This window comes from Eucalyptus grandis, chromosome 3 (genome assembly GCF_016545825.1).
Source record: "Eucalyptus grandis isolate ANBG69807.140 chromosome 3, ASM1654582v1, whole genome shotgun sequence".
In the NCBI taxonomy this organism is placed as follows: domain Eukaryota; kingdom Viridiplantae; phylum Streptophyta; class Magnoliopsida; order Myrtales; family Myrtaceae; genus Eucalyptus; species Eucalyptus grandis.
In genome coordinates this window covers 45,873,018-46,017,196 of record NC_052614.1, presented here as the reverse complement: position 1 = coordinate 46,017,196, position 144,179 = coordinate 45,873,018, and the positions used below count along the sequence as shown (strand labels likewise).

At 39.4% G+C, this 144,179-nt stretch overlaps 9 protein-coding genes and 1 pseudogene across 12 annotated transcripts; 8 read left to right on the top strand and 2 right to left on the bottom strand.

Moving 5' to 3' along the window:
• Positions 1-5,495: 5,495 nt before the first annotated feature.
• LOC108953917 (disease resistance protein RPV1-like) lies at positions 5,496-10,657 on the top strand. Its single transcript, XM_039308537.1, has 4 exons — positions 5,496-6,418; positions 7,050-8,175; positions 8,459-8,739; positions 8,816-10,657. The coding sequence occupies exons 1-4, from the start codon at positions 5,892-5,894 to the stop codon at positions 8,829-8,831; spliced, it is 1,950 nt and encodes a 649-aa protein (XP_039164471.1). The 5' UTR covers positions 5,496-5,891; the 3' UTR covers positions 8,832-10,657.
• On the top strand, positions 9,137-10,492 carry LOC120291878 (disease resistance protein RPV1-like). Its single transcript, XM_039309652.1, has one exon. The coding sequence runs from the start codon at positions 9,137-9,139 to the stop codon at positions 10,490-10,492; it is 1,356 nt and encodes a 451-aa protein (XP_039165586.1).
• A 12,834-nt stretch (positions 10,658-23,491) lies between the features above and the next one.
• LOC104439739 (TMV resistance protein N) lies at positions 23,492-23,872 on the top strand. The gene has a single exon (XM_010052756.1). It carries the CDS (start codon positions 23,492-23,494, stop codon positions 23,870-23,872), a length of 381 nt encoding a protein of 126 aa, XP_010051058.1.
• A 3,265-nt stretch (positions 23,873-27,137) lies between these two features.
• On the top strand, positions 27,138-27,719 carry LOC104439738 (cytosolic sulfotransferase 12). Its single transcript, XM_018870191.2, has one exon. It carries the CDS (start codon positions 27,138-27,140, stop codon positions 27,717-27,719), a length of 582 nt encoding a protein of 193 aa, XP_018725736.2.
• Positions 27,720-67,772: 40,053 nt separating this feature from the next.
• LOC104439737 (cytosolic sulfotransferase 12) lies at positions 67,773-75,141 on the top strand. Its single transcript, XM_010052754.2, has 2 exons — positions 67,773-68,147; positions 74,104-75,141. The coding sequence occupies exons 1-2, from the start codon at positions 67,773-67,775 to the stop codon at positions 75,139-75,141; spliced, it is 1,413 nt and encodes a 470-aa protein (XP_010051056.2).
• A 2,806-nt stretch (positions 75,142-77,947) lies between these two features.
• On the top strand, positions 77,948-78,945 carry LOC104437481 (psbQ-like protein 3, chloroplastic). The gene has a single exon (XM_039308796.1). It carries the CDS (start codon positions 77,992-77,994, stop codon positions 78,529-78,531), a length of 540 nt encoding a protein of 179 aa, XP_039164730.1. The 5' UTR covers positions 77,948-77,991; the 3' UTR covers positions 78,532-78,945.
• A 3,496-nt stretch (positions 78,946-82,441) lies between these two features.
• LOC104437527 (probable WRKY transcription factor 32) lies at positions 82,442-88,043 on the top strand. 2 transcript variants are annotated; one of them, XM_010050502.3, is made up of 5 exons: positions 82,442-82,908; positions 83,029-83,066; positions 85,432-86,126; positions 86,254-86,412; positions 87,392-88,043. In XM_010050502.3, exons 1-5 carry the CDS (start codon positions 82,734-82,736, stop codon positions 87,747-87,749), a joined length of 1,425 nt encoding a protein of 474 aa, XP_010048804.2. In that variant the 5' UTR covers positions 82,442-82,733; the 3' UTR covers positions 87,750-88,043. The 2 variants fall into 2 exon arrangements, with proteins under 2 accessions (XP_010048804.2, XP_010048803.2); XM_010050501.3 differs by having other exon boundaries at positions 82,443-82,908; positions 83,029-83,075.
• Positions 88,044-93,000: 4,957 nt separating this feature from the next.
• On the top strand, positions 93,001-112,825 carry LOC104439736 (annotated as a pseudogene).
• A 6,959-nt stretch (positions 112,826-119,784) lies between these two features.
• Positions 119,785-127,463, bottom strand: LOC104437483 (wall-associated receptor kinase 5). Its single transcript, XM_010050441.3, has 3 exons — positions 126,593-127,463; positions 123,825-123,974; positions 119,785-121,152 (listed from the first exon to the last, which is right to left on the bottom strand). Exons 1-3 carry the CDS (start codon positions 127,461-127,463, stop codon positions 120,083-120,085), a joined length of 2,091 nt encoding a protein of 696 aa, XP_010048743.3. The 3' UTR covers positions 119,785-120,082.
• Positions 127,464-140,265: 12,802 nt separating this feature from the next.
• On the bottom strand, positions 140,266-143,871 carry LOC104437484 (26S proteasome non-ATPase regulatory subunit 9). Of its 3 annotated transcripts, none has more exons than XM_010050442.3 (5): positions 143,587-143,871; positions 143,424-143,484; positions 142,961-143,065; positions 141,726-142,089; positions 140,266-140,588 (listed from the first exon to the last, which is right to left on the bottom strand). In XM_010050442.3, exons 1-5 carry the CDS (start codon positions 143,725-143,727, stop codon positions 140,567-140,569), a joined length of 693 nt encoding a protein of 230 aa, XP_010048744.2. In that variant the 5' UTR covers positions 143,728-143,871; the 3' UTR covers positions 140,266-140,566. The 3 variants fall into 3 exon arrangements, with proteins under 3 accessions (XP_010048744.2, XP_018726542.2, XP_010048745.2); XM_018870997.2 differs by having other exon boundaries at positions 141,726-142,077; positions 143,587-143,858; XM_010050443.3 differs by having other exon boundaries at positions 141,726-142,038; positions 143,587-143,858.
• Between the last annotated feature and the right edge of the window lie 308 nt (positions 143,872-144,179).

Genomic DNA, 144,179 nt, shown 5'->3' with positions numbered 1-144,179 from the left:
ATGTATTTAAAGGAACATAATGCAAAGGTTTCGATGTTACAATTTAAGGATGAGGGAGTATCTTTTATAAGTTTAACACTTCATTCTTATCTTAACAATTTACATCTCTGGCTATTGGATACAATACATAATTGTAACCCTTCAAGTATAATTGGCATAGACTTTGATCGACTCTCTTAATAAAAATAGAGTTAGAGCTTGAAACTACATATGAGATTACTTTTTATTTAACTGAATTAACATTGGGTTGGGGGCGATTTTCTTAAAATTGATCTTTTTTCCTTTTATTTTTGTGGAGTAATATGTTCAATTTTTTGAGAGGGGGATGATTGGCCCCGCTTGCCCCTTCTCCCTCCATGGCTAATTTGTGTTTTTAACAATATTCATGAACTTAATATTGTATCTTTGATCTTTCTGAAGAGACCCCTTTGTATTTAATATGATAGCCAAGGTGAACTCATTAAATCAGTCACAGCTGAAGTTTTGATCAGGCTGAATAAAAGAGAGAAAAATCTGCCTAATCAGTTAGTATCCATGATTGTGTTAAATATGTTATCAACGTTGTGTGCCTATTAGATGAAGGTTCTCTTGAGGTACGTTATATAGTAATCATGATATGAGTGGCATTGGTAAGAAGAATCTTAGCAAGGTTGTCTTTAACCAAGTTTATAGTCATTTTCATGGGTGCAGCTTTCTTTCCAATGTTCGAGAAGCTTCACAAGTTGGCCAAATCATTCAATTGCAAAAAGAGCTATTGTCAAATATTCTCAACTTCAAACCAATGGAGATCTCTAACCTTGATGCAGGGATTAACCAAATCAAAAGAAGATTCCGCAACAAAAAAATTCTCATCATGCTTGATGACTTGGATAGTGGGATCAACTCTCCAAACTTGTAGAGAAGTGTGATTGGTTTGGTTTAGGAAGTAGAATCATTATTACAAAACGAGACACTAACTTTTTCCCAATCAAAGAGGAGATCGGAGAAAAGAATGTCCAAACGTGTTTTGAAGAGTTTAGAATCTATGAGAGAATTATGCTATCATCATGCTCTTCAACTTTTTAGTAAGCATGCTTCTAGAATGGGTTCCCCTCCATATGACTACATAAATATTTCTTGTGATATTATTAGTAAAGTTGATGGACTTCCTTTTGCTCTTGAAGTTATCCATCATTGATTTTGAGGATCATAACTACTCACTCTTTCAAATCAATTGTGGATAAGGCCACTTGTGTAATTATTTATTTTACATTGATGATGTACATCATAATTAATCATTAATCTTATTTATATTTTAACATAATGTGAGATAGGATCTATGAACAAGCTAAGTTGTTGATCTTGAACTAAGCAAACAAGCTTAAAATATTTCAGAGTGATTATTTGTAAAATTTGATACTAAATTATGCGTCATTGGCACTTTCAATATCCTTATCTCATATCATTTGAAATGGAAAAAAATAAAAAAATACGAGATCAGGTAAAGATGCCAATGCATGGGTTTACTTACTCGCCTCTTTATACTCTTGACTAATTCATATTGGTTCTATTAAGTTTAGAGCTAAATGTAGATTATTACTACTTAGTTAAGAGTTTGTATATTCAAAAATCCGGCCTGCATCCCTAATTTCTTTCGTTTAGACGTTATTGTGACTAAAATAATTTTGAAAATTATAAGCTTCTCAAAGAATATGTAATCATTGATCTTTCACTTTATTATCTAATACCTTTCATGCTTATCTCAGAATTATTAAATAACCAATTTATAGATGAGGTTTGATTTATATATACAATTTGACAGGTATTAAGCTGAGAATTATATTTTAAGTAAGTTAAAAAAGTTTTACAGCGAATTATCCTTCCACATAAATGGACTAATATTGGCAAATGGACTCGAATAAGAGTTGTCAATGTCCTGTAAGAGTGAGCAAATTTCAAACGTTTGTATAAGGCTCCACAAGAAAATATTGTTATATTATATATAAATATCATTAGTAATGTCAATGAGAGCTTAGGGTTTTAGGGTTTAGGATTTAGGGATTGTGATTATGTTAAATTAATTGAGGTTTTAGGGTTTAGGTTGATTAAAATGTGATGAACTATAAAGTGTACCTAATTTAATTAATCTTGCGCTAAGCACATTTTGTCCCTACCACAACTATTTTCTACTATTTTCTAATGATCGCGTAAGAAGAAACATTTTATTGGATTATGATAAGCCTCCAAAGTTAACATATTTAAGATGATTTGCCTTTACTACTAGGGGCGCGCATGATAAAATTTATACTTCTCTATTTCTTTGTTTCTCTGTTCTCCGGAATAGGTTTGGAACATAAATCTGTTTAGTAACGTAATTTGATTTTTCTATTTTTGGAAGAGATTTCTATTCTAAAATAGATTTGAAAAAGAAATCAAAAGCTAAAATTTTTAACTTCTCAATTTTGAAATAGAAATTGAGAAATAAATTTCTGACCAGAAATCAATTTTTGTTCTAGAAATTTTGTCATGTGCACCCTAGGAGTGCAGCAAGGCTAGTCATTAAACAAGGCTTTCCGTAGTTTTATAAGTGCAAATCTCTCTCTCTCTCTCTCTTCTTTTACAAAATGCCCTTGTTATCTACATGAAAATCAAAGATGTTTTATCCTTTTAGCTGTGATGTGTATTTTGTTACTATCCCTTTTACTCTATAAATCGCAATCAAGCCTTGACGCTGTCATTAATCAGTGAAAAAGAAGAAGCTCTAAACATTTCCATCCATCTAAATTGACAGGTGCCAAACGCTGTTGCTTCTGATCTCTCCAGTCGAGAAGAGCTTCTTAAGGAACAAATTGCCCTGGAATGTCAACAAGCAGAAAAAGGAGAGGTAGCCATCTCATCATATTTTCTCGAGAAGGAGGGCGGTTGAGGCGTGCATGGAAACGTTTCTAAACGTTTCCGGCACACTTTTGTACGGAAAGTGTGCCCGGGAACAAAAAAGGAACAGAAACGCGTTTGGTTGCGTTTTGTTCCTTTTTTTTTTTTCGGAACGAAATAGGAACAGAAAAAAAAAACAAAAAAGTTGTTTCTCCGAAAGGAACACTTCTCGGAAGAACAAAAGAACAAAACGACTCTTCTCTCTCTTCTTCTTCTCTTCTTCTTTTCTTCTTTTTTTTTCTTATTTTTCTTTGGCCGGTCGCCGGCCCCTCGTATGGCCGGCGACGGCCGTCGAGGCTCGGCCTCGCGGATCCGGCGAGCCGAGCGTCGCGGCCCCGGCGAGGCTCGGCGTCGCCCGGCGCGGGGCAGGCCGAGCCTCGCCTTAGCTGGGCGACGCCCGGCGTCGCCGGCCCCAGCGAGGCTCGGGCTCGCCGGATCAAAGGCGAGCCCGAGCTCGCCCGGCCAAAGCGAGGCTCGGCGTTGCCCGCGCCGGCGAGGCCGAGCCTCGCCTTGGCCGGGCGAGCTCGGGCTCGCCATCCGGCGAGCCCGAGCCTCGCCATGCCGGGCGAGCTCGAGCTCGCCCAGATCCAGCGAGCCGAGCCTCGCCGGGGCCGCGCTTCGGCCTCGCCGGATCTGGGCGAGCCCGAGCTCGCCCGCCAAGCGGCGAGCCTCGCCCACCACGGCGAGGCTCGGCCTCGCCGTGGGCCGCGAGCCTCGCCAGGTGGCTGGGCGAGGGCCGGCCGTCGGCCCCGTCGCGGAGGCCGGTGACCGGCCGAAAAAAAGAAAAATAAAAAGAAAGGAAAAAAATAAAAAATAATAAAAAATGTTTAAAAATTAAAAGAAACAAAAAAATAATAAAATTTAACCAAACGTGTTTCTGTTCATTTTATTCCCGGACCAAACGTTACCAAACGCGTTCTTTTATTCAAAATTTTTAAGGAAACACTTTTTTGTTTCTGTTTCCAGGAACAAAAAAAAGCACAGAAATAAATCCATGCGCACCCTGACTCACCATTTGTGCAACTATCAAGGCTTCTGGTATGACAATCACTTCCTTGGAGGAGTCATTTGGCCGTCTGAATGAGATGGCCCTTGTCCTGTTGTGACATCAGGGGAACAACACGAGACAGTGGCAGAATTGCAATAGCTTCTAAACTTTTCATGAAACTATTATTTTATGAAGGGCTAATATCCTAAAAAAATCTCAAACTAATGCCCATGTGACAAATTTACTCAAAATTAATTTTTTGACTATGAAAAACTCCAAACTGATATAGCCGCGATAAATTTACCCCGACTAATCATAAAATACCATAAACTGGTATATTTGTGACAAATTTACCCAAAACTAATTTATTCGACTACTAAAAACCCCAAACTAGTAGATTTAACCCCAAACTAATATATTTGTTACAAATAAGATTAATACTACAAAAAATCACAAAAATTGTATAACTATAACAAACAAAGAATAAAATTTCAAATCGGTACATTAGTTAACTAGTCATGTGTCATTCAATTTAGTAATCTAATAGTAAAATTTAACGGAAACTAATAGAGGGTAAATTTGTCACAAGTATACTAGATTGGGGTAAATTTGTCAAAAATATACAAATTTAGGGTTTTTGGTAGTCAAAAAATTAATTTGAGATAAATTTGTCATAGGTGTACCAATTTGGGATTTTTTAAGGTATTGACTCTTTTATGAAATGAGAACACTTTTTTGATATACTTTTTTGTTAGTTAACCCACTCAAATACGTGTCTTTCTATACTCAACCCAACAAGTCGAATTGGATGCGCAAAAGTTTTTAGATTAATAAATTAATATGTAAAGTGGAATCAATTGAAGTTAGGTATTTTCTATTTTGAAGGGTAATCAAACTCATATGACCAATTAGAACATGGAGTAAAATCAATTGATATACTTTCTGATCAATGGAAAATATTATCAAGAAAATTTTTTAAGGAAAAATGAGTTGTTTTCTTGTGGTTGATTTTGCGGAAAATCACTTGAAAGAAATTCTGGTGTTTAATGAAAAATGAAATTCATTGGAGAATCCATTATTAGAGCCAAACCACAAACTTACAAGCTCAAATAAGTCTTCTAGTTTCACGGTGCGAATAAATGAGATGAGTTTGCCAAATCAGATTTAAAATTGAACTAATAGAACAAATCATAGATGGGAACAACGAAGGAACGTCTGACGATAGGGATCTATGAAAGTTCACGAGCGTCGGTGCATTGTTAGCCGTCTGAATTAAGTAGCCTCTGTCCTGTTGTGACCTGAGGAAAAGTTTTTACTTTAATAAATTAGAACGTCAAATCAATTGGAATTTTGTATTATCTGTTTTGAAGGCTAATCAAATTCATAAGATTTGTTCAAAGAAATTTTCTCTAATCGTTCCTTTGAATGGCGGGTTACGGATGCTTTTAATCAAATGCACATCTGAATGACAGTACTCTGGGACCCAGTAATTAGACATTTTATGCCAATGGGTGGACCGAAATTGCCCTCCGAAGTCTCCGGATACATTTATAGGAAAGTACTGGTGGAAGAGCATTGAGTCGGACAGATTACAGCCACCCAATAGACACCCATCAAACCACGGAAATTGTGGCGAAACTCGTGTCTCAGAAACACGTTATGCACTTCAGAAGCCAATTGAAATCGACCCGAGTTTCTCATTGAATTCGGTCTTGGAGAAAGTCGAGCCACACAAAAGATTCTCGCACTCAATCAGTGTGAACATTGGAAAGTTAAGGCATGCCTCATGAGTTCCATTCTTACTATCGATTAGAAAAGTTGGTAGAATAATTTCTGTTCATAGGAAATTTCTCCGGCTCTTCCCAGAAAAAAAAAAACGCAAAGCAACGGAGGGGTCTTCCGTGACTCTCTGGCTCGTCCGTAAATCCTTCAGAATCTCATAGGTTGGACACTTCTCTTGAACTCGATCAGTATACTTCAGCTCCTGAAGATGGACAGGAGGGACTCATTGGATGGAAGAACGGTGTCAACGACTGATAGAGGTGATGTCGAGTCGTTGCTAGGGACAGAATTCGAGGTGTTCTTGAATTTTAGAGGGCCTGATACTCGCCTGAATTTTGCCGATTGCCTCTATCACTTCATGGATGGAGCTGGGATTCGTGTTTTTAGAGACGATGAAGAGATCAGAAAAGGCGAAGCGATTGAAGGCAGCCTGGAGCATGCGATCAAGAGTTCCGCAATATGTATGCCTATCTTTTCTAGAAATTACACGTCCAGTGCATGGTGTCTTCGCGAGCTTGCATATATGGTGGATTGCTTGAAAAACAAAGACGGCAAAAAGATGATCCTACCAGTTTTCTTTGACGTGAATACTGACGATGTCAAACTCAAAACCGGTTTGTACCATGACGCTCTGCAGAAGCACGAGCAAAAGTTCGGCTGTGATGTAGTGCAGCGATGGAAAGAGGCTCTGAGGGAGGTTGGTCTTCTCAAAGGATGGGATCTGAAAAATCGAGGGTAAGCTTTCAGCTTTTCTTTTTTTCTTTTTCCTAATTAGATTTTTACTTGATATAAATATATAAAAACAAGAAAGATTTTCATCCTCGCATCAAAAGCTAGAACTACCCACCGCTCTCTCCTTCATCAACTTATCACTCAATTCACACATACTTAATAACTGCCCCAGCAGGGAGTTAATATTAGATTACTTTTTAGTAATAGAGATTAATATTATTGTTGATGAGGAAGTGGAGCGATTTATGGTGGGTTTGTTTTGCGGAAAATGAACTATTGGAAAAGATTTTTTTTTAAATAATTGCTTGAAACAATTAATTAATGAAAAACATTTTTATTATCAACAAAAATTTATGCCAAAACATTTTCATAAATGATGAATATATCTTCCACTCATTCATTTTTATAAGCAACACAAAAGACTATTTTTAAGAAACATTATTCAATTTTTTTTTCAAAAATAAACAGAGCCAAAATTATAATTGATTTTCTTCCTATAAATTTGCAACATGTGCATTCAAAATATTCTGGGAGGGGCGCGGCCGCCCACACTTGCCTACTCTCTCTCTTCTTGGCTGGCTTGTGATTCTATCTACAATCTTTCTAACTAGACTTCTTTTATCAAATATGACAGCCAAGGTGAACTCATTAGATTAATCGTTGCTGAAGTTTTGATCAAGTTAAATAGAAGAGACAAAAATCTGCCAGATCAATTGGTAGGAATGCATGATTATGTTGAAGACGTTGTGCGCCTACTAGATGAAGGTTCTCCTGAAGTACGTTATATTGTAATCCACGGTATGGGGGGAATCGGTAAGACAACTCTTGCTATGGTTGTCTTTAACCAAATTTCTAGTCAATTTCATGGCTGTAGCTTTCTTTCAAATGTTCAAGAAGCTTCAAAGGGTGGCAAAGTTGTTCAATTGCAAAAACAACTATTGTTAGAAATTCTAAACTTCAAACCAGTGGAGATTTCTGACTTTGACGCAGGGATCAGCCAAATTAAAAGGAGATTCCGGGACAAAAAGGTCCTCATTGTTCTTGATGACCTAAATAAGTGGGACCAGCTCACAAAATTTGCAGAAAAGCGTGATTGGTTTGGTCAAGGGAGCAGAATTATCATTACAACGAGGGACACCAACTTTTTGCCGATCAAAGATGAGAACCAACAAAGTAGTGTCCCAATGCATTTTGAAGAGTTTAAAATCTATCAAATGAGAGAATTGCACTATCGCCATGCTCATCAGCTTTTTAGTAAACATGCTTTCAGAATGGATTCCCCTCCATATGACTATGATGATATTTCTTGCGATATCATTCGCAAAGCTAGTGGACATCCTTTGTCTCTTGAAGTCATCGGTTCCTCTCTTTATTGCAAAAGCAAACAACTTTGGAAAGATACATTGAAGAAATTAAATTTAGTTCCCACGCAGGATGTCCTTGACAAATTAAAGATAAGTTTTGAAATGCTAGAGGATACACAGAAAGAAATTTTTCTTGATATTGCATGTTACTTCATTGGTGAAGAAAGAATCCATCCACATTATGTGTGGAAAGCATTGGATTTTTTTCCAAGAAGTGATATCATTGTTCTTACCCGTATGTCTTTGATAAAGATTGTTGATGATAGATTATTGATGCATGACCTTCTCAGAGATCTTGGAAGAGAAATTGTTCGACAAGAAAACCTCAATGTTCCTGAGAAACGTAGTAGGCTATGGTGTCCCAAAGTTGCATTGAACGTAATGCAGACTAGAAAGGTAAATTTTATTCATAGCGAATGTATTCTCAACCAAGGGAACATCAACTTGAAGTTTAGAATATTCCTCAATGTGTTCTTTTTAATGTGTTCCGTATCGCATTAAACTAAATTTATTTAATTTGAGTGAAATTAAGGTAATATCATCATTTATATATAGTAAAAGATGATAATAGGTTACATTTACAATCTGAAAATAGAATCAATCAGAATAATTTGGTGGAATGTGATCTTTTATTTTTTTCGCTGTAGAAAGTTAAATGTATGCCTTTTCATGTTACCAGGGAACAAAGAACATCGTAGCACTCAAACTAACTAGACTTTCCAAAGAGCGTGACTTTACAAGTGATGAGTTTGCAAGTTTTCCTAGCTTAAGGTTCTTGGAATTAGAGGGGGGAAACTTGGCTGGAGACTTTAAGAATCTTCTCTCAAGTCTAAGATGGCTCTCTTGGCATCGTTGCCCTTCAGAGTTGCAGGCGGTCAATCTATGTTTATGGAACTTAATCGTGCTTAAGCTTTCAGATAGTGACATTTCAGGGAATTGGAATGGCTGGGGCCATGCTTGGTATGGTTTCATAACACATATGTGACTTTGTTGGGATTTTCTTTGCTTACTTTTCTAATTCTACTTTGTTTTCTAGGCAAATCGTGACTTGAAAGTTATACATCTTATGAAATGCCAACTCTCGACAACTCCTGACTTCTCAACATGCTTGAATTTGAAGATACTGGTTCTTGATGGACATTGTCCAAATTCGCTACAAATTAGCAGCTCTATCCATAAGCTAGAACGCCTAAAGCGTTTGGAATTAATTGCAGCCCAACTTCAGCCATCAAGACTGTCAACAGGCCTCCATTTTGACTTGTTCGCTGTGCCTTCTGCAATGTGTGGTCTGAAATACCTATCAAGTCTAAAGCTAGAGGGGCAGTGCATGCGAGAGCTTCATCCATCTATTGGAGAGATGGCGGGCTTGACATGCTTGTCTTTAAGTGGTTGTCATCGGCTTAGAAAGCTTCCGGAATCTATTGGGAAATTGAGGTCATTGCTCCAGTTGAATTTACTCTACACAAGAATCAAAAAATTACCTAATACTATTGGAGATCTAAAAAGGTTGGAGGAAATAAATCTGAGATTTTCTCAGATAAGGGAGCTACCAAGCTCCATTGGCCAACTAAAAGCATTGCTCAACTTAAACTTGCAGCATACAAAGATTACAAAATTGCCCACTTCTATTGGATATCTTAAAAGGCTTGAATGCTTATTTATGGCTGGGAGTAAGATAAGAGAGTTATCGAAGGGCATAGGGATGCTGGAGAATCTTAAAGTATTGGATTTCCACAATTGTAAAAATCTCGACGGGGAGATCCCGAGCAAGATTGGGCGAGCATCCTCTTTGGAGGTGTTAGACGTTGCTGGTAGGAAGGTGAGCAAAGTGCCAACCACCATCAATCAGTTCTATAATCTTAAAGAACTTCATTTCGGAGATTGTCATAAGCTTGAAAGGTTGCCAGAACTTCCAGCAAGCCTAAAAGTTCTCTGTTTTGGAGCGGGGACTGTGCTCGGCACCCCAAGACAAACTCCATCCAAGTGGAGGGAGAAGTCAGCAAAAATGAAGGATTGGAGTATCACATGGCCTCCTCAGCTTTGGGCACTTGACATATATTGCGATGATCCCCGATCTCTCACTGGGCTTCCTTCTAGTCTCTCTCTTTTGGAATTGAGAGATGTCCAGTCACCGATAAAACAGCCACTCTTTTCCAATTTGAAATATTTGAAACATTTGTCCAAGTTAACGCTCTTCAGATGTTGGTCGAAAGAGATCGAGTTTGATCGGCTGGAGAATCTCCTTCGTTTGAATGTGACTGAATCTGAACCTCTAATGATGCTATCAGGTCTATCAAACTTAGGGAAGCTCAAAGAGTTGACAGTGAGGAGTTGCTCGCAGCTAATCGAGATTCGAGATTTGGGAGAAGTGCAATCGTTAAAAGAATTATTAATTAGGAAATGCAGCTCCATAAAATGGTTACCTGATCTGTCGAAACTACATAGGTTGCAGACATTGCTCCTCTTTAATTGTGAATCATTGCAAGGTTTACCTGATGTACCAACTACATGTCATCCCTATTTTCATGGATGCCCAATGTTAGGCGAGTCTGGTGACGCCGGACACGAATTACTTGCAAGGTTTGCTCAGTCGATCAAGCTCAAAGAATGGAAGGAATTTGAACAATTGGAAGGATCATCATCAGTTTCAGCAGCGCGGCTCCGTCGAGTAGGTCTATTGATCAATCAGAACCTTGATCAATCAGAACCGTAAGGGGTAGTCAAAGGTTGCGTGAGAGCGTGCACCTTCCTCTCTCTATGAATATATTACAGCTTAATCTAATGTAGCATTCTTCTCAGAAAGTTGGTTTTATTATTATTGTATATTGTATCTTTTTTATGGCGCAATATATACGGTCCAGCAAGTGAGTTTGATTAATGTCTGGCTTTTGAATTTCCATTTTAAGTTCGAATTGGGATCTTCATACATAGTAAAAAAGCACAAAAGCCCTTTTTCTACAATTCACTTGCATATTGACGGAGACATTTTTATTTTTATTTTTTGGACAGAAAAAGATGCCATTAAGAGGAAACAAATATACAACCCGCTGCTAAAGCGTCCGAAAGGAGAAGATCGAATAAAGGGAGGGGGGTGGGGGGACAAACGACCCAATTAGATAAAAGATACCCTTTTGCGTGGGCTTTTGCGGCCTAGTCCGCTACAAAATTTGCCATATGCTTGCAAAACCTAAACTATAGAAGAGAGAAGCGACACACAAGAACGGCTGCTTCAACAAACAAGGCATGGAGTTCTCATGGAGGGTCAAGCTAATTGTTGATGGAGTCAATCAAGAAGGCAGTCTGATTCTATCTAGAGAGGTGCTTCCGATTTGTTTTGTTGCAATAGGTGGTGAAGGGTGGAGAGCAAAGCTTGGGTTTCGGTATGCAAAGCCGACGAAGCAGGTACAGTCTTGGTAAAACCCTCTTGCATCTTCCCATGGTGGTCCCTACATATAAAGGCTATAGAACCTTCGATGTCGCCATTGTTATACGCCCCATCAATACTGATCTTCAATATTCTTGGATCAAGGGCTTTCCAAAAGTTGCTGTTGTCAGATGGGATGCTTGCTGGACGTTTCGAGTGATGATCAAGATTCTGAGCCGTTTTGACTTGAGCAAAAGCAGCTTCGACAACACAGTGAGATTCAGGCATTATCGACAAAAGATGGCTCTATTTCAAGCCTTCCAAATCTGCCAGAAAATGGCAGCTACAGTTTCCAGATCAGGCGAGTGATGTGTTTGAATGATATGATCTGCAATCCACTCTTCCACTCGATGTATGTGTGTTGCAACTATGGGAATGCAAAGGGTAGGGTGAGACCAGATATTAGAAGTCCATAGGCAGAGAAACAGGAGATGTTCAATCGTTTTGGGTAGTTGTTGATGGCATAATGTGCATACCAGATCAAAGGTAATTTGTCTTCTAAATAAGTTGTATCTAGTTGGCAATGCATTTTGACAAACAGACTAGAGAAAAGTTCTAACCTTAGGAGCAAGTCTTAATTGCCAAATTTTTTTCCAAAGGAGAGGAGGTGCTTGATAGGAAGATGAGGCCTAATGCTTAGTTATAGTTGGAGTTGATTTCCTAATTGAAAGATACTCGCTTTTAACTGTGTATGTTCCTTGGGTTTTGGATGTCCAAACCAGACGGTCAGAAGCGAGGTTTGCTCTAACTGGAATTGCTAGAATAACCTTCACTGTTGATGCATCAAAGAATTAGTTGAGCAAAGGTTCATTCCAGCTATTTAAGTTATTCGCCAGTAGGTCAAAAACAGGCACTAGTTCCTCTCTTGCTGCTGGACCATAGAGTTGTCCTCTTGGTAGCCACCTATCTTCTCGTATTTTGATCTGAGATCCATTGCCAACCGACCACTGAAGATTATGTAAGATCGCCTCCCTTCCTGATATTTGGCTTTGCCAACCCCAGGAAGGGCGGGTGCCTTTGTCAGCCTTAAGAAAATTTTTGGATGGGAAATACAAAGCCTTAAACAGTTTACTTTAAAGGGAGGAAGGCTGTTGTAATAAGCGTCGTGCTTGTTTTCCAAGCATAGCCTTGTTGAATGCTAGTAGATCTCGAAAACCCATTCCTCCTGTAGCCTTTGTATTTTTTAAAACCTCCCATTGCTTCCAATGTATTCTTGACTTCCTACAATCATTTTGCCACCAGAATTGAGCAACCTTCTTTCCAATAGATTTGCAAATTGATATAAGACAGACATAGAATACTGAGGTATAGCCTACACAACGGTCTTTATTAGGGTTTCCTTTCCACCCTTGGAAATGAGATTCTCCTTCCAACTTTCAAGCTTATTGTTCACTCTACCCAAGAGCCAGGCAAACATATCTTTTTGGATCTTCCCCAATCAGAAGGAATGCCTAAGTATTTACCTGTTCTATCCAGCATAGGGACTCTCAATTCACTTGCTAGGTTATCCTTAAGGCGCGTCGGGCAGTCTCTACTAAAGAAGATGCCTGATTTATTCCTATTTATTTCCTATCCCATAGCTAGGCAATATATATTCAAGATGTTAGCCATATTTTGACATTCCTTAATTGTGCCATCTAAAAAGAAAATGGCATCATTAGCGGAAAAACAAGTGGGAAAGAGTAAGGCACAACTTGTTTAGTTTGATACCCCTAGGTTTCCCATATGAATTGCTTGGTGGATGAGTGTTGATAGGAGGTTTGCCTAAAGTATAAATAGATAAGGGGATAAAAGGTCGCCTTGACAAAGATCACGTGTAGGTTGGAAATACTATAGTTGTTCTCCATTGAATTTGATGCCGATAGTCACTGTTAAAATGCATTGGGAAATCCACTAGACCCAGGTAGGATGGAAGCCTAGCTTGAGTAAATATGCTGTGATGAAATCCTATTCTACTTTATCATATGCCTTCTTCATGTCCGTCTTTAAGAATGCCCAGAAATTGCTTTGTCGTTTGCAAGTCTTGAGCTGGTGGAGAATCTCTTGGACCATAAGAATGTTGTCTTGGATTTGTCATCCAGAAACAAAAGCGGTTTGTTCCATGGATATAAGGTCAGGTAGTAAGGGTTTCGGGCAATTGGCTAGGACTTTTGGAGATGATTTTGTAGGCATAATTACATAGGCTAATATAACAGTAATGCTCTAGACTTTCTAGTAATGGTATCTTAGGAATCAAAGTTACAGAAGTCTTAGTAAGGTCTGAAGGCAACACGCCGAACGAAGAAAATTTTGAACTGAAGAAAAGATCTCATCCTAAATTATGGCCCAGTTGGATTGGTAGAATAAGCCATTCAAACCATCTAGGCCCGGGGCTTTAGTAGTGCCCAACTGGAAAGTTGCAAGGCGAACCTCCTCTCTAGATACCTCAGCTGTCAGAGTAGAATTCATTTCAGGGGTCACTATTCTCGAAACTTGGTCAAGAATGGGTTTAAAGTCTCGGTATCCCACTGTTTTGAAAAGGTTAGAGTAGAACTCCTGTGTCATCCCCTTCAAGTTTTTCTCATCTCTCACCCAATCGTTGTTGGCGTCTAGAAGCATCTGTATTTTATTTCTTTGTCTTCTCTGGATGGTAGTTGCATGGAAGAATCTTGTGTTTTTGTCACCATTGCAGCCAATTAATCCTTGACCTCATAGTCCAATACTGCTCCTCTTGTTGCCAAAGTTTCTGAATTTATGTTTTGATTTGGGTTGCTGTTGTTTTATCAAATTGGGTAATAGCTTGGTTTGTAATTTATTGAAGTTGAAGATGCAGTTCTGATATTTTGTTTTTAGCCTTAGAAAATTTTTCGTGACTCCATCAGGTAAGTGCCGAACTGACATACTTGAACTTCTGTGACAGATCAAAATTGGAGCTGGTTGCGATGTCCCATGCGTTGGCAATGCTTGTCTTGCAATCCGGATCTTGTAACCAAAATGCTTCAAAGATGAATGGCCTACGTCTCCTGATCAGAAGGGCTTCAATATTTAAAATAAAAGGACTGTGGTTCGACCCCACTGCTAGTAGGGTGAACACTTCGGATTCCGGGAAGGTAAGACACCAATCCATGTTACATAGAACCCTATCCAAACATTCATTAACAATTTCATCACCCGTGCGGTTGTTCGTCCAAGTGAACGCGCAACCCTTACTCTCCAAGTCTAATAAGGAGTAGTCATGAATTACCTCACGAAAAGAGTTCATTCGGTGAAAATCTACTAACATTTTACCTACCTTCTCCCAGTAATAAGTTATCTCATTGAAATCACCAGTATAGATCCAAGGTAGAGAGTTGGAGTTTGTAATTCGGCGAAGATCATCCCAAAGCTGTTGCCGGAGCCGAAACATTGCTGGTGCATGAACACAAGTCACACGTATAGGTATATTGTTTCCCGATTCTGTGTATATCAAGTCTATTACGTCCCGATGTGAATGGACCACGCTGATAGAGATGTTTATCTGCCAAAATAGAGCCAGTCCTCCTGTCGAGCCGATTGGATTAACCAAAAAAGAATTCATAAATTTGAGCTACCGCTATAGCTTTGTGAGCATCTCTAGTCTATTTTTGGTTTCCATCAAAAAAACCAAATCGGGTCTTTCTTTGGCCACTAAGGCCTTAAGGGCTTGAATTGTCAGAGTAGATCCCAGACCCTAACAGTTCCAACTTACGAACTTCATTTTTTTTGTTGGTGGCTTTTGCGGGCAAGCCACCTCAGCCCAGCTATTATTCTCTCTAACGATAAGGACCGGGGTGTCCATTAGTTGGCTTTCATCCACGTCCTATGTGATATGAACTCTAGACTCATAAGGATTATATCTCTTCAACTTCTTGGTAGTACCTGCTCTTGTTGGAAGTTTTGAGAGTTTCAGTTTTTTGGTAGTTGGGGCAACCAAGTGCTGATCTTGGATACCTTTTAACTTTGTAGGAACAGAAGTAAGATCCCCCTTGGGAGATGTTGGAAATATAGAACCCAAGTGAAGCTATTGCATATGCATGTTACCCTGCAGCTGTTGTTCCCCTTTTTGCTTTAGCTGAGGTATTATAGTTAAGAGCCTATTCTCTTGTCGTTGCTCTTTATCTGACATATGAAGGTCTTGTATATTCCTCTGTTCTGATATAGTAGGGGTTTTCGCACTTGTGGAGGATGGTCCAGCTTGCTGTCCATCGACACCAGCTGGTCTAAAAGGAGCTTTAGTTGGAGGTAGTGCAAGGGCCTTGGTTATCAAGGGAGGGGTCTCTGGTATCACATCCTCAACCTCTGTGGATCTCTCAGGAGCACCATAAAAGGTTAGCTAGTAAGGACTATGATCTCGAACTTCGGCACGCAACCATTGACCAAAAGCCTTTTTTTTTTACCTTCCATTTTTGCCTCGGTAAAAAGAATTTCCTAACAGTACATGGGAAAGTGGCCTAACCTACCACAAGAATAGCAAAAGTGTGGGAGGCGCTCATACCGAAAGTCTAGCCAAATATTTTTTCTGTTAATACGGATTAAGTGCCCTGTTTTTAAAGGCTGACTGAGGCTGATATCCACTCGAACTCTACCTGCTCTAAAATTAGAAACTTCCTTTGTGTCAACTCTGACTTCAATCACTCTCCCAACATGTCTATCTGCTTTACTCAACATCTATTCCATGCACCATTCAAGTGGTAAGCCGAAAATTTGGACCCAAAACGCACATGTAGAGAAATCATAACACTGTAACGGTGTATTAGGAATCCATGGTTTTAAGATAACTAGGTGACTAGAGAAACACCATGGACCTCCCTCTAATATCGTCGTTTCTCCTCTTCATATTTAAATTTTGCGACATATAGGCCAGTGTCGCATTGTGTTATTTCTACATGTTCTATACGTCATGAACGTTTAAGAGCATTTTGGAATGCCTAGAAGTTTATCATAGGGTTTGAAAAAATTTTACTGACTAAGATAAGCTTGCACTCTTCGATTTTCTCCAGCGGCGGCAAGCTATCCCATACTTCAATTTCATGGTCAACACAGAGTCTGCCCAACCTGGTGCAAAGTGTAGCCAGGCGTGAATCCTCCTCCAAGTCCTTCTCGTCCGTGGAATCAGGGTTTGGAAGCAGATTTGGATATGGCGCAAAAGCGAATGATATGGCATGCAAATGAATATGGTGTAGCCACGAGATAAGAGTCGAAGGCCGCGAGAACAGGGGTGAAAAGGTATTGCGAGGCTGATAGGTATGAGTCAAGGTGGGAAATCGAGTAAGAGGATAAACAAAAGTGCTATGGAAAGCCGCACCTTAATTTGGAATTCATTGAAGACAAAGCAACCGCGAGCAGATGCAATTTAAGGTCGAGGGCTTCAAACAAGTAGCTGCTGTATCCATTGAAGGAAGCGATGGCGGAAGAAACAAGGGGAGATGAGAAAATTGAGGAGAGTAAGAGGGAAAAGCTATGGATTATGGGGAAATCATCTTCGGAAGAGGGTTTGTTAGGGCAAACTACCTTGACAATAGATGGTGAAGCTCTACATGACGAGAGAGAATTTCCTTCGAGAGGCTTTGTCGTTTGAAGTTCAATATTGACGGAGACATTTACTAATCTAATATTGAATCAAATCTAATCCAATTGGATAATGTCATCTATCTCATCTAATAATCTAAAAAGTATTTTGGTGCTTTTAAGGGAGAGACCTATGTATTTGTTTACACTTAGTACTCCCCTCATTTTACTAGTAATTTACTTTGCCTTATTTTCTTCATTTTCCTTTTCCCTTTCTGTTTCTTTATTTCATTGTCTCCTTTCAAACAATCAGCCAACCTCCTATATTTTTCTTCCTGTTGACTTCTAAAGAAGCATATTCACATTTTCTTCTACTTTCTTTTCTTAATCTAACTTGATAGGATAAACAACTAAAGAAATGCCAGGAATATTTTTAAAAAAATTCACATCAAGCTTCATCATACTAGTATTAAATAAGTAGACAAAAACTCGTCTCCACGATGTGACAAAATTAGAGGAAAATCAATTTATTGAGAGTAAAATCATAACAGACTAAAGCTATACCAAAAAATATCACTAGAGTATGGGTCATTAACCAATCAATGGCGAAAGGAAATTAAACAAAAATAGAGGATTTTTACAACTAGCATAGCTTGGTCATGATAAACTCGGCTTTGAAGTTAAAGAGGTTAAACTTAAATTATCTTAACAATTAAAAGTGATCTTATAAGTGAATATTGTATTAAAATCGGAAGTTTATCAATAGTCCCTGAAATTTTACAAAATATTCAGTTGAGCGTCAATTTTTTTTTTTTTTTGGTCAATTGAATCCTTGAACTATATACTATTTTGTTCATAATGGTTCTTCCGCTAAATTAGAAGAAGGAAATAAGTATTTTCTGAAAGTTCCAAAAAGAAAGTTTGAATTGGAAAAAAAAAAAAGAAAAGGACAAATTAAACAGGACTAGGTGCAAATGAGATCCAATCTTCGGTATCATTCCGACGCACGTCATCAGCAGGCTCTTGGCCGAAGCGAAACTAGAGGTGTTGAAAGGGCTGGTCGAAGAATCGTGGCGAATATGCTCGAGGAGGTTCTAATCCCGACTTGTCGAATCCAGATCTGTTGTGGCCTTGGCATGCTTTGGGCATTTTTTTTATTACTGGCTGCGTTTAACTGAGACAAAGAACCTTTTTCAAGCATGTGGTGGGAGCGAGAGTCAGCAACCTCACTTCGGCAAGGCGGCGAGGTGGACCTTCACCGGCTTCCTGGCCCAGGCATGTTTTGAGATTTGAGGCGGTGGCACTTTCGCTAGAGTCCGATGAGTGATGCCGAACGCTCGCCGGTGCGTAGGTGGCGGTGCCCCGCCCATGCTCCCTCTTCTGCTGTCTCCCTCCCTTTTTAGTGTTTATGATTATACATTTTTAATTTCCTTCCTTATTTTTATTCTGCATAAGTAAATAAATCCAGTCATTATTCATGTGCTGTTGACGGGGTTTGCCACATCAGCATTTGTATATGCTTGACGAAAGGACCAACATAGAAAAGGAAAAAAAAACTATGCAAATTCAAGGATTCAATTATTAAAAATATATATATGTAGGAACTAATTGAACATTTTGCAAAATTTTAGAAACTAATGGTGCCTTTATCCCATAAAAAGCCGTAGGGCTCAATAAATCTTATCTTTATTAAACAATTCTCATTTTCTTTTGGACCTCCCCAAAAAAAGGCCGGAACCTTCTTTCATGGAATAAATTTGTCCCCAACTTTCAAGTGTCTTGTAAAAAGTCCTAAGTTTCTAGCAGAAGACAAATTTGGCTATTGTTAGGCTTTCCATGGGACTTTGCTTATGTGGCATCCAATTTGTCGAATGGAGGAAGACGTGGCCAACAATGACAGTCACGTCGCTTCTGCATAACCACATTGTACCCCTCATTTTAATAAAGAAAACGAGAAAGAGACTAGTTGCGATTTCAATTTGGGGGAATTAGGATTCTTGAGCTTGATTTGGGGCATGGGGTTTTAAGCAAAAACAGAGAAATAAGCTAGTTCAGTCGACTTTGTCCACTCATCTTGTTGCTTGAATAAACCTTGCATCTCGCCTTTTGCATTTTTAACCCAATTTTGACAAGTGAGTAAGTTCGGTTCATTTTCCCTTAACTCTGATTTTGCTTAAGAACCTTAGCCCAAATTGAAACCCAAATCTCTCTCTCTCTCTCTCTCAAATTGATAATTGATGAATTTGTGCCCCAAATCGAAGCCCTAACAATCTCAAGTGGGCAATTTTGACTATCGAGGACCCTTACCACGAAGCCCCAACTTGAAACCCAAATCCCCAAATGGAGCGTCTCTCTCACACACACAAAAGTTTCGATTTGATTCAAGTATCACAAAAGCCCGAACCAAATCCAACCGTTGAGAGCCCTAGTACCTACACCCTTTGGCGTGGGCATGGAAAGGAAATGTTGTTACTGGGGTGAGCTTCGTTTGCTGTGTTTCTCCTTTGGTCACAAATTTCCCTACTAATTCCTCATATAGGTTGTCTTTTCCATTTGAAGCAGATATTTGATTAACTTCCCAGACAGTTCTGTTTATCCCGTCTTGTTTAAGAAGAACAAATTAGCGGGAGATATAGTGGAAACCCTGGCATTTCTACTGTCGATATATCCGTACGAACCATGAAGGTTTGAGCACGACTAGCGTCATGCAAAATCTAACATATATAGGATACTTGTTTACACTTTGGAAATAGCAAGGAAAATCTATGAAGCACGGACACCTTGTCGAAGCTTCCGTGTTGTGTCCGACATGTGTCGACATGTCCGACACTCTCAGACACGTGGTCAACATGTATTCGATTTTCCGACATGTGACCAACTCTTCTCGACATATTCCGACACGCGTGTCCATGGAAAATAATCGTTGAAGAAGATGATGGAGGGTGGAGGCAAGGGCGAAGGAACGGAGGCAAGGTCACGAGCGACGGCGAGGGAGGGCCAAAGGAAGAGCATAGATTGAGGGTCGTGATTGCAATGTCGCAATGGAGGGTTGGCGACGAGGCTACGGCTACTAAGGAGGAAGCATTGAAGGCGAGGCGGCGCGCGATTGTGATGGCTGATGAGGCGATCGAGAGAGAGTAGAGATCGAGAGGAAGAGGGTCGTGCAATGGGTATATTGGAAGGAGGATAGGAGGAGGAGGAGGAGGAGGAGGCAGGAACCAAGGTTTTTGAGGGAAAAAACTCAAAAAATTAAAATTAAAATGGGACTTTGATGGGACTTTGGCATATATTTTTTTCTTTCTGCATGATGGGTGGATGAGAGGGTGACTTGAATTTTTAATAAAGGAAGTGAAGTCTAATAGGTGGTTTTTTGTTGGGGGGTGTTGAGTATGTACATTTTTTTATCAGAAAAATAAATAAAGGAAGTTACAAAGTGATTTTGAAATATAAAAATACTAAATATTGAATAATGATAAATTTTGATTATTGTAGAATATCATAGATTTATTAAAATAAGTTAATTTTAATTTCTCGTTAATCATTAGTTTCATCAATAACTTTTGTTAGAGTTAGAAATATATCCCCAAATATGAATATACATTAACTATGAATATTTTTTTCGAATTTCCCATTAATAGATTTATTAATATTATTAATAAATTCATTGTAGGCTCTTTTGTTATTATGTATTTAATTGTGAATTTGAATCAAATTAATTAAAAATAAAAATATTCATTTAATATCCAACGTGTTAAAATTCTCTATTTCTGAAAAATGACATATCGACGTATCGTGTCGTGTTCATATCACATGTCAGTGCTACTTAGAGGAAAATTAAATGAAGACACTTGTTTGCACTTTGCATGTATGCCGTACATTATTTCCTCGCTTTCTTTCATGTCTATGATGTCATGTTTCGGATACATGCTCCATATTTTTTTCTCATACCTTCAACTTTTGTGAGAAAAATCTCATTGGTTAGCATGCCCACCTTTGTTGTAGTTGTCTGGATAATCCCCTCTTGACTGCCCTCATGCAATCATCCTGATGTTTTTCTTCATTTTTTATTCATAAATTAATAGATTGTCTGGAGACACAGCTCGCATACTGTTTGGAAAGAGGAGTTTGACGCCTCTCCTCTTCTTCTCTTCTGCGCAAGGCAATCACATGGATATGGCCCAATCCATCCTCGAATGTCCATTGCTTATTGGTACTTATGGATCGTCACTTTACGGTGATGATCATTTTCATATGCAGGACCTTTAATGAGTGCTTCAATGCCCTCCTTTAGTGAAGACACAAGTAATTTATTGATGAGTATTCCCCACAGTAATTCATCTTTTCGTAGTTTGGATATTTGGCCAGAAGTTGCTCATAGTTGGTCATTATTGCCAAGTGCAGCTGGGTAGCTTGTTGCGACCTCCATGTGGGAGCCCTTACATATGAGCATGGAGGCTAATGACTCGCTAAGCCTTAGGCTTAGTGTAGGTTCTTCCAAACCCATTAATTCACGACTTATGATTTAAATTTCTAACTTGCAAATTAATTTCATTTAAGAGTTGTCACTAATCGATTTAAGATAGATCCATTAGAAATCCAAATAAAATACTTGAAGAAATATTCTATTCCTGCGCAACTAAAAAAACTAAGATTGAAAACTTGATTACACTAGTTACTCAACGAATACCATTTTCGTATCTCATCTTATTTAGACTTGAGATTTGATTTTTATTTTGTTTTATTTGGGGGGAGATTTTTAAGGTTTTTCCAAAAACTAATCAAACTTGTTTTTTAAAATTTTTCTGATTTTTCCGAAAATATAAAACATTTTTGGATTTCTCTGATTTTAATATTAAAATAATACTATATTTTATTATAATCAACCGGACCCGGGTCAGGCCTCCATATCCTACCCGGGTCGGACCAGCCTGGGGCAAGGCCCGGGCTCCTCGGCTAGGCTGAGTCCGGGTAATGGGCCCAGTTAGCCAGGCCTAAGGGGAAGTACGTGAAAATAAAAGGAAGAATTAGTCAAGCCCATATGCTATGCCTAAAGCCCAATAGGCCTAAAAACCAAATCAAAGCCTGGGAAAAGCAAAGAAACGGAATAAGCCCAACAGGCCTAATTCACCTTAGCCCAATAAAAAACCAAATCCTTTAAATGCCCGATCGAGATCCTTTCGGGTCCGACGTGAGGCCGGTCGACCTGACTCGCGCCTCTCGCCGCGCCTTAACCTCCGCCTCTCCGCGGCGCCGATGGGGGCGGCCATCTCGGTCGCGGTGAGGCGCGACCTCCACGGCCGAGTCACCGAGCCGCTGCGAGCAGCGTCGACCGTCGTGGGACCGGCAGACACGACGACGAGGCGGCGGGCAGCAGCGGAAGATGGAGGAGGACGACGACGGCCTCGACGCCAACCATTTATTTTTTCTTTTTAATTTTTTTTTTTATAAAAGCGTAAATTTTTCCAAACACCATTTTGCTTAAAGGCTTTACAAGGGCTGAGATCAGTGAGCGGCTGGGTCGTGGAGACGGTCGAAGCGGCGAGCTCGGTCGTCGTTGGCTCGAGCGGTGGGTCGCGAACAGCAGCGACTCGGGCTCGTGGCAGCACGAGCGGGCGGTGTTGTCGATGGCCGAACAGCGGCGGCGTCGGGCCAAGCAACCAACGTTGCACGCGGCGGCGTGGCTCGGTCCCGCATCTCTCTCTCTCTCCCTCTCTCTCTCCCGATCACCCTCCGATCTGGCCTCCCCTAGATCTCACTTTCCTCGACCTCCTCTCTCCCTCCTTTTATAGGCGCAGCCCCCTTGAGCCCCTTTTATTTGAATTTTTTATTTTTTATTTTTTAAAATTATTGATCCGAAAATAAGGTAAAAATGGAAATAAACTAGAAATAAAACTTGGTAAACACAGATTTATTTATGACTACATGATTCGAAAATCTTTTTTTGTCAGGTCTAAATTGGTCCATAATTTTCTCTATAAATATTTAATATTAAAATTTAGGTATCAATAATTAGGCACAGAGATTTCATCAATCTTAGAATTTGGATCACCTAAACAACACAATATTGTTAAGAGCTTCCACTTCAAGCTTCTTTGCTCTATAAATTAGTAGCCTGGTTGTTTAAGTTAAGCCATCCCCATTTGCTGAATGAGAAAGGCAATCCGTTTCTTGCTTCTAGATGAGTCCTTTTACAATTGTCCATCACGGGGCACCTCATATTTGCCAGACGACAAGTCCTCCCGCTATTACAGATTGACATTAACCACAAGTACACAATATGTATTCCCTGATGCCAAGTGTATATCATTTGTTTGTTTTTTTGGTTTTGAAATCAGGGAGGAGGTCATGCATGTCGTGTGTCGGTGCACTGTTGGCTTTCTTAATCGAATGGCCTGTCGAGTTGTGACCTAGGGGAAACTTTTCAGTTTCTTTTTTTGAAGGGAACTCAAACTCATATTATCAAGTACAATAGTTTCTAGAATGATTGACACTGAAATTTCTCCACCACTTCCCAGTTTTCAACGCATCGAAGGAGACTTCTCTGGCTCTTCCATAAATCCACAAGAATCACATGGATTAGTCAGTACTCCAACATCTCTCTTCTCATTATTAAGCTCCATCAGTATACTTTAGCTGGAGAGTAGGGACTCATTCAACGGAAAAACATCGTCGACGACCGATAGAGGAGATGTTGAGCCATCACCGGGGGCTGAATTCAAGGTGTTCTTGAATTTCAGAGGACCTAACACTTGTCTTGATTTTGCTGACTGTCTCTATCACTCCATGGATGGAGCTGGGATTCACATTTTCAAAGATGATGAAGACATCAAAATAGGAGAAATCATCGGAGGCAAATTGGAGGGTACAATCAAGAGATCCACAATCTGCATCCCCATCTTTTCTAGAAACTATGCATTAAGCGCATGGTGTCTTTGCAACCTTCCATACATGGTGGATTGCTCGAGAAATAGAGACAACAAAGCAATGATCTTGCCAATCTTCTTCAACGTGGATACCCAAGATGTCAAGCTCAAAACTGTGCTATACCACGATGCTTTGCAGAAGCACGAGCAGAAGTTTGGATGTGATGTTGTGCAACGATGGAAGGAGGCTTTGAGAGAGGTTGCTAGTATCAAAGGATGGAATCTCAAAGATAAAGGGTAAGGCTTGAGCTTTCTTTTTCCTAAAGGACTAATAATTCTAAATCATATTTAAGAAATGTTCCTTAATGTACTATTCTACTGTAATTATGAAAGGATATTAGCTTAATTTAAATACAATGATGCTATGAATAATACATATAAGTACCATGGAAATTGAATTTTTCGGAATTCATCAGCATACTCTCATTGGATACCATTCCTGCTGTATACTTTTTTTAACAACCAACTATAAAAATTTCCATTATTCCCAAGATTCACCAACCAAAAAGTATTGTAGTCATACTATGTTCCCTTGTATGATTCCATTTCATCCCGAAGTATCAAAGGCAATATATATATATATATTTTTAAATTGTTGTCATGATTTTAATTATATGAATTTTAAATTTTACTTTTAAGAAGAACTAATTTCTTACAAAATAAATAATACTAAGAAATAAAGAATATAAAAAAATTGTTAATACATAAAAAGGAAAGATGTGGAACAATATATGCAAGATGATTTCTCTACTATGCCATGATAAATCCAATTTGAATTCAATATTGATTTGCATCTTTTAGAGACGATATAAATACTTTTTTAAAATTTCTAAATTAATTTTATGAAGGTTTAATATAGAAAATAATTTACCTAATTATTATTAGTTTTATCCATGCGAAACTAGGGAAGAGAGCACACACTATATGTGAGCAATAAAAAAGGAATAAAAAAAAATCCATTGCATGTATTTAAAGGAACAAAATGCAAAGGTTTCGATGTTACAATTTAAGGATGAGAGAGTATCTTTTATAAGTTTAACACTTCATTCTTATCTTAACAATTTACATCTCTGGCTATTGGATACAATACATAATTATAATCTATTCAAGTATAATTGGCATAGACTTTGATCAACTCTCTTAATAAAAATAGAGTTAGAGCTTGAAACTATATATGAGATTGCTTTTTATTTAACTGAATTAACACTGGGTTGGGGGCGATTTTCTTAAAATTGATCTTTTTTCCCTTTATTTTTGTGGAGTAATATGTTCAATTTTTTTGTGAGGGGGACAGTGGGCCCCGCTTGCCCCTTCTCCCTCCATGGCTAATTTGTGTTTTTAACAAAATTCCTGAACTTAATATTGTATCTTCGATCTTTTTGAAGAGACCCCTTTGTATCCAATATGATAGCCAAAATGAACTCATTAAATTAGTCACAGCTGAAGTTTTGAAATCTGCCTGATCAATTAGTATCCAGGATCGTGTTGAAGATGTTGTCAACGTTGTGCGCCTACTAGATGAAGGTTCTCTTGAGGTACGATATATAGTAATCATGATATGAGCGGCATTGGTAAGAAGACTCTTGGCAAGGTTGTCTTTAACCAAGTTTATGGTCATTTTCATGGGTGCAGCTTTCTTTCCAATGTTCAAGAAACTTCACAAGTTGGCCAAATCATTCAATTGCAAAAACAGCTATTGTCAAATATTCTCAACTTCAAACCACTGGAGATCTCTAACCCCGATTCAAGGATTAACCAAATCAAAAGAAGATTCCACAACAAAAAAATTCTCATCGTGCTTGATGACCTAGATAGTGGGATCAACTCTCTAAACTTGCAGAGAAGTGTGATTGGTTTGGTTTAGGAAGCAGAATCATTATTACAAAACGAGACACTAACTTTTTCCCAATCAAAGAGGAGATCGAAGAAAAAAATGTCCAAACGTGTTTTGAAGAGTTTAGAATTTATGAGAGAATTATGCTATCATCATGCTCTTTAGCTTTTTAGTAAGCATGCTTCTAGAATGGGTGCCCCTCCATATGACTAGAAAATTTCTTGCGATATTATTAGCAAAGTTGATGGACTTCCTTTTGCTCTTGAAGTTATCCATCATTGATTTTGAGGATCATAACTACCCACTCTTTCAAATCAATAGTGGATAAGGCCACTTGTGTAATTATTTATTTTACATTGATGGTGTACATCATAATTAATCATTAATCTTATTTATATTTTAACATAACGTGAGATAGGATCTATCAACAAGCTAAGTTGTTGATCTTGAACTGAGCAAACGAGCTTAAAATATTTTGGAGTGATCATTTGTAAAATTTGATACTAAATTATGCGTCATTGGCACTTCCAATATCCTTATCTCATATCATTTGAAATGAAAAAAAAAAAAAAAATACGAGGTCAAGTAAAGATGCAAATGCATGGGTTTACTTACTCGCCTCTTTATACTCTTGACTAATTCACATTGGTTCTGTTAAGTTTAGAGCTAAATGTAAATTATTACTACTTAGTTAAGAGTTTGTATATTAAAAAATCCGGCCTGCATCCTAATTTCTTTCGTTTAGACATCATTGTGACTAAAATAATTTTGAAAATTATAATCTCTCAAAGAATATGTAATCATTGATCTTTCACTTTATTATCTTATACCTTTCATGCTTATCTCAGAATTATTAAATAACCAATTTATAGATGAGGTTTGATTTATATATACAATTTGACAGGTATTAAGCTGAGAATTATATTTTTAAGTAAGTTAGAAAAGTTTTACGGCGAATTATCCTTCCACATAAATGGACAAATATTGGCTAATGGACTCGAATAAGAGTTGGCAATGTCCTGTAAGAGTGAGCAAATTTCAAACGTTTGTATAAGGCTCCACAAGAAAATATTGTTATATTATATATAAATATCATTAGTAATGTCAATGAGAGTTTAGGGTTTTAGGGTTTAGGATTTAGGGATTGTGATTAGGTTAAATTAATTGAGGTTTTAGGGTTTAGGATGATTAAAATGTGATGAACTATAAAGAATTAGGTTCAGTACCTAATTTAATTAATCTCGCGCTAAGTACATTTTGTCCCTACCACAACTATTTTCTACTATTTTCTAATGATCGCGAAAGAAGAAACATTTTATTGGATTATGATAAGCCTCCAAAGTTAACATATTTAAGATGATTTGCCTTGTTATTAAACAAGGCTTTCCGTAGTTTTATAAGTGCAAATCTCTCTATCTCTCTCTCTTCTTTTACAAAATGCCCTTGTTATCTACATGAAAATCAAAGATGTTTTATCCTTTTAGTTGTGATGTGTATTTTGTTATTATCCCTTTTACTCTTTGAATCGCAATCAAGCTTTGACGCTGTCATTAATCAGTGAAAAGGAAGAAGCTCCAAACCATTCCATCCATCTAAATTGACAGGTGCAAAACGCTGTTGCTTCTGATCTCTCCAGTCGAGAAGAGCTTGTTAAGGAACAAATTACCCTGGAATGTCAAGAAGCAGAAAAAGGAGAGGTAGCCATCTCATCATATTTTCTCGAGAAGGAGGGTGGTTGACTCACCATTTGTACAACTATCAAGGCTTCTGGTATGACAATCACTTCCTTGGAGGAGTCATCTGGGCCCAGCAACATTTTGAGGCCCGGCCCACTGACACCCTCTTGGCCACCTTCCGTAAGACCGGCTTGACATGGATCAAGGCTCTGTCATTTGCTATTGCCAATAGGCACAACCAAGACCTACCCAGGCACACTTTACTCACCAAGAACCCTCACGAATGCGTGCCCTACATTGAATTCTACGCCTATGAGAAGGACCCCATCTCAGCCCTCAACGCTCTTCCCTCGCCCAGGCTTCGCTCCACTCACATCCCTTATGCCTCACTGCCAAGATCGGTTGCGTCCGCAGGGTGCCGGATCGTGAGCATCATCCGAGACCCAAAGGACGTGTTCGTGTCAATGTGGAGCTTCATCAGCAAAGTAAGAGTTACAGATATTGGAGTCAGAAGCATATTTGAGAAGATAATCCCCCCAATATGCCTGGATAAAAATTTGCTGATTGGCATTCAGTGATGCGGCTTGTTTCTTGAGCAGGAGACGAAGATGGGATTGCTGAAATCTCAAGAGACATTTCTTTTTCATTACTCTCCAGGTGACTGAACAAATATCGACAAAGAATACTAGACGGTAGAGACTCTTTGAGTGTCGAAACTGTATTTATCGGTATTTATAAGCTATAGAATCGTATGTTGGACTAGTAGATAGAACAAGGAGCAAACGTTTATTTTCTCAAAACAAGTCCTTTGATTAAATTTCGTGGTTAACATACCATATTATTCAAAGTGTACTATGCAGAAGTTGAATTTCTCCATGAATGCGGCCATCGAAATTGTGCGAACTGTCAGAGCTACATTCTTAGTGTGTGGTCCCCTTCACGGTACCGTCTCAGCTTAAATTCAGTCATGGTGCCGGGGGCGCCATTTTGGCCAACATAGCCATCTAAAATTCCAGAGTAGTAGCCTTGAGTGTCGCACGTCTCGAGTGTTCTTTCTGACTACAGGGGGTATAATCCATGATGGTGGCTTCTAGATTCCCTGACTTGTTCAAAGTTATAACTCAGTCAATTTGATCGTCTCTCATCAAATTTCGTCTTTTAGGACACCTTCTCTCCTTCCGTTGGTCACGTAAATAAACAAATATGATTGATATTTATAAGATCTTCTACACAACTTAATATTTTTCTGTAGGGAAGGCAAACAAGAACCTTCTATCTTAATATATGTTACTTCGTCTCATACTTAGTGAGGTCTTTTTATCTAGTACTAACCATGGAAATATATAACTAAGAGGCAAATAGACACCTCTTGAACCAATTGCTCTAAAGGTGTAAACTATTAAATGAAGGGGCACTTTAATGTTTAATTATTCCATTAAAGGGTAGCACCTGACTCTGATATCAAGTTAGAAAGTCAAATCCAAAAGCTTAAGCTAATAAGTAAAGGGAGACCACACATATATAAAGAGTATATAAACTCTATTGTCAAGCGATGGGTATATTTCAATAATGACAAAACTGGTGCAGAATTACTAGGGTATTGCATGCCTTTTGCTCTATATTAATGTACGTATTCTAATAAAGAGGCCAAGCCTAAGTTTGGAAAAGGGCATAAAAAATTTCTAAGTGCAGAATCATTTCGCACATACCTATTGTTTGTACTACTCGCAATTTTTTTTCTTGTTCTCAATGAGTAATAGTTGGCTAGTAAATTATATTAACTCGACTTAGCTCAGTTACTAGTTAGTTCGGCATCCATTACATACCACACCATTGCTCAACCCAAACAATGTCTTTAGGATAAATTTTTGCTTTTCCTTCTTTTTTGACTAGGGCTAGTATTTGCATTAACTCTCTGTGTGACGTGATTTAGTCTCGTGCCAATTATAACGGTTGCTTGCTTTCGCTAATGTATTTCACATTTCAAATCGTAAGAACAGAAATTAAAACAAAAGAATCACTCCCAATTCCAGAAAAATCATCAATTACCTAATCAACTAAAGTATATTACTCTACTTGTTACATGTACGCATGCTAAGTTTTAAATTTGGAGAGAAAGTTGACTTTGAAACATTGCATCTTCGAGACAAAGGGCTTACATAATGAAGGCACGAACCATTGGAGGCCACCCTGCCTGTCCAATGGATATTTTGTTGGCAGGCTGACAGGTCGGTGCCTGCACGCCCTAGCCCCTCAATTTTCTCTTATATCTTTATCTTCCCCAATATCCTTTAGGTATTTTACTTATGGGAGATGCTAAGGTCTGCATTAAGCCTTAGATGAAGCAATTTAATGTCACCTAATCAACTAAAGTATATTACTCTACTTGTTATGTACACGCGTGCTGGGTATTAAATTTGAAGAGGAAGTTGACTTTGGAACGTGGCATCAAGTTAACTTTGGAATATCGCATCTTCAAGAAAAAGGACTCATATAATGAAGCCATGAAACAGAAAGCCATGAATGCAAAAGTGATTTCATTATTGCATATTTGCCTAGGGACCAGTCATCTCGTTGTTGCCGAAAAATACCTACTTCCTATTTTCCTTGTGTTAATTTACATGTCATCAACAATATTTAAATGAAGCCCTATGGAATTGGCGACTCATGAAGACGATCATAACGATGTGCCTCATGTACGACAAAGAGCACAACTATGGCATTTGACCAACTCACGCATGAGGATTCCAAATCTATTACGTTCCTGAAAAGAAGTGATGCCTGATTATGCTTGAGATGATGCTTCTATCGGTCTCCGGTGATCTCCATTTCTCTCTCGCTGGTGGTCGTCACTTCTCTTGAATCAAACCAATAGTGGGTTACCGATCATTAAAATGATTTTGCACTTGTTGAGTTATCCATATTAGACAAGAAAATATTCCTGTGAAATATTTTAGGAAGTTCAATTTTTTGTATTGTCTCTAGTCGTGTTAGAGCAGCAATACCGAATTTGTGTCATTAGAGTGACAACTGATCCATGCCACTATGATGATTGCTCAAAAGATGCACTTAATATCTCTTAATTTGCGTCATGCTATGACGAGAGTGCAGCTTGTGAATTTGCGCACAGAGCGTGTTTCTAGAGAATCTCTTGCTCATGGGTTCCAATGGAAGATGGCAATACAAACTTTTAGTCAGGGTTGGATCCCACATATATCACAATAAGGATGGTATTCTACTTTGACGATCATTATATCATATAAAGATAGTATTCATAATTTCTCACATTTTTTATCGTTGAAGCTTTTGTACTAATGGTGTCTTCTAAGGTATACTAAGAGGCATGAGAGCATTGTTGCCTTTCCCTCTCTCTTCTTTTGCATACTAAAATCGATCAATTTAGTTTACCAGAGAAAAAAAAAATCAATTTATCCTTCTTTTGGACATTTCTATCAAACGATAATGAATCATAGACAAATGTGGGTACGCAATTAATTATTATGATAAGAATGACAAATTCAAATTCATTTCATATCAAGTTGGTTGTACAAGACCTACTCTTTTTTTTAGTCAAAATAAGATCGTATTCATTACTCAAAAGGATATATGAGAAGTACATAGACGATTGTACCTACTTCACTAATAATTAAAAGGAAGAGTTACGAGAATGGAGTCAGTGACATGACTCCCCTTCCTCCTTGGAGCAATAACGACATCGCCTAGAGCTGTTAGAGACAGCACAGCAATCTATATCATGGACGCTGCAATGAAAAAAGCTATAATAAATAACAGTCCCAAGGTTTTACAGCCATAAATAAAGTAAAGCAAAAATGGAGATGTGAAATTTTTGCATAAGACTCTAGGGCACAAGCGACATTGGAGAATTTTCGCATTCCCAGCCCAGGTGATTAGAGTTATTATATGATCATTTTCAGGTTGAACTCCTCTGAGAAGGCCCAAAAGATTGGTGTTAGCACATTCACAATTATGTTTCATAGAACTGCTTTTAAGAAACCTTAATGTTCTATTTGTTTCATGGAAAATAAGTAATTTGGAAAATATTTTCTTAAAAAACGATCTATTGTATTGTTTATAATATAAATGAATGAAAATTATCTTTATTGTCTATGAAAATTTTAAACATAAATTATTATTGATAATGACGGCATTTTTCATTGACTAATTATTTTAAATGGTACAAGCGATCGCATTTAGGAAAATATCTTTCGCAATAGGAGCCTAAGACCCGTCCTCACTCCTCAGAGTTTGACCAAAATCTCAGGGCTGGTTGCACGTAGCAAATGAAGCACAATTTGTGAGAAACACTGTGGGCATCCTCATCTTGTCAGATCTACGAAAACAAGCTTGAATCTTTACTTCACTGCTTGAGGAATTGTTCTTCAGTGAGAAACCTGTGTTAAGGTAGTTCATGAGAACTTCTTTGCTTCGAGCACTACACCTCTGAATGGGACTTTATGTTCAGATTGGTCTGCAAGCACTTACTTGATTGGAGAAATAAGCTGTTGTGTTTCAAAAAAATTCTATCTTTCTCAAAATGAGATGTCTCTAAGTTCAGCAGGATGCAAATGAGGTTACAGGCAAATGAGTTGCAGAGCGAGTCGTCAACTGGAGACTCTCCGTCTCTAATCCAATTTGGACAGTCAGAGTTTCGCCTTGGACCGGTGGATTAAACTTGTGGGGCAGTTTCCGTGCAATGATGCTGGTGATTGCCTGGGAGTTATGTTAGTTATGTAGTTACTTCTTCCTCTGTATGAGCAGAATCATGGGTTTCCTTTCCGAGCATTTACATGGAGTTGGAACAATGGACGGCACTATTTTTTTCCACAAAGTTGATTCAACAGGTCTACCAGACCTTCCTTCAAACAAGAAGCAAGTTAGAAGCAGGGCAAGTGTGAAAGCAATCTATCTGCAGATTGATTGGCTAACCTTACTTCGAATTAACAAGTCCATCTTTCAACATGTTCTAAGAAATATTTACCATATGAAAAGTTAAAAAAACCGAGACTTTATCATGAAAGTGTAATTGAGTCTTAAAACTTTCAAAAAGTACAATTAAGTCTTAAAACTTATCATTAAAATGCAATTGAATTCTAAAACTTTTAAACAGTGCAAACAAGTTCTAAAATTTGTCAAATTGGTCTAATTAAGCCTTTTGTTGAATGCATTCTTTTGAAAATTTTATGACTCAATTACACTTTCGTAATAAGTTTTAGAACTTGATTACATTTTTTGAAAGTTTTGGGACTTGATTACTCTTTCGTTACAAGTTTTAAGACTTAATTGCACTTTTTAAAAGTTATAGAATTTAATTGCACATTTGTAACAAGTTTTACAACTTCAAGAGCTCTTATCATTGGAATCCATCATCCGTTAGGGAGTATTCGAGTTGAAGTTTTTGTCTAAGAATAAAATTTTATCTTAGAAATTATTATCTTGAAATAGAAATGTGTGGTATTTTTCCTTTAAAAACTTATTTGAATTTTAACTATATATAACATATTTTACTTTATCAAATTTAGATGAATGAATTGCTTTCTTCATCTTAAATTTGAAGAGATGAGTAAAAACATATCGAACCTTCATGGAATCATGCATTCTCGTAAACCACAGGGCAATTTTATATGCACGGAGGGAGTCCTCACTCATCAAATGGAACAAAATGTGAAGGAAACTGGCCATTCGATAATGATGGTTTTATTAGTGATGGGCTTCAGGCCCGTCCGCCCATATTGGGCCTAAAAGCCCGGCCCACAGGAATAGGGCTCGTGGATGGAGGGACGTATAAAAGGGATGAGAGAGAGGGAGAACGCACCTTTTGGAAATCAGAACGTACGTACCTCTCCCTCTCCCCCTCTCGCTCTCTCTCCAACAAAAGTAGAAAAACAGTAACGTTTTTCTTCCCTTCAAGCCGGCGATTTGGCGTCATCGGATCGAACAGGGCCAAATTCTCTTCCTCTTATCGGCGTCGGTGTCTAATCTGTGGCTAACAAGGTACGCTCGAATCCGTGGTGTGCTTTAGGATCGGTGATACGTGATTTTCCCGAGCGTGTCTTCCGCATTCGTTTTAGGGGTTCGATTTAGTGTCGAATCCGGTTTTTGGGGATCCGTTAATCCCAACATTGGTATCAAAACCCTAGTTCATGTTTTCCTGACCCCTTTCATGTTTTTTGATTGAATTTTCGCGAAAATTTTCGGCCGACATGGATCGGGCGCAAAATCCTGACACCCGAGCACTGTTTGTCCATTTTTTCGAGTTTTTGTAACTCGAAATCAATTTTTGAAAACATAGGGTGAAAGGGTTCATCGAGACGAGTCCGGCGACATGTCGTACACCGCCGGGCGACGCCGCACGCGCCCACACGCGCAGCTAGAAGCCGCTGCGCGTGGGCGCCACGCACCGAAAGCGTTGGCTCGGCCAGCGCGTGCGCCACACGCGCCGGTCGGCGAACCGGCATGTGTGCGACGTCGGGCGGCGAACCGGCACGCACCAATCGGCGGGACCGCGTGCGCGCATGACGTCACCCAACGGTCGGTAACCGCTGGGATGACGTCATCGATGACGCCAACGCCGACGACGGTTGGCCGGGTGGTCACCCGACCGCGACCCGACCCGCGGACGCCTGGCACGCGCGCGGCACGTGCGGTCGGTTCATCCGACCCGGCCCGACCGGTCCGACGACCTGACCGTTGACCGTTGACCAAAAAAAAAAAGAGGAAAAGAATGTGTTTCTTTTTCAATTAAGTCTATGTGGATTATTTGTGATCCCTTATTTGTTCTGCATTTGTTGCAGGGACGGTTATGCATTTGTTGCAGGAAAAATGCCTCCCCTCAGGTTGCGCACACCTATTCACGCAATTACCGATGAACAAAAGGAAAGGCTTTCTAAGTTGATAGCTGAGCTGACTGATCATCAATGGGAGAGTGGTGACTTAATTGATCATGTCCTTGAGGTCAATAAGAAAGTTCAAAAGGTCATATGGAATGGTCGTCCTATGCCACAGTTAGAGATGGTGCGATTTTTCATGAACACCCTTCCACCTGAATGGCAAGGAGTGTTGAATCGCATATGGGATGTCAACAGAGCTGCTTCTTATAAGAAAATTGTGATGGATTTTGTAAATGAATATTACTGGATTATTACAAGGGAAAAGATCAAGAAATTGAACAAAAGAGGATCTTTCCCAGTTCGTGTGCTGACTTGGTGTTAGATGTATTGGCTGATGTTAGTTAAGTGTGCTTTATGGACATCTTATGTAATGTTTACTACCTGATTGTTGTTGATGTAGCAACCTATATTTTGATTGTATTAGATGAAAGCATTATTATTTTATTGGATGTCAATTATCTATTGCTTTCTGTTATTGCTGGTTGCTGTGGGTAGTTAGCTGTGGGTAGTTATATAAGTTTTTGTAACTTCATAGAATTTATTTTGCATAAGACAATTATATTAATGATAGTTTTAAGTTAGGATTTTTGGAGGATGATTGGAAATTTAGTGACCTTTTGATTCTGAAACCTTACTTGAAATTGTTTATTAATATGATGGGTCTGTGCAAAAAGGGATGCATAAATGATAGGCATTAACTAATTCGTGCATATATGTCTGATGTGTTCAGATCAATGGCTTCAGCCACAAAAAGCATAGTTGCCGAGCTGAACAAAGGTGAAAAGCTCAATGGTGACAACTATGAGATATGGCACATGAAAATCCAATATGTGCTGGAAGAGCAAGAGGCACTTGAAGCTCTTAACCTGACCATGGTAGAACCTGAAGAAGGAAACACTGCACATCACAAGAGAAATAAAGAAGCTTTTGCTGCATGGAAAAGAAAGAACTCTCTTGCTCGCATCACGTTGCTGAGTAGCATGGAAAATGACGTCATGCGAGAGTTTAGGCGTTTTGACAATGCCAAGGAAATGTGGGAGGCATTGGCAGCTAGATTTGGTCATACTTCGGTGACCAGACTGAGACAGCTCACTATTAGGTTTGACTCATATAAGAAGCCTCATGGTCGACCATGAAGCAACATCTTAGAAAGATGTCAAACATGATAAATGAGCTGAAAGATGCTGGCCATGTCCTCACGGATGAGCAGCAAGTGCAAGCAAAGTGATTCGTTCCTTGCCTCGTAGTTGGGAGCATATGAAGGTGCACCGACCCATAATGAAAATATCAAAACTTTTGAGGATGAAGTGCGCCATCTTGAGCTAGAAAAGGACCGCCTCTTGGCGGCTAAGCCAGATGCTGAACTCTATCATGCTAGTTCTAGCTCACATGGAGTTTCGAGCTCCAAGCGCAAACACCCTAATTGGTTTGATAAAGGGAAAGGCAAGGAAGTAGGTCCTTCAGGGAAGAAACCCAAGTTTAACCAACATGAAAGAGGAAAGCGTCCTCGCATGAAGAAGCTTGCAAGGGTGAAATGCTACAACTGTGACAAGAAGGGTCATTATGCTCGCGACTGTCGTGAGCCAAAGAAGGTATGCACCCCTTGTACTTTTCAGAACTTTGCTTTTGTGTCGAGTTCTGTGTTCTTAATTGAGTCTAATCCTTTGTGGACTGTGGATTCAAGAGCGACAGACCATGTAGCGAATGATAGAGGATCCTTCGTGGAATTCCGACGAGTACCAACTGGAACTAAGTGGATCTATGTGGGAAACAACTCCGAGCTGAAGTGAAAGGAATTGGCACATGCCAACTGAATATGTGTGGTGGACGCACTTTGTTCCTACATGATGTGTTGTATGCTCCGAGATTCGTCGGACTTTAGTGTCTGTTTTAGTGTTGGTTAAATTAGGTTTTAATATGAACTTCTATAATAGAGGTGTGGATTTGTTTTTGAATACAAATTACTATGGTTGTGGTTATTTTCTGGATGGTTTCATTGTATTAGATATTGATTATGTTAATGCAAATGTTTGTTATTCCCTTCTCACGTCTCCTAATACATATGATAATGATGTGAATGTGTGGCATGCTAGACTTGGTCACATTGGCCAACAGCGTATGAATAGACTAGCCAAAGAGGGCTTGTTGGGCAACATTAAAAAGGTCGATTTGCCCATATGTAAGCATTGCCTAGAAGGGAAAACGATAAGGAAACCATTTGGAAAAGGTAAAAGAGCTTAATTTCCTCTACATTTAATCCATTCCGATGTCTGTGGTCCAATGAATGTGAGAGGAAGGCATGGGGCTGTTTATTTCATCACTTTTATAGATGATTATACTCGATTCGGATATGTCTATTTGATTTCTCATAAATCTGAAGCAATAAGTTGTTTCAAAAGATTTATGAACCTGGTAGAGAATCAATTAGACAAGAAAATAAAAACATTGAGATCCGATCGAGGTCGAGAATATTTATCTGATGAGTTCAGAAAATTATGTGATGAAAAAGGAATAGAAAGACAGTTGTCTATTCCATATACTCCTCAACAAAATGGTGTTGCGGAGAGAAGAAACAGAACCCTACCGGAAATGGTTAGGTCCATGATGGCGCATGCTAACTTGCCTATCACTTTTTGGAGTGATGCGTTGTTAATCGCTGCCTATATACTTAACCGGGTGCCTTTCAAATCAATCACTTCTACTCCATATGAGTTATGGACAGGTAGAAAATCGGACTTAAGTTTTCTTAAGCCATAGGGTTGTGCTGCCTATACACTTGAGTCCTCTCACAAGTTTGGGAAATTGGGTCCTAGAGGAAAGAAGAGTATTTTCATAAGATACTCGGAACACTCGAAAGGGTATGTGTTCATAGGTGAGCAGGAAAGTGGGAATATAACTGAATTTGAATCATGGGATGTCACATTCTTAGAGGATGAATTTCCTAAGAAGGGCGAAATAGGGGAAGATCACTCCTTATTTGAAACCTTGGATCAAGATAATGATATTAGTGGAGTTCGTCCAAGTGGGAGTAATATGAGAAGTGATGAATTGAATTCAACTCATTCTCAATTACAACCACATAATGAGACGACATCATCATTATCTAATCCAAGTTGGAGCATGATGGGGAATGATGTGCAAAGTGTACAATCTCCCATACGGCGAACAAGTCGCCAAAGTATTCCCCGTCAACGTTTTGACATTGAAGGGGAAACTTTTATGGTTGCTCCGCAAGATGAGGATGAGCTAAGAAATATTAATGAGGCTCTGAATTGCCCTAGTAAGGAAAAATGGATTCATGCAATGGAAGAGGAAATGGAGTCAATGAAATCAAACCAAGTCCTGGGAACGGTTGATCTTCCAAAAGGACACAGAGCTATTGGGAACAAGTGGGTTCTCAAAATAAAGCGAAAGGCTGATGGCTCGATAGAAAGGCATAAGGCTCGCCTTGTGGCGAATGAGTATAATCAACAGGAATGAATTGATTATGAAGATATGTTTTCTCCTGTAATGAGATTTACCTCGATTCGCATTATTCTGGCAATAATGGCTGGTATGGATCTTGCGTTACATCAGATGGATGTAAAGACTGCTTTTCTCAATGGAGAATTAGAGGATGAAATATATATGGAACAACCTGCTAGTTTTCATAGTGAAAGGCCAAGAAGAAAATGTATGTCGATTTTTGAGATCGATATATGGCCTTAAGTAGTCATCGAGACAATGGTATATACGTTTTTATAATACCGTAATGGCATATGATTTTACAATGATTGATGAGGATCATTGTGTATATATCAAAAGATCCAAGGATCAATTTGTGATCATATCATTATATGTTAATAATATACTAATTGCTGGAAGCAATATGGAGTTTGTTAGTACTGTCAAAAGTTGGTTGTCTTCCAATTTTGAGATGGAAGATATGGGTGAGGCTGCATACATTCTTGGAGTTAAGATTTCAAGAGATCGTTCGAAGAGATCGTTATCTCTTTCGCAAGAAACATATATAAACAAGGTTCTTGAACGATTTCGTATGCAAGATTGTAAACCCATAGACACTCTTATTGCAAAAGGTGAAGGATTGAGCCATAGGCGTGTCTAAGGACTCCACAAGAGAAGGAACAAATGAAACATGTTCCTTATGCTAGTGCTGTTGGGAGCTTGATGTACGCTATAATGTGTACAAGACCCGACATATGTTTTGCAGTTGGAATGGTGAGTAGATACCAATCCAATCCAGTCCAAAGACATTGGAAAGCCGTTAAGAGAATACTGAGGTATCTGAAGGGAACTGCTGATTACAAGTTGAATTACCAAGGAAAGGATCTACGACTTGAAGGCTATTCAGATGCTGATTGGGGAGGAGATTTAGATGAAAGGAAATCTACTTCTGGATTTGCTTTCTTACTGAACAATGGCGCCATATCATGGAGTAGTAAGAAGCAAACATGTATAGCCTTGTCCACGATGGAAGCTGAGTTCGTGGCATTATTAGCAGCAATACAAGAAGAAGTTTGGCTTAAGAGATTTTTGGATCATTTAGGTGTTATTGAGAAAGCTGCAAATCCATTATTGGTTAACTGTGATAGCCAAGCAGCTATAGCGTACACCAAAGATCCAAAATATCATGGCAAGACCAAACATATAGATACCAAGTATAATTTTGTCAAAGATATGGTTGCACGAAAGAATGTGAACTTACAGTACATATCTACGCATAGAATGGTAGCAGATCCTATGACAAAGCCAATACCTAGAGATGTGTTTTGTGGTCATGTAAAATCTATAGGATTGCGTAGAGTCTGATGTACTGGATTGTAATTTCCCTGAGTTGTTCACATTTATGAACTTTTGTTTTTTCATTGTTAATGCCTATGAATCTTTGTTTGATCTTTATGCATCTTAATGCTCAATACATTACTTTAAGTGAGAAAGTATGTCGGACAGATAAAAGATTAGCCAACTCACACGGGTAATCGCCTCTATTTACTGTGTGATAAATAGAGATAAGATTGTTTTTAAGCTTATTATCTAGGTGATAATCGAGAGCTCAAGCTTAAAATACGTATGTCGCCTTAACTGAGTGTTAAGATAATGACATAATACTTACTATGTCCGAAAGTAAAATACCCCACATATTTTACTTTATCTGTCTAAGATGCCGATGTGAGTTCGATGAATTTTGTAAATGAGTAGATACGTGAACTCAAGTTAGACATTGGGTATGTCTAAACTATCATCTGTACGGTATTGAAAGTGTAGACATACGCTCCATGGGAAAGGAGTTAATACCGTAATACGTATTTCATACTACGTATGCATGAGACGACCAATAAGAGTGGCAAAAGTTTTGATCTCAACTTTTATGTTGTGTGAGACTCTTGAGGAAAAGAGTTCCTCAATTTTAGTGCCCTCATAACTTTTACTTATTCTCAAGGTTTCTATTTAGTATTTGCTATCTTAAGATGTTGCCAATGGTCATGAGTTGATTCGATCTAATGGGATATTTCTAGAAAAGCAAGCTGAACTGAAATTGAGAGTTTGAAGGAAAGAGGAAGATCGATTTTGGGGAATCACATTGTAGTTTTGTATTCACTGGTCGACCAATTATGACTGTCTTTGTGATAATTATAATTGTGAATACAATATATGTATCATTGTTAAAAAGAGATCAAGATAGATATAAATGTGATCGATCGATCTAGGGTATTGCATACTAAATCTACTCAGAGTGAGATGCCTATTATGAGCTGCTATATATTCCTAAAAGATGCATAGTAACGAGCTCTCAAAGTATGCTGGTCGCACGGATTATTCACCGGTATGAATGTTGAAGAGAGGTAAAGAGAATCCTGTTCAGCCCACCATGTGCGAGTGGGAGATGATGGTTTTATTAGTGATGGGCTTCAGGCCCGTCCACCCATGTTGGGCTTAAAAGCCCGGCCCACAGGAATAGGGCTCGTGGACGGAGGGACGTATAAAAGGGATGAGAGAGAGGGAGAACGCACCTTTTGGAAATCAGAACGTACGTACGTCTCCCTCTCCCCCTCTCGCTCTCTCTCCAACAAAAGTAGAAAAACAGTAACGTTTTTCTTCCCTTCAAGCCGGCGATTTGGCGTCATCGGATCGAACAGGGCCAAATTCTATTCCTCTTATCGGCGTCGGTGTCTAATATGTAGCTAACAAGGTACGCTCGAATCCGTGGTGTGCTTTAGGATCGGTGATAAGTGATTTTCCCGGGCTTGTCTTCTGCATTCGTTTTAGGGGTTCGATTTAGTGTCGAATCCGGTTTTTGGAGATCCGTTAATCCCAACAGATAATATAAGAAAAGAACACCATCATCTGTTCATATTGACATATGAACAAGTTTTGTATTACATCCTTCGTTTTTGTCAATTGACTCCGTCCTGTTGGTCGTGCCTTCCTACCACAAGTATGTATTATTTTGGAGTATATCTTCTATTTGTTTGTTTTCTTAGTTTGAAATTAGGGAAGGGGTTCATGCATTTGGTGCATTGCTAGCTGTCTAAATGAGATAGCCTTTGTCCTGTTGTGACATGGGGGAAGATAATGCGAGAAAGTGGCAGAATTGCAAAAGCTTTTAACCTTTTTTATGAAACTATTGTTTTATGAAATGGGGACACTTTGCTGATATAATTTTTTGTTAATTAACTCACTCAAATGGGGCATCTTTCTATACCCGACCCAACCCATCGGATTGGATTTATCTAGTGCGTGCAACAGTTTTTGGATTAATAAATTAATACGTGAAGTGGAATCAATTGAAGTTAAGTATTTTCTATTTTGAAGGGTAATCAAACTCATATGACCAATTAGAACGGGGAGTGAAATCAATTGATATACTTTCTGATCAATGAAAAATATTTTCAAGAAAATTGTTTCAGGAAAAATGAGTTGTTCTCTTATGGTTGATTTTGCCGAAAATTACTTTGAAAGAAATTCTGGTGTTCAACAAAAAATGAAATTGATTGGGGAATCCATTACAAATTGCATTTAAAACAACAGTTCAGTCGTATTTAGAAACAAATCACAAACTTTCAAGCTCAAATAAGTCTTCTAGCTATTATTCTTTTTTTTTTAAAATAAATTAGACGAGTTATTATTCACAGAACAGATTGATTGAAGGGACGTAAGATTTGAGGACAATAAGGCCCTGTTTGGTACCCATCCAAACAAGGTCAAATTCTGATTATTTGCTCCTGGGAGTATTTTGGGAACAGAATCGCGTTTGATAAAATTTTTGTTCTCGGGAACAAATTTCTATTTTTTGTTCTCGAAGTAGATTTGGAACATAATAAAAAAAAAAGTTAATTTTTGTTCTGGAAACAAATCTAAAAATCAAAACAATTCTTATTCTTCCATTTTCTCTTCTTCTTCTTCTTCTCTTTTCTTCTTCATCGACCGCCCCGTCTACCGCCGTCCGCCGTCCACCGCCGCCGCCGCCACCGCCGTTCGCCGGCGAGACTCCGGCGAGGTCACCGGACCTCGCCTTGGCCAAGCGAGCCTCGTCGGTGGCCAGGCGAGGCTGGGCGAGGAGGCTTGCTTGGGGCCTCGCCCAACCCCGGTAAGTCCCGCTTGGCTACCAGCAAGGCTTGGCCTCGCTAGATCTGGCAAGGCCGAGCCTCGCGGGGGCTGGGCAAGCCTCGCAATGCCTAGCCCTGCTGGTGGCCAGGCGGGCCTCGCCCAGCCTCAGCAAGGCTCGCCTAGCCACTGTGAGACTGGGCAAGCCTCGCCGCAGGCCTTGCCCAGCCTTGGCGAGGCTCGCATGCCCTGGCGAGGCCGGGCCGGCCACCGCCGAGGCTCGGTTGATGAGGGTCGGCGACGCTCGATGAGGTCACCGGCCCTCATCCGGCCGGTTGCCGGTTCGGCGACCAGCCTGAAGAAGAAGAAGAAGAATAGGAAAAAAAAAAGAAAAAAAGAAAAGAAAAGAAAAAATGAAGGAAAAAAGAAAAGAAAAAAAATGAAAAAAGTATAAAAATTATTTAAAAATTAAAAGAAATTGATTTGGAACAGAATCAATGAGTACGGTACCAAACGCAATTCTATTCCAGAATAAAAAAAATTGGACAATTATCGAGCGGTTTAAAATACTTAGAATCTATTCCCGAGAACAAAATAATAATAAAAAAATCATTTCGATCAGAATTTACTTCCGGGAATGTAATCGTTACCAAACACACCCTAAATCTGAAAGTTGATGAATCCGTCAATGAAAAGAGATTTGTGAAGATCCAAATGACAAGTGGCCGTGCATGCATGTGGTGCATGGAGAGTAGATCATCGGTGCATTGTTAACTTTCCAAATCAAATAACCTTTGTCCAGTTGTGACCTAGGCTAAAGTTTTAGTTTAATAATTTGAATGGAAAGTGCAATAAATTGAAATTATGTCTTTTCTATTTTGAAGGACAGTCAAGCTCATATTATAACTAGAATAGCATAAAATATAATTTTCTATTGTAAGAAATTTTCTTGGTCCTTCCAAGAAAATGCGCACAAGACTTCCCACGATACTTTGGCTCATTGGCAAAGAGGGAAAAAAAAGATAATGCTTTGAAAAGAGGGAAAAAATAATTTTCTCACCACCCCTTCCAGGCATCACCATAAGAGTCCCATGCCCGTTACAAAATGTTCGGCTTAAACTCTTCATCTAACAAAATGTTCGGCTTAAACTCTTCGTCTAACGAGAAATTTTCATCTAAGAAATTTTACTTTGAAAAGAAGTATTTGGTATTTTTCCCTTTTAATTTTTTTATTGGAAATCTAACCTCTATATAACATAATTTACTTAATTAAATAGAATGTAATACACGAATGAAATGCTTTCTTTATATTAAATTATTTATGGACGGATGATTTCCTCACTCATTGAATACAACAAAATGCGAATGGAAGTGCCATCTCTTCAATTTTATCGGTCCCTCATGTTTCATTTTTGTTTACCGTAGATTGACACCTTTTGTTCCCCACATGATTGGGTGCTTGTTGTAAGTTAATTTCAAAGAATCTCCATCACGCAGACTCCTTATTCCTTTCGAATTCGAATTATATCTATGCTTACGACGATGTTCCCACCCATTGCTAAACTTCTTTCTTAAGAAAAGAGGGAAATGGGACAAGGCAGCCAACTACCCTAATATCTACCGGAATCACAATTAGTAGACACTCCTCTTGCATCTCTCCTCATAATACCTTGTCTCTTGAAGATGAAGAGGAGGGGCTCATCGCATGGAAAAGAAACAGTCATTACTGATAGATTAGGAAAATTATCAAAAAAGTCCTAAACCTATTGCAATTGTGCCAATTTAATCATAAACTTATTTTTTTTTTATCAATTGAGTTATAAACTTTTTACAATTATTCCCAATAAGTCCATCCGGCCAAAATTAGCCAAGCCGGTGCCGACGTGGTAGTCGGTCGGTGCCTCGTGACCTTTTTTAATAATATTTTATTTTTTGAGATATTTTTTATTATTTTTTATCTTTTTTTTTCCTTTTTATCTTTTTTTTTTTTCCTCTGGCGAGTCGCTGGAGCCAAAGGAAGAAGGAGGGAGGAGAAGAGAAGAGGAGGAAGGAGGGAGAGGAGAAAAAAAAAAGATAAAAGGAAAAAAAGATAAAAATTTAATAAAATATTATTAAAAAAGGTCGTCAAAGACCGACGTTATCGTGAATAATTATAAAAGGTTTAGGACTCAATTGATAAAAAAATAATAATAAGTTTAAAACTAAATTGACACAATTGTAATCGGTTTATGACTTTTTTGGTAAGTTTCCCCAATAGAGGTGATGCCAAGTTGTCGCTGGGGGCTGAATTCGAAGTGTTCCTGAATTTTAGAGGGCCCGACACTCGCCTAAATTTTACCGATTGCCTCTATCACTCCATAGATGTAGCTGGGATTCATGTTTTTAGAGACTTCAAAGAGATTAGAAAAGGCGAAGTGATCAAAGGCGAACTAGAGTGCGCTTATGAACTATACAATCTTTATGCCCATCATCTAGCGGTCAGTTTATGTGTAGCAGAGCAAATGAAAAAAGCGCCTTAAATATTCTGTCATGAAATGTACAAAATGACTTGAGAGAGGATCATAACGCTTACGTCTTTCGAGCTATACTTGTCTTAAAGCCATCATTAATTAGTCTGTCATGAAGAGTATAAAATGACCTGAAAAGCATCTATTTGGATCAGTCATAACGATTTCGCGGTTCATCCACGTTCACGATCTGATCACCATCTCATTAGTGGCCTCTCTCTCTCTCCCTCTCTCTTCCTTCACCTCGTATTTGCATACATGGAGGCGTCCCACCAGTTGCCGACCATGACAATTCACGGAAACGCTTCATCGGTATACAACAATTCTCCTTTTATTGTCCAACGAGTTCATTTCATGCTCACTCATTTTTGTGCTTGTTCATAGTTCTGTCCGGTTGCATGATTTACTAGAAGTTTCAGCAATAGGCACGACACATCTCGGACAACAAATAATTTGGAAAAACAAACTTCACCAGAAAAAAGGGTTTCGCGTGAAGGAATGTACCATATGATAACAGGGACCCAAGAATTGTTAGATATATTGTAAGGTGTACGGTTTAGTTATAAAACCTCATGAATGATCATTTTGATCGCAAAACCTTGTTAGATATATTGTAAGGTGTACGGTTTAGTTATAAAACCTGATGAACGATCATTTTGATCACAAAACCAGTTAGAATCGCTCAAATCTAAATGATGTCGTCCACTTGGCTTGCATGAGAATCCTTTTTAGCATTAATTTGCAAATAAATGGTTCGTTGTGGCTCTTCAGATAAACTGCCCTTAGAATATGTGGAAAACATTGCTGAAGGCATTAGTTTGCCACAAATTGGAAAGATGGTAAGCGACGGAGGATGAGGAGAAGAGATGGAGGTAGTTGATGAGTAAGTAGTTGTGGCCGCCGGTGTCGAAAGGAGGAATAGAAGAGGCATGGCAAAGACGCGAGATGGAGGAGGAAGAGGAAGAGAGATGGCGACTACCAAAGGTTTAAGAGACAGAGAGACAGAATAGTGTATTGTCCTGCCAACCATTTCTTGAATTATGTGCCACATGGATCAATCATAAAGCCATTTAATGATAAATTTATAGGAAATACAGCGTATATATTGTCGGTCTAAACTAAATTTTACGCAAGCAATCTGATCCATCATTGATTTTGAGGATCATAACTATCCAATCTTTCAAATCAATAATGGATAGGCCACTTGTGTAATAGATTTTTACATTGATGGTGTACGTCATAATTAATCATTAATCTTATTTATATTTTAACATAACGTGAGATAGGATCTATCAACAAGCTAAGCTGTTGATCTTGAACTGAGCAAATGAGCTTAAAATATTTTGGAGTGATCATTTGTAAAATTCAATACTAAACTATGTGTCATTGACACTTCCAATATCCTTATTTTGTATCATCTGAAATGAAAAAAAAAAAAAAATACGAGGTTAAGTACAAATGCAAATGCATGGGTTTACCTTTTTTTTTTTTTTTTTTTGGTGGAGTGCATGGGTTTACTTACTCAGCTTCTTTATACTCTTGACTAATTGATATTGGTTCAGTTAAGTTTAGAGCTAAATGTAAATTATTACTACTTAGTTAAGATTTTGTGTATTCAAACATCTAGCCTGCATCCTAATTTCTTTCGTTTAGACGTTATTGTGACTTAAATAATTTTGAAAATTATAATCCTATCAAAGAATGTGTAATCATTGATCTTTCACTTTATTTTCTTATACGTGTCATGCTTATCTCAGAATTATTAAATAACCAATTTATAGATGAGGTTTGATTTATGTATACAATTTGACAAGTATTAAGCTGAGAATTATATTTTTAAGTAAGTTAAAAATGTTTTACGGCAAATTATCCTTCTGCATAAATGGACTACAATTGACAAATGGACTCAAATAAGAGTTGGCAAAGTCCTATAAGAGTGAGCAAATTTCAAACGTCTATATAAGGCTCCGCAAGAAAATATTGTTATATTATATATAAATATCATTAGCAATGTCAACGAGAGTTTAGTTTTTTAGCGTTTAGGATTTAGGGACTGTGATTAGTTTAAATTAATTGATGTTTTAGGGTTTAGGATGATTAGAATGTGATGAACTGTAATGAATTAGGTTCTGTAACTAATTTAATTAATCTTGCTCTAAGTACCTTTTGTCCCTATCACAACTATTTTCTACTATTTTCCAATGATTGCGTGGAAGGAACTACTTAGTTGGATTATGATAAGCCTCCGAAGTTAGTATATTTAAGATGATTTGCCTTAACTACCAGGCGTTCATCCTAGGCTAGTCATTAGACAAGGCAAAGCTTTTCCCATAGTTTTATAAGTGCAAATCAATCTCTCTCTCTCTCTCATTGCTCTTTCTCCACTTTTCTCTAGCTACTTTATGTTTCCACCAAAAGGATGCTCTCTCTCAATGGTGCAGCAAATGGATATTGGGATTTTTGAAGATAGCCATAGCCTCTCTCTCTCTCTCTCTCTCTCTCTCTCTCTCTCTCTCTCTCTCTCTCTCTCTAATCTACATGAGATCAAAGATAGATGTTTTATCCTTTTAGCTGTGATGTATATTTTGTTATTATCCTTTTTACTCTTTGAATCGCAATCAAGCTTTGACAGTCATTAATCAGTCAAAAAGAGGAAGCTCCAAACATTTCCGTCCATCTGAATTTGCAGGTGCCAAACGCTGTTGCTTCTGATCTCTCCAGTCAAGAAGAGCTTCTTAAGGAACAAATTGCCCGAGAATGTTAAGAAGCAGAAAAAGGAGAGATAGCCATCTCATCATCCAAATTGCCACTCCATATTGCAAATCGCTCTATCCAATCTCTTTTTTACTAATTCATCGCATTCCCTGTTGTTTGACTAGGTAAAGGCACAGCCCTTACTCTCAATGTCCATCAACAAGCAAGCATCTAAAAAATCCCGAAAAGCTGCAATTCTATAGCGGTCCACCTCTCGCCTCTCAAATTTCTCCCAATGGAAGAGCACTTCATTGAAATCTCCTATGCACAGCCATGGATCTGAAGCATTATTATAGTTACTGTCTTTCAAAGAGCTTCATAGCCTAGTTCTTTCTTGGAAGTTGGTTGATACATGTATAAAGGACATCCTCATAAAATTGCCCCTGTTTAAGTCTTGACACTGGATATTAATTACCTCGTTGGACCACCCCTCCACTTCTACCTTGACCTCCTCATTCCACATTAGTGTTAGACCTCCCACTATACCAACAAGATCGATAATTAGGGAATGTTGGAGCTTAATCCTTGCCTTCACTCTTTCTACAACTTCTGACTTATTCTTAGTTTCCATGAGGAAAACCATATTGGGCCTTTCTTGAGCCACTAAGGCTCTAAGGTGCTGAACTGTCAAGGATGTTCCCAACCCCTAACAGTTCCAGCTTAATAATTTCATCTATTCTTTGGTGGCTTATTAGGGCAAGCCACCAAAGCCCATGCATTAGCCCCTTCCCATGACTGAATAGGGGTATCCAGGAGTAGTTCTTCATCCATTAAGAGGTCTTGTGATGTCTTCTTTTCGTAAGGATTGACTCCCTTATATTTTTTAATTGCTGGAGCTTTATACATTGCCTTTCCTTTCTTTGCCTTCATGTGATGTTCATCATTCTCTACAGAGGAGATTAGCAAAATTTGGGTCTGCTGTGGCCTTTTGCTGTTGCATGTTGATGCTTGTTCTGTTTTTTGGGCCTCAATCCTACTCTCCTTTGCATTTGGGTGAGTAGGAACAATTGCTAATACATTTGTTTCATCTTGCTCTGTCTACAGGTGTTCATTAGCAGCCATTATGGGAGTTTCCAGCACTACCTCTTCCTCCATTTCAGTAAGTTCAACTTTCCTATAAAAGGTCTTCCAACAGGGGCTGACTTCTCAAACTTCTGCCTTCAGCCACAACCCATACCAGCCAGGTTGATCCTGAGCTAGACCGGTTTCCTCATAAGGTATTTTCAAGCAGAAATTTGCATAATGTCTAATGCGCCCACATGAAAAGTAGAAATGTGGGAGTCGTTCATACTTGAAGTCGATCCACCATTTTTTGTCCCCCACATTAATAATAGTTCTTGTTTTAAGTGGGTTTGACAGGTTCAACAGCACCCTTGCTTTTCCACTTTTCCGGGAGTTGTTGTTTCTCGCTTCTATTTTGATCTCCTCAACTTGCCCCAACTTAGACGCTATGTGACGTATAGATTCTTCGATTACTCGGGCATGAGGGAGGCCTATGATATGCACCCAGAATGCATAATGAGAAAACTCATAACAATGTTTAGGTATATTTGAATCTCCTTCTTTTAGAACAAGTAAATTACTTGCGAAAGACCACGGCCCCAATTCTAAAACCCGTTTTTTTTCTCTTCAATAGAGTTGAATAAGAAGGAGAAAAACCCTGGCGCAATTAGTTCACATTTTACTGATTATGTTTTCCATTCTCTTCTCATAATGGTGATGAAAGCCTGGAAGTTAACATTGGGTCTTGAGTAAAGTTTTCCATAAAGGGTTAACTCACTTTCTTTCCGTTCTTCTTCTGGAATCTTAGCCCCTAAGTCCGTTACATCCTCTTCTGACCATAAATCTCCCATTCTTCGACATAGGGCTACCATTCAGAGATGGTTATGCTCCCCCTGCCATTTCCTACCTACTATTCTGGGTTTAGTAATAGTTATAGGAGTATAGTTGTGGATTGAAGGGAGGTCTAGTTTTGATTGGCTTCTACATTGAGGGTATGTAGGTTTATGGATGTTGAGTGTTTAGCAACTGGGTTGTTCTGTAGGCCGATTTCCTATTTTCTGGATTCATTGATTCTAAATAGGGTATACTTTGGATGGTTTTTCAGGGATACCTCACAAGATTAAAATAAACCACTAGGCAACTGCAGTATTATGAAGAAGCGCACCTTGCCAATTGTGAGCAGCCCAACGACTTACGGATTCCCCTAACTGGAAGCTTCACTGGAGAGGGTTTCGCTGAGGTGCTGGAAAGAAGCCATGGGTCACAAAGGAGGTCGAATGGTGCGAGTTCGCTACTCCAATCCAGACGCTGTGGGTGGGCACATTGAAGGATCGGGTATGTGGTTTGGCTAATCGGGTGGGAAGCAAGCAGACACATACATGGAGATGGCTTTAGGGTTTGAGAGATTGGAATTTCTTGGGATAAAAGCTGGGTGTTGAGGGATCGAACTATGGGTTGGCTAATCTGGTAGAGTAAATCCAGACTCAGCCATAGAGATGGGATTTAGGGTTTGAGAGAATGGGGTTTCTGGGGAAAAAAACTAGCTATCACCATGAGGGATAGAGGGAGAGCTCAACATCAATTGAAAGAAGGTTGGCTACTTGATGTTCAACATAATAATTGGCATAGACTTTGATCGACTCTCTTAATAAAAAATAGAGTTAGAGCTTGAAACTATATATGAGAGTACTTTTTATTTAACTGAATTAACACTGGATTGGGGGCGATTTTCTTTAAAATGATCTTTTTTCCTTTTATTTTTGTGGAGTAATACGTTCAATTTTTTTTTAGAGGGGGACGGTTGGCCCTACTTGCCCCTTCTCCCTCCATGGCTAATTTGTGTTTTTAACAATATTCCTGAACTTAATATTGTATCTTCGATCTTTTGAAGAGACCCCTTTGTATCCAATATGATAGCCAAGGTGAACTCACTAAATTAGTCACAGCTGAAGTTTTGATTAGGCTAAATAAAAGAGAGAAAAATTTGCCTGATCATTTAGTATCCAGGATCGTGTTGAAGATGTTGTCAACGTTGTACGCCTATTAGATGAAGGTTCTCTTGAGGTACGTTATATAGTAATCCATGATATGAGTGGCATTGGTAAGAAGACTCTTGGCAAGGTTGTCTTTAACCAAGTTTAGAGTCATTTTCATGGGTACAGCTTTCTTTCCAATGTTTGAGAAGCTTCACAAGTTGGCCAAATCATTCAATTGCAAAAATAGCTATTGTCAAATATTCTCAACTTTGAACCAGTGGAGATCTCTAACCCTGATGCAGGGATTAACCAAATCAAAAGAAGATTCCTCAACAAGAAAATTCTCATCATGCTTGATGACCTCGATAGTGGGATCAACTCTCCAAACTTGCAGAGAAGTGTGATTGCTTTGGTTTAGGAAGCAAAATCATTATTACAAAACAAGACACTAACTTTTTCCCAATCAAAGAGGAGATCGGAGAAAATAATGTCTATCGCGACCTACCCTCGGGGGGAGGGAATAAGTTTAGGGGTATTGCTTAAAGGACGAGCCTAAGGCCCATGATTAGGTGCAGGCTCTCCCAAGCCCATACCCCGCATGACATTAGGATATTCTTAAGAAATTTTGCACAAAAGGAGTCGCCACTAGCCTATTGTGGTCGGCTAGAAACCAACTGAGGCATGGGAGCGTGCCTCACTTCCTACACAACCAAAGAATCTAGGGTCGGGGACTTGATTACACTAATTAGCCAATTAGTGCCCTTTCGATACCTAATCCTATTCATTTTAACAAAATAATTTTTGTAGGCAGTTTGATTGATTTTATGCTTATCCACTAACATGTGAGGTAATCATGCGGATACACAACCATTAAAGTAACAATCATAACTATCAAGATCCTAATTGTAATAAAATTAAACACGTGCAATTAAACATAATTAGATATGCAAATTAAACATGCAACATAATTAATATACAAGCAAATAAATGTCTAATTACACTAAAAATGCAAAACATAGCAATTCCTAACCAAACCCCATCATTTTTTAATTTTCAAATTTTTTTTTTAATTTTAATTTAATTATTTTATAAATAATTTTTTTAATTTTTTTAATTTTTATTATGTTTTTAAAAAATTTATTTTCTTATATTTTTTTTGGATTTTCGAAATCGTTTTTTAATGATTTTTTTATCGGACCGGTCGGGTCCGACCCGGCCCGGCTTAGCCCGATCAAGACGGGTCGGGTCCGCCCGACCAGGCCTGCTTGAGGGCGAACCGGACTTGGGCCCAAGTCTTTTTTTTTAAAAAAACAGATTCACTCGCAAGCCCATGGCCCAGGTTGATTCCGGGCAGTGGGCCTGCAGGCCAGGAGAGACCAAGCGGGCCAGGTCGTAGACGTGGCCCAGCTTGGCCCGCACTCCCCTGGTCAGCGACTGCTCAATCACAACCAAGGAGCTGCGACGGCGGGGAAGACAGGGGCGAGGGGCACTGACGATCCGATTGGGGTCGCGACGGTGCCACCTTGGTTCAGAAGGACACGGTCCGACTTTCAGGCAAACGGCGGCAGCATTCCGGTGACTAAGAGACTAGTTGGACTCTACACAAAGGAACCGAGGAGGGAGAGCCCGCTTGGGCATTACAGTGAACAGGTGATGAGCACAAACGAACTAAGCGGCTTCCGACCTAATGGGGATTCGAGGCGGCGGCGGTGTTGACTAACAAATAACCAACAACAAACAAGAACCTAAGGGGGACCTACGGAGGCCGGAGCTCGCCCGAAATGGACGAAACGAACTCCAGCCAACTCGAGCTCAAAATGCACACCAGGTATTCAATGAAATGCCAAACTGAGTTCCGACGGGAATGGTAGCTTGGAGACGCGTCTGCGGCGGCAGCGGCGGCGGCCCAGAGATGCATCGGCGGTGGCCTCGATGAGTTCCCCCTCCTTTTCGCTTTGTGTTTCTCTCGTTCAAACTCTCTCCCTGTTTTTTTCTCTTTCTTTTTCTCCCCATGTCCCTTTATTTTTCCCCATTTCCCTCGAGATCTCTCTATGCTTCTCTTTCGTTCAGTTTGCGCACACGTGCCCTCGGCTCTCCAACCAGCGAACTCTGCCAGGCGGCTCTGACCTCCCGATTCCAACGATCGACTACACCAGTGAGATGATGCGGTCCCTTGCTGCCGTGGTGGCCTTGTTTTCGGTTTCGCCACTTCCCCATGTGGACGGCTGCTTTCTGCTTTCGTCTTCACCGATTCATTGTGCAGAAAACGGTTGAGGGAGAAGACAACAAGGCAGGCCGGGCCGAAGGGAAGAAAAGGTTGGGCCGTGCAAGGAAAAAGAAAAAAGAAAAATGAGAGGAGAGGGATTGGGCCCAGGCCCATGCGGGGAGAAATAAGGGGAAAAAGGGCCGAGTCGGGCCAAGGCCGGATCCGACCGACTCGGACCGCACGACTTTTTTTTTAAAGGAAAATTAATAATTAAACTTTTTATTTTTTATTTTGATTTGATTTTGATTTTTTTTTTTTTTTTTTTTATATATACCATTTGAAAGATAAAAATTAGGTGTCAACAGTTGCCCCTCTTTAAATGTAGCCTCGAAGAGGTTGCAATAAAAAACATAAGATACCTAAATTATTTTGGCGATAGAAAAACCCTAGGTGAGTATGCACGTATCAAGTCGATGGAAATGACTCATAACTATGGAAGCGCGTCTTGTCAATAAGAAGAAAGAAAGCTCCCTGAGCTACGAAGCTTTCGGGTTCATAGGAAGAAGGAAGGACTCTGAGCTACAAAGCATACCATGTCATAAGAAGAAGGACTCCAGGCTACAAAGCACACCGTGTCATAAAAAGAATGGCTTTGGGCTACAAAACTCTCCGGGCTACAAGAAGAACGAGGGAGACGAAATCTCACCGTGTAACAACGGTTTCAACCGGGCTGAAAATACATGGTTTGAGGAAGACACACGAACCTTCGGCTTTTAGGGAAGCACCTGCTAACCCCTTGAATATTGCATGGCTGCACTGAGGAATCCTGTTCAACTCAACTTGAACAAATGTCATTAGAGAAGTTATCAAGAGATGTATTAGCAATATCGCAGCAATAATTGAACCAGCCAATCAAGCTAAGTTCGATTGCTTTAGAAAATCTTTCGATGTCAATTAGCGTCATGTGGCCCAAAACTGTCAACTTGCTCGTGGATATATCATTAATCATCAAATTCATTAGGAGACAAGTTCTTATCAAAACAATTTTTATTCGTGAAAAAAAAAAAGGTTCATTGAGCATGCCAAACTAGAGCTCCTTAATCAGAAATGGCTTTTTACACACTCTCAATAACATAGCTGCTTGATCCCATCTATTCGCGTGGGAAGTAACTGATTGCAGAGGGTATCTCACATAACCCATGTTAAAGACTTTCAAAAACATTCGCGATGAGCACAAGTTGATCGATAAAAAAGGTCTTTTGAAAGGGCTACAAATATAGGCTCGATTAGGGCTTACATAAAGGAATTGTTGCTTTGAGGCCAATAAAGAAACATTTGTCGCTATCTGCATCGGGTTTACGAGTCGAGAACTTAGAAGATAAGACAAGATATACTTCCACTCCTTCAAGCAATAGCTTCTTTGTGGCATTCTCATTTTCATTCAAATCATCCCAATCAGAAGAGACTTCGGGAGAGGGTTATGATGTTGGCTCGGAAGAGGCTTGAAAAGCTTAAAATTTTTAAGAGGGTTTTTAAGAGTCAATGATCATCATGGCATCGTGACCAAGTCACTCGATCTTTCCAAATTATTTGGCTTTTGAAATACAACGCATCTCGAAAGTCCCTTGACTAATCATTTCTGCATGGGAGCTTTGCCCCTTTTTCTAACTTTCTTTGCACTTGCAATAGTTTTTTTTTTTTTTTTTTTTGTAGGCACTTGGACTGTGATAATTTTTCACATAAGATGCAGCCTTTTGGCTCTTTTTCTTGATGGGCATTGGCCTTGCTTTCATCGGCACATTGCTTTTTCATGCCCCTAATTCGTCGAACTTCTTGCTCGTGACCTTTTGGAGCTCTTACGACTTTCAAGATGCTTTTCTCGTTTTCTCGTAAATGTCAATTGTATTTGGTCAATTCTTATGCCTTGCCCTAGTAAGGGAGATGATCACCGCTCAGGGGTTCAGAAATGAACAATCAGGCTCAAATTGATTAAAGCAACGGGTATCAATGTTTGGATAGAGAAAGAAATGCTCTTCTTCACATTGGGATGAGTCAAGCTCTGATGAGAATTCCTCTGAAGCTACCACCAGAAGATTCATGCAAGTGAAAGTAATAGAATCTTTCTCAATATTTCGCTCTACAACACGACAGTAACCTCCTATGCTTCCCCAATGTAAGGTTGGCCTCGACAGGGGTATTTTGAATTATCATCTTTGCTCTGCCCAAAGGGGTAGTAAGAGATTAGTGTAATACTTGGGGTTGGTGAAGAAAATGCCTTTATCATTTCGATATTTGTGCTCAATGCAAATGAATCATCCATCCTAAGAGAATGTCGCTTTACTCAATTCTTACTTAATTCTCAAAAATGTTTGAAGGATGCGTTTGGAAATGGCTTGCCTTTCTTCATCCTAAGCACTTCTTGTTTGGCATAGTTAACGTTACACCTTTTTACCCGAATAAAATCATTTTGACGAGCTCCCCTTTTCGAGGGTCACCGATATGAAGCACGCATAGTTGCACCGAAATAGGTCATATGAATGATGCCATGCTTTTTCTTTTTTTTTTTGATATCGCATCTTGCCTCTTATTTAGGAAAAAGAGATATTCAACCATTTGTGCGGAGACTTGATGGATCCTTGAATCAACTCTTCCCTCCGCCATTTCCTCCGAATGGCAAGGTGCCTGAAACACAAATAGATATGCATGTATGTGACATATGTCTAATATCTATGATGTATGTATAATGCCATGAGACTCGGATTGTGCATGAAGTGGCTCCTCGACCTTGATTTCAATCATGGAAAATATTTCTTGACCGCATCGGTGTTTACAGGTCTAGGCAATTCAATGCCATCCATTTCAACTAAAATCAAAGCACCACCAAGTAGAATTTTCTTAATGACATACGGCCCTTCGTAGTTCGGGGTGAATTTGCCACAAAGGTCTGGTATAATTGGAAGCACTTTCCTCAGCACCAAGTCGTTGACTTCAAAGTGTCTGGGATGCACCCTTCGATTGAAGGCTTTTACGACTCATCTCTGATAGCATTGTCCATGACATACAGCTTGCAATCTCTTCTCATCGATCATGTTTAACTACTCATGCCTCTGTTGCATCCACTCAGTCTCATTGAGCGTAAATCAGGAAAGGACCCTTAGAGAAGGGACTTCGACTTCAACAGGCAAGACTGCCTCCATCCCATACACGAGTGAAAAAGGAGTTGCCCCTGTAGAGGTGCGGATAGAAGTTCGATACGCCATTAGCGCGTAAGGGAGTCTATCGTGCCAATCACGATAATTTTCGGCAGTCTTTGATAGGATTTTCTTTATGTTCTTGTTCGCTGCCTCCACTGCTCAACTCATCTGAGGACGGTACGGTGACGAGTTCAAATGCTTAATTTGAAACTCACAAAACAAACCATCTACGACTTTGTTGTTCAAATTAGTGCTATTGTCAGTAATGATCACCTCCGGCACCCCGTAACGAGCAACAATGTCGCGACGAATGAACTTTGCCACATTCTTAGCAGTAACATTAACATACGAGTTGGCCTCGATCCACTTGGTAAAATAGTCTATCGCCACCAGGATAAATTGATGCCCATTTGAAGTTTTGAGTTAATGGACCCGATCACGTCAATTCCCCACATTGAAAAAGGCCAGGGTTGAGACATTTGGTGAAGTTCATTTGGAGGGGAATTTATTTTGTCTCCATAAATCTAACACTGGTGACACTGTCGTACGTGCTGAATGCAGTCGGACTCCATGGTCAACCAATAATAACCGAGTCGCATGATTTTTATCACCAAGAAGTGTCCATTCATATAGGGGCCACACTCCCCTTCATGTATCTCCTTCATTAAATGGTCGGCTTCTTTAACGTCAACACACCTTAGCAATGTCGAGTCGAAGGACCTTTTGTAGAGGACATCTCCACTGGCAAAGAATTTTGATGCTAGCTTTATAAAATGCTTTATGTCTACTGCTTCACTTCCTTCAGGGAATTCACCCTTCTGCATATTCTTCAAGATGTCGTAATACCAAGGCTGTTCGTGCAATAAGCCGGGCGTCTAAGGATTTCAATTCTCAATGGTTCAATATCCAAGCCTCCAGCTACTTGCAACATTGAAGACAAGGTAGTTAGGGCATTAGCAAACTGATTTTGGGACCTTGGTAAGTATTCGAATGATATTTCTTGAAATTCCTCCGTCAACTTCCCCAGGAACTCATGATACAAAATTAATTTAGAATCCCGGGTTCACCACTCGCCTTTGGTTTGTAAGATGATAAGGGCCGAATCACCATAAACTTGTAGCTTTTGGATCTTCATATCAATGGTAGCTTCGAGGCCGAGAATGCATGCCTTGTACTTAGTGATGTTATTCGTGCAAGGGAACATCAATTTAGCAGCGACGGGGTAGTGCTGTCTGTCTGGGGAGATAAAAACTGCCCTAGTACCCGACCCATCTAAGTTGACTGCACCATCGAAGTACATCGTCCATTTGTTGCTTGATACAAGTAAAATTTGCTCATCTATATCACTATCTTCGTCTGATGCTCTAGACCTCTCGGAACTCTCTACCAACATGTCTGCTATGGCGCGGCCTTTAACGGACTTCTGTCCCAGGTTCTGAACTTCAAACTCTAAAATTAGGATTTGCCACTTGGCAAGCTTGCCAACCAGCGTCGGCTTCTTCAGGAGGTACCTGATGGGATCATTTTCGATCACCAACAAAATTCGATGATGGAGTGTGTATTGTTGCAGCCTATGCAAGACCTAAATCAACGCCACACAAGTTCTCTCAACTTCTATATAGTTCATCTCAGAAATAGTGAACTTTTTGCTCAAGTAGTATATCGCACACTCTCTCCCATCATTTGGTCTTTTCTGTGCTAACATGGCTCCTAATGATTCGTCATATATGGTCAAGTACAGAATCAAGGGAATTTTAGGGAGATGAGATACTAGGACTGGTGCATGAGTGAAATAGTGTTTTATCTTCTCGAAGGCGCCCTAACACTCGATATCCCACTCAATCTTCACATTCTTTTTCAGGAGCTTGAAGAATGGCTTCGCTGTTTTAGACAACCGACAAATGAACCTCGCCACATAATTGAGTTGTCCCATTAGGCTGCGGAACTTCCCTGGTGGTGGTCGAGGGTCGTAAATCACAAATAGCCTTAACCTTTGACGGATCAATCTCTATGCCCTTGTTACTAACCATGAACCCTAACAGCTTCCCAGATCTCACCCCAAAAACGCATTTTGTGGGATTGAGACGGAGTTTGAATTTTTGAAGACGTTTGAACAGTTTTCACAAGATTCCAACATGGTCCTCACCTTGTCTTGACTTCGCGATCATATCATCCATGTATACCTCGATCTCCTTGTGCATCATGTCATGAAACAATGTGACCATGGCCCCTTGAAACATTGCCTTAGCATTCTTTAGACCGAAAGACATCACTTTGTAGCAGAAAGTTCCCCAAGGAGTTATGAATGCTATTTTGCTACTATTCTCCTTCTTCATACGGATTTGATTATATCCAGAAAAACCATCCATGAAGGAGAATAACTCAAATCCCACCGTACTGTCAATCAAGACATCGATATGCGGGAGTGGAAAATCGTTCTTAGGGCTTGCTCGATTTAGGTCACGGTAGTCAACACACGCCCTGATTCACTCATCTTTCTTCATTACAGGCACGATATTTGCTACCCAATCAGGATAACGTGTCACTTCGATAAAATCTACTTTCAGCAACTTCATTACTTCTTCTTCGATCTTCTTGGAACTCTAATTTAGTTCTCCTGAGTCTTTGCTTCTTGGGTGGCATATTAGGATTTGTTGGCAAAGCATGTTCCATAATTTCAGGGTCCAATCCCAACATGTCAGCATATGTTCAAGCGAACACATCTTGATATTTTTTCAGAAGATTAGTCATCTTTTCCACCTCTAACTCTAAGAGACACGCCCCGATCTTTACTTCCCTGACATTCTCCGCATCACCTAAATTTATGGTGATTGTTCGCTATTATGTCAATGGTTTCGATTCTTCATGTCGGTTTCATTCGTGTTTGATCCCCTTCTGATCGTCATCGTCGGTGTCATCGGAACCTGAGAGACTTTCTTCATGCACATATGGGTCATATGCGTCCTTATTATGATTATGCATAATGTAATGCTCTGGAGAGACAACCATGACTTCAAAGGACTCAGTTCCCTCGCACGCCAAGATGGTGCATATGACGCCTTCCTCGAATAGCTCGGTCACACCATAGATGTCCTCCTCTTCCTCAAATAACATCCTTAGAGGTCCTGGAAATGTCTCTTCCAGCAACAGGTGAAACAGGCCTTGATCACCCTCACCCTCCTCGGTTTGGGCAATACACTCACTCCAATCTCTATACCCACCTTGGCCTCCTCGGGCACTTCGGCCTCTCTGCCTTCCACGGCCCCCTCGGTTGCCACAGCCACCTTGCTCGCTACAACCTCCTTACCCCTCAACATATCCTAGGCCTCTCCTCTTTGAGCTTTTATGAGCTTTAATGGGCTTTCGCACACCCTGACCGTGTGATACAAGACCTTCTCCAAGATTATACCCGCTTGCCCGCATAATCTTTCCCATACCTATGGCCGGCTTAGACAATTCAGGAGCCCTTGTGAAGGACCCTACAGGCACATGGACCATGGATACCAGCTCGAGGGTTTGAAAGCTGGATTTTTTGGTACACTCAAGCTCCACATAAGGGATAGCTACCTTGTGGTAGATCTTGAAGTCGGATTCTCCATGGACTGTGATAAGCATGTTGTCCACCACAAATCATACCTTCTGATGGAGACTGGAGGCAATAGCACCTACTGTGTGGATCCATGGCCTCCCTAGTAGAAAATTAAAAGCGCTTGGTATATCTAATACTTGAAACAAGGCTTAGAAAAGTACAGGGCCAATCAGCAGCTCAAGTTCAATTTCCCCTATCACCTCCTTCTTCATCCCATCAAAAGCCTGCATAGTTGACTTGCTAGTATGAATTCTCCCGAGATCAATGCCAAAACGGTGGAGAGTAGCCAATGGGCATATATTGAGCACCGAACCGTTATCAATCAATACTATGCAAATAAGAGTACTCTCATGCTTCACTGAGATGTGTAGCGCTTTGGTATGATTAGGACCATCGGGGGGAAGATCTTTATCAGTAAAGGAAATCTGGTCTTTCAATAGAACGGCCCCAACAAACTCCTCCAATTGGACTTCATCGATTGACTCTGGCACGTGCATCTCATTAAGGACTTTCAGCAAGATGTCTCTATGCTTCTCGGAAGATTTGAATAATTCCAGGAGGGAGATTTGAGCCGGCAACTTCCGCAATTGATCCACCACGTTGAACTCACTGGACTTTACTACAGCCAAAAATTGCTTCACCTCCTCCTCGATCACGGCGTTCTTTTCTACTCCCTTATTAGTTGTGTAACAGCGGCCTAATCGCGTGACAGCATCTACCTCATTTGTTCCATAACCCCAAGGTACAACTTTGGGATCGAATTTGGGAGGATACTCCAGCATTATCATTCCATCTTCTTCTTGGGGAGGCAATTCAATCGTGACCGGCGTTGCGTTCCCTCCCGTGACTTTGATTGCCGACATCTCCTCAACCATAAGGTCGATTACCATGGGTTCAACGATTTCCATCTCGATATCGTCGGCAGGCTCTTCATCAAATAGTTCAATCACCATTGGGGTTATCATAGCTATAACCCCTTCCTCGTACAAAGCTGGGGTCTTCGAAATTCTAGGCATAACCTTCCTCGCTCGAGACATACCAATAAAGTTGCAGAAAGATGAGCGGAATGACGATGGCATTATCACGGTTACGACCCTCTCTTCCTCTTCTCCGCGTCAAATTACTCCCATGGCTACCATCCTGCGGACGCGGTTCAGTTTTTCTTCTAGGCTCACATCATTTTGACCTTCATAGTATCCCGCTAGCATTAGGGACTCATATAACTGGGAAGCATCCACCACTAGAGGCTGTTGACTCGCCCATGTGTCCTCAGAAATTGAGTTCACTCCCCCTGCATGATTTGGTAGGGCGTTCTGTTGCACGTTAGGCTAAGCCTCCCTGAAAGTCAAGATCTTCTTGTCTAGAAGATGTTGAATTTTGTATCTCAGCACGTTGCAATTATCTACATCATCCCCCACTTCTCCCATGTGGTATTCGCAGGTCTTGATCATATCGAAACCGGTGAACCTTAAGGGATTGTCTCTTGGCACCTCCTTCGCAACCATCCTCTTTTCAAGGAGCATGGGCAACAACTTTAACAGCGGGCATGGTAATGGGGAAAATTCCTTTCGAAAGGGCCTCTTGCTGTTATCATATGCTCGTGATGAGCTACCTTGAACCATTATAGGCTTGTGCGCGGGTGTTGCAGACGGTCGAGGGAAAGGCGGCCCTTGCACAAGCGCTACTTCAACTGCGGCCTCCTTATCTTTTCTTGCCAAGATTTTCTTCGTGCCTCCGGTTGGAATCTTTCCTTCAACCATTGCCCATTCGACTCCTTCACCCACCTCAACTAATTGTGAAAATGTTTGACAACCTGAGAACACTAACCCTTGAAAATATTCAAAGGGCAATGCCTTAAGGAACAGTTGCTTCATCTCCCTCTCATTCAAGACCGGCTTCACTTATGAGGCCATAGTCCTCCATCTTTGCGCGAAGACCTTAAATGACTCATTCCTCTTCTTCTCGATACGAGTCAACTCTTCCCTCATGGGAGCGAGCTCGGTGTTAAACTGGTATTGCTGCAAAAACTCATTGGTTAAATCGTCCCTAACTAGTGAATTCTTCAATGTCCAATGCAATGAACCACGTCAGGGCAATGCCTTACAAGCTATCTTGGAGTGTGTGTATGAGGAATGGCACGTTGTCAGTGAAGTGAGCCATTTTCCTCATGTAATACCTAAGGTGGGTCCTTAGGCATCCCATTCAGTCATACTTTCTTGTGAACTCAGACTCTTGGAAATTCTCAAGAAAGCTCGTCTTGGTGTATGGAGATAGCCTATCAGCTCCTTTCAGCCCGTAACCTTGCAAGACACATAATCGCTCCTCCATCTTTGCCAAACGTTTTTTACTCTCTTCACTTAGGCGGGGTGTTGGGTTTTCCTTCGAAGGAGGATCCAAATTGACGATGATTGGCGTGACAAAAAGAGCTTCTCCGGCAATTTCTTTCCCGAGGAGATCAGCAACGTGCGTGCCTCCTGTCGACAAGGAAGCGTGTCCTGATAACATAGGAGTGGATGTTCCAGTGACAGCTACAACGAGGGGCTCCTTAAGCTTCTAGCTTATTTCAAGCATCATTGCGGTGAATTGGGCCAGCTGGTCCTCCATCTTGGCCATGCGCACGTTGGTGCCATCGTTCTCCATTCTGACTTTTGCGCGCGTGCAAATCGGAGATCTCCGCTTGGCCGTGTCGACGATTAGTAGAAGACAATCGATCAATTAGTACCTAAAGCAAAGGTAGATAAGCATATATAAGTACAAGTAATAATTAGGCGATCGACCCATGACAAAGATCTAATCGCCCCAATTTGTTCACTTCATTCAAAGCCAAGTTGCCACATAATACAAGAAAAACATGATAGAAAACCCATAAACAACAAAGCTACTTCGAAGATGGAAAGACATTCGTTTAACTCTCAACATTGAGACTCGAGACAAATTCTTTAACATTGAAACGCATGTGAGTATGGTCCCGCTACAAATCGCACTTAACTCAATCTAACTAATGAGGATGGCTTCCGCTCATGGCAGCTCCACTAACTCGGGTTAACTTCAAAGCACGTTCCTCGGCTTCCTTGAGCTCCCTTTTGAGGCGCTTGATCTCGGCTCAATGGGTGATCTTTAATGGCACTTCAGGAATCTTCGGGCGAAGGCTCTCTGGGATCTTGTGCCTAAGGATGTACTCTTTTGAGGCATAATAAGTCTTCTCTTGCCCCTCCAACTCTTCTTCAGGCCAAATTAGCTTCCGGGGGTGACACATATCCCACATCGACCTAACCAACGTGACAGAATCCTCGTGATCTTGGCATTCATCAAGGAAGTCTATCTTGAGCAGGTCCTCTTGAATCATCGGCGGAAGCTGTTAAACCTCTTGAAACTGACGGGTGACTCGTTTTGGGTAATATTCGGTGACTCCAGTGATTTCTAACAAAGCAATAGGTCTAGTAAGCCCAAACACGAACCGCGCTTCTTGAACTCGGAGCCATTTGGCATGCCATTGGAAATCCTCTGGTCTGGGGTTGGTCATGAAAACTAACCACTCAGAATAATGATAATCAAAGGCAAACATTTTCCTATCTCTAAACTTTAGGATAGGGTGGCTAGAGTCAGAAATGTCACTCAGGTCATCAAGCTACCGAACCCCTTAATGTGAGAAAAGAACCAAATTTGCAAGAGTTTAGAGGAAGCATAAAAAGCTTTGTTTTTGTTTTCTTTAAAATGAGTAAGGGAAAGAAAGGTTTCGATTAGAACGACATTAACAAAGCCCTTTCCCATACATACCTCACAAACTACCTATGCCACAGAAGGGTTAATAGCGTTCCTACAATGTGGGAATAATACAAACCCGAAGAAAGCTAAGAGGAAAATCCTACTCTTTTGAAAAGATTGGGCATTTTGAAAAAGCTCATTTAAGAATGAAAACGAGCAAGTTTTACAATTAGTTTTTAAAACTTTCCTCACATGCTCTCCTTTAATTTTAAGGAAATCAGATAAAGTCGATGCATGCTCAGTCCCTACAGGTGGGCTAACTAACTCCGACACCAAGGGCTTTCCAATGGCAACACTGTATTCTTCCAAGGTTGGAGTGAGTTCGTGATCACCGAGTACAAACGTGCAAGTTACGGGGCACCAAAAATGCACTAACGCTTGCACAACACCAAAATGAGTTTCTATCTCCAATAGGGGAAGTAAACGTCCAACATATGATCGTACCTAATCACGACCAGTTGGATCTAATCTATCCCACCACACGTGAAGCTTAGCTTTCGGGATGGAGATGATGCGAAGGTCGGGTACCCTCATTGTATGATCAACCTAATTTGTCGTGGACCGACCAAAATGAAAGCAAATAAGTAAATTGCGAAGAAAAAAAATTCAAGAAAAACTTACCCTACTCATTGAGTAGCGATGTAAAGGTCATAAACATGCGCATGGACAGTGGTTCAATTTCTACTCTAGATGGCCCAAAATGAAGCCATGGGATCACAGGACTGAACCAACAAGCTCGTGGCTAGGTCGTGTTACCCATGAGTTCAACTTTGTCAAAGGACCGACCCGTGTCACATGCTCGTAGACCAGGGTGGGGACTTTTGACATCAAGAAAGAAATTTCGGGGTTGAGATGAGCGACTCGTACTACATGCTTGTAGTCGGAGTGGTATCCACCTCAACACCATTCTAAGTGATCCTATACGGCCCAGGTCTGGCGATAGGTAGTGTGTGCTATGGTGTAGTGCAATGCAGGGGACGCAGACATGATAATTTATAAGCAATCAGCACTTCATACATAAAAAAAAATAAACCATACATTCCTACATCTCCCTGCAAGACAAAGGTGAACAAACACTTCCCCTTATACCTCCCATTCTACAAAAACATTTAACACCTTTAATGTTAGGGACATACTCGGAATCCTCGCTACCAAACAAAAATATTTTTGAACAAGATTAATTTTGGCCTAAGTCCTCTAAAGTTTAAAAGTAAGTCCCCAGCGGAGTCGCCAAGCTGTCGCGACTTACCCTCGGAGGGAGAGAACAAGCTTAGGGATATTGCTTAAAGGACGAGCTAAAGGCCCATGATTAGGCGCGGGCTCTCCCAAGCCCATACCCCGCATGACGTTAGGATATTCTTAAGGAATTTTGCACAAAATGAGTCGCCACTAGCCTATTGGGGTCGTCTAGAAACCAAATGAGGCATGGGAGCATGCCTCACTTCCTATGCAATCAAAAAATCTAGGGTCGAGAACTTGATTACACTAATTAGCCAATTAGTGCCCTTTCGATACATAATCTTGTTCATTTTAACAAAATGATTTTTGTCAGGCAGTTTGATTGATTTTATGCTTATCCACTAACATGTGAGGTAATCATGCGGATGCGCAACCATTAAAGTAACAATCATAGCTATCAAAATCATAATTGCAATAAAATTCAACACATGCAATTAAACATAATTAGATATGCAAATTAAACATGCAACATAATTAATATACGAGCAAATAAAGGTCTAATTACACTAAAAATGCAAAACATAGCAATTCCTAACCAAACCCCATCATTTTTTAATTTTCAAATTTTTTTAATATTAATTTGATTTTTTTAATTAATTTTTTAAAAATTTTTTAATTTTTAAAAAAATTATAGTTTTTTGGATGGATTTTCGAAATCTTTTTTATAATGATTTTTTTTTTTTTTTGGATCGGATCGGGTCGAGTCGGACCCGACCGGGCTCGGCCCGAGCAAGACGGGTCGGGTTCCGCCCGACTAGGCCTGGCTGAGGGCGGATCGGACTTGGGCCCAATCCGGAGGGCCCAAGTCTTTTTTTTTTTTTTTTTTAAAGATTCACTCGCAGGCCCACGGCCTAGGTTGATTCTGGGTAGTGGGCCCGCAGGCCGGGAGAGATCGAGTGGGCCAGGTCGCAAACCTGGCCCAGCTTGGCCCGCGCTCCCCTGGTCAACGACTGCTCAATCACGACCAAGGAGCTGCGACGACGAGGAAGACAAGGGCGAGGGGCGCCAACGATCCGATTAGGATCGCGACGGTGCCGCCTTGGTTCGGAGGGACATGGTCCAGCTTTCAAGCAAACGGTGGCAGCATTATGGTGACTAAGAGACTAGCTGGACTCTACACAGAGGAACCGGGGAGGGAGAGCCCACTTGGGCATTACGGCGAACAAGTGATGGGCACTAACGAACTGAGCGGCTTCCGACCTAATGGGGATTCGAGGCGGCGGCGGCGGTGACCAGCAAATAACCAACAACAAACAGGAACCTAAGGGGGACCTAGGAGACTGGAGCTTGCCCGAAATGGACGGAACAAACTCCGGCCAACTCAAGCTCAAAATACACACCACGTATTCGATAGGAATGGCAGCTTGGAGACGCATCTGTGGCGGCGGCGACGGCGGCCCGGAGATGCATCGGCGGTGGCCTCGGTGAGTTCCCCCTCCTTTTTCGCTATGTGTTTCTCTCGTTCGAACTCTCTCCCTGTTTTTTTCTCTTCTCTTTTTCTCCCCGTGTCCCTTTGTTTTTTCCCCTTTTCCCTCGAGATCTCTCTCTGCTTCTCTTTCATTCAGCTAGCGCGAGTGTGCCCTCAGCTCTCCAACCAGCGAACTCTGCCAAGCGGCTCTGACCTCCCGATTCCAACGATCGCTTGCACTAGCGAGATGATGCGGTCCCCTGCTGCCATGGCAGCCCTACTTTCGGTTTCGCCACTTCCCCATGTGGATGGCTGCTTTCTGCTTTCGTCTTCACCGATTCCCCGTGCAAAAAACGGCTGAGGGAGAAGACAACGGGGCTGGCCGAGCGGAGGGAAGAAAAGGTTGGGCCGTGCAAGGAAAAAGAAAAAAGAAAAATGAGAGGAGAGGGATTGGGCCCAGGCCCATGCGGGGAGAAATAAGGGGAAAAAGGGCCGGGTCGGGCCAAGGCCGGATGCGACCCAACTCGGACCCACACGACTTTTTTTTTTAAAGGAAAATTAATAATTAAAATTTTTTATTTTGATTTTTGATTTGATTTTGATTTTCTCTTTTTTTTTATATATATATACCATTTGAAAGATAAAAATTATGTGTCAACAATGTCCAAATGTGTTTTGAAGAGTTTAGAATCTATGAGAGAATAATGCTATCATCATGCTCTTCAGCTTTTTAGTAAGCATGCTTCTAGAATGGGTTCCACTCCATATGACTACAGAAATATTTCTTACGATATTATTAGCAAAGTTGATGGACTTCCTTTTGCTCTTGAAGTTATATGTTCCTCTCTATATAGCAAAAGTAAACAACTTTGGAACGAAACACTGAAGAATTTGAATTTAGTTACAAATCAAGACATCCTGGATAAATTAAAGATTAGTGTCAAAATGTTAAAGGATGCAGAGAGAGGAATTTTTCTTGATATTGCATGCTTCTTTATTGGTAAGAAAAAATCCATCCATATTATATGTGGAAAGCATTGGATTTTCTCCCAAGAAGTGATGTCAATGTCCTCGCCCGTTTGTCTTTGATAATGGTTGATGAGAATGATAGACTATTGATGCGTGACCTACTTAGAGATCTTGGAAGAGAAATCATTTGATAAGAAGACCTCAAATTTCCTAGGAAGCATAGTAGGCTATGGTATCCCAAGATTGCATTGGATGTAGTGTGGACGAGAAAGGTATATATTAACATTAGCTCAAATTTCAGCTTATACGCTGAATGTGCTCTGTTATCTGTCTTGCGCAAGGACGAGAAAACAATTATTTAACTTGAGTGAAGATAATATAATTATATCTAGTGAAAGATATTATTAGCTTACACTTCCAATATGAGAGTAGAAGCAAGCATAATGATTTACATGTAGATCAAGTCTAAGACTCATGAAAATAGTTAGTTTTTTCACTATGGAAAGTTCACTTATTTCTTTTCATGTCGTTAGGGAACAAAGAAACTCACGGTGCTCAAATTAGTAGGACTTTTAAAAGAGCACGACTTACAATTGAAGACTTTTCAAGGCTACCTAGCCTAAGATTGTTGGAATTGGAATGAGGGAATTTGGTAGGAGACTTTAAGAATCTTCTCTTGAGTTTAAGATGGCTCTCTTGGCATTGTTGCCCTTCAAACTTGCAAGCAATCAATCTATGTTTATGGAACTTAGTTGTGCTTAAGCTTTCAGACAGCAATTGTCCACAAAACTGGAATGGATGGGGCCCATGCTTGGTATGGTTTCATATCATGTGGATATGTTTGTAGCCATTTCCCTTGCCATACTTCAATAAATTCTAACTATTTTGCAGGTGAATCGTGATTTAAAAGTTATACATCTTATGAGGTGCCATCTCTCAACCGCTTCCGACTTCTCAACGTGCTTGAATTGGAGGATTCTAGTTTTTGATGACCATTGTCCAAAGTCACCATGAATTCGTAGCTCTATCCATAAACTAGAGTGTTTAAAGTGCTTAGAAATAATTCCAGCTTGAGATCAGTTGTCAAAGTATTCGACAAGCCTCCAGTTTGACATGCTCACAGTGGCTTCTACAATATGTAGTCTAAAGTACCTATCAAGTCTAAGGCTAGAGGAGCAATGCATACAAGAGCTTCATTTAGCTATTGGAGAGATGGCTAGCTTGACACGCTTGTCTTTAAGGGGTTGCGCTTGGCTTAGAAAGCTTCCAAACTCCATTGGGAATTTGACATCATTACTCGAATTGGATTTGAGCACCACAAGAATGAGAGAGTTACCAGATTCAATTGGAGAACTCAAAAAGTTGGAGAAACTAAACTTGAGATTCACTTGAATAAGGGAGTTACCATACTCCATAGGAGAACTAGAATCATTGCTTGACTTAAACTTCCAAAAAACAAAGATTACAAAACTACTTGCTTCTATTGGAAGGCTGCAACGCTTAATTGTCTTTGGGAGTAAAATAAGAGACTTACCTAATTATATTGGAGACCTCAAAAGGTTAAGGGAAATGCACTTGGGATTCACTCAGATAAGGGAGCTACCAAGCTCTATTGGAGGACTTGAATCATTGGCTGCATTACATTTGTGGGGTTCAAAGATTGTAGAAGTGCCTACTCCTATTGGAAATCTTAAAAAGCTGGAGTGCTTGGTTCTGCTAGAGATCAATATAAGAGAGCAACCAAAGGACATGGGGATGTTGGAGAATTTCAAAGTGTTAGAATCCGATGGTTGTAGAAATATCACATGGATGGGGGAGTCACCAAAAGCCAACAAGTGGAATCTAAGTATAAATATCACATGGCCTCCTCAGCTTTGGTCCCTTAACATGCCTTGGGATGATCCTCGATCTCTTACATGGCTTCCTTCCAATCTGTGTCATTTGGTATTAAGAGATGTAAAGTCACCGATAGAACAATCATTCTTTTCCAACTTGAGATATTTGTCTGAGTTTACACTCTTTGAATGTTGGTTGAGAGAAATCGAGTTTCGACAGCTAGAGAGTCTCCAGTATTTGACTGTGGAAGAATGTAAATCGCTAGTGACACTATCGCTATCAAGCCTAGGGAAGTTCAAAGAATTGATAGTGAGGAGCTGCATTGGAAAAATTAAATTCGCTGAAGAAATTATCAATCATGAATTGCAATTGCATGGAAAGGTTACCTAATCTATCAAAATTACATAAGTTGGAGACATTGGGCATCTCTCATTGTGAATCACTGCAAGGTTTACCTAAAATACCAACCACATGTGATCCCTAATTCATCGATGCCCAATGATAGGTGAGTCTGGTGACAAATATAAAACTTGCAAAGATTGTAGGAAATTCAACAGTGGTGTGAATTTCCTGTGAGGATTCTGTCCATCAAACGTAGAAGACCGGAAGGAACTAGAACGATTGGAAGAATCATGAATATCGGCACTACGGTTCCACCAAAAAAGATAATTGATCTACCAAATCCCAGGGCGTAAGTCAAAGGCTGCATGAGAATGTGCACCTTCTCTCACAATGTCGATTTCAATATTATATCTCTTTATATGGTGACAATATATATGGTCTAGCAATTAATTCAGATTGATGTCTAGCTTTTTTTATGTTTCATTTCGAGTCTGATATGGGATCTTCATAGATTGCAGCAAGCACGAAAGCTCCTTTTCAACAATTCACTTGCCTATCGATGAAACATCTTATGTAATCATTCTGACCTAATCCAATTCAATATGATAACGTCAACTATCTCATCTAATAATCTAATAATCTAATAATCTGTTAAGCATTTTGGTGTTTTGAGGGGAAACCTATGTATGGTTGACATTTGGTACTCTCTCCCTATCAAACGCACCTTACTTTCCCTTTTCTTTTCTCTTCATTTTTCTTTTCCCATCCCATTTGTTTATTTCATTTTATCCCAGCCAATTTTTTTTTAGCTTTCTTCCTGTTCACCTCTAAAGATGCATATCTACATTTTTCACATTTACAAATAATCTACCAGCTTAATCAAATAAATGCACGGCGGTGCATATTGCTTTGTGCGAAGTTGGCATTGACACTTTCTCCACCTGACACCTGGCAATTTTTCTTCTAATATTTTCCTTAACGTAACTTAAATAGATTTAAAAATAAAGAAATATTTGATATGTTTTGAAAAAAAAATTAATTAGGCTTCTGAATTTTTTCTTTCCTTTTTGCCAATGGAGTCCTTGTATTACTATCTTGTTTGTGTTGGTCCTTGCTTTAAATAACCGCCGACACGAAGAGAAGAAGAGCAACTGCAAATGAGATCCATCCTTCACTGTCATCCAGACGCGCACGATCAGCAAGATCTCGACTGAAACGAAACTAAAGGAGACGAAAATGGTAGTAAAGATGTGAACTGTCCGCGAGATTTATTTAGCCGATCACAACTTAAAGGCCGTAAAGAATTGAAATAATTGGAAGCATCATCGATTTTGGCGCTAGAGTTCCATCATAAAGGTTTTCTGATCTACCAATTCCTTGGGGTGTTAGTCAAAGGTTACCTGAGAGTGTGCACTTTCTCTACATGATATTACAGCTAAATCTAAATATAATGTTCTCTCGCCTTCAATATTATTATGTCTCTTTTCATGGTGACAATATGTATGGCCTAGCAAGTAATTCGGATTAATGTCTAGGTTTTTTTAAGTTCCATTTCAATTCTGATCTGGGATCTTGATAGATAGTAAAAGCACAAAAACTATTTTTCTATGATTCACTTGACTATCGATGGTCTAATAATTTGATAATATTTCTATTCTAATTCAATATAATCTAATCCGATAATGTCATCTACAATTTGATAAGTATTTTGGTGCTCTATGAGAGAGACCTTTGTATGGTTGACGCTCGGTACTCTTCTCTTTTCACAAGTACCTTACTTTGCCTTATTCTTTTCATTTTTCTTTTCCCTTCCCATTTCATTATTTCAATGTCTCCTTTCATAGAATCAGCCAACTTTTTTAAGTTTAATTAAGTCTAATCTAATCTAGTTTAATTAAATAAAAGTGTGGCGTGGCATAGTACTCTATGAGAAGCTGACAATTCGACACCTGGCAATTTTTTTTTTCTAGTGTCTTCTTTTCTTAAGCTGACCTGCGATTAAAGAATAAAAACAATTCCATAATTTTTTTAAAAGTAAATTCACATCAAGCTTCATCGTACTAGTATTAAACGAATAGACAAAAACTCGTCTCCACAAAGTGACAAATTTAGATGAAAATCAATTTATTAAGGGGAAAATCATTATTAAAAAAAAAAAGTATCACTAGAGTATATGTCATTAACCAATCCGATTCTGAGAGGAAATTAAACAAAAATAGAGGCATTTTACGACTAACATAGCATGGTCAGAACGATTAAAAAGTTTTCTTATAGGTGAATATTGTATTAAAACTGGAAGTCTGCTATTAAATTATGGATAAATGTACCGATAGTCCCCAAACTTTTGAAAAATATTCAGTTGGGCGTCTAATTTTTGTTTTTTTTTTGGCTAATTGAATCCTTGAACTATATACTATTTTGTTCACGTTGGTTCTTCTGGTAAAAAAAAAAAAAATACAGACATGGCCATTAAACCACTGTTAAATGCTATAGTGGCAATCGGTTCGCTAGTTAGATTAGAAGAATGAAATCAAGTATTTTCTGAAAGTTCCAGAAAAGAAAGTTTGAAATGGAAAAGAAAAAGGACAAATTAAAGAGATCTGTTGTGGCCATGGCAATCTTTGGCCATTTTTGCTTCATGGCTGCGTTTAACTAAGGCAAAGGACCTTTTTCGATAACTAAGCATGGTGGCAAGGGAGAGTCGCAACCTCACTGCGGCATGGCGGTGCGGTGAGGTGCGATCTCCCCCGGCTTGTTGGCCCTGGCGTGTTTTGAGATTTGAGGCTGTGGCACTTTCACTAGAGTCCGATGAGTGATGCCCAACGCTCGCCGGTGCGTAGGTAGTGGTGCCCCACCCATGCTCCCCCTTCTGCTGTCTCCCTCCCTTTCTTATGTTTATAATTATATATTTTTAAATTTCCTTCCTTAATTTTATTCCTCATTAGTGAATAAATCCAGTCATTATTCATGTGTTAACCACGTCAAGATTTTTATCTTTATGCTTGACGTAAGGACCAACATGGACAAAATATATGTATAAGAAAAAGAATATATATACACAGATAAGAGAAGGACCCAACTACGGCGGGTTTTTGAATTTTAATGCTAACTTCCTTCATTGTTGGATTGCCATTCCTTTTTAGGGAGCTGTTAGTTGTGTGTAGCAGAGCAAATGAAAAAAAAAAAAAAAAGATATATATATAAAAAAAAATATATATATATATAGAGAGGGAGAGAGAAGGGGGGGTCACAACGCTTTCCCTCATTATCTCGAGCTACACTTGTGTCAAAGACGTCTTAAATATTCTGTCATGAAGGGCACAAAATGACCTGAGAGAGGATCATAACGCTTTCCTCTTTTGAGCTGTACTTGTCTTAAAGCCATCATTAATTAGTTTGTCCTGAAGAATATAAAATGACCTGAAAAGCATCTATCTAGATCATTCATAACGAATTCATCATTCATTCACGTTCACCGATCTGATCAACATTTAATCAGTGATCTCTCTCTCTCTCTCCCTCTCTCTTCCTTCACCTCATATTTGCATACATGGGGGCGTCCCACCAGTTGCCGACGATGACAATTCACAGAAACGCTTCATCGGTACACAATGATCCTCCTTTTATTCTCCAACGAGTTCATTTCATGTTCGCTCACTCTTGCTCGTTCATAGCTCTGTCCGGTTGCATGATTTACTAGAAGTTTTAGCAGTAGGCATGACACATCTCAGACAACAAATAATTTGGAGAAACAAATTTCATCAGGAAAAAGGGTTTCGCATGAAGGAACATACGATATGATGATGGGGACCCGAGAGTTGTTGGATATATTGGAAGGTGTATGATTTAGTTATAAAACTTCGTGAACGATCATTTGATCGCTGCCAATTAGAACCACTCAAATCTAAATGATGTCGTCCACTTGGCTTGCTTGAGAATCCCTTTTAGCATTAATTTGTGAATAAATGGTTCATCGTGGCCCTTCAGATAAAATGCCCTTAGAATATGTGGAAAACATTGCTGAAGGCATTAGTTTGCCACAAATTGGAAAGATGGCAAGCGACGGAGGATGAGGAGAAGAGATAGACATAGCTGATGAGGAAGTATTTGTGGCCGCCGGTGTCGAAAGGAGGAAGAGGAGAGGCATGGCAAAGAGGCGAGATGGACAAGGAAGAGTAGGAGAGAGCGACGACCTAAGGTCTAAGAGAGAGAGAATAGTGTATTGTCCTGCCAACAATTTCTTGAATTATGTGCCACGTGGATCAATTGCAAAGCCATTTAATGATATATTTATAGGAAATACAGAGTATACATTGTCTATCTAAACTAAATTTTACATAAGCAATCTGATCCATCATTGATTTTGAGGATCATAACTACCCACTCTTTAAAATCAATAATGGATAAGGCCACTTGTGTAATTTTTTTTTTACATTGATGGTGTACATCATAATTAATCATTAATCTTATTTATATTTTCACATAATGTGAGATAGGATCTATCAACAAGCTAAGTCGTTGATCTTGAAGTGAGCAAACGAGCTTAAAATAGAGCGATCATTTGTAAAATTTGATACTAAATTATTTGTCATTGGCACTTCCAATATCCTTATCTCATATCATTTGTAATTGAAAAGAAAAAAAAATGAGGTCAAGTAAAGATGCAAATGCATGGGTTTACTTACTCGCCTCTTTATACTCTTGACTAATTCATATTGGTTCTGTTAAGTTTAGAGCTAAATGTAAATTATTACTACTTAGTTAAGATTTTGTATATTCAAAAATCCAGCCTGCATCCTAATTTCTTTCGTTTAGACGTTATTGTGACTAAAATAATTTTGAAAATTATAATCTTCTCAAAGTATGTGTAATCATTGATCTTTCACTTGATTATCTCATACCTTTCATGCTTATCTCAGAATTATTAAATAACCAATTTATAGATGAGGTTTGATTTATATATACAATTTGACAAGTATTAAGCTGAGAATTATAATTTTAAGTAAGTTAAAAAGGTTTTACGGTGAATTATCCTTTCACATAAATGGACTAATATTGGCGAATGGACTCAAATAAGAGTTGGCAATGTCCTATAAGAGTGAGCAAATTTCGAACGTCTGTATAAGGCTCCGCAAGAAAATATTGTTATATTATATATAAATATCATTAGTAATGTCAATGAGAGTTTACGGTTTTAGGGTTTATGTTTAGGGATTGTGATTAGTTTAAATTAATTGAGGTTTTAGGGTTTAGGATGATTAAAATGTGATGAACTATAACAAATTAGGTTCTGTAACTAATTTGATTATTCTTGCTCTAAGTACATTTTGACCCTACCACAACTATTTTCTACTATTTTCTAATGATCGTGTGGAAAGAAACATTTTATTGGATTATGATAAGCCTCCAAAGTTAGTATATTTAGGATGATTTGCCTTAACTACAAGGAGTGCAGCTAGGCTAGTCATTAAACAAGGCTTTCCGTGGTTTTATTAGTGCAAATCTCTCTCTCTCTCTCTCTCTCTCTCTCTCTCTCTCTCTCTCTTCTTTTACAAAATGCCCTTGTTATCTACATGATATCAAAGATGTTTTATCCTTTTAGCTGTGATGTGTATTTTGTTATTATCCTTTTTACTCTTTGAATCGCAATCAAGCCTTGATGCTGTCATTAATCAGTGAAAAAGAAGAAGCTCCAGACATTTCCATCCATCTAAATTGACAGGTGCCACACGCTGTTGCTTCTGATCTCTCCAGTCAAGAAGAGCTTCTTAAGGAACAAATTGCCCTAGAATGTCAAGGAGCAGAAAAAAGAGAGGTAGCCATCTCATCATCTTTACCCAGAGAACAAGGGTGGTTGACTCAGCATTTGTACAACTATCAAGGCTTCTGGTATGACAATCACTTCCTCGGAGGAGTCATCTGGGCCCAGCAACATTTCGAGGCCCGGCCCACCGACACCCTCTTGGCCACCTTCCCTAAGACCGGCTTGACATGGATCAAGGCTCTGTCATTTGCTATTGCCAATAGGCACAACCAAGACCTCCCCAGGCACACTTTGCTCACCAAGAACCCTCATGAATGTGTGCCCTTCATTGAATTCTTCGCCTATGAGAAGGACCCCATCTCAGCCCTCCACGCTCTTCCCTCGCCTAGGCTTCTCTCCACTCACATCCCTTATGCCTCGCTGCCAAGATCGGTTGCGACCTCAGGGTGCCGGATCGTGTGCATCGTCCGAGACCCAAAGGATGTGTTCGTGTCAATGTGGAGCTTCATTAGCAAAGTGAAATATACCGATAGTGATAGGCCGCCTGTTTCTCTGGAGGAAGCATTTGGGCTATTCAGTAGAGGGGTGTCTCTTTCAGGGCCATACTGGGACCATGTGCTAGGCTATTGGAAAGCAAGCTTGGAGTATCCAAACAAGGTCTTAATTTTGAAGTTTGAGGACTTGAAGAGGGAGACAGAGCCCAATGTGAAGAGGCTAGCAAATTTCTTGGGCTGTCCATTTACTCCTGAAGAGATTGATGGTGGTGGATTGCAGGAAATCATAAAGCTCTGCAGCATAGAGAGTTTAAAGCAAATGGAAGTGAACAAATCTGGGGTCTTTCGTATGGGAACTCAATCAAGCGGGACGGTCGAGAATAGCGGGTTTTTTCGGCGAGGGGAGGTGGGCGATTGGAAGAACCATCTCTCACGACAGATGATCGAGCGGCTCGATCGGATAACCGAGCAAAAGTTTGAGGGTTATGATTTGAAGTTCTAATGTCCATCTAAAAGAATAAATGAGAAGACTATCCAACATTAGAGCATAGTTCTCGATCGAGAGCTAATATGAAGTTGCTTGAAATAAAGCTTCAGTTCAAATATGATGTTCTCGTATCTGACACTATAAAGTTTGCACCAATAAGGAAAGTGCAGTAATCCAAGTTCCAACAGCTTTGCTTGTTTGCTATGCTAATTTCGAAGAATTAAAAATCTGTCTAATCTAATAAATTGGGTTTTGACCATAATGAGGTATCAATCACTATTAGCGTTATGATGTTCTCCGCAGCGAGGCATAAGGGATGTGAGTGGAGAGAAGCCTAGGTGAGGGAAGAGAGTCGAGGGCCGAGATGGGCTCCTTCTCACAGGCATAGAATTCAATGTAGGGCACACATTCATGAGGGTTCTTGGTGAGAAAAGTGTGCCTTGGGAGGTCTTCGTTGTGCCTATTGGCAATGGCAAATGACAAGAGCCTTGAGCCATGTCAAGCCGGTTTTAGGGAAGGTGGCCAAGAGGGTCTCGGTGGGCCGGGCCTCGAAATGTTGCTTGGCCCAGATGACTCCTCTTAGGAAGTGACTGTTATACCAGAAGCCTTCATAGTTGTAGACATGCTGAGTCAACCACCCTTTTTCTTTGGGAAATAGATGATGAGATGGGTACTTCTCCTTTGCTCCTTGACATTCCAGGGAAATTTGTTCGTTTAGAGGCTCTTCTTGACTGGAGAGATCGGAAGCAACAGTGCTTGGCACCTGTCAATTTAGATGGATGGAAATGTTTGGAGCTTCTTCTTTTTTACTAATTAATGACTGCCAAAGCTTAATTGCGATTCAAAGGTATGTCTCTGTGAAGCTTATACACATCACAGCTAAAATGATAAAACACTTTTGATATCATGAAGACAACAAGGGCACTTTGAAGAGATTTGAAGAGACGGGGAGAGTGGGTTTCGACTCCCATGCCTTGCAAAAAGACGGGGCAAAAGAGATTGATTTGCACAAAAAAAATCAAACTATGGAAAAAGCCTTGCCGCGTTTAATGACTAGCCTAGCTGCACTTCTAATAGGTAAGGCAAATCATCTTAAATATACTAACTTTGGAGGCTTAGTATAATCCAGTAAAGTATTGTATCCACATGATCATTAGAAAATAGTAAAAATAGTTGGGGTAGGAACCAAAGGTATTAGAATAAGATTAATTAAATTAATTACAAAACCTAATTCGGTTATAGTTGATCACATTCTAATCATCTGCAACCCTAAAACCTTAATTAATTTAAACTAATCACAATCCTTAAGTCTTAAATTCTAAAACCTAAACTTTAAACCTTTGAATGTAATAACATTTTATTGGGGAGCTTTATACAAACGTGTTAATTTTGCTCCCTCTTATAGGAAATTGCCAACCCTTATTTGAGTCCATTTACCAATATTAGTCCATTTATGCAAAGAATAATTCACCATTAAACTTTTTTACCTAACTTCAAAATATAATTCAGTCTTAATACTTGTCAAATTATATATACAAATCGAACCTCATCTATAAATTGTTTATTTAAATAATTCTGAGATGAGCATGAAATGTATAAGATAATAAAGTGAAAGATCAATGATTACATATTCTTTGACAAGATTATACTTTTCAAAATTATTTTAGTTACAATAACATTTAAACGATAGAAGTTAGGGATGCATGCTTGATTTTTGAATATACAAAATCCTAACTAAGTAGTAATAATTACATTTAACTCAAAATGTAACCAAATCAATATGAATTAATCGATAGTATAAAAAAGGTGAGTAAGTAAACCCATGCCTATTGCCGAAACTTTTGATAAATCATGCAACTAGACAGAACTCCAACACAAGCCCAAGAAGGAGAATACATGGAATGAACTCGTTGGGAACAAAGGAGGATTGTTGCATATTGGTAAAATGTCTACGTGAATTGGCATCGCAAGGTCACCGATGAGATGTTGATCAGATCAACGAAGGTGGATGAACATGAAATTGTTATGAACGATCCTTAATAGATGCTTTTCAGGTCATTTTGTATCCTTCGTGACAGATCAATTTAAGACGAGTACAACTCAAGATTATGGAGGAAATTGTTATGATTATCTGTCAAGTCATTTTGGACCCTTCGTGACAAGAAAATGTTAGGTACAATAGTTCTACCCAATCAGCAAATTACTATCCCATCCGTTGATCAACACGTATCTAATGGGGCTCACATTTCAGATTTTTCAAAAACAAATTGCCGATTAGGCTTTTTCTTCCATAAACACCTTCCTTCTCTCTTGTTTGTCTCTCTCTCCATATCTTTCCTTCAGAAAGGGAGGCAGAAATCTTGGTGTTTATAGAAGTCGGTCTTCCTTCACCGAGATCTGGCCTCCATTGACCGGCTGGTGATGGAGTAGCCGACAGAGGCCGATCTTTGTGCGGCAAATAAATCTATTGCAAACTTGATTAGTGGTGCTTTTTAAAAGGTAAAACGGAAACTCTTTGTTTTCCCTATAAAAATATTGAATATTCCGTGAACTTCGAATTTTATGAAATATGTATGTGAGATTATTGCGTTAATATTTATATATTGTGAAACTTTCATACGCTCGAACTATAAGGAAAAAAAAGAAGTCAAAATGCATGAGATTTAAATTGCAAAAATGCTAAAAGCCAAAAGTTATTCAGACACGCCCCAAACTCAACATGCGTGGCCGTCCCGGTACGACACGATAACTACCTTATCTTTATTTTCATTCCCTCCGCGGTCTCCATCACCTCTCCCTCGTTTCACCGGCGAAAAATCCAAGCTTGGGTCCACCCACCCACCAACTGTTCGACGAAATTCCTAAATGGAAGCAATCCAGCCCTCGCTCTCTCAACCCAAATTCCAACCCATCCTCTCTCCGCTTCCCCTCCAACACCCCACGGCCCTCCCGCGCCCACTCGTCTCCGTCACCAGAAGACTCGCCCTGACGTCCTCGCTCTCTTCCCTGGTCTTCTTTTCCTCATGTACAATCCTTCGACCCGAGCCCGCGAAGGCCTTTGAATTCGGGTTCGTCAAGCCTGGCCAGACCGTCGAGGACGCCGTGGGCGCGGTCCGGGGCCATGCGCGGTCGCTCCTGGCGGTGAAGCCCCTGCTGGAGTCGGGGTCGTGGGAGGATGCGCAGAGGGAGATGCGCGAGAGCTCGGCCCTCCTGAAGCAGGACGTCTACACGATCATCCAGAGCAGGCCCGGGAGCGAGAGGCCGAGACTGAGGAAGCTGTACGCGGAACTCTTCAATGGCGTCTCGAAGCTGGACTATGCTGCGAGGGATCGGGACGGGCCGCGAGTGCGGCGGTGCTACGAGAAGATCAGCGCCGCTCTTAAGGAGATTCTGAGTTTGATATGAAGTGGATTTATAGCAGAATTATCGTAAACTACTAAAGTCTGCCCCCATTAAATCTCTAAAATGGATGTTTCATTGCTGTTGTATGTAATGTAGTTGTAAAGCATTACAAGTGGTGCATAATTAGGTTGATCAATGCTTACAAATGGTGCAAAGTTAGGTTGATCAATGCTTACAAAATGAAGCGCCCCGCCCCACCCGGCGCCGCCCCACCCGCCTCGCCCCGCAGGGGCCGGAGCTGTGGTGTAGCAAAGCTCCACCTCATGGGGCGGGGATGGGGAATGCAATCCCAGGCCCCGTCTTCGTGCCGATGCATGTGTACGTGCATTATTTATCATCTAAGATAAGTACATTTGGGTAGTAAATTTGGACTATTGGGAATTGACGATGGCTCTGCTCTTCTTGTTTGCCCGAGTATAGGTTGTGTTTTGTTGGATTTTTGGAAAAAAAAATTTCGGAAAATACAAAAGATTATAAGTTCAAGGAGTTGTCAAAAATGCAATTTTTATTTGTTAAATTGTAATTTAAAAGTTTGTTGTAAAGTAACTTTGAGTTAAAAGAGTATTTAGAAAAATCATTCTTGCAAAGGACTCTTTTTACTTTATTATTTAAAAAAAGAAAAAAAATACTCAAATCTTTCATTGGTTCTAGTAAAGGGTTCAGTCTGCCAATGAGCCAAATTTAGCGCCAACGGCCGTCGTGTAAGGTTCTCACACGATCCAAATTGCCAAGTCGTGCCCTTAGATGATTCGAGGCCTCAAGTCATGCCGACAGGGTCAAGCAAACCTCAAAGAAGATAAATAGTTATAACGGGAAATAGAAAAAAAGAAAAATTTGATGAGGATAGTTTTAAAAGAAAAAATTATTTGGCCAAAGGGGTGGGAAAAATTTTTTCCCAACACTCCATATTCCCCCAAGGGCTTTTGGAGGTCAAAACCCAATGAAAAAGTGGTTAGTCAGGGAAGATCCACCCTTCTAAGGACTTGTCAACCAATTATGAATTACCCGAATCACTTCCTACAAAGGAACTTTCTTTCCTATCTTTTGTTTGAAGAGAAAATTATTTCAACTCTGTCTAGGGCCTATGCCATCAAACGGGTGGATCGAATTGAAAATTATCCAACCCAAATTGATTCATTTAATTCATTTTGACACATTTATATGTAAAAAAAATCCAATGACATACCCAACCCAACCCACTTTACCAAAACACATAGATATTTAAAAATAAGAACTATTATGATATGTATGTATTGTGTAAAAGATAAAATTTTAAGTAAGTTTATAAGGTTATAAATAAGATTTTCGACTTGTTTGCAACTTTTATTGCAAATTTTTCGAGTTTTACAATAAGGTATCCAACATCTCTTAAAATCAATGAGTCAATAAATATTGACACGTAAAATTATATGCTAATTTTCACAAAAAAAAAAAAATCAATTAGAAAATTATATTGCGTGAATCTCAATGTACTTTCAAGTGAGTAATATGAGACGAGTCAACCTGAATTTGATTATTAGTAATTGGATGGGGTTGTTGAAGTCTCGAGGGGTAATGGCAATGGAGACCATGGTCTATCATGGAGTAGCTGAGGTTCCGTCGATATTAATGGATCAACCTATGGCTATCGTGGAGGTGTAAGTGAATTTCAAAAATGATTTTTTTTTTTTAAATATAGTTTATTTTTTGGAATTAAGTATAGATTCCGTCATGAATGAAATTATTTTTCCATGATTAATTTTCTCTCGAAAAATAAATTCTTGAAATTTAATAAGAACACAGATACATTAGATTAAAAAATAAAAATAGAAAGGGGACAATGTTCTCATTCATGTTGTATATTGCCTAATACTAAAATAAAATAATAAAATAAAAAAAAAACATAAAGTGGATAGTTGTCTTTGGCCAAAAAAAAAAGGGTACCTGAACAAATACTTAATGTTCATTAAAGTAAATATCGAACCTTAATCTGTGGCCCAGATATCTTTTTGGAGCACGTGGGCTCCGTTGCCCCTGCCTTTCGACAAGTCACCCCTCCTTTGTTTAGATTTTTTTAAATTGGTCGATGTGAGCTCACTAGCTTCAACGGGGACCGCAAGTGAAATAAAAACCACATTTTATTGGACTTTATCACTCAAACTATCAACCCATCTAATAAAATTTACTCAAATCCCTATCAACATCTACTCATATATAACCCAATCCATATATATGGGATAATAAATGGAGTCTTTAACCTATTTTGACGCATCTACACACTAGAATCAAACCAAAAAATAGTTTCCAATTTCGACTTTTTTGAGCCAATTTCAGATGTAATGGAGCTTTTCTTTTATAATTCTTAATTCCTAACCCCAAACTATTTTTTAATGTCCGATGATAATTGTGTCTGATTTTCGTTAAATTTTTTATCAAATTATTAAGTTAATTGATTGACTGGATACATATAGTTTACAATTTTTATGATTTTTTCTTTTATAATTCTTATTATTAAAAATTTGGGGTTTTATCGAATAAATTAGTTTTAATTGCAATTCAAATTTGTTTTCAGTCTCACGGATGTACAGGTTTGGGATTTTTCACTCTCACAAGGCAGAAGCCATGCCTCCCTCCTCAGTCTCTCTTGCTCGAGCCACCTCAGTCTCTCTTCTACACCTCCTCTATCTCTCTCACTCGCTCAAAGTCATTGCCTTCTTCTCGCCTCCCTCTCGCTTGACGCCATCTCTTAGCTCAAGACTCTCTTGCCAATCACCTCCCTCTTTCATCCTCGCAGCTCATACTCACCTCTCCATTGCTCCTTCTCCTGTAAGTAACTTTCTTCGTCGTAATTTACTAATTCGTGTGGCAATTTAGACTATGCACCTTAGAATCTTGCGGGAAATTGAAGTAAAAGAAAAGGAAAGATTTTACCATCAATTCTTCAACCCACTTAGGAGCCAGACCATATCATTCTAGTCCAATCCAAAGACTAGATAAGCCAGTTCCAAGTTTCATAAATTAGGAATCGACTCTTCTAATTTGGCTTACGATTTTAGGGTGAGAATCATTTTACCTTGAAATCAATCACTCCAACCTTAAGCTCTTAATAAGAAAAAGGATGTTTTGCTAAAGACTAGTCCACAAGGTAAGCTTTTAGCCTTATGACCAAATGTACAAGACAAAAATGTTTAATATTATCCATAAAACTTGAATTAATGGAAGGATTGTAATGAATATTTTCATATAGTTAAAATATAAAATTGAACATATAGTAAAAATGCAGGAATCATATTAAACAAATTAAAAATTTATAAACAACATTGCACATCGAGATAAAGTTTAAAGTTATATTGAACAAATTAAAAGTACATAAATTAAACAAATTCGGTAAAAAGTACATAAATTATACACAATTTGAATCAAGGTTCAGTAATTATTCATATCATCATACACAATATTATATATATCATCCAAAGATGACAATTTTGTAAGTATTTAAGACTGCGAAGAGGAAAAAGGTAAATATATCCTGAGGGGCGGGTGCGAATATGATGCCAGTTTGGATTTTTCCACGTAAATATTCCGATTTATGAAAAAGGGGGCCCCTAATTAATTGCAATCCAATAATTCCTCCCACAGGAAAGGCCGTTATAAATGAAGAAAGCAAGGGAGCAGCAGCAAGCAGCAATCAGCAAGGATCACGTGCACCGTTTGTTGAGTCAGCAACAAACGGCCCCGCCCACCCCAACCTCAAACGCCGTTAACGAAACGGTCAAAAAGGTAAGCGGATCCAACGGCTGCGCCCGCACCGCGAGAGGCGGCGACGCCCTCGGCGGCCCGTTCCGCCGTTCCGTTATCTCTCCCCCGGGCACGGAAAACATAAGCCCCACCTGGGTCAATCCCCAGTCAAAGACAAACATCTGCCCTGTCCCCTCCCCTTTTTCTCTCTCTCTCTCTTCCTTCGTTCGCCACGAAGAAGAAGAAGAACGATTCTCTCTCTCTCTCTCTCTCTCTCTCTCATCAATCGCGAATTCGAACCGAATCGAGGCCGAAGCGCGTCCTGCACCTCACCTTCGGACCGCCGGGAATCTCCTGAATCCGTACGAGGTTTTGAGGTTTTGCTCTCTCCCTGTCTCTCTGTTTCTCTCTCCTCGAGGCGCGTTCAGTGCTGCGGTTGTTGCTGGTGCGCCGCCGGTGGTGGTGGTGGTGGTCGGCGGGAGCCGGTCATGGCGGGCGCGAGCGGAGCCAGCTCCGGAGCTCTCGAGGCGGGGGCGGCCGTCCCGGCGAGCTCCCGAGCTCGGCGGGAGGAGGGGGAGGCGGCGGCGGCGCGGGATCGGGCGCGGGGAGGCCCGCCGTCGGAAACCCTAGGCGCGGCGGCGTCCGATTGCGATCGGGGCGAAGGTGAGTTCCGAAGCTGTCTTGATTTGGGAAAAAAGGGGAAGAATTGGGTCGGGCAAAGCTTTGTTCTGTTTTTATTTTTTTTTTCCTGGTGATTGAGGCGGTGGTGGGTTGAATTGGCAGGTTCGAAGGCGAGTTCCGCGGCGGCGGAAGAATCCAAGGTGATTAAGGTGCCTTACGCTTTTTAACATCGGTTGCTCTGTTCCATTTGATTACTGTTTTTGTTGGAGTGAAGCTTAAATTTGGGTCCTTGTAAATTTGTTTGCATAAGCGAGCTGCTCACTCTCACTCTCTATTCTACTTAATTCCACTTCTCCATACGGATGATGATGGAATTCGCTCTAATACTTGACTGATAGTGTTGTGAAGACCATAGAACGGAAGATTCCTGTTGCTTTTCATTGTTTCGATTCTCGATTGTTTTGACTTAGTACTCCTCCTAGTCGCTTATACATGAAGCTGTCTTAGCTGGTTTACTGTCTTAGACTTGTCAGTGGGCTTCTCAATGGGCTACCAATTGATAGTCAATTCTTGCGAATTGGGGTTCGGATGACTCGTTGGCTTATCTCAAGTGATCAGCCTTAGGAACAGTTGTTAAAACGAACATAGAACCCCTGTTATCCTCAAAAATCAGAACTTTGATTTTTGGAATCAAGAATTGTTTATGGATTTGGGTCTGATCAGAAAGTTTAGCACGTTTACAATCCTGTGTTTGTTTTGTGTGGACTATTTTCAGGATGCCCTTTGCGATACCATTTTGAGTGTAGGATGAGCATGAGGATTGAGGAAGAAATCAAGACCAGATGATTAAAGAATAGAAATCATTAAAGGTATTAGCTCAATAGTGGAATGCCAGTACCACACCACCTGGTCAGCCACTAGGCAAATTGATAATATGTATCGAGAGACTTGTTAATCACGCATTTGCTTAAGAAAGGAATTCTTCAGCTCCTTGTAGATGAGGTGCTTTCCCGTTGCACCCTATATATTCAGCCTACGAGAGGGGTCCTTCCTTCGATGATGGTTTTCAGAGATGTTAAATAGATTTCATATAACTAAATTTTTCTATGTGCGTAGCACATCAGGTTTGTCCCATTAATGAAATTTCCATGCTAAAAGAAAGATAGGAAGGAAAATTTAGCAGTGCACCCAGTGCGCTGGTGCACACCTCCTGAAAATTAATCGATCTTGAATTTTCAAGATCTAGTGGGACTGACTTGGATTAAAGCATAGTGTTGTTATAAAGGAGATATGAAATTAATTGCGAAAGAAACAATACTTTCTATGTCCTCAGGACATTTGCTTTCTCCATGATTCACTTGCCATATCTCACCAGAATGTTGATCTTGAATATAGTCAAAACTCTTTTCAACCATTTTAAGATAATTTTGCTCATAAGATGGCTTTCAAAAATGTGTAAAGCATTTGCAGTTTACCTTTTCTCCCTTTTCAGGAAAATGTATGTTTGAACATGACTGTAAGTTGGAACAATATGATTTTCTGGCCCAGACTTAAAACCTTGCGTGATGTAACATTTTGCAGGTCATCTATATCTTTAGTCCCTGATGACCTGAACCAGATCAATAATTACCATTTAGCCCCTCAATCTCAGAAATGTATGATCATGCTTTCAGACTTTTACATGCTGACATTTTAGGCAACTACGTAGAGGGTGTTTAATTTGTCATTTGAATTTTCGTAGCTGACCTATTATTTAGCTTGAGAATGAAATCAATGTTATTGAGTGCAGAACACTTTAAATATTCAAAAATATGTAAAAATTAACATTTCAAATCACCATAATTTTTGTATGACTTTCTATAACTTGAAATATTATAAATATATATATTTTGGTGGATATTCAAGATTGGCATTTTGTTGCTTTGTTAGTCTGTCTTAAACACTGACCAAACAGACAACTTGGGTGTGCAAGGGACTTTTTGCTTTTTCTCTTTTTGAGTTGCTTAACTGTCACTTCGAGCCTTGGAGGTTTGACTTTTGTTTGATTATGGATAAGTAAAACCTTAACAGACATAGAAATGTGACATCTAACATCAATCAAAGTTTTGTGAAATTTTTCTATAATTACTTAGTTTTGGCAGAAATTTTATATGGAAGGACAAAGTGACGCTTGTATTATTCGTCCGCATTTTCCCAGATGTATCCTGGTGAGATTCTAGCTACTATGTAATATGGTGTAGAATGCGAATGTTGAAAATTGTGTTATGCTCGAAAGCTTAGGGGTGAGAATATCAAAATTTACAGTCAAGAGACTACCTTGAAATTCGTGGCAAAGTTTTGGACCGCGATTTGTAAAAGACATCATCCACAACCATCTCAATCGTGAAATCGTGAGCTTAGATATAAGTACATTTCAATGAATCATAAACTAGATAGTTTCTTGAAACATGTATTTCTCTTGCTGTCACCGGCGTCATGTCTTTGTTAGTAGATTGTGTTAACAGGTCTTCGTTTATTCATCAATGCTTGCAAATCTTTGATGTGATAACAATTTTTGGACTTCAGGAGCAAGTTCAACAGTCCCACCAGGAAGGTCTAGCAGTTGGAGCAGGGGAGACAATTCAGACACAGACACAGATCCAGCTGCGTTTATCACCATGTGCAATGGCGACATCAGAATTATCACCAACTTCTGTTACTCAATCTATTTCGTCAATTCCAAGTCCAACTCCAGTGGAACAAGGTTCTGAGATGAAGACTACGGGTTCCTGCATGCCAGATCCAGACATAAGAAGTTCTTACACAAGGAATGCCCCTAGAGCTTTAAGGACTTCTAACATTGATGGTTACAGCTGGAGAAAATATGGTCAAAAGCAAGTCAAAAGTCCCAAAGGTTCAAGAAGTTATTTCAGGTGCACAAACACAGAATGTTCTGCAAAAAAGATCGAGATTTGTGATGAGCTAGGCCATATGTTAGAGACTGTTTACAGAAGTCAACATAACCATGATCCACCAAAGAAGGCCAATGGCATGTTGGAGGGTAAATTCGAAAAATCTGTTGGGCCTGTTGCCAAGCATCTTTCTAATAACCATTCGGCCAGAGTGCTTGATGATTCAGTTCCATCCTCTTCTTCCAAGGAGCCAGCCCAAGAAATCCCTGCTAAAGCCAAAAGTGAGCATCAAAATTCAGTTGGCTTTGGTGGAAAAGGGGAAACCACCATAAAGAACGAACATGTCAATGAAATAGAGCATAGACAAAGGCAAGTTGAAGGAAGCTGTAATTCCTGCCATGTTCTCTCAGAATAATTTTCATCTATCAGTCACCCAAGGAAGCATTGTTGTTTAGGTGGTGTCTTAATCATTTTTCTCCTCTTCTCTGACATACAGTGGTAAGAAGAACAAGTTGTGCCACTCAGATCCTCAACCGAAACCTGGAAAGAAAGCTAAGATTGTTGTGCATGCAGCAGGTGATGTGGGGATATCTGCTGATGGTTACAGGTGGCGAAAGTATGGGCAGAAAATGGTAAAGGGAAACCCTCGTCCCAGGTACATGCATATAAATACTCTTGCTTTTCTCTCTGTTATAAAAAGAAAGAGACTACTAATTCATCAGAATTTATTGATGTGACAAGGTTCTTAGGGTAAGCTTTGCTTTTGTGGAGGGAAAATGAAGGGACTGGACCTTTTACTGTTTTGAACGATCTTTTTCTCTGATTGTTTATTGCATTTCCTTTTAAAAATAATAATAATAATTTTGTCACCTCTGTCTCTAGCCTCAGGATTTTTTAAGAGCTTCTTGGGCATTGCATGGTACTAAATTTGGTTTCACTTTCCTGTTTGCGTCACTTGGTACTTATGTGTAGCTAGGAATGATTGCTTGCTGTTTTAAGTAAATGAAACCGCACTCAATCATATTTGGAAATTAGATATAGGGACCTGAGAATGAAATGTATATGATTGTAGTATGACTATAGTTAGGGGAGGTAAAGCTGTATTTGGCTGTATATATGAATGAGCACAACACAGATGAACATAACAGGTCTCCACAATCACAAGATTTTTCCACTAATCAATTTCGAAGATCTTAGTACAAACATAATTTGCAAATGGCTACCTGTGAACCATATTTAGAGCACAACATCACAATGTGCTCTGCGATGACTGTTGTAGCCTCTACAAGGTCTTCCTAGTTGTATACTAGTATATAAGGTAAGCACCTGACAATTGCAATGATAAGTGATCTGCATGAACCAGTTTTCTTCATCTGGCCTGGTGGGCAGTTAGATTGAGGGAAAGTATGCTTACATACTTTTCACTATGGTAGTGGTGGCATGTGTGCCTGGTGTTGCCTTGCTAGTTTTAGGTAATACTGGTGGCAGCAGTCATTTTTGACGTTGTTCTAAGAGTACGTGAAGGGGACAAATATTAAATGATATGCAAGTCTTATTCGCTGTATTCCATGATCTAGCATTTCTTTCTAGATTGAAGTGTTTGTAATGGCATTTATGATGTCTGCGAATTTCAGGAATTACTACAGATGCACTTCAGCGGGTTGCCCGGTTCGTAAACAAATTGAGACGGCTGTAGATAATGCAAATGCGGTATTAATCACTTATAAGGGGGTACATGACCATGACATGCCAGTTCCCAAAAAGAGGCATGGCCCACCAAGCGCTCCCCTTGTTGCTGCTGCAGCTCCAGCTTCCATGAGCAGTGCACCGCATAAAAAAGTTGATGCGGCCCAAAATGGAAAGGCTTCAACCAAATTATCAGTAGATGCAGGAGGTGAATTGACTGGAGAGGCCATGGAACTTGGAGGTGAGAAGGCAATGGAATCAGCAAGGACTCTTCTAAGCATCGGAATCGAAATCAAGCCCTGTTGAAAAGTGAATAGATTTCTGAACTGGAATAGAATTAATTGCCAGGTTTGAGTTTTTTTCGATTTTTTTCCTTGGAGTCTGTATGTATTTTGATTTATGTCTCTCTGTTGTAGTCTCTTGGTGGGCGCCTGTATATTTCCCTTTTAATGCCCTGTAGAATCTGTTTAAATAGAGAAGGGATAGTGTGCACATATAGTCATGACATTTAGCGAATGAAGAAATAGCGCACACATGATTGCATTTGTCTTATAGATGGAAATTTTACAAAGCTCGATATGAGAACTCGGTGTATTTCAAGATTTGATTGCAAGATTTGATTGCACGCCGAATGCTACATGATCGAGACAAGTTAGGATGCATTATACAGCTGGGTGTTAAAGGAGATGAAAGGTATGATCTTTGTTTGCCTTGGATTAATTCTAAATCAAATTGGGGACTAAACCCGAATTTTGCCAATTCTCGAAAGAGAACGTATAGCAGTTTATCATAATTGACTCTTCATTGTTCATTGGTGAGTAAGAGGCAGGCACCTAAAGAATCATAGCGAGACTATTTTAGTGTCCAATCGTGAGATGCAATAGTGCCATGAGGAGGATTTGCTTGATTGATAGTTGCGTGGACTTTTTACTGACGCAATGCGCGGGTGCGCGTGTAGCGTGCATTTGTTCTAGTTTATCTCTTATTACTTTAGTTAATGAAAATCTAATCTAAAAGTCTGGGAAGCATCAATAGGATAATCGTTAAATTTCCTATCTCTACCAAACAACCATGTTAATGGCAACCGCCGGCTACCTTTGTCAACTTCCTATCTACCAAACAACACCTCACTGACCACCAGCATATCACCAGTACCACGCAACAACCGCATCACAACCAAAACATATAGAGAGAAAGGGAGGTGACGAACGAAACAGTGCGCCGGTGACCATCAATGAACACCATGGAAATATATCGCATTGAACAAAGAAACACCAAAGTCCTTGTGTTATTCTCGGTTTCAGATTCAAGATCTCATGAAACATTAACGATATGTATGAATTGAAGGTTCATATTATGATTTGAACATGTGATGAACACTTTGCTACACAAACTTAAGCAACTCCTTCTCAAGCACGTGCATTATAACTTCATCAAGGCATTTCAACAAACAGTATACATGCACTAATATTTGAACGTTTTTTTCTAACCATAAAATTAGCCCATCACATCTAACTTTAAAAGAATATTGTATAAAGCTTAAGGGTTCGATGGATTTCCAGAAACAAAAGTCTGCTTTTATAATTTCCTGTATCTTGTGTGCGATTTCATGTTATTGAGTTAGTTTCGCTTTGTGCACACATGTTGAAATTTGGACGTGCCTAGGAAATAGTGTGACACTATAGAGCTTTCTGAAGGTGCAAAAATCAAGTCAATAAATTTGTGAATAGGGTTATTAATATAAATAATATATAAACAGTTCTATTTAAAACAATGATATGCACACGCAAACGAATAGAAAGAAACATGTTGACCCATCATATCATGGGCTCGCTGAATGTTTTGATCCAATTATTCTTCACTTGTGTTGTGATAATGTTGTCAATTCACAATCATGATGGTTATGAAATTTATTGTAACATCCATCATTCCTACCTACGAGGATTGGCTATACGGTTGGTGTGTCGATGGTGAGGATCGACCATGAAACATTTCAAGGATCGGTCATGGATCGATTGGCTTAATCGGAAGGGTAACCAAGGGATTAGCCATGGTCCAATCGAAGGATTGGCCATGGACTAATTGAGGAACCGGTCATGAACAATCCCCTAACCATGCAAGTGGACCCGAGCCATTCGGTCATGGAACAACTACTTGACCATAAGGGTTGGTCATGGCACGGTCATGTACCACCGTGAATCGATAGATGATCATGAATCGATCCTGAGCGATCATGTTCCAATCGCGAGTGATTCCACTCGGTCATGAACCCGCGGTGGTTGACCATGAGTCGATCCTCTGAAATCATGTGTCAATCACAGATCGACCAACCCCATGCAATCACATGACATTTGAGAACCAATCACGGACCAAGTATGCTTGGCCATGGACCAATCGAGAACTGACTATGGGCCCTTTGCGATGTATCATGGACTAGTCTTGGATAGGTCTTGGATTGGTCCATTGAGCTTCCCATTAAGCCTTGTGCTAATCCATGAGCCCAACCTAGTACCAGGCCATGGATCATCTTTGGACCAAGCCTTGAGCCCTTCTATAAGGCCATGGACCAAGCTAAGAGCTCGACCGTGAGCCAGGCCCTACGCCCGGCCCTACGCCCGGCCCTGCATTAGGGTATGAGCTAGTCATGGGCCCTATTTGCTTGGCCAGTGCTGACCATGGGGCCAGCCACTAAGCCCACAAGATGGCCATCGACCTAGCCACTTGAGGAGAGTTCAATCACAAATTTGCCCCACTCGATGGTGATTCGGCCTCAAACCTCAATTCGCTTGGAATGGTCGATCATGGATGAATATAAAGAGCCCTCACTCAACGCCATTAGCAGTTCCAATGGCCTTATTTCCATGTTTGTTGTGTTCCTTAAAAAGGACGAAATAGAAGATTCTAAAAGAACTCAAATTGGTGAGCAAGTTTTGAAATAGGCCATGCGAGGAATATCCAAATCTAATGATTATACAAATCGAAGCATTAAGTACAAGAAGTCTTGTCATCATCTTGGATGTCCATCTTAAGATTATGTAATGATGGCTAAAAGATTTGCCTTAGAGAATAAGTTAGTGACTCATGCTTAGGTATTTCATGGAAGATTCTAAAATGCTAAAAACTTAGAAAGCAAGTCTTGATTAAGCCATGTGACGAATATCTAAACGTAATGATTACACAAAATATAACCATTAAATAGAAGAAGCTTAGTCACTAACTTAGATGTCCCTATAGAGATTTGGTCATCATTACACTTAGATTCTCCTTAGAAAACAGGTAGGCTAAGTCATTATAGCATCGAATAGGTGATCTAATAAGAAGATAACAAGTGTTCTTCTAGGGCCTTAGGCGTGCGACCTTTTCCTTATGCCTTTGTATGTTAGTGGGATTCCTAACTCTTCTCTAGGTTGATAGGCTACATTGTTGAGTCTAGTCAGGTGCTCACTCGTTCAAGCTATAGGTATGAAGTGAAGTATTTTGTATGGTTTGCTCAAGCTTACATGTATGCATGCATTCACATCTCGAGATAGGGTCAAGGTTCGTTTGGCTTGGAATCGATGTTAATCCGTGATGGCATAAGCTCGTGAGACCTTAAAATCGGTATCGAGATGTGTTGAATTCAAGTCTTGTGTGGCATGGTGATTGCCCAAGGTCACGAGGCTTTAGATCAGTATTGAGGTGTGCCAAATCCTAATCTTGTTCAGTACAGAAATCACCCAAACCTACAAGGTCTTGGTACGGCATTAAGGTGTGCCGCTTCCAAATTTTGCTTGGTACGGGGATTGACCTAGGCATGCAATTCAAGCCATGAGCCAAGAATCGTGTCCGACATGTTGTATAGTATGATAATGAAAGTCATGGTACACATACTTTAATGAGCATGCCCTTGCGCCTTTGTATGCATAAGTTAAGATGAAATACGAAAAACCAGCTTGTGTGATGCACCATGTCCGATCACGTAATGAAAAAATGAGAACCCTTGCCACATAAGGTGGCAATGATACCCCTACGCCAATGGGATGCCTTGTTCATGAGAACGAGATGCTTTGATTGAGTTAGGATCCCTAGGTTTGAGCCCAGCAATCTCAAGAAGTTAGTCCCAAGAAGTCTCAGTTGAGTCAAGATGCCCTAGTCGAGCTAGGAAGTTTAGCATAAAGCTAAAAGCCTTGATTGAGCCAAGAGGGCCTGTTTGAGCCAAAACTAAGTTAATGAATCTTTTATGCGTGTCGGTTTACGCATAAGTATGATATGTTGATGTGTTTATTGATTAGCCGAAGGTAAGCATGCATTGAAGTATAATGTAATGGACATCTGCATGTAGTCGAGGTATAGTAATAAGTTTGCTATTGATCTATCGTCAACATTGTATTACAAGTACTATACCTGCTAGATTTTGATTATGAGATATCATTCTAATAGAAAATTATAGGTTTTACTTATTGATTCCTCCAACTCACCCTCTTACCTTTCAAACTTGTAGGCGTGGAAGTCTCAAATTAGTTTTAGGAGCTGCAATCACACTAGATGAGATACGAATTCCCCTGGCTTATGTAGAAACTTGTAGTGTGACGTAAAAAGGAAAGATGACCCATAGAGAAAGGGCTTGCAAATGTACTGTTGTAATATAAAGTAGTGTGTTCTATGTGATGTATGTCTCAATCTTCCAATTGTTATTTGTTTGACAAGTTTCTTTGTCCACGTTTCCCCTGTGCTTATTAACAAGATAAAAAGAATCAGAGCGGCAACGAGCTTGGGATGTTGTGAAGATAACTCCTACTGCTTGTGACTCTGGATATAGAGCTGGGCTTGTTACATTTACGCTACTAATAGTCTAATAATACCAGCTCAAAATCCCATGAGGCATAACTCACATAGCACATATCTAGTATGCAATGGGGAGGGTGGGCTCACATAAAAGTCACATAATACTGAGCTAGGATTGTGAATGGAAACTACATAGATGGTAATGCAATAACTTTCAAACTTTGGCCATTAGTAATTTAAGATTCCTAAAGGTCAAATTTTGAAATTCTACGAGTGATGGTGAAGTTTTGATATTTTGGTGATTGACGCCGTGTACTTCGTGCTCGAGGAGATAAAACGGCAATGTCGCTTTTACTTGCAAGTCTTCTAGGCAAGAAATATTGTAGTAGTTTTTAAACTCTCAGTGAAGCTTTTCGCTTGCGCATTTAGTGTTGAATTCTTTATTTTGTTTCTATGAATTTTTAGCATTAAGAGTTATCTTCGTAGATCGAAGGATCTATGCCATTGGTCTTTATTTTTATTTTTTTTGGTAAAGTATGCCATTGGTCTTTATTTGTCCCTTCCAACTTCGACTATTTTATCGTGGCTATGTTTACTTAATCAAGATTTTTTAAGTAGTGGGCTAATGATTTGTAGTTAGTCTAGCCATGTATTGGTCTAGTTGTGTGATATATATCTACTGAACTGGAAGATTTTAATCGTTTTTTGACATTTGAACTTACTATGTTGACAGAAGACAGGAAAGAATTCGCCGCACCCTCACACTACCTGGATCCCACCGGTACAGGGTATGATGAAGGTTAATATAGATGGTGCCTTTCCCACTGCAGAAAACCTGGGTGCGATCTCCAGTATCTCTCGGGACCACACAGGCAGATTGCTCGGCGGTTTCACCAAAAGCGTTCCAGCATCTTCCGCCCTTGAAACAGAGATTCAAGCTCTCTTATATACACTAAAAGACCTTCTTCAACAAGGGAAGTATCACTCTGACCTGATCATTGAAACCGACTGCCTAATTTTGGTTGAAGTAATGAATCGCGAGCGACTCCCACCGTGGGACTGCCGTGCTCTTCTCGCCGAATGCGCAGACATCTTGCCCTCTTTTTCGAACCTGAAGGTGACTCATTGCAGAAGATCAGCAAATACCCTAGCCGACTGGGCTGCAAAAGCCCACGGTCGAGGTTCCCTTCCCCCAACTTGGGCCTCGTCACCTGTTCCTCCGATGTTAGATTTGATCTGTAATGAAGCCCTACTTGCGGGTTGTTCTACTTTCCCTACTTAATGAGCAATATAGTCTTTTTCCGTCAAAAAAAAAAAAACTTACTATGTTGTAATCGTGTTGCATGACACATATGCCTCGTCTATGAGCAATTCTATTGTAGATTGTAATTAATGCTATTGATTTATTGTGAAGTTACTGAAGTTCGACTTGCCGGGAGTATCTCATCACTTGACTTGAGGGTAGGAAATAATCATTCAAACCAAGTTGGAAATGTAAGAAGAAGATCATCTACAATCTTGGATAATTGCTTTCCTACTTTTTTGAACTTGAAAAGATGCCTATAACTTCTTCCATTGCGAAGCTAAATCTCAAGAGTCCTTTTAGATGTCCTATGAGACTTCTTCAGCTCATTTATCTTCAGTCATATGCCGTAGAAGATGAAACTTTGTCTTGAGTACACTAATAGACAAGTACATTTAGGGGCTGTTTGGCAATGTGCCAAACAGTGCCAGATTCTAATTTTTTGTTCCTAGGATCAGTCTGGGAACAGAATCACGTTTGGTAAAATTTTTGTTCTTGAGAACAAATTTATTCCCGGGAACAGATTTGGAGTAGAATCAATAATAATAAAAAGAAAAGTTAATTCTTGTTAGAAACAAATTTGAGAATTAAAACCAACTCTTCTTCTTCTTCCCTTCGCCATCTCGTGATCGCCGTCCACCACTCCCCCGCAGCCATCCGCCGCCGCCGGCCGCCATCCGTCAGTCCGACAAGCTTGCCAGAGGCTCACCAAGCCAAGGCAAGGTCTGACAAGCTCGTCGGAGGCAAGCCCAGCCATCGAAGAGGCTTGGCCTCACTAGATTTGGGGAGGCCGAGCCTCGCTAGTGGCCGGCGGGCCTCGCCAAGGCTAGGGTGAGGCCCGCCCAGCCCCGCCGGTGGCCGGGCGAGCCTCACCGGGGCTAGGTAAGCCTCGTAACGCCTAGCCCCGCCGGTGGTCAAGCGGGCCTCGCCCAGCCCCCGGGCGAGCCTCGCCCGGCCATCGGTGAGGCTCACTCAGCCCCATTGGTGGCCAGGCAGGCCTCGCCCAACCCCGTCGAGGTTGGCCTAGCCATCGGCGAGGCTCGGCCAACGAGGGCCGGCCTCACCGAGGGCCAATGAAGCCCGGTGAGGTCGTTAGCCCTCGTCGGCGGTCGCCGATTCAGCAATCGGCCGAAGAAGAAGAAGAAGAAGAAGAAGAAGAAGAATAGGAGAAAAAGGAAAAAAATGAAAAAGTAAAAATATATATATTTAAAAATTAAAAGAAATTGATTTGGAACAGAATCAATGAACACGGTACCAAATGCACCTCTATTCCAAAATAAAAAAATTTGGACAGTTATCAAACAGCTTAAAATGCTTAGAATAAGTTTCGGGAACAAAATAAAAAGAATCATTTCTGATCATAATATACTCCCAAGAATAGAATCGTTACCAAACGCACTCTTAGATCTTTCTAAGGCTTGTTTGTGTCTTAAAGTATGAAAGATGCCAATTTTCTGCCTGCCTCAGATAGTTTGCATGTCTAGCTGCTCTGTTTGACTAACGGGTGTATTGAGGACTTCTTACGGGTGTTCAGGTCTTGAGCATCTAATCTAGAGTCTTGTATTAAGCAGTGTCCTTTGCAATATTACGGGATGAACTTTATCCATATCGGGTAAAAGGAAACCCTTGTTGGAAGTAGCCACCATTTTGACATATAAGCTCATGTTTCAACTTATGATTTCGTGGCTAATTGAGTTTATAATTGCTCGCTTTCTGTCTAATGTTTTCTTTTGGTATAGCATAACGTATTGATTTTAAATTTTTTTAAAAAAAATAGCATTTTGTAGGTGAAGTTATTTTGAGTATGTGCCTAAGCTTGCCCATGCATACATGTATGTATTATGAAACAGAGAGAGAGAGAGAGAGAGAGAGAGAGAGAGAGAGAGAGATATTAGATAGGGCTTAGGTTTAGTCAGTAGAAGTGCAAGGAAAATAACCAAAAAGAGCACTCAAAGAATCCAGCATAAGAATTTGAAATGCCTTCGTTTCCATTTTGTATTGCTTGATATCTCTGTAAAAAATTTGATGTTCAAATGTTCTGCATGTCTTATTTCTACCTCCCTTCAGGTCTTCCAATGTTGCTAGTTTTTTGTGTGTTGCAATTAATTAGAGACTTTACTTTTTAACTTTTGCTTTTTGAAGTGGAAGAAATTTAATATACTGATATATTTGCTAACTTTTTGCAGCCAGGTCATTTTCAAGGCCATACATTTGATATTATATCTGCCTTTCAGGTGGGAAATTAAATATGTGCGTTTTAGTCGTACCAAATGTTTGAGAAATATATTGTTTATTGTTTGTTATATATACCATATAGATAGACTGTTTGCTCTTCCGATTGTCATTCTAACAAGATTTTTTTTTTCAACGAGTATCATCATATGCAACGCAGCTACTTCACAATTTATTTATGGTGGAGTGCAGAAAGTCATGTTATGTAGTTCGGTATGTTGTTAGCTTAAGAGGATACATGCTTTGAAAATGAAGGTGCACTTCTACAGTGAATTTGGTTATGGTATTGGTGACACAGATAACTTTTGTAAAATACAGTAAAACGTAGTAAATTTCAATACTGGACACTGATTTCACCTGTCCACTCTGGATTTAACTTTTGAAGTGGAGCTCAACCATGGTAATAATTTTTTTTTACCAAAAAAAAAAATCATGGCAATAAATTTTTTAATGACCTCCTTCGATTGGATAAACCTTGCATGGGCTTGTATCATAACCATCACCAGATGTCAAGAGTTGTCTCTTGGGGAAGTTTCCGCTTCTCCTCTCCTATGTCTACAGGGAATGATATTAGTCTGCTTGGCTTTGAAAATCATTTGCTTCAACTGACTTTAAACATGCTCTTACTGATCATAATCTTATCTACAAGATGCATTGGTTTTTGTTTCAAATATAGTGAAAAGTCATGCCAGTTGGGGATTGACTCTTTTCTTTTTTGCAATTTCTTTTTCCTAGTGTTATGGAGAATATGTAGGTGGATCAATTAGTGATGAGCAAAGGAAAAACATAGTCCTTAATTCATGCCCCGGTGCAGGGGCATGTGGTGGCATGTACACCGCTAATACTATGGCCTCTGCCATTGAAGCTATGGGAATGTCTCTTCCTGGAAGGTATAGAAGGTTCTTTCCCTTGGTCGCTTGCTATTGCGTAGTCAGTAGCCCTGATGTCATGTAAGTTCTGTTTTTGCCTATGCAAAGCTCTTCCACACCTGCTGAAGACCCAATGAAGTTAGTTGAGTGTCGGTTAGCTGGGAGGCACCTCCTGGAACTGTTAAAGATGGATTTGAAGCCACGGGACATTTGTTGTTACTGATCAAAACAGTAAACAAGAAAATAGTAAACAAGAAAATAGAAAACCAGAAGCTATATTTTTGTGATGAGGAAGAGAAGCGCAGAGAAACAGAACACAAACTTGCATACGTCTGTTCTTAAGGAAACTGTCAAGTCTAGAACAACTTAAACAAAGCAAAACTGCTCACGTACGTGCAACACATAACTGCACACAAACGTGCTATTAACTTCCTAGAAAATAGCAAAAACACTAAATAAATAACTAAATTGAACTTGGCTGTTTTTTAATTAAAAAAAAAAACAGAGTAAAACAGAGCAGAAAACAGAACATAAAACAGAGTAAAAAAAAAAAAAAAAAAAAAGAACAAAACAGAAAACAACAACTTGAGACATTATAATCCATCAAACTCCTCCTTGGATCAGTTGCTGCTGCATACTCCAATTTTCTTTCTTAATACTTCAAATCTTTCAGCTTGAAGTGGTTTTGTGAACATGTCTCGCAAGCTGATCTTTAGATCCGCAATAGACCAACTTAACTTCGCCACTTTGTTGCACCTCACGCAGAAAGAAAAATTTGACTTTGAAATTCTTGGTTTTGCCATGGAAAACTGGATTCTGTGATATTGCTAAAGCAACCTAATTATCCACATTAACTTCAATGTAATCACTAGAATTCAACCACAGATCCTTCATTATCTACTTCTGAGCCATAAAGCTTGATTTACAGCTACGTGAGCTGCTATAAACTCAGCCTCGTAGTAGACTAAGCTACAATTTCTTGCTTTTTAGATCACCGGGAGAAACAAGCGAACCAAGATCGAAACAATACCCAGATGTACTTTTCATGTCATCCACTCGAACCAGCCCATCACTATCGAAAATCCTTGCAAATTAAACTTCCGACATTTTTCAAACTTCACACCAAAGAACAATGTTCCTTTGAGATATCTCAAGACCCTTTTTGCTGCAATTAAATGTAATTGACTAGGACTACTCATAAACCTGGATAAAACACTCACAACAAATAGAATATCCGGGTCCAGTTTGCTGTAAGATACATGAGACACCCAATCGACTTCTATACATAGAAGCATCTACGCATCGGTTCCATCATTCTTCTGCAGCTTCTCTTTAGCAGCCATAGGAGTGCTTACACTTCGACAATCTTTCATCCGAAACTTCTTTAGAATTTCTTTCATGTATTTTTTCTGACGGATGAAGATCTCATATGAAGCCCGTTTGACTTCCAAACCCAAAAAATAAGACATCTTTCCCAAGTCTGACATCTCAAAAACTGCAAATAGATCTTGCTTCACCTTCTCTATCAATTCTATATCATTCCCCGTCACTAATAGATCATCTACATAAAGTGACAGAATTACAATACTGTGATTCACCTTCTTGACATAAAGAGTGAACTCACTTAAGCTTTTTACAAAGCTAAAATCCTGCAAATATCGATCTATCTTCCCATACCAAGCTCTTAGAGCCTGCTTCAGTCCATATAGAGCTTTCTTCAACCTGTATACACTCTCTTCTTGCCATTTGATACTAAAGCCTTCGGGTTGTTCAACAAAAATCTCCTCCTCAAGCTCTCCATTCGAAATGCAGACTTGACATCTAACTGAAATATATGCCACCCTTCTCCGCGCAATAGCTAACGGTAACCTTATTGTATCAAGTCGTGCAACAGGAGCAAATGTTTCAGAATAGTCTACTCCCTATATTTGTGCATAACGTTTCACCATCAATCTAGCTTTGTGTTTATTAACAGAACCATCAGGATTAAGTTTTGTTCTAAACACCCACTTAACCCCAATCACATTCTTATCAAATGGTCTGTCAACAAGCTCCCATGTGTGGTTTTTCTAGATCATTACAATCTCCTCCCCGCATTGCCGCAATCTACCTCTCGATCCTCCTTAGCTTCCACAAAGTTAGATGGTTCGAGCATTGCCACATTGCTTCTTTCATAGATTTCAGCAAGTGACCTTGTGCCCTCACTGTAAATCATCCACACCTTGTCTTCCAATCCATCTATAACTTCATCAACCTCTACATCTGTTGCAGGTTGTTTTTCGAACGCCTTTTTTTCGCACTCCTTCCTTCCATCCAATTCCACTCATCTTCCTCTAGAAAAACAACATCTCTGCTTACAGTCACCTTCCCTGTCATAGGGTGAAAAATTCTGTAAGCCTTTGATTGGAGACTGTACCCAATGAAGATTCCCATCTCTGCCTTCTTATCCAGCTTGTCCCTCTTGACCTCAGGAACATGAGTGTAACACAAACACCCAAAAACCTTCATATTTTTCACATAAGGTTTAACACCATACCAGATTTCAAAAAGTGTTGACCTCTCTAAGGCCTTTGTGGGCAATCTGTTCAACAAGAACACTGCAGTATTAGCTGCTTCAACCCAGAACTTCTTAGGCAACATCTTCTCCTGCATCATACATCTGGCCATCTCCATAATACTTCTGTTTTTCCTCTCACTGACCCCATTCTGTTGAGGTGAATAGGGCAGCGGTGGTTGCTGCACAATTCCCCGCTTGCTCACAATTCAACTTAAACTTGTGAGCGGTATATTCGAACCATTATCGGACCCGAGCATTTTAATTTTCTTCCCACTTTGATTCTCAACTAAGGCTTTAAACTTCACAAACACATTAGCAACTTCAGACTTGGCTCGCAGAAAATAAATCCAATTCATCCTAGTCATATCATCAGTGAAGGTAATGAAATACCTGCTACCATTGAGAGAAGACTCAGACATAGGTCCACATAGATCTGTGTGGACTAATTGCAGCTTTTCACATGCTCTCCAGCCTCCTCCTTTGAAAGGAAATCTGGCTTGCTTGCCAAGAAGACAAGTTTTGCATTGTGGAAATTCCTCCTCCAAACTTGGCAAGTCATCGCAAGCTATTTCTCCGCAAAAACGATATGCCCTTCCTGTGAACATGCCCAAGTCTTTTATGCCATATCTCTCGCATTTTCTTCTTTGCACTTTAAAGCCATTTGTTGCATCTCTTGTGGCTTGAACATGAAACTCTTGTCCTCCATTGGAATTCTTAGCACTTCTTTGCTATCTGCAATATTGATAAGACATTCCTTCCCTTCGAACTTTACTTTATAGCCATTTTCAACTAGTTGACCAACACTTAAGATTATGGTCAATATTTGGCACAAAAAGAACATCACCGATCGCCTTCACCTCCCGATTTCCTTCAATAGCCACTGTACCCTTCCCTTGCACTTCAATATACTGTCCGTTGCCAATTCTGACTCTGGACCTGACTGACCTGTCTAGACTCCTAAACAGCTTCGAATTGCCAGTCATATGATTGGTACAGCCACTATCCACCAGCCATGCATCATTCCCAACAAAAGATTTAGAAAAAGAAGCTACAAACAAGTGTTCTTCCTCAGTTTCATTCACTGCTACCTGCGCTTTTCCTGCTTGCTGGTAATTTTTGTCTTGGCGGATGGCTTCCATGTGACCCAACTTGTGACATCTTCTGCATCTAGCATCAGGCTTTCTCCAACATCTAAAAAACTGATTATTAGTTCCACCACAAAAGTATTGACAAGGCTTTTTGTTCATCTTCCATTTGCTAGACCCACCAGAATTTCCTTCTTTTGCTACAAACTTGGAGTCACCAGCATTTTTCTCGGACTGAATCCATTTCTTCCCTTTGCCTCCATCATTTGACTTCACTCTAGCTTGCAGCGCACCCTCTACAAACTCTTCTCTTCTCATCAGTCTTCTGTGCTCCTATGCCTGCAGAGCATTTAACAATTCTGCAAGCTTTATATCAGGTAAGTCTCTTGTATTTTCCAGAGACACTATGGTGGCTTCGAACTTCTCTGGAAGAGACACCAGGATCTTCTAAACAAGCCTTTCATCCTTCAAGTCAGTCCTTAAAACTCTGATTTTTTCAGCTATCCCAACCAACCTATCAGAGTACTCCTTCACTGACTCTGAATCTTTCATCTGCTGTCTCTCAAATTCCCTCAAGAGATTCAACACCTTCATGCCTCTTATCTTCTCATCTCCCTTGTATTCATCTTTCAAGAAATCCCATATTGCCTTTGCAGAATCACATCTCATGATCCTTGTGAAGATAGTGGGTGAAAGCAACAGTACAGGCATGACTTTGCCTTGGCCTTCCTTGTGATTCTCTCTTTATGGTACTTTATCGATTCAAAGTTGGATTATCCGGAAGTGGAGCAACCTCATAATCATCCTCCATAGCTTCCCACAAATCATGACCCTCCAAAAATGCCGTCATCTTGACAGCCCATGCTTGATAATTCTCTCCAGTAAATACTGGAGAAGCTATCGCAGAGAAACCACTCGACCCTGTCTCCATCACTCTTTAACTTCTTTACACTTCGATACTGCTTCACTTCACAGTCCCTCAAGATCATACACGCTCTGATACCACTGTTGTTACTGATCAAAACAGTAAACAAGAAAATAGAAAACCAGAAGCTATATTTTTGTGATGAGGAAGAGAAGCGCAGAGAAACAGAACACAAACTTGCATACGTCTGTTCTTAAGGAAACTGTCAAGTACGTAACAACTTAAACAAAGCAAAACTGCTCACGTACGTGCAACACATAACTGCACACAAACGTGCTATTAACTTCCTAGAAAATAGCAAAAACACTAAATAAATAACTAAATTGAACTTGGCTGTTTTTTAATATAAAAAAACATAGTAAAACAGAGCAGAAAACAGAACAGAAAACAGAGTAAAAAAAAAAAAAAGAACAAAACAGAAAACAGCAACTTGAGACATTATAATCCATCAACATTATCACCAAGAAATCACTGCATAATGCGATGGTAGTCGTGACGGCACTTGGGTGGGTCCACCAATGCTGTGTTACACTTAATTGCTATTGCAAGGTGACCATGCTTTGGCGGCGTCTTCTCTGGCTGAAGATAATTGTACCACAAATAATATACTCATGGGCCCATTCTTGGCAGGTCTGTGGGTTTAAAGTTGACTCTTGATGATTTTCAGAAGGTTAGAGATGAGGTTCCATTTCTTGCCGATCTTAAGCCCAGTGGCAAGTATGTCATGGAGGATGTGCATAAGGTGTGTGTTTGATGGAATGGTTCTTCTACCATCTTATTGTCTGCACATTTTACCTGTCTAAGAGTTGCTCATGCAAGATGAGCATTTCACACCTGTTGAGTATGTTACATTATCATGATATTTCGGCATTAGCCGGACAAATTTTTGTGTTTTCACAGATTGGAGGAACACCTGCAGTTATCCGCTACCTCTTGGAACTTGGATTTTTAGAGATGGTGATTGTATAACTGGTGTGTTCTTCAGAAGTTTGCACAACAAATTAGTGTTCTTGAGGGTGTCTTTTTTTGGAACTAATTTAAATGAATTCCTCTCTAGTTACTGGGAAGATGCTTGCTGAAAATGCAAAGGCTGCTCCTTCATTGGCTGTAGGACAGGTGCAGTCTCAATTTACTCTTAGATATATGAGATATCCATGTTAGACCACACAAGTATCTAATTGCTCATAATTTCATTCATTGTATGAGGATATAATAAGGCCCCTCCACAATTTGATAAAAAAACTGGACATATTCAAACATTATATGGAAATCTTGCTCCTGATGGTTCTGTGGCCAAAATAACTAGGAAAGAGGGGCTGTACTTTTCCGGTATGGTGCATCCTCCCCCCCGGGCGGGGTGCTTGTTATCTTTAGCTATGGAAGAAGTAATGCTTCAATGTGAATGGCCTGCAGGACCTGCACTTGTTTTTGAAGGTGAAGAGTCTATGATTGCAGCTATCTCAGAGAATCCTATGAGTTTCAAGGTAAATGATGTGTTTTACAATTGATTTTGCAGTATTACCTTTTATATGTTTTCAGTATATTAATCAATGTAAAGGTAAGGGAACAAACTTGAGTTTCTCATTGTTTTTTATAAGTGGTTGCTTCACAAAATCTTCTATCACTGACTATGAAACCTGGGGTTGCTTTTGCCATTTCTAAACATAATTTTTTGTCATGAGCTATTTGTCTTCTCCGCAAACTTCCAATTTGGCTATTTTGTTTTTTTTTTCTTCTGGACGAGTGAATCACAAAATACAAAACTAATTGTTTCTGGAAATGGTAATTGATGATTTACAATTTTTACTGTTTTGTGATGGATGTACTCTGCAAAACTTTGTCTTTAGTGAGAAATTCATTTTCGTGTTGCTTCAGGCTTTATTTTCCTGTCTGGCCACTTTCTATAGTCACTTTCTATAGAACCTCAATGGGACTCAAAAATTCGATCTGATCTAGCTAACTATTTCAAGCTCATTTGCTGATCTTAGAATCAAAACCTTTTGCCATCTGTGCATTCTCACTAAGAGTTGACTTGCACCTCTTGTGAATGTGTATATCTGCCACTTATTGGCTGAATTATTCTAGAGCAGATTCATCACTATTTGCAAGCCACATGTTTTGGTTGATTGGCACTCCCTAGAGCTTCTGTAGTGACTGCTGTACATAAGTGAAATGATTGTTGTTGCCTGCTACTATAATAATCTGTCCCAATTCATTTCTTCGACCATGGCTGGGCAAGTGTTTTTGGTTCCTATTACTCGATGAAATTTGATTTTTACTGCATTCTGAGGGACAAAACAAACTAGCAGAAATTCCAGCACTTGTTAACTGACCTGTGGTTAAGATGAGCAGATGTGGAGACAAATATCTTATGAAATGCGTGTAGAAGTGGGGGACAGAAGCCCATTTTTTTAACTGCACATTAAAATGTAAGGAATGAATTATTTTTGGACAATTTCAAAAAAATCCGTGTTCAAATCCGTTCTCAGTTTGTTTGAGGACTGCTGTTTAGAAAGTAAAGTCATCTTCTTTAGTTACGACTATGGGCTTCGTGGATGACTCCCAAACAGGATTGATTATCAAGGCTGCTCAAATCTGAAGGGCTTTGGCTGTTTTCACCCCGACTAATTTTGTGAGATTTTGGTGGGATCACTGCCAACTATTAAGTTTTTAGAACACTTGGCAATGGTCCCACAAAATCTTACATAATATCATATAAGGAGGTCCTGAGTTCATATCTTTTCAAGCCTCTATTTGCCTCCTTAATTAAATATGCCCATGCTCTAGTACTAGACAAAAAGACCAGACTAAGCATGAGGGGGAGGGATAGAATGTTTAAGCATTAAACCAAGCATTCGGTTTAGTTTTTTGTCTCTCAACAAATTCGATATTGAGAAGCAGTGGATAGTGGTCAGAGTTTGCTACCTGAATATGTAGAGCGCCTGCACTCATTAATTTGATTAAGCATTCTATGTTGGACATTGCCCTGTCCAGTCTTTGCCGAACAGTGGCCTGATCTTCCCTCTAATTTGTCCACACAACTTCGACCCCTGACTATAACTATTAATTCTTTGTAAAATGTCTAAACACCTAAGTTAGAGAGCTGCCTCACCTACTAAAGCTGCAAATTTCCTTTTCATTCGAAGTATCTTTAACACCTCAAGACAGGTCCATCATTCATTTATTTTGGCACCGATGACCTCTTGATTCTTCCAGAAAGAGACCGTAAGCTCTAATAAGGCAGACCATATAGATTCTATCAGAATCCATGATTACTGTAAATTGATTCCTCATTGCCAGAGATGGCTCAGGCTCCAACTTATCTGCAGCTGTCGCATAAGCAATGTAGTAACAACTTTCTCACAGCTTCAATTCGCATCTCAATGTCGTCAGTTTTGGATGGGCATGCTATTACTGGGTTTAGTACTCAACACTTAATTTTAAACTCCATCCATCACTGTCGAAACCCCATTGGTACTGGAGGGTTCCATGCTATAATTCTCATCACAGGCTGATGCATGAACTAAAGAAAGGTTCTACAAGGGTGATCTCCAAGCAAATCAGTAATTATTTTTTCCCAAACCAGTACTGCTTCAAATAATGCTATATTACTCAAACTCGCAAACAGAATTGATATAAAACAACACAGCAACTGCATGATTTAATGCCTGTCATACTGTAAATGCATCTGAAAAGGTGTCCTTAGCATCCGTTCTACTTTCAATTTCAATGTCTGACTTCCACGGCCCTTCTTTCGTAAACCTTGTGGATTGTAAAATTTTGCTGCACTATTCTCAACGGTGATGGCTGTTCTTATATTCTCTCTACATGGCCACAAAGCTTTACATCTTTGCATCTAAAAAATCCTGCCTTTTGCTTAAAATCATCTTGTACTACTGCTTGGCTTTTTAATAAGAACTTGATATCATGATTCCCATTATTACTTGGATATTGTTGCCTGAGATGCAGTTCTCTGCCATAAGAGCCTCACGATTCCTCTAAGCTTCTGAATTAACTTTGCTTTTCTGTTGGTACATTATATGTTTGATTGGGACCTCCAAATTTTATATTTCTAGGGAAAAGTGGTTGTTATCAGAGGGGAGGGGCCAAAGGTGGACCAGGCATGCCTGAAATGTTGACACCAACAAGTGCAATAATGGGAGCAGGTCTTGGAAAGGTAACTAGGTGTCGATATATATCTTTCCTTGTGAGTTTTGTCGCAAGTAGCTGTGTGTTTTTGTTGAGGATTATGTTTAAACAAATGGGTTTCCACTAATGACATTACTTTCATTTAACTGAAACATATCCAACAAATCCTTTTTTTTCTTAGTCACTCCATGTCTTCTTTGAAGTTGATTTGTTCTTTTCATCTTGTGAAAATCTAACTTGCTTATTTAGTGGAGAAAGCATTGGTATTGTTCATAACTTAGAGTATATCTGCTTCCATCCTTGCCGGAAGTTGCATTGTTAACTGATGGTGGAGTCTCAGGCGGCTCACACGGTTTTGTTGTTCGCCATGTATGTCCTGAAGCACAGGTGCGTCTACTATTCATGCCCTTTCATCTACTTCTGTTAGCCAAATATCTGACTATGTCAGTTACAAGATAGTTTGTGATTAGCTTGCATATAGCAGAGCAAATGCAATACTTTTTTCTGTTGTCACGGACAAGAAGTTTCTTGTAGTTTTGGAATTCTCTTTAATGATGGGACAGAAAAGGTTAATCGACATAGAACAGATCAAGTGGACGCAGTTTGGACGTCGGCATTCACATTATGCCTCAGTCTATGTTACATAGACATGGACATGACAATTTTGCATTGAGATGTAGTGTCCTGTAGCCACTCCTTCATGCATGTTGTAGGCTATAGGCTAGTGACACTAACATGCAAACTCGAGAGAAAATGGATGGTGATATAGGCATCTTGAGTTTGATGACCGCATTACATATGAATCTTCCTTACAACGCTGGTCTAATTTGGAGAGGTTATCCTATATTTCCGCCAATAGTGCCTATGTGTCTCGACTAGAAGTATTCTCCATCCACATAAGAAAGTTGGGTTCTGTCTTGTTTATCAGTGTATTTACCTGTAACAATTATACGTAGTATTTGTCATGGACTTTGGAGGCAATCCTGCAGACAGAAATGCTCTACGCTTATTTTTTTTTTTTTTTTTGGTCGAAAGAGAACTTATATTATATTAGAGATTAATACAAGCGGAAGCATCTGAAGAAAGAACATTAAGAAAGGAAGGCGGAGGAAAGAAAAGCCGTTTGTCGATGGGCCTTGATCCCGATGGGCTTTTGCAGCCCAATCAGCTGCTAGGTTTGCCGTTCGTGGAATATGTCGAAGCGAAAGGTGAGGGCATTGCTGAAGAAGATCTTCCAGAATCGCGAACAGATGACTCTCCTTCCATGGCGGCTGCTGTTTCGCCCGAGCGATCTCCACCAGCTGCAAGCAATCGATTCAATCACAAGTGGTGAAGATGGAGACCCTTCGGATGATCCGTTGAAGAGCGACATAAGAGCGTAGATCTCGGCTTGGAATGGCGACGAGCAGCACAGATCGGGTAAGCACATCCGTCAAAATTCCTCTTGTCTCGTAAACGCAAGCTATGGATCCTTGCTCGGAAAGCCGGGCGAAAAGCCCCATCAATATTGCATTTGATAAAGCCTTCGGGGGGGTCCATCCGTGCCCTAGACCGATCTCGACCCTTTTGAATCTTCTTTGGCGAGGGTTGGATGACCTTGAAGATAATGCGTTGGGAGAGGGCTTCATTGACGACAAGAAGAGAATCCAACGGAGAGTGGCGAAAGACGGCGTTGTTTCGATGTTTCCAAATTTCCCACAGAGATGAGCAATCACTTCGAAATCCGGAGACTCTCGAGGGTTAGAAATATAGTCTACAAGCCAAGCATCAAGTCTCGCGACCGAGGTAGGACATATACTGACTCTGATATCTTCATGGTTCCATATGTCGTGAGTCCAAGGGCAAAAGAAAAACAGATGCTCTATTGTTTCTGGTATAGAGTTATGGCAGAGGGTACAAAAGGGGTGCTGAATGATATGTCGCTGGTAAAGGTTCTGTTTTGTGGCTAATGCGTTTTACAAGCTAACCATAGAAAAGCTTTAAGCTTGGGCACTGTCTGCATATTCCAAATTTTTTTCCATAACATAGGCGGGTTAGTATAAGAGGATGATGGGGTTTTAATTATGTGCTGAGATTGTGCAGAGAGATAATGATGACAACTCTTCACCGAGTAGGTACCGGAAGATGTCTCTCGTCCAAACCAGGTGATCGTGGTGAAGAAAAGGATTGATAGGAGTGTTGAGAATGGCTTTACTAACCTGGTGATCGAAGAATGAAGTAACCGAGGAAGACTTCCATTCGTAACGTTGAGAATCACCGAGATCAGCAACAAGTGCTGGTTCGCCCTCGCAGTAAGCCTCCTATCTCGACCTTGAGGTAACCAATGATCTGTTCTAATATGAATCTGCGACCCATCTCCGACTAACCATCGTAATTTAGGAGTAATAACATCTCTACCTTTCACTAAACTCTGCCACCCCCAAGAAGGCCGATGTCCTAAAGTAGCAATTTGGAAAGAGGAGTATCGAAAATATAAACCTTTAAAGAGCCGACTCCAAATAGCTTGAGGTTGTTGAAAAGTCTCCGTGCTTGCTTTCCAAGCATAGATTTGTTAAAGTTAATTAAATCACGAAAACCCATCCCCCCGAAGCTTTGGACAGCTTTAATTCGGACCAGTTTTTCCGGTGAATGCCCGTATTACTGTTATGCTTACTCCACCAAAAGCTGAGATCTTCTTTTCTATTAATCTGCGGCAGAGACAACGGAAGCTTGAAGATGGACATGGCATATTGCGGTAAGGCTCGTATCACCGATTTGAGTAAGATTTCCTTGCCACTTTTCGATAAAAATTGTTCTCGCCAACCCGCTAATCTAGCATTTACTCTTGCCGAATCCAGAGAACATTTCCTTCTTGGATCGGCCCCAATCCGAAGGAATGCCCAGGTATTTTCCATACTTAGTGAGAATAGGTACCTTGAGTTCTTGTGCTATGTTCTGTTGAGAGTTAGGACAATATTTACTAAAGAACACACCAGATTTATTCCGATTTATGAGCTGGCCTGTGGCGAAGCAATATTGGTTTAGGAGGTTAGCAAGATTTTGACTTTCAGAAATGGTGGCTCGGAGGAAAAATACGGAATCATCAGCGAAAAATAGGTGCGATAAGATAGGACAGTCTCTATTGAATTGAACCCCTTAAGATGACCTATAGACACGCTTGAGAGATAGATGCAGATAGGGCATTGGCTATTAAAATGAAGAGGTATGGAGAGAGGGGATCACCTTGGCACAGTCCTCTAGTGGGCTTAAAATAAGGAAGATGTTCACCGTTAAATCTAATGCTGAAGGAAACTATAGTGACACAAGCCATGACCTGAGAAACCAACTTAGAGTGAAAGCCCAAATGATTTAAATAGGCTGCCAAAAGTCCCATTCAACCCGATCATAGGCCTTCGCATATCTGTTTTTAGCATAAAATTGAAACGTTTCTTGCATGCTCTTACTCGAAATTGATGCATGACTTCTTGCACCACCATAATGTTGTCCCGAATCGACGGTTGCTAATAAATGCTGCTTGCTCATTTGATATCAAAGAGGATAACCATGGTTTAAGTCGATTGGCCATTATCTTGGAAATGATCTTGTAAGCAAAGTTACAAAGACTAATAGGACGGTATTGATCAATGCTTTCTGGATGCTGAACTTTAGGGATTAGGGCTATAATCGTTCTGTTAAGTCTGGTAGGCATACTTCCTGTATCAAAAAAATCTTGGACCGTTTGAATAACCGATGATTTTATAACATTCCAGTGATGCCGATAGAAGAGTCCAGGAAGGCCATCAGGACCAGGAGACTTTGAAGCTCCCAATTGAGTTGCTTGGTAAATTTCCTCTTCGTGATCTTTCTCATCAAATGATTATTTATTTCAGGAGTTACCAGGCGGACATTGCTTTGTAGAAAAGGTTGAAAATCCCGATTGCCCTGGATCGATATAGCCGAGAGAAGAAACCCCGAGTAAGTTCTTTAAGCCGATCCGGTTCTCGAATCCACCGATGATTAGTATCTAGAAGCATTGTAATTCGATTTCGCTGTCGTCGTTGCATAGTAGAAGCATGAAAAAACTTTGAATTATGGTCTCCCCATTTCAACCAATTAATACGGGAACGCATAGCCCAGAATTGTTCCTCTCGAGTCCATAATTGATGAATTTCACATCGGATTGCATGAGCTTGCTCTTTATCCCCTCTTTGATAAAACGGTCGATTAATGATTGATTGCAGTTGAGAATGCAAATGAGAGATACGCTGGTGACTGTTGCTGAACCTTTTTCTGCTCCAGCTAGATAATCGGAGAGCAACTGCCTGTAACTTCGGAAGCAATGAGGTACTACCATTGTCCCATGTCTTTGAAACTATGTCGTGACACTCATGATCTAGGTTCCGTAAAAGCTTCGTAGTGAAACATTTTTGTACGTCCGACGGATGGGGGACGCGCTTGCAACAACAAAGGGCGTGATCCGAGCCCACGGGAGGTAAAGCATAAACTTCGCGAAGGGAAAGACGTCAGCCAATCCAGAGAACAAAACGCCCGATCTAACTTCTCCTTTACAAGATCATCCCCTTCACGGTGATTGGACCAGGTAAATTCACAGCCTTTACTGTGTAGTTCTAGAAGGGCACAATCATTAATTAGGTTCCAAAAGAGGTCATTCTCGAAGTGGATGCAGTCTTTACCCATCTTCTCCCGGGGAGAAAGGAAATCATTAAAGTCACCAAGACAGATCCAAGGTAAATGATTGGCAGCATGTATAATTTCGATAGTATCGGAGTAACTCTTGACGGAGTTGATATGATGGGGGAGCATGCAAGCAAGTGATATGCGTAGAGACATTTAAGTTCAAGGATCACAGCAATGAAATCAACAAACTGATCATCCAAATGAACAAGAGAAACTTCAAAAGTGTCATTCCAAAACAGAGCGAGGCCTCCCTTGAAGCCGACAGGGTCCTTCACATAAGAGTGAGTGAAATGTAACTTCCGCTGTATCCTATTCACAAAATTCTGATTATGCTTCGTTTCCATTAAGAACAAAATATCGGGCTTATCACAGGCTATCATCGCCTTTAAGGCTTGAATTGTCAGGGGATTGCCCAATCCCTGACAATTCCAAGAGAGAAGATTCATTTGGAACCCGGTGGCTGTTGAGGGCCAGCCGCCAAAGCCCGAAGATCAGGAAAAGTTGCCTCAAAAACTGGGGCATCCAAAAGAAGGGACTCATCCATACCGTAGATGAAGGAAAGGTCACATCATAAGGTGCATAGCGTTTAGATTTTTTACTAGAGCCCCCAAGAGACAGAGGACGAGTGATCTTAGATCGCTTCGTTGCTTTGTTTATCCACCGTACGGGGGCTGAGTAGCTTTCATCTTGTCTCGCTGCGGTGGACGAGATCCGTAGTAATAACAGGGATTGACAACATTCAAGCGCCCGAGAAGGTTCGTGTTGTATACCAGATTCAAAGTTACATCCACCTTGGGGAATAGATGGAAGAGCGAGGAGTGCATCGAAATGGAGGAGGAGTTTCGGCACGCTTCGTCCATTGTCTCACTAGGGGATTTAGGTTGATAAAAAGCATCCCAAAGTATGGACTAAATTGTTTAAGCTCGCTCTCGCCCAAGGTCCATAGATCATCGTGTCACGACCGTCAAATTGGGATTCATCATAAGGAACCTCCGGACATGAAGCAAAGATAATGCCCGAGACGTCCACAAGAGTAAATGTAATGTGACAACCGCTCATACCGAAAATCCAACCAGAGAGTTTTTCCTTCAATACTTATGAGTTTGCCATTTTTCAAAGGTGCTTTCAAATCTAATTCAATCCGTATTCTTGCGAGTTATCGTTTTCACATCCCGAACTTTGCCTAACCGAGAGACAGCTCTACGCAGAATATGAGGAGAAGTCCATTCCAAAGGTAATCCAACAACATGCACCCAAAACATACACTTACTAAAATCATAATGTTGCAAAGGAGTGATGGGTTGCCATGGGCGAAGATTAACCAAGTGGCCAGAAAACAGCCAAGGGCTCCCATCCAAGACACGCCTTCGCTCTAATTCATTTCGAAATTTGATTATATACAGCCCAGATCTGCTGGAGTAATCTCTACATGTTCGATTCTCCAGGCTTTCTTCATTGCAACTTGAAATGCTGATATGTTGACAGAAGGATTAGTAAAAACATTACCCACCAAGATAAGACGACAATCGTGCGGTTTGGCCGAGGAAGGAAGATCATCCTGCACCTCCGCCTCCCGTTCGAGCATAGTTGACCCAGCGACGCATAGAGAAGCAATTCTGAGGTATCGTCCCTTTCATCCATTGATGTAAGAACCGAAGAACACTAGGATAGATTATTTGTAGAAAGTAGGACCGAAACTAAGGATTGCAAGGGTTGCATGTTACAGATCGGCTACATGCAAAGCTGGAAAAATCAGAAGTGAAGAGATAATGAGGAAAAACTCAGAACGAGAATAAGGTGAGGACTGGAAGTATAGGAAGAAGATGTGCATGCAGAAGAGTGAAAGAAGAACGGATACAATTAAGGTAGAAGTAGCGACGAGCTCCGAAAGTGCAAAAGGAAAGCACAGATCAGACGAAGAACGGTTGAAGATGAAGACATGGCGAATATCTCGACCTAGACGCGAGAGAAAACTCTAACATGGGCGAGAGAAAAAAAGCCTCACGATGGGGTCACCGTATGCTCTACGCTTATTGCTTTGCCAATTTTATTAAAATATCTGCTCGACATCACTAAATGATTGTGTATTTGGGTTGTGATTCCACCATATCACACATCTTGCAGACAATTTAGTACGTTCCCTTTACTTGACAAAGCTTCATTTATGCTTTTAATATGATGATTCCGATTGAAATTGGATACAAAGTTGACTGATTTCATCTTTACAACATCTTTACAAAGTAGAGTGTCGGTAAAGTGATAATAAGTGATGCTCATTTTCGATCTCAATTCTAGGAGGGTGGTCCTATTGGCCTCACTGAAAATGGAGATGTCGTCACTATTGATGTTGAGAAGAGGAGGATTGATGTCCAACTATCAGATCAGGAGATGGAGGAGAGAAGGAAGAAGCGGAACCCCCCTCCCCTTAAGGCGTCACGGGGAGTTCTGTACAAGGTAGTGAAAATAAATCAAACCACAATATGTTGGTTTACTCTAATTGACGTCTCTAATGATAAACTATTTCTTGCTATTTTTGCAGTACATAAAGTGCGTTCGGTCGGCTGCCAATGGATGCGTCACAGATGAATAACTGGAGCCAGATTGACTACTATATAACAATGTATAGAGTGCGAAAAAAGCAGCTGGTGTGTTAATGTACGCAAGTGCTGGTGGATACTCTTGCGGCTTGTTTATGGTGCCGGTCAGGTTCCTATTCTTTTCAGCCTTTGTAGCGTAACTTCTTATTTATATTTTGTGGTTCCTCTTTCTAGCATGTTTCATCTGGAAGGATTGTTGTTTGAAATGTTGTCAATTTTCTTTGTGCTTGTGTTTGTAATGGGAATGAATTATTTCTCCATTGAGACATTGGGATGGCCTTACTTTTTAATCAAGTCATTCAGGCCCCTAGGATAATGGCTGTAGGGCTCTAATTACTATTGGTGTTGTTGCTATTATCATCGCCATTATCGTCATCCTTGCTGTTGTTGTCGATATCGTCATCATTGTTGACTCGTTATCTTCAGAAACTAAATCCAGTCTTATGATAATATGTTCATCCTGGATTTTCAATTATGAAAAAAAAAAATGTTGCTTTGTTTTCGTTTTCGTTTTCATTTGTTTGTTTGTTTGTTTTTTTTTTAATGTTCCTTTTGCGATCGTGGTACTTATGCACCCACTTCACACATGGGATGTCCGTCTGTTATGTCTGACAAAGGACAATCTAGTAACCTACCATATAAAGTTAGAGGGTTTGTACGGAATTTACTTTCTTGTGAATCTGATCGTGAGGAATTGCTCCGTATGGCATATACCTCATAAGAACTGATGACGGGTAATATGACCAAGCGTTTTGAATTGCAATGTTGCTCTGGTAAGTCTTAAAAGTCTTTCATTTTCAGCAACCATTTGGGCCTGAATGAGGAATATTGTGAGCGCATTAGTCGACTTTCCTTGCAACAAAGAAGATTAAGGGCTGCCTTATCGGATACTTAAGTCGCAGTGGCTAACAGATCGATAGCCAACCCATCTAGCATGATCAGCATTGGAACTGGCCTCATGGTGAGAATGTCACAACCTTTCTTTCCCAATCTCGTCGGGATGGATTGCTGTAATCTTGTAGGAGAGGAAGGAGTGAAGCTTGGCACGTTAAACTGAATTGCCATGGAGGCGTCGAGTTCGCGAATGATTCGCACGGTCCTTAAGCACACCGCCTGCTCTTGCCTTGTCGTGCACAGCTACCATTAGATTCGAGTTTAATCCAATCTTCGGGTGGGTGAAACCACCTCATGTCAAGCTTTTCAGTGGGTCTCGAGTGAGATTTGTCTATTTACTAAGTTGATATCAAATCATCAGATTTGGCGGGATTCGTGTCGGATTTACAAGAGACTATCATCTTCAATGGTCCGGATTAATATGTTATAATTGCTCTAGACCGAGAGTTTTTAAACCCCATGCGATATTTGGGTGTTTTCTGTACTCTGGGTATCGCAGCGTCTCATTAAATTCTCTTCGCATTTTAGTCTAGAAACGCTCTTCCTGTAGTTTGAGTGACAGGAAAAAGAGAGACCTGTCGCAGATCTTAAAGGGCCAGATACTGCAAAATTAAAGACGAATTTTTCTGGAGATACATCAGTAGTTGTAGGAAATAAAATTCCATATTCCAACACACGAGAAACATGTTCAGAAAATTCTTGAATTACTGATCGAACTGGGTACATTACGCTTCAGAATATACCTTATTTCCATAAATGGACCGCCTTAATTGCAGCCTTGTGAGAGACTTCTTTGCTTTCGTAGAAAGACAAGTTATATATGTTGAGAGGAACCAATCTTTTTCTTCCTTTTTTTTCCCTTAAGAATGTTAAACTTCCAAAAGGCAGTTAGGTTATCTATAAATACAAGTAACATTTGCAAGTTACGGTTGGGTTAGCCCAACATAGGCGGCCCACCCATAAAACCCTTGATCTCCCACTCGCCTATGATAAGCTAAATATAACTCATTCTTCTTTGCGAAGTTCATTTCAACAAATAATTTGTGTGATAAGTAACTTTAAGAGCTCGTTGGCATATATCTATTGAGTATATACAACAGCTAAAATAAGACATAATAACTTAAAGTAGATCTAATATGCAGTACTCTAAACTAATCAATCACATTTATATCTCTCTTAATCTTTTTAAGCATATATATATATATATATATATATATATATATATATATATAATTGGTCAACCTGTATATACAAAAATAGAACGTGACAAAAAAAAATGATCTTCCTTTTACCTTAAATCTTTCAATTTCAATTCAATAAGCTTTTTAGAAATGTCCCATTAGATCGCATCATTTATGATCATTGCCAGCATTTTAAGATTGTAAATACTGAATAAATTTTTTAAGAATAAGTATGAGTCGTAAAAACAACTAATTGAAGAACTCTCATCCTCAAGAGTCTGACACAACTTAAAAAGTTTAGATTAAATTTTTTGCCAATTCTTGTTAGTCATTTTATACATACATAATATGAAATACATATAGATGATAATTTAGACATTTCTAATATCTAATTTGAGCTCACAAATCTACTCTATTTAATGAATATATCAAAACTCATATCTGGCATTGAAGACAAATAAAGCAAAAAATGTGAGTTATTTCACTTTCAAGCCTAATAAATATTATGGCATCATCTTAAGGCAACATCTTTATTTTAAGCTTAAACTCTCAATTATCACATAATAATAAGTTTTAAATCGTCTTATATCTATTTATTATATAGTCAATAGAGGCAATTATCTATATGAGTGGACTAATCTCTCATCTCCGACATACTTTCTCAATATAATGCACTAAGCATCAATATGCATAAATGTCAAATAAACTCATAGGCATTAATAATGATAGAAAATATCATTAATTGTGAACTTTAAAGATTTTACATGACCAAGGAAACCATCTCTAGGAATTGGCTTTGTTGTAGGATTTGCTATTATTTTATGTGTAGATATAAACTGAACGTTCATGTCTCTTTGTGCAATCCCATCTTCAATAAAATTATACTTGGTATTTATATGTTTGGTTTTGCAAGAAAATTTTGGATCTTTAGTATAAGCTATTGCTGCTTAACTATCACAATTAACTACTAATGAGTTTGTAGCATTTTTAGCAACACTAAGTGTTCCAATTTTTTTTAAGCCAAATACTCTCTTGTACTACTACTAATAGTGCCACAAATTTGGCTTTTATTATAGATGAGGCTATACATGTTTGCTTCCAACTACTTCGAGATATGTTGCAATTATTTAGTAGAAACACAAATCTAGAAGTAGATTTTCTTTCATCTAAATCTTTTTCCCAATTAATATTGGTATAGCCTTCAAGGCATAAATCTTTTCCTTGATAACTTAGCGAATGATCGCAGTACCCTTCAAATACCTTAAGATTTTTTTGATGGTGGTCTAATATGCTTGACTTGGATTGGATTTATACTTATTTACCATTTCAACTACAAAATAAATGTAAGGTTTTGTACACATCAGAGCATACATTAGCTTTGAATGGCACTAGTATATGGAACACATTTCATTCATTCCCGTTCTTATAGAGCCTCTAGATACATTTTACGGTACAATCCTTCATCTTTTATAATATGAGTATTTGTGGGTTTGCAATCTTGTATATGAAATTGTCTAAAGATTTTTAGAGAATGATTTTATATGAATGATCTCTTGAAATCTTAACTCCAATAATATATATAACTTTACCCATATCTTTCATTTCAAAATTAAAAGATAACCAATTCTTAATAGTATTAATAAACTCTATATTATTCCTAGCAATTAGTATAACATTTACATATAATGATAAGATCACAGATTAATCTTTGGATCTTTAGATATATACATAATGATCATCATCAATCATTACAAAATATACGCCATTATAGTATTATAAAACGTATATACCATTATCTCAAAGACTGCTTAAGGTCATGTATTGATTTTAAAAGTCGACATACACGAATGGGTTGTTCTATAATAATTTTTTCTTCTAATTCTCTATTGAGAAAAGCAGTTTTTACATTCATTTTTTATATTTCAAGATTCATATTTGCCACCATTGTCGGAATGAGTGAATTTGGGGTAAATCTCACTATAGGAAAAAAAGTTTCTTCATAATCAATTCATTTCCGTTAATTATACCATTTGCCACAAGGAGAACATCATATCTTTCAATTGAGTCATCAGTTTTATGCTTTGTTTTGGAAACTCCACTTGTTCCCAGTAATTTTGTGTCTTTTGGAAAATCAACCAATTCTCAAACTCGATTTGATTTCATTGATTTCATTTCTTCTTCCATTACTTATATCCATTTTTGTCAAAGCATCATTTACATTTCTTGGCCCATTCTTTCGTGTAAAGCAACCATGAAAGCTTTTTCTTTGATGTCAAAATGTTGACAGGGAAGACTTTTTTCACTTATTTGCTATATAAGAGATTGTATATTTAGTAATCACACTCAAATTAAATAACGATGCCATTGTTTCATCAAGGAGCTGCAATTGGGACTGGTTCGAATTTAATTCATCATTTCTCATATTACGCCCATTTAGATAAGATGATGGTATATTAATGCCAATAATTTCATCATTACGATCCAAGATTTCAAAAAGAAAATAATCTTCACCTTTTTGCCCTTTTAAGAAATTTAATCTCTAAAAATGTAACATCTCGTAATTCAAATTTAGTGACACTTCCACTCACCTATAAACACATACCATTTTGAACGATTTGAATATCTTGTCAAAATACTTTGTTTGGCTCTAGGACTCAATTAAGGACTTGTAAGTATAAGTAGCACATTCCCAAGGTTTAAGAAAACTCAAATCAGATTTTTAACCTCTCCATAACTCATATGAAGTGGAAATAACTTATTTAAAAAGCATGGGATTAAGTATATGGGTAGTAGTTATTAAAGCATCAACCCACAATATGATTGGTAAATTTGTTTGTACCGTCATAGTCCTAACTATTTCCATTAGAATTTTATGTCTTCTCTCTACAATACCATCTTGTTGAGGAGTTGCTAAAATAGTCAATCGTCTTTCTATTCATTTTTCATCACATCAATTTTTGAACTGATTAGATAAATATTCGCAACCTCAATTGCATCTTAATGTTATTATTTTCTTGTCCAATTGATTTCCATGTCAAGCTCATAAATTTCTTAAAGCAACTTAACACCTCAGATTTATGAGAAATCAAATTGACATGACCAAATCGAATATAAATATGATGAAATAGACTACTCCGTGTCTTACTCTTATGTTTATTGGACGACTTATGCCACATTTCAAGTTTGGAGAACTTAAGCCTGTTTGTATTCAAAAAAAGATGAGGTCGAAAGAAGGAAAAGACCCAAGCCTTTGAGATGCACGGGTCCAAACATACTCCACTATGTGCTCTTTCTGGAAGAATGGCGAGGAAAGTAGCAGAAGGCTAGGACCAAGAACGATCTTCGATGCTACCTCGTTGGGACAGTTTTAGTAGAGAAAAAGACATTATCTTTCACCAAAAAAAAAAAAAAAAATTATCTTCGTATTCAAGCAGTCGAAGATGACCCATGCGAACCAAGAAAGTTGGAAAGTTGAAAATCATAGGAAGGAGACATGGTAGGACTGAAGAAAAGCGCCAAGAGAGAACATGCTGAGAGCAAAAAGGTAAAAATTGAATCTTGGAGTGAATGTAAGAAAAGGCAAGAAGAAGAAGAAGGTCAAACGCCACTCATCGATAAAAGAAGGAATAGTGCCGCAGGATCCTTTGGGGATGGACGGCACGAAACCAAGAAGTCTTTGGATCATGATTTATTGAAAGACTTAAACCCAAAGCGATGCATTGCGGGAATCCAACAGATAAGTGTGATCAAGTACCATTGGTGAATCAAGTTAAAAGAATTATAGATATATCCTTTTTAATGGGGGCAGTTATTAATACCAAAAATGGCTCAACGAGCCATGGATGAAAAATAAGGCCCATAGGTCTGAGATTTGTAAAGCGAGTCCATTAAGATCTAGATGAGATCATCATCACTTCAGTGCCGATCATCACTCAAGAACAGGAGGATAAGGATGAAGGCAATTACTGGAGCGCTCGACATCAACGACTTCACGGATAAAACAATGCAGTTATTACTATAGTACGGAAGATTCTAGGAAACTTAAAATTGAAACGATAATCGTTAGAATACGGTTATTCACAATACTTGCCTATAAATAGCCAAGTAGCCGCCATTGTAAAGGGATTGCACAATCGAACAAGAAACCTCAATATACTCAGTTTTTGCTATCGTTCTTTACTTATTTTAGTTTTGCATTTACTTTTAATTGCTTTAAATTTATCCTTTATTCATCATAATTATGATTAGAATCTGTAACTTCTTTTCCAAATCGACAGGGGGCTCTATACAAACAAAAAATCTAAGACCCATCCTTTGGTGAAAGATATTTTGTCCAAGAACCTTCTCGACGAAGCACGGTGGCAGTGACCATCACTCTGATTTTATCTGTGCGTGCGCAGGACAAGCCTAGGTACTCTGGAACGTGAGGAGTATGGGAAGGCCACATGTGGAAGGTGATTCCATCATCCATCAAGTCCATTACTGTGACTTCAGCTTCAAAATAATACGTGGTATGTAGGAAAGCAATAGGAATAGGCAAAAATGCATTACTCAAAGGTAGACTACAAGAAAACCTAGTAGAAAAAAGCATCCAGTTGAAGCACACATGGGATGCCCTTGTCATATTATAAATAATCATATCATGGTTGGAAGATATGGTATTTTTTTATTTCTGAATCGGCTTGTTTTTCCCACTCTCTCTCCCGGTTTAACATCCAAACTAAAATTAGATTAAATGAACTACAAATAAAGAGAAAATAAATTAAATTGGGATTTATTTTTTCAAATTAAGATAAATTTATGTAAAAAAAAATGGAAGCAATAGTGAAAGTAGATATTTTTTTCTGGCCCTATTATTGTCTTTTTGGCCAACAGTTCTTACCTTTGTCTGGATATGGATATTATATTAGGATTAAGTGCAACATAATGAGGGAAAGGTAAAGACCGGAAGTGAAGGGAGATTTTTACTTGCCACAAAAGTTAATTGGGATTATACTAAGGACAAAATAAGATAAAAACGAGTGAGTAGATTGTTTTTTTCCTGACCTATTATTATTATATGTAAGGAAAAGAAGACAAAGAAGAAAAGATAAAAAGGGAAAGAGAGATTCTGATAATGTCAAAATGGCCACATGCTGGCCTTCTATAAGTCTAGTGCAAAGCTGCACATATATCATACAGATTGTGACAAACTTACATGAATGCTTGCGCAACTTTAAGTCCAAAACAAATGGCAATAATAACACACGCATAGAGAATACACAATCAACCCTAAAAGTTGTTACGCACAATTAATAGACATGTCACTCTAGTAACCAACGATCAGATGCTGGAACCTACTGAATAGAAAAGAGAGCCCGACGTCCCACCTTGGCTCATCCTGGCAGTAATTGAAGTCGCATGGGACTAGAGGTTTTCTTTATCCACCTCACTTTCCGTCTCTTTATTTTCTTCTTCAACAGAGTTGTTGTGCTCTTGGTTAATCCTCGTGAGTTGTTCAGCCACTTCCATCATTACTGGCCTCTTCGCACCGCTTTGGTCCAAGCACTTCGTTGCAATCTCAGCAGCCAATCCTACTCTCTCCATTTCATCTTCACTAGCTACCTCAAAGTTTATGACATCAGATAGCGTCTTATCCTTCACGGAAGAGATGAAATAATGGATAATATTAATTGACTCTCCGGACTTAGTAATAAAACTTGTAGGCTTCTTTCCTGTGAGCAACTCCACGACAACAGCTCCAAAACTGTATACATCACTCTTAATTGTTAGCATACCAGTGGTTAAATATTCAGGATCGATGTAGCCCAATGTGCCTTGAATTTCAGTGGCTATTATATGACTATGCTCTGGTGATATAAGCACTGAAGTTCCAAAATCAGACACTTTTACTGAGTGATTTTGATCTAAAAGTATGTTCACTGACTTGATGTCACCGTGAATGATTGGGGGTTCTGCACAGGAATGCATATACGCGAGTGCAATAGCAACTTCAGTGGCTATTCTGAGCCGGTTTTTCCATGATCTTAAGATGGTCGACGCATTCTGATGGATGTGCTGAAAGAGGGTACCATTCGAAATGTATTCATAAACCAGCAAGGGTATTCTAGTCTCCAAACAAATGCCATGGAGCCTCACCACATTTTTGTGGTTTATTTGCATCACAATTTCAAGTTCATGCTGGAAATCTCCCTTTACTAGAGACTTGTGTAAATCTTTAGGCTTCTTGACTGCGACCATGGTTCCCCCTGCTACTGTTGCTCTATAGACGGAACCAAAACCGCCCTCACCAAGCTTATTGCTATCATTATAGTTGTTGGTTGCTTTTGCCAATTCTGCCTCCGTAAAAATTTGAACTCTGTGGTGTTTCAAGAGCTCTCCCCCATTTCGCCTGAAGTTTTTCTGTTTGCTTCTCCTCCTCCACGTGACAAAGACTAAAGCACTAATTGTTATGAAGAAGAAGGCCATAATAATCACTGCCAAGGAATATATCTTACATTAATGATTCGAGCATGTAACCCTTATACGGTCCACCACATAGTTCATAAAAGAAATTAATTTTAAAAAGACTATCCATTTTGCATGATTTGTCTTTCAAAATATAACTACTCAATTTAACAGTGATAGAAATGATTTCTGTAATAAATGGGCTACATATATTATGTAACGATCCTTATATTGAACTCGACCGAAATACATACTACCTGCATCTTCCATAACTCCTCCAAATGTCTTTCCTTGATTATAATGGAGAAGGTTTGTGATAAACAGAAGAAATAGGGAAGCATTCCTGTCACATTGTTTTAGCTCTTTTCATTTACAAATGGTACCAAAACCAAGTGGAATTTTTTTTTTTTTTTAGCAATTATGCATGTTATGATTATGATGATTGAATGTTTTCGTCCATCCTATTGGAGGAAACTCTAACAGGTGGCGTTACGAACATAGATAATATCCAAAATTGTATTAACCAAATTTGCAAGTGTGATGTTTATAATGTATAATCCGCCAATCAAAAACATGATTGAAAGAGATTTCTTCTAGCGAGAGAAGAAAGAAAATATAACCATTTTTATCTAAAAGTTAATTGTTTCTCTAAAACTAATTTTAAATTGGGATGTGAACGCAAGGACTAGGATGACGTCCCTCGTCCCTTGAAATGAAAACTTGCCCGCCACAGCCCCGCACAGGCCACCGCCATAGAATTAATCATTCTTCTCAAAAAGAGCTAATCCACTTACTAGATGGCCTTTTGACATTTTTCTTTATATTTTACTATCTTTATATAAAAAAAAATGGCCAGAGGGCTGGATTTATACAGGAAGAGTGGCCTTATTGGTTGGTTTTAAAGAGCCAAACAAACTCCAACACGCACAAATTAGTTAATGTGGGAAAATGTGAAGATGAAATACATGGAAAACAATTTTACCACATTGCTTACCTAAAGAACTTTAAAAGCTTTCATATTCTATAAAAGCAAGACTTATAAGGAGAAGTGGTTGTTCTTGGGGTTTTGTTATTGTTATTTCATATCTTTAGAACAAATATTACAAGTCAAATAAAAGATAAAAGAATTTCTTAAAAGTGTAGAGAGGGAAGATTCGCCAGCCGGGGCAGCGCTAATGCCTTGCAGGGCGGACTCGCTAGGCATCAGGCAGCCTAATGACTCGCCGGGCATTTTTTTGCGGGAAATTTGTCCCATTCAAGGAGATGCCCATTCTCTGTTTTAGGAAACCCGCTCCCACAAGCTTAAAGTTACAAATCTATCCCTTTTTGTAGCTAATGTCTAAATATATAGGTTTAATTTCACTAACTTTAAATATGTTAGATAGATGGGAAAATGTATTCTTATACCTTGGCAAAATCTCATTATTATATGGATTATTATACCACATAGTTCCAAATTACACCAGTAGTGTACTAAGATCTGCCACATGTTCAATAGCTTCATTTCATTTAGGGATAATGAAACAAATAGTCATTGAACTTTGGCTTAATGTATAATGTGGTTTATGAACTTTTAATTTATTAAGTATAATCCTTGAACTTTTGCCTAATGTTTAATGTGGTCCATGAAGTTTTAATTTATTTATTGTGATTCCTGAAATTTTGATACGTATTCAATGTATTCATTGAACTATATGAAATTATTCAATACAATCTTTCTATTAATTCAAGATCAGTGATAATATTGAATACTTTCATATAGTTTAGGAACTAATTTAAACATCTACTAAAAGTTTAGAGACTACATTGAAAAAATTAAAATTTTAAGGACCACATTGCACATTAAATTAATCTTTAATGATCACATTGAATAAATTAAAATTTCAAAGATTATATTATATATTAGATTGAAGTTTATGGACCATTTATGTCATTTTTCCTTCTGTTTACTCTCAAAAATTATATTTGTCTGTTTCTACTCGTTCTTTCTTTCTTTATTTTTCTATTTCTCTGTTTCACTTAAATTTGCAGTGTATCCTCCCATGAATGTAGTTAAAAAGATGTTAGCTTCAGATAAACAGAAAAAAAGGCGAAAAGGGAGGTAAAATAAAAACAAAGGAAAGATGTTATTGACATGCGCCTGGGATTGCAAAGGGACACGTGGTAGCTAGTGGCTTGCTGCTTGTTTTGTCAAGGTTTACACCAAGTGAGTGTAATAATCTATAGAGAAATTATGCAAATGATTTTTAAACTTTGATTTAATGTATAATGTCGCCCTCAAACCTTTTATTTGTTCAATGGTCCCTGAACTTGACCTAGTGTACAATACTATTCTTGGATTTTTAATTTATTAAATGTGGTCTCTAAACTTATTAGTAAATGTTTAATTTAATCCCTATATTATATGAAAATGCCTCAAATGTAAAGATTTAATTGAACATTTATCAATAGTTTATGGATTGAACTGAACATTTACCAATACTTCATAGACCACATTGAATAAATTAAAAGTCTATGGACGATTTTGTATAATAGGCTAAAGTTTAGGGAATACATTATACAAATTAAAAGTTTAGGGATGATATTACACTTTAAATCAAAGTTCATGAACTATTTGTATTGTAAAACTAACTGCAAAATCTAGAATGAATTGATATAATATGAATACTGGTGGATGATTTGAGGACATGTACGAAAGTACCTGCAACAAGCACAACCCATTGAGCAATTTGGCAACTGACTTTACCATCGCCCATCTTTCCAAATGAGCAATCGCATGTGTAGTTCCCGAGCTTATTCCTACACTTTCCATGACATGGGTATACTTGTGGCTCCTTGCACTCATTGATGTCTAAATTATGTAGAAGACAAATTGAACCATTATCTCAGTCAATTGCAAAAACAAATTAAACAAGTGGGAACATGGATTACTATATACATAATGCTATCCAATTTAGGTTTTGGTTATAGTTTCACAACACATGTCTATCGTCTCTTAAGATATTTCTTCTTTATCTACTCTCTGCTCTCTCCGTGTCAACTATGAGCTCAACAATGGTGTTATGTTTTGCCACTGGCGGAGATCAAAGCTGCCTCGAACTTTATACAAGACCCCTTAACGACACAGGAGCTTGGACAGGATCCAGCATACAAAACTTGTGGAAATGGAGTTTTTGCAATGCACATGAACCTTATGTTTCCAAAGCAAGGCAGATGGGGTGTTGCCATATTAGATATGCTCACTGGGGACGACAACTAAGCCTAGGAGGGAGGACATTGACCTTTATATAAATAATATGGGCCATCATTCAATGAGTGAGGTGGATGCACTACTATGCATCATTAAATATGACAGTGCTCGTTGGATCTAACCATCTAAATACATTTTAGTATGCCTATCACATTTAATGAAAATATATAAAAGATGGAGTACCAGGGATTCGAAGGAGAAGACAAGATTGTGGTTGCGCTAGAAATGATGTTGACGACAATGGCAAGGTGGTGGCGACCATGTTAACTTATTCCATCAAGCAAAAATTGGAACATTAGAAGAAATACTTGCTCAAACCCGAATTGACTCAATTGGGTCTATGGTAACTATTGATAATGGTGGGTCCAATGATCATGCCAGATATGGACTCGAGTCCAAGTAAAAGTCCATCACAGGCCTATAGTATGAGGTAGTATGCATCAAATAAATTAGGAAAAAGCTTTACCAAAAAAAATTAGGAAAAAGCATTTTCTCTCTCTCCCCCCCATCACTTTCCACTCGACCAACGTTCCCTTCACCACACTAGCTTAGTCCTGGGCCACTCGGTGTTCGACACATGGCAGTGCCATGATGGCACCATGTGGCGTGGATGGGTCCCACAGATGAAGCCTCTCTCCCTCTCTCTCTCTCTACTGTTCATGGGTGACCCGGATGGCCACCAAAGGCTTTGCCCATGAGAGGGCACCGGGTGACCTGCCATCGGCGATGGTCGCCCGCCGCTCGGGTCGATGGCGGAGCCGATGATTTCATCACCCCTAAACGGAGACCTACCCGTATCCATATATCTATGAACATTTTCTCCTCCAACGCCAAACAAAAGCAAAAGAAAAAGAAAGGAAAAGAAGAAGCCGAAGAAATCCTTGTGCTTCGCTTTCAATTTCCGCCTAGTCTTCATCGTTATCATTTTGATCGACAGCTCCCCAGAAATTCATCACCAATATCCTCCTCCTCCACCAATGACTATGAAAAAAGAAATGAGAATGCGTGAAAATAAAAAAGAGGAGGCTGAGATGATTCACACGTTTACGGAGGAGAGAGATAATGAAATCGGGCAGGCACTGACAACAGGACCTTTATTGGCGGGGCGGCCAGAACTGGTTGCAGCCATGGTGCGGCTCCTTTCAGTTGTTTCATTTTAGACGAACTTGAGCCTCGCTATCTTCCATCAATTTTCCCCTACTTTCCTTTTTCTTTTCCTTCGTTTTTCTCAGATCTGATTATCCTGTCTAATGACGAGTTCTTGTGTTTTACGGTGACAAAAAGTAGGTGGTGGGGAAGATGAATAGTTGAGAGAGGGAAAAGGAACGAGACTACGCTATGGTGGTGCTTCGTCCGTGGGACCCAGCCACGCCACGTGGCACCACGTGGTGATTACTGAGTAGCCCGGGACTACGCTATCACGGTGGAACGAGACTCCCTAATATTTTCTCCTACACCACCACATGGCCCAGCCCAACCATGACACTGACCGTCGCATCATCATCCCCGCCACCTTCGAGTCACGGTTTCATCCTCTCATCGTCCAGATTGATGTACAGATGAGTTAAGGACACGTCTTCAACACCACACACCGTTGCCTCGTCCGTTGATGGAGGAGACCTATAGATATGATCTCCCCTTTCATGGAAGAGACTATCAATCAAATCTCATCTCCTTCATGGCGGAGGAGATGGTACCGGGGACTTGTCACAACCGAGATAAGGTAAAAGCCAGACTCACTAAGACAGGAGACAGAGAGAGAGAGAGAGAGAGAGAGAGAGAGAGAGAGAGAGAGAGAGAGAGAGAGGTCGTTGCCTGTGGTGGTGACGGCACTTGTTGTCATCTCCTTAGTGGGGGTGCTGTTATCGGTGGAGGAGAGGGAGTGTGGATTGGTATAGTAAAAAGAGAGAGAGAAAGAAGGAAACCACGGCTGTGGTCTGACGGCGCAAGAAGGACGAGGGTGGGCTCACTTAAGGTGGTGGCCGAATGATGGTGGCCATGGCAGTGGCGTGAGGGGCAAACCGGAGGGTGGAGGTAGAGGTTGAGGAGAGAGAGAGAGAAAGGTGCACAAATCTACCAGCGGTTAATTAAATGGGTAAAACTAGATGGAATCATATAATAGTCTTCTCTCCGGTTCTTGCTTGGTGATTAATTAGTTAATAATCCACACAATATATTCGAGGGCAATAATGCATGAGGAGTCAATATGTGTTCATTACCTTGACAACCGTGGGAGCGATTATAGGGATTCCCGTTGTACCCAGGCTTGCATGAGCAGCGATAACCCGGTCCATTCGGGAAGTCATGGCAGTCCGTGTTGTTGCCACAGGCATAGCCCGACTGTTTCAAGCTGACGTTTTTGCAAGTCACGTCCCATTCGACCATCCAGTCCAGAACTAGGTCCGAACTTTTTCCTACTTCCTTCAGGGTCGGGAATTTCCTGTTGGATATATTGAATGACCTATCGTCCACCACGAAGGCCAGTCCACAGGCTTCCTTGTCTTCCCCGTCGAGGCTTCTGATCCTAATGTCAAGAATCTTAAGCCCATTCGAGCTCTTCGGGATGGATGTTTGACAGCAACCGAGACCGGAGCAAGTGGTATCATTAGCCCAGTCGATGCTGTGGTTGCAGTTGGTGCGGCACCCGCTCACAAACGTCCCATCTCGGTCGGACATGAACGCATAGGTGTTGCAGCCGAGGACGGTGAGCTTGTTCCGGGTGTCCGAAAATCTGTACGGTGGATATGAAGATAGGTCGAGGGCCACTTCACGGCTGACTGTTGCCTGGCCGTCTGGGTCGTAACAGGTGTATGCTTCGGGGACACTGACGACCATGGTTGCATCCTCGACCGAGATATTGCGTATCGGAATATTCCCCCCATTGGCACCAAGTAGTTGTGTATGGTTCCCTTCAGTGGTGCAATTGAGGAAAAATTCTTGGGACCTTGCACAATGGAGTTCGAGCCCGAACGGATAAGGTACGTCCACGTCCCCACACTTGGTTGCGCAATCTCCGGCCATGGTGTGAGCACCGCCTTGTCGCAACCACCAGGCCACAGCCACCGGTAGAAGCCACTGCACTACTTTCATTTCCAAAAGATACTCTCTCGGACTCTCTTTTTTAACCCCTTTGGGACCTTTGTGCTTCAGCCCTTGCTCTTAGAGGGGGATTTAAGTGTGAGCCGTTCACAGCAATCAATTATACGCACATCGACGAATTGGTGAAATGAAGTACAGGGCAGATCCCAAAAAAAGAAAAAGTACAGGGCAGAAGCGCTAATCGTGTCAGTAGAACAAATTGGAGGGACCGATTGCATGTACGAAGAAATGCAAGATAAAATAAAGAAACCAATATACAGAGGACATCTTATTAAAATGCTAACGGAAAATGTGAGGTAGATGTGGCACAAACATGACATTTTAAATGATTTTTTATTTTCCACATGACTTTTTATAATTATTTTGTATTCAAAATTAGCTTTAAAAACTAAAAAAGAAAAGCTAAAATTTATTTAAAAGAACTGTTAAAAAAAAAAAAAATGGCAGCTCCTCCGCCTCCGCCACCGCCGCCGCCCATCACCGGAGGGGTCGATGATGGTCACCGGCCCCTACGACGGTGGGCGGCGGCGGCGGTGGAGGAGCTACCATTTTTCTTTTTTTTTTTTTACAGTTTTTTTAAAATTAGTTTTTAAAATCTATTTTAAAAATTGAATAAAAATAATTTTAAAAAGTCACCTGGAAAATAAAAATATTTTAAAATTTCACGTCCGTGCCACATCAACATTTTCCGTTAGTAACTGACGATGTTAACTTCAAAACTTAATTGAACCAATTTGATAAGTTTTAACATTTGATTATATTTTTTGTAAGTTTTAGGATTCAATTGCATTTTCGTAATAAGTTTTAGGACTTCTAATACACTTGTCTTAGTTAATTATAATGGAATTATGATAAAAATTTTGGTGTCTCAATTTTTTCTTAACTCGTTTTTGTTCTTTATTTCTTCGTGATCGGCCGATTCATAACAAAATGAAGGCAAAGAAAAGGAAGATAGACATTGTTAAAGACCTCAGAGGACTGAGGAGCAATCTACGAAGATCTTTTCATTGCCCTCGGTCTTGGTCATTTCTAAATTTCGTCAACTTGCAGGTCGTCGAGCGGATGATATGATTGCAAGAGGCCAAAACTGTCAAAGTGAACAGCAGGAAACAACTGATTATGCCCTAAGCGTTGGGGTCCTCCACACATGAAAAAATTTCAACGACAAAATTTACTGTTTATAAAAGTGCTTTTGTGCACAATTTTGTCCCTCTATCTCCGTGACAAAATTTACTGTTGGTAAAAGTGCTTTTTGTGCACAATTTTGTCCCCGTCTACAGATAATAAAATTTCCATGACAAAATTTACTGTTTACAAAAGTGTTTTTGTGCACAATTTTCTTTGCCTTGTAGATGCTATAAGTCTCACCACGTGTATCTACTTTTGTCCACAATTTTCAAGTCATCTCATGCTAACATCACGTGGGTAACGTGTGAATCCTTCGTTAGGAGGGTCGGCTAGCTGGCTAGGGTTTTGCTCTTCAAGTTGGGTTGGATTTTCTTGGGTGCTCCTTCCTTGGAGATGCTGAGCCTGGCCTCACAGTGAAGTCAATGAATAAGCACGTGACTAGAGTAAGCTACAAATCATTGTCGATGGCTATAAGAAACCGCTGTCAAGAGTGGTGTACAGTGATGACCAATGATAGGCTGTGATGACAAATGATATGATTGATGATTGTCGATAAAAATATTGGTTAAATGAGTCAAATAAATTACCAATCAAAACGCTGCAAAAAGATTAGAAACTTAGAGGCCATCAAGATGTAGATATAAAATTTCAAATTTGAAATCACTGGTGAGTATAGCTACGAAGACCAATAAATCATGGAGCAAGAATGGATGAGGACATAAAGGATCAAAACACAACTTTAAAGGAGCAATCACTTCAATAAGATCATGGTATCGTTAGAGTATGGGCACAAAATTCTCGAAGATGTAGAGACATGGAGACATGGCTACAGGAGAATTGCTCTTACATGGTTACGGCATGAATGCTATATATACCATCGCTAATGTACTGGAGAACTTGCAAGTGCACAAAAAAAAAAAAAAAAAAAAAAAAAGAACGTTATCTTGCAATTACTCTTCAATTGATGCATCAGAGTTTTAATTTTCAAACTCATGTCATAGATTAAATTCTAGTGTGTTTTTTAGCTATAGGTTTCAGATTTCCATCATCGCTTAAATTCCGGTGTTGCCTCTCTATGTTCTCGAACTTTGTCGTCAATTAATTCCAGCATAATTTGTATACATTTAGTTCTATTCATAGTACCTACATTCTCAAGTTTTGTCAATATAGTTTGTGTACGTTCAATTCCATTTAAAATGAAGTTATTGACTATCTTATCAATAATAAAAGAATAATTTGCACATGATTGATAATATCCTAGCCAGTGCTTACCTCAGTGACAAATTTTCAAGCTCAATGAGTCCTCTAGAGATTTCGGCTCGAGACAATGACATTGGGTTTCATCAAGCACCGGGCCTGCTTAGGTTTGAATACGTATTTGAGGCCTTTCATCTCTCTCGCTCAATCTCAGTATTAATAGTTCTAACGTCACTCCTTCATCTCCCCCCTCTGTAAAACCCGAGAGATTGATCTCTCTCTCTCTCTCTCTCTCTCTCTCTCTCTTCTCTCTCTCTCTCTCTCTCTCTCCAAATGTCCGATCATCTCCCCCTCTTCCTCCCTCTCTCCATCCGTTGATCCATCCAATCCAGCGGTCGATTTCTCCATCTCCTGCACATCGTGCGCATCGTTTTTCTTCTCGCCCGGCTCGAGAATCATATTGCCGCGAGTGCTTGACTTTGAGACTCTAATTATCTGGGGCCCGTGAGTGAGGGAGAGTGGAGCCCGAGTGCTCCATTAAGGTCGGCGGGTTTCGGGGTCTTATAAATGGCGGATCTACCGGGTATCCACCAGGTGAAAGACGCTGCCTTTGTCTAATGGGGAGAGGGGGGTGTGAATGGAAATTATCACCATCTCAAGTCCACCACCACATACAGATATCGCTATAAATTTTTTCAAAATTATCAATATAATGATCATTTAGAGGTTCATTATTTGGACCTACATCTTCACCAATACTTTTACTCTCATCAAGGATAACCACCTTCTGATATTGATAATTTTGAAGAAATTAACTCCCTTTTTTGGATGTGGAGCAAAATTGAAATTGAACTTAAACTTTATATATATAGGAAATTAGGCCTCTAAATGGAAATGCACATGTTTAATAGGGATGGAGTTTCGATTTTTTTATCCTTTTTTTTGTCATTATTCAAAATTCTCAACATGAACTCATTGCTCTGAAATCGCACTATAGTAAAATCCAAATGAAATCAATAATTGAGAAACTATGTTGTCTGACAGATTTGTCAAAGACTACAATGAAAGAATAGCAACATATGCTATTTTTAGGTAGCTTCCAAATGCTAAGGAAAAAAGATTGTATGGATAGTTTTATCTCTGGACAACAGTTCAACAGTAACTCTAACGGCTCTTTGCTTCTCCAATCCACCTTCAAAAGATAGTTATAAAAGAGAAGACCTTAGAAACCAAATGTTATAGAGAGTAACATACCAAGATCTAAAGATTTGTTACTAGCCGTGTTCCAAGCAATGCGCTCTCTTTTGATTGTTTCTCCGAGCATTGTATTCATGCCGTTTAAGTAATTGTGCTAAAGATTAAGTATACAAGAGTAAGAGTAGCAGCTAAATCCTAATAATATGATCCATCTTATGCAAGGATCAATGTTTACTGATTGTAACTTTCTCAATAGATCACTAGTGCAATCTACAAGAGTGGATAGGGTTTTGGGAGAAAGCCGAACCACTATACTTCACTCTTACTAGCACATGGTTCCATCACAAGTTATGAAACATCACGTTGACTTGATCTTAACTTAGCACTAGCTAATTTTCGAAAAAAGTTGTCAAATTTTCTAAAACAACTTATTCAGCTCCCTTTATATTGTATTATTAGCCCCCAACAACCCAAACCCAATCACTCCTAAGATAGAGTCAATCCAAAAAACACAAGATAATTTCCAGTTAGCTTTGAAGAATTGAGAGCACATAGCATGATGATTGATTGCTATAATTCACAATTTTTGCATTTAGATCATGGAACTAGTAGGGATCCAACTATAGGATTATTGAATTTCATACTTGACTATCTATAAAGTCTATCGACCTAGAGGAGGAGACAAAGAGTCATTCCACAATTTGGGAACAATCTGCTTTAAGATAGAGTGAATTTGATGACTATTTTCTTAAGCCGAATCTAATCTCAAATTTCTTACAAGTTCCAGATATTCAAATGAATCTCGGAGGTTGAAAACTCTCTAATGAAACAAGAAAGAAACGAGTCCCTGAAGTAATAAATATTATCTTTTCAATTTTAGGGATGAGCATCGATTTAGGATCAACCTTGGACTAACCTTGGATCAGCCCAACCCAGTCGGTCCCAATTTGATTCCTAGGGGAAGTGGGTCAATCCTTAGTCTTGAGATCCTTGGACTAGTACTGTACGGGTTGATCATCGATTCTAGGAGTTTAGAGTCAATTCAACTCAAACTAACCTTGATTGTATATATTATATACAATATATCTATAATATATATATATATATATAATATTATTTATGAATTTTTTATATAGAGAAAAACCTAAGTTACACGGCATCAATAGCATTAAAAGGCTCCTTAATGAGGAGTTTAAGTAATTTTACATTATTCTTTAATAGCTTAGACTTCTAATGCTTTTTACAACATCAACAGCCATAATTTACAAAAGATGAAAATATCTGTGTGAGGACTTCTCACGGCATCTAAAACAATGTAAATAGCTTCTCATGGTATCCTCCTTTAGTACTTATTCTCTTTTATCTTCTTTGTCCGCTTGAGTCTTCAATTTGCCAAAATCGAAACAAACAACTTCCCTACTTGCCGCTCGACACTTGCCTCACTCACTTCTAGTCGCTCACGCCACTCACCGCTCGCCTCCCTTGTTGCTCGCCACTTGCCCTACTCGCCGTTCAACACTCGCCCCATTTGATGCTTGCCACTCGCATTGCTTGCCTCTCTTGTTAACCTTGCTTGTTGCTGAACTCATTGGGCCAATCTAGTCCTCGATCGCCTCTTCGAGGAATACAAAAAATAAAATAAAAAAATTATCGGTTGATCTTGGGTTAACCTTGGAACCGAACTGAACATATTGTGTCAGTTTGATCATCGATCTCAAAAATTGAGAACCAACAATGTACAAGTTGGTCCTAGGGTTAGAGGGTGGACTTGCCCAACCCGGACCATGCTCAACCATCTCCAATTTGATACCAAAGCCTTTTTCCTGTCGATCTTAAAATATTTTGTCGATAAATAAGTCTTTTTAATCATTTTATATGATCATGTTCAATTATTTTGATGAAGACCGAGAAGTTACATATTATAGCTGGGGAGGAATCCAATATTTTAACCTGGTAAATACGAGCATGAAAAAGAACAAATGGAGTCCAAGCCGAAGTCGTGCTTGGGATCAAATTGACTTGCGTTACGTTGTAAGGAGTAAGCGACATTCTCCTATGCCCTTTTTTAAAAATCAATGAAGAAACCACCACAAGCCTTGAGTGCAATAATGGTTTGAAGCATAGCTAGCAGAAATAAAGGGTGGTGCATATGGTTACATTTTCATTTTCGGAAACAATTTTTTATTTAGAAACATTTTTTTGTATTTCTGTTTTCGGGAACAGTTTCTGAGCATTTTAAAATGTTTGATAACTACACAAAATTTCTATTTCTGGAATATAAATATATTTGGTACGACCTCAAATATTTTTGTGACTTAGAATTTCTTTTATTTATTAATAATTTTATTACTTTTTCTTTTTTTTCTTTTTTCTTTTCTTCTCCTTTCTTTAGCTGGTCATCGACCTTGGCCATGGCCGGCCGAGGGTTGGTGAGGTCGCTAGCCTCAAGGGAGCCTCGTCGGCCACCAACGACCTCATTCGATCACTGGTGAGGCTCGACCTTGCTCACACCTAGTTGGGTCGACCTTGTTTGGCCAAGGTGAGCCTCTCTAGTGGTTGAGTGAGGAGGTCTTCGTGAGCTGAGGCCACCTTGCCAAGGACCGATGAGGCTTCGACGAGGTCATCGTGCCTTGTCTGGCCAGTCACTAAAAGTAAGAAGAGAGGAAGAGAAAAGGAGAGAAAAGAAAAGAAAAAAAAAATGCTCATTTCTTGAGTTTATCCCAAGAACAAAAAAACTACTTTTTTTTGTTTATCATTTCTGCTCTAGAGAATTAAAAAAATTATCAAACGTGTTTTTGTTCTATTTATATTCCAAAGAACAAAAAAACATAAACACATATTCTCGAGAGCATTACTAAAAACACCCAAAGATACCACAAGATTCGATAGGTTGTTCCATCTCTCTCCCCAGTTTCCAAGAAATGGAAATGTGATTACTTTCTTAAAAGTTAAACGCCCACTTAGTTTGATCTAGACATGGAACAATGATGCCTTCTTTTGCGATGCTGTACAGTTTAGGCCAATTTCAATCCAAAGAGGCCTAAATAAAAAAAAATAAAAAAAAAACCTCAAATTTTAAGTATAGTCTTAATTCTACTCCAAATTTTTTTATCTTAGAAAAATCATATTTTAGGTCTAGTCCCAAATCTACTTCAAATTTTAGGTTTAGTCCCAAATTTTCCCAAATTTTGTTTTGCCTAAAAAAAAACACCAACTTTTAATCTATCCTTAAATCTACCTCGTAGTTCAATACTAATTTGATGTGGCATCTCCACATCAACAACAAATCCATATCAATAAGGTGACATGGAAAATTATCTTCAAATTAAAATCGCTCTAGATGTAAAAATTAGGGACGACTAACAAAGGTAGATTTAGGATTAGAGTAAAATCAATGATATTTATTTTCAAGGAGAAAAAGTTTGTGATGGATTTAAGATTGGACATAAAGTTTGGGGTTTTTTATGAGACAAAAAAATTTGGGAAAGATTTCTAACTAGACCTAATGTTTGAAGTTTTTCTAGGACAAAAAAATGTTCATAACAAAATTAAGACTAGACCTAAAATTTGGAGTTTTTTTTTTTTTATTTGGGGAATTAGCTGATCTAAGGATTTTGGGCATTTTTATTTGAATTTGGCCTATAAATTGACCCAAAAATGGGCACCAGCCACCAACCACACATCTATATATATTCGCACTTTGATGACATGTGGTGTGCTTCAATGTGGTAAAAGTCTTGTGTGGATTGATATTAGGAGTGACCATGGTTTTGACTAACTAGATTCTAGGTTCCAATTTATGTAGGATAAGTTACGAATTGCAAAAATTGGAGAATCTCTTTTGATGGGTAGGTTCCAAGTTTTAGGTAGGTGAAACTTAGAATCAAAACTTGAATTAAGTTCTCGTATTTTTCTTAGTTTATGTCTTCATATGATCTTGCAGTATTTAATGATATTTGATTATAAATGTATGATTTGGAACCATTAGTCCAAATTTCTATTTTATAATTGAGACTTTTACTTTATTAATATTTCATATTTTTCATGTATCTAGATATAAATTATGGTAAGTGGATTATAATAATAAATTATTGGTGAGCATGGTTTTAGGACAACCTAGAATTAGAGAAACGGATAGGTTCTTAAATCCAGTTTTAGGTTCCAAAGTATGTGGAGTACGTTTTAGGTTCTCCATCAGTGTCACCCCCAGTCGTCATGTCCCTTGCATCTCATTCCTCACTAGCCTGACACTTGCTGCCTATCTCACCACCGTACCACACCTCTAGATGCGTCCCCGCTAAGCTGTAGCTCACCACCAGAGTTCTTGGCTAGTCACTGACTCGCAGCATCTCCCCAATGACTACCAACGTCGCTCGTCGTAGCCACCCTCCTCGGCACCGCAAAGAAGCAGAGAGGAAGAGAGGTGCGAGTCAGGTCAAAGCTGGGTCGGGCACGAATCACAATCAAGTAGGGTTTCAGATGACTTGGGCCAAATATGCTCAAGCTGGGTCTGGGCTTGCTGATTCCTGGGCCAGGCTTTTCCTTAATGAAAATGGGCTTGATTTGTTCGGGCTTGTTTTTTTTTAAAAGAAGTGGTACACCAAGTCAGGTCTGTACTCGAGCCCAACCCGAGTTGCTACTTTTAATAAATTGGGTCGGTCCCAACTCCGAGAATCTAACCTGGGTTGTTTTTATAATATTATATTATAATAATATTTTTAAAAATAAAAATAATAAAACCAAAAATAATACAAATAATTTATTTTTTTAAAAATACAAAATAGTTCATGTTTTCCCAAAAAAAAATACCAGAAAAAGTAAAATATAATTTATATTTTCAAAAAAGGATCAAAAAATCCAAAAAACTCATGTTCAAAAAAATAGAAAAAAAGACCAAAAATATGTTTTTCTCCACAAATGCATGAAAAAATCCTTGAAAAGCCAAAAAGCCTTAGGTTTAAACAAGATTAGATACCGGAAGGGCATTAGCGATTAACTAGTGTAATTAAGTCACCGATCTTAGTTTCTCTGATTACGCAAGAGTGAAATATTTCTTCCAATATCTCACTCGGGTTTCTAATCAACCCACCCCAAATCGATTAGTGGCGACTTTTATTTAAAATTAACTCACAAATTAAAAACTTGGACCATAAGTCATGAATTGATGGGATTGAGAGAGCTGGGCTAAGTCCCTAATAAAACTAGTCAAGACATTAGCCTCCGTAGGCGCACGCATATGTGGGCGCTTGGAAAAGAGGTCGCGAAAATTGTTGATTAACTTGTAGTTGAACTTTTTCCTATGTAGTAGCAAAGGATATATACAAAGTGTTTTGGGAGGGAAGCAGCCGCCCCTCCTTGACTCCCTCCTTCCATGGCTGGTTTGTGTTTAATTTACAATATTCCTGAACTAGATGAGTTAATATTTTATCTGCGATTTTTCTAACTAGACCCTTTTGTATCCAATATAACAGTCAAGGTGAACTCATTAGAGTAATCATTGCTGAAGTCTTGATCAAGCTGAATAAAAGAGAAAAAATCTGCCCGAACATTTAGTCGGAATTCAAGATCGTGTTGAAGACATCGTACACTTGTTAGATGAAGGTTCTCCTTATATACATTATATAGTAATCCACGTGTGAGGTCTAGAGCTGCTGGTCACCATCGCCCCGAAGACATTCCGCCACTCGGTTAGTGCTGCCATGGCTCATTTTGTCTTTAACGTGTAGGTTTGTCGTCGGCGTCGTCGTGCTCTTCGCCGGAGACCCGTCGGAAAGTGATTCTAGTTGGCTCCATGGGTGTAGCCTTCTTTCGGATGTTCAAGAAGCTTTAAAGGGCAGCAAGGTAGTTCGATTGCAAAAACAATTACTACAGAAATTCTCAATTTCAAATTGGTGAATATTTCTGACTTTGATGTAGCCTTCTTTCAGATGTTCAAGAAGCTTTAAAGGGCAGCAGTTAACTGCAAATTAAAAGGACATTCCAAATTTAAAGGAGATTCCGTGACAAGAAAGTCCTCATCATTTTTTACAATCTAGATAAGTGGGGACCAACTCTCAAAACTTGCAGAAAAGTAGAATTGGTTTGATCCTGGGAGCAAAATTATTATGACAACAAGAGGCACAACTTTTTGTCGATCGAAGAGGAGAATTAAGAAAATACTATCCAAATATGTCTTGAAGGTTTTGAAATCTATCAAATGAGTGAATTGTGCCACCACCATGCTCTTCATCTTTTTAGCAAACACGCTTTCAAAATGGATTCCCCTCCACATGACTACAGTTAAATATCTTGCAATATTGTTTGCAAAGCTAGTGGACTACCTTTAGCTCTCGAGGTTATTGGACTTAAAGCAAAGTTAACATAAAGGAAGGAGTCTCCCACAATCAGAAAACAATGCGACATGAGACAGATAGCCAAATTATTCTACAATGCCTCAAAACGGCAGTATATGTATAAAGTGTCGAAAACATCAATAATTCAAGCACCTAAACAAAAGCTAAAAATATTACTAAATACGAGTACCTAAACATTCGCACATTTTGATACTTCTCTATGTATCTTCAACTACATTTTTCAAATCACAAGTATAAAACTGGAAGACTATGAAAATGGCCTGGGATGAAAATATCTGAAAACCTTAAATTGTCTTAGGTTTAGAGGCTTGGAGGTAATAGAATTATATATCCACAGTTACCTCATTAATTTAGTAAAAGTGATGCGAGGCCAAAACCATTAAAAAACTTCACGTGTGTGAGTGATTTGGGTCTTTCATTAATCGCCAAAACATTTAATTGCATCTTTTTAGGTATAGTAGAAAGTGTGTCACTTCTAATCTCAAAATTCAATGAAAGTTATTGGTCAAAACTAATTAAAGAATATCATAATGCTAATGGTGATTGATACCTCACTATGGTCAAGGACCCAATTTATTAGACTAAACTGATCTATAATTATTGGGAATTAGCATAGCAAACAAAAAAAGCCGCCGTTGGAACTTAAATTACTGCACTTCCCATATTGGTGCAAACTTTAAAATGTCGGAGACGAGCATCATATATGAACTGAAGCCTTCTTTCTAGCAACTTCATCTTAGCTCATTATCGAGAACTATGCTTCCATGTTGGATTAGTTTTCTCCTTTATGCTTCAAGATGGATACTAGAATTTCAAATCATAACCCTCAAACTTTTGCTCAGTTATCCGATCAAGCCGCTCGATCATCTCTTGCGAGAGATGATTCTTCCAATCGCCCACCTGCCCTCGCCAGAAACACCTGCTATTCTCGACCGTCCCGCGTGATTGAGTTCCCATACGATAGACCCGCGATCTGTTCACCTCTATTTGCTTTAAACTCTCTATGCTGCACAGCTTTATGATATCTTGCACTATACCACAATCAATCTCTTTAGGAGTAAATGGACAGCCCAAGAAATTTGCTAGCTTCTTCACATTGGGATCTGTCTCCCTCTTCAAGTCCTCGTACTTCCAACATCAAGACCTTGTTTGATGTGGGGATATCTGCTGATGGTTACACGTCGCGAAAGTAAGGGCAGAAAATGGTAAAGAGAAACCCTCGTCCCAGGTACATGCATATAGTTACTCTTGCTTTTCTCCGTTATAAAAAGAAAGAGACTACTAATACATCAGAATTTATTGATGTGAAAAGGTTCTTAGGGTAAGCTTTGCTTTTGTGGAGGGAAAAAGTTAGGTCCTTTGATTAATGTCTCTGTTGTAGTCTCTTGGTGGGCGCCTGTATATTTCCCTTTTAATACCCTGTAGAATCTGTTTAAATAGAGGAAGGGATAGTGTGCACATGTAGTCATGACATTTAGCGAATGAAGAAATAGCGTACGCATGATTGCATTTGTCGTCCAGATGGAGGTTTTACAAAGCTCGATATGAGAACTCGGTGTATTTCAAGATTTGATTGCACACAATGCTACAAGATCGAGACTAGTTAGGATGCATTATACAGCTGGGTGTTAAAGGAGGTGAAAGGTATGATCTTTGTTTTCCTTGGATTAATTCTAAATTGAATTGGGGACTAAACCTGAATTTCGCCAATTCTCGAAAGAGAACATATAGCAGTTTATCATTATTGACTTCGCCAATGTCTCGAAAGCGTATAGTAGTTTATCATAATTGACTATTCATTGTTCATTGGTGAGTAAGAGGCAGGCACCTAAAGAATCATAGCGAGACTCTTCTATTGCCCAAGCGTGAGATGCAAGAGGGCCATGAGGAAGTTTTGCTTGATTGATAGTTAAGTAGTTTTTACTAACGCAATGCACGGGTGCGCGTGTAGCGTGCATTTGTTGTAGTTTATCGCTTATTAGATAATGAAAATCTAATATAAAAGTCTAGGGAGCATGAATAAGGATAAAAGTTTAATTTCCTATGACTTCTTGACTTTTGTAATTTCAAAATGGACAAATGGACAAAGACTAACAAATACATCTCATATTGCACTAACAAAATCGTTTTTATATTAAGAAAGGATGATTGAATTGTCCATAAGTAATGAAAAAGAATCAAATTTTGAAAGTTGCAGATACAACGATGTTATATATCTAAAGTCGAATTTTGTTTATAAGTCAAACGAAAAAAAGCTGCAAAAGTCGATTATTATTTCGAGAAAATTGCGTCGAAGAAGTCACGATCCCATATCTCCTACATTTCAATTCCTAAAAATAGTGAAAACAATGAAGAGGATGTAAGTTTGCCAAGCAGCCTGCTCTAATGCCGGATCTAAGTCCGGGTGCAATCTCGACTGTCGATCTTGTGGCACCCACAAGTGCTGCCAATGCAGAACAACCACGATCGAACATGGTTATGATAGATCCATTTTGATGGATCCAGCTCCGGACAAGAAATTTCCCCCTCGCAACATCAAAAGAGGATGGGTCGTCCTGCTTAAATATCATATCGTACTCACGGGTTTTAAAAATTGTTAACTTTGTCCGTATATTATCAAACTTTATTTGCACATTTAAGCCCTAAAACTTTTATCTTTCGGTCTAATCAAATCCTTCCATCTACGGAAGGAAAGAACTAATGTACAAAGCTTTGGGACTCAGATTAACAAAAAGAAGGTATTATTACTTAAAAAGCACTAAGTTAACAAGCTTTCAAACTTATTCTTTGAAAATACCTATATAATACTGTATAACCAACAAAGTTTCAAACTCCAAATCACCGCATCCCTCTGCACAAAGAGATTTGTGATGCTTCTGTGGAGAAGGAATACTTAGCCATATGGCAAGGAACATCACTAGACAAAATCAAGTGCTTCAGCTTCTGGAAAATAAACCCCAAAGGAAAAATGTCACAGCGCAGACAATAAGTGACTACCGAATCGACAGGAACAAAACCGGACAAGTAAATGGTTGAATATCTGCAGTACAGTCCCAGAGAGAACTCTGTCCATCATATTAATTAAACAGTACATTAACTTCATAAGTAAATGGAATGCTTTGGCAACAAAAAGAGAACAGAATTTCAAGGCAGAACATCCTTTGAAGCACCTTGCACCTCGTTAGATACCTCTATGGGAGTACTTGCAGACAAAGAATGTCACAAGATCCGAAAATGGCACCTGCAAGCATTCAAAGTTCGTATTATTCCTTTTGGGAGCCAGTGAGATGGTTGTGATGCAATTTTGCAATCAAGTAAGGCGTTTCTACGATGTGCGTAGCCGAGATATATACAAGTGACTTCATTATCTGCTTCCATAGATGGAGCAAAGTGCAAGCACAATAAATCATTGGGTACGCATCCCTTACAATCACAGAAATGAGATTTGAGGGATCTGTGAACCCTTTGCAAGGCTTCATCCTTTGCCAATAAGTTACAGCAACTTAAGTAAAATTGCTTGGTAAGAATTCAAAAGCAAAAACGTAGGCAAAAATGAAGGCAAATAAATGTTAATTTCAGGAAGCAGTGTGGGTGCTTTTGGAATATTGATGGCTGAACGCCTACAGTACTCGTAGTAACACTATTGACACGTGAAAGCATCAGAGAACGCCAATAGCTAAGGCAGACTCCAAAAGAGACTTGAAGTATATGTATCTTTTAGTCACTATAGGAACTAATGTTTCCCAGGGAAATTCATATACAATGCACTCCAAAATGTATTCCATGAATCAAATGAAAGGACATCACAAAAAAAACGTCATACAACTTTGTCTTTTCCTGGAACTATATGAAGCAACCTAGAAGCCATCTATGAATCAAATGAAAGGACATCAGTAAGAAGACCTCATATGACTTTGTTTTTTCCCGGAACTATATGAAGCAACCTAGCAGCCATCTAAAGGAGCTATCATTTCTCTCTTTTTATTCTAAAATTTGCTGGGCAAGGATATCATTGTGGCATTTGCTGATGTAGGGTTGTGACCCAACTATCACAAATGCACAAGGCTTAGTATGTCGTGTAACATGCAAGCTCTTTAATCACATTTACAGCTCAAAGCCGCTTTGTGATGGTCACTTCACTTCAAAGCTCAAAGTTTGAAGCACATTAACAGCTTATTCCTATCACAAATCCATCAATTTCTTGTTAATTCTTCATAAAGCTACTTTTCTCTTAAAGGGGCTAGAAACATTCCAGAGGTTATTCAGCAGAATCACTGAGCAGGATGCTCTTAGCATACCCATAAAAGACAAAGGTAAAGCATTGCCACAGACTGGACTAGACAATGAGATATGAGTAGGAAGAAAGAAAATCACATACCCAAGTAAGCCTCTGCCATGCCATGTTCTGGGAGTCACTGTTAAGTTGATGAGTGCACCTTGCCTCATAGCGACCAAAGTTAAAGCATGGCCTTGACTTGCCTGAGCTTCAGAAGAAAGTCGTTGGAGCAAATCATCCCCAGATTCAACATTCCCAAATTTCACAATCTGATCACCCAGCTGCAAACCATCCTCTGCTGCTGGTGAACCATCAGCTATTTCATCAACTACTGCAAAGGGTCTACTGACTATCACATCAACATCCATGTCACTGGGAGTATCTCTTTGTATGATATTACGCGAGGATTCTGATCCTGTAGCGTCAACATGTGATGTGTTTCTAAGATCCAATCCCACAGCATCGCCTTCAAATAAAAACGAGGACAGAAAAAAAAGAGCCAGGCTGAATTCAAAATGCATAACTATAGATGATACTTAAAGTAATGCAAAATCAGTTCACAATCCCAAAAAGGTGTTGTCAAAGAAAGGTGGAGAAAATATATACAATAGAATTTTTTATTTGGTTTATTTTGAATGGCAAAAGCATCGAACCATTATATGAATTATTGTTGAGCCAGTATTTTAGAATACCTACATAGTGGGAGTCATCTCAATCAAATCTCTTGATAGTTCAAGGTGTAAAAGAAGGATAAGGTGACAAAAGTGCATGCTTTCATAATAACCTGATCAAATGCAGGGTTAAAGGAAGCTACTGCATTTATCTATTTGATGTGGATCATCCGATATTGAGTGCATGATTGAATGAGCGAGGATAGTGTCTCATCCTAGAGGCCTATTCAAAACGAAACTAGATAATCCTTTCATTACAAAGAAGTAATTGACTGTTCCTTTTATTGTAAAAGTTCTTTATTTTCTCTATAGTTCTCTCAGCCCAATTTAAAAGTTTACACCCAAGGGTCTAACACCAGAATAAGCAAATGCTTTAACTAGTTAGACTAGCCAGAAACCAATGCATGCATAGGCAGAAGAAGGCACGACACATGAAACAAAAGGAAAAACGTAAAACTGGACTTGTCACCATTACCAGCTTCCAAACACACAGCGTTAGTGAACAAAATCATATTCTCAAGAGAAAGCAATTTGTAAATTACTACAGGAAATAATATAATCCTATTAACCAAACAAGGTCATTCTGGAAAAACATGAGGCCAGACAGATAGTAAACTGTCTGGCCCTGCTCAAAGATGAAGTAACACGAGTGTTTGAGCAGCCTACCAGAACCCTTAGCTGGTGCCGACCTGGGAGCAAGCCTAGCCGAATGAAGGACTTGTATATTCTCATTAAGTTTATCAGTGATCTCTTTATGGTCATTTCGAAGCTCTGCAATCAAAAGAACATCTCATCATATCATCGCAATCCACCACACACAAACGAAAGTCAAGAGACAGTACAAACCCCCGAGGACCCCCAATCACATGCTAAAACAGCCTGCCTCTGCTGCAAAACTACAATTCCATAGCCCTAAAATAATCGACCAAACTGTAGTGAACCCTCAAAAGCAAGGGCTCACTGGCTCATCAAAAACCAACCGAAAAACTTCAGCACCAATTTGCCGAGTACCCATCAACCTCAACCTTCGATACCCAAATTTCCGTAGCTCACAAGCAGTAATCTAATTCACTCTCGCAACCCAAGCTGCAAAAAAAAGAGCGAATCGAAAGCGAGCCCAACACAGTACCGGAGAGACGGCGACGCTCCGCTCGCACCACCGGGATGTCAATATCCGTACGAGGAAACCCCTGCACACGAGGAGAACCCCATAAATTCAGACCGGAAGAATCCGAACCACTCGAACCCATCTTCGTTCGAGCCTCAAATTTTCGTTTCTTTCTTCTGGGTACCTCGGAATCGACGAGGTTGCCGGAGAGACCGGGGCCGCCGGGCTGGGTGAGGCGTTCGATGATGACGTTCATCTCGGCCTCGACGGCGGTCCGCTTCTCCATCAGCTTCATCGTCTCCGCCTTCAGATCCGTCCCCACCATCCTCTCGCCTCCGCCTGCTGCTCTTCGCTCTCGGATTGCAGAAGCTGCAGAAGAGATTTTCGCCGCCGGCTGGCTTGGACAAGAAGCCACGCCCAAAAGGCAAAAACCCCCCAAATTTTCAAGAATTATACAAAGAGACCCTCCGGAACCGGCGCCGCTTCTGTCTCATTTGTATTCAAAATCCATAAAAATAAGTAAATCTTATTATTATGTTATTTGCCCATTGTAGCCTCAAATATTAATAATCAGAGAATTGCCACCACAGCTAAATCTTAAACTGTCAAAATACTAAGTTGGATGATACATAACAGTTTATGAACATACTAGTTTATGATTTTATCTATCATCGATCGCATGTGTAATAATTTATAGTTTTTTATAACATTAGTAGTTTTAAATAACATTAGTTCTATTTAATGGAGGGTAAATTTTTGACAAATGTGCCACTTTTG

Excerpts from the sequence above, each read along its gene's own strand:
- LOC108953917 (XM_039308537.1), top strand. The coding sequence starts at position 5,892 with ATGGACAGGAGGGACTCATTGGATGGAAGAACGGTGTCAACGACTGAT. Across the intron at positions 6,419-7,049 it reads TGGGATCTGAAAAATCGAGG|CCAAGGTGAACTCATTAGAT; the intron begins GTAAGCTTTCAG and ends CAAATATGACAG. Across the intron at positions 8,176-8,458 it reads ACGTAATGCAGACTAGAAAG|GGAACAAAGAACATCGTAGC; the intron begins GTAAATTTTATT and ends TCATGTTACCAG.
- LOC120291878 (XM_039309652.1), top strand. The coding sequence starts at position 9,137 with ATGGCGGGCTTGACATGCTTGTCTTTAAGTGGTTGTCATCGGCTTAGA.
- LOC104439739 (XM_010052756.1), top strand. The coding sequence starts at position 23,492 with ATGGATGGAGCTGGGATTCACATTTTCAAAGATGATGAAGACATCAAA.
- LOC104439738 (XM_018870191.2), top strand. The coding sequence starts at position 27,138 with ATGTCAAGAAGCAGAAAAAGGAGAGGTAGCCATCTCATCATATTTTCT.
- LOC104439737 (XM_010052754.2), top strand. The coding sequence starts at position 67,773 with ATGCACTTGGGATTCACTCAGATAAGGGAGCTACCAAGCTCTATTGGA. Across the intron at positions 68,148-74,103 it reads CTTCCAATCTGTGTCATTTG|GTGCCACACGCTGTTGCTTC; the intron begins GTATTAAGAGAT and ends CTAAATTGACAG.
- LOC104437481 (XM_039308796.1), top strand. The coding sequence starts at position 77,992 with ATGGAAGCAATCCAGCCCTCGCTCTCTCAACCCAAATTCCAACCCATC.
- LOC104437527 (XM_010050501.3), top strand. The coding sequence starts at position 82,734 with ATGGCGGGCGCGAGCGGAGCCAGCTCCGGAGCTCTCGAGGCGGGGGCG. Across the intron at positions 82,909-83,028 it reads CGATTGCGATCGGGGCGAAG|GTTCGAAGGCGAGTTCCGCG; the intron begins GTGAGTTCCGAA and ends TTGAATTGGCAG. Across the intron at positions 86,127-86,253 it reads GAAATAGAGCATAGACAAAG|TGGTAAGAAGAACAAGTTGT; the intron begins GCAAGTTGAAGG and ends TCTGACATACAG.
- LOC104437483 (XM_010050441.3), bottom strand. The coding sequence starts at position 127,463 with ATGAAAGTAGTGCAGTGGCTTCTACCGGTGGCTGTGGCCTGGTGGTTG. Across the intron at positions 123,975-126,592 it reads TCGCTCCCACGGTTGTCAAG|ACATCAATGAGTGCAAGGAG; the intron begins GTAATGAACACA and ends TACATAATTTAG. Across the intron at positions 121,153-123,824 it reads ATGGGTTGTGCTTGTTGCAG|TGATTATTATGGCCTTCTTC; the intron begins GTACTTTCGTAC and ends ATTCCTTGGCAG.
- LOC104437484 (XM_010050442.3), bottom strand. The coding sequence starts at position 143,727 with ATGGTGGGGACGGATCTGAAGGCGGAGACGATGAAGCTGATGGAGAAG. Across the intron at positions 143,485-143,586 it reads GCAACCTCGTCGATTCCGAG|GGGTTTCCTCGTACGGATAT; the intron begins GTACCCAGAAGA and ends CCTCGTGTGCAG. Across the intron at positions 140,589-141,725 it reads CATGGCAGAGGCTTACTTGG|GTGCCATTTTCGGATCTTGT; the intron begins GTATGTGATTTT and ends GAATGCTTGCAG.